Source organism: Alligator mississippiensis, chromosome 4 (genome assembly GCF_030867095.1).
Source record: "Alligator mississippiensis isolate rAllMis1 chromosome 4, rAllMis1, whole genome shotgun sequence".
Lineage (NCBI taxonomy): Eukaryota > Metazoa > Chordata > Crocodylia > Alligatoridae > Alligator > Alligator mississippiensis.
This window is the reverse complement of record NC_081827.1, coordinates 3,966,898-4,102,270: the sequence shown is the minus strand read 5'-3', so window position 1 is coordinate 4,102,270 and position 135,373 is coordinate 3,966,898. Positions and strand designations below refer to the sequence as shown.

The window sequence follows — 135,373 nt, the reverse complement described above, 5'->3', positions numbered from 1 at the left end:
GAAACTGGTTTCATCCTTTGCCCAAATACCAGTATTTCAGACACACTGAAAAAGTTTGGTACTTCGGGCAGTGACACGGCAGCACTCCTGGCTCTGACTGAAGACAAAGAAAAATCAGTATGGCTGGAAGAGATAATCTCTCAAGTAGAAGACCAGTGGATTTCTTTAGCAAAACTTGCCAAAATCATGGAAAACATCGGTACGTCACTGGATGGTATCACTTGCAGAATGAAAAACCAAATAAAAATAAAAATAGAAAAACAAATTCTAGTAAAAATTAGAGGGGAAAAGAGTGAAACGAGGGAATTAGAGGGGAAAACTGAAAACAGAAAACCACTGGGGGCAAACTTAGAGGTCCTTCCCAACCCTCCTTGCCTATGATCCTATGGGAAAAGTGTTCAAAACCACAATTGCAAAGATTTCATGTGCGTATTTGCTCTAAACAATCTCAAACTAAGTGATCTGTGTTTTGTAAACGGTTTTCCCAACCTCAGGAAGAAACATTTCTATTTAGAAGGAAAAAACACCAAACAATCAACTTTTCTGTACAGAATGTCCTCCTCACTGTACTAATTACTAGGGCTGTGTGAAATTTCCCCGGCTGTTTCGATTCAACACTGTTTCAATTCATTTCGAGCTTTTAACAGCAAAATCGAATCGAAACAAATGGCTTTGAAACAGCCTTGAAACAAAATGAGGCAGCGAGGTGTTGGGAGACAAGGGACAACCAGGGCTGCGCTCCCAGCAACAGCCAGAAGCACAGCCCTGGCTCTCCCCATCTCCCACCGCTGGGCTGCAGGAGGCCAATCACAGAGCAGGGGAAGGGAACTGAGCCCTGACTCAGTTTCTGTGATGCCCCAAGTATCGCAGTTGGGCTGGGGAAAGGTACTGAGCTTGATCACTCAATTCCCTTCCCCAGTCCTACGATCGGGCTGGGGATGGGAAGTCAGCCCAGCTGGGCTGAGTTCCCTTCCCCAGCGGGACGGTCAGGTGAAACATCGAAATGGCGTCGAAACAGCTTGGCTGGAAAATGGAACAGCTGTTTCAACTCAAAATAAAATTTGAAACAAAACCCTGCTCCGTTCAAACCTCGAAGCTGAAGTCGAAACGGAAGAGTGCCGTTTCGCACAGCCCTGCTAATTCCCGAGGCTGAGCTACCTGTGCTCTGCTCGGCTCACAGGAGGGGCCCTGCATTCAGGGGCGCTGTTTACATGAAGACAGATCAATGCACGTGGCCGTGTCTGCAGGACTGCTGCTGTTGAGACAGGGCTGAGCCCAGGCTGCAGGAGCAAAATGCAAGTCTCTGCTTCTGCAGCTTGCTCAAACTGAGCTGCTTCCCCTCTGAGCCTCAGTTTTTGTGTCTGTGAAATGGGCATGGTAACATGCACAGTCCAAGGGGGCTAGTCTGAGAACGTCAAATAGGTTGAAAGCAGCACGTGAACGTATTTACATGCATCCCTGCTTTTACTATTGTAGGTAATAGAAATTGGGCTGGGACTCCCTTCCCCCTCCTGCTGTCCCACCCCTGTTTGCATCGGGAGGAAGGTCTGGTTAAGGGCTCCTGTTCTCTATTGAAACCAAGGCAGGTTGACACAGGGAAGGAGGGAGACTGTCCCGTTGCTCCTTTATTATCCCTGGCCACTTCCTCAGCCAGCTTCTCCTCTGATGCCCCATCTCTGCAGTCTCTCTCACCTGGTTTGATTGGTTCCTTCTTCTACTTTTGCACCGCTCCTTCCAGCCCCTCGGGCACAGCCCCGACACTGTCTTTCTTGCACACCTCGCCGTACTGCTCCCACTGCCTCCCGCTCTGTTCCCAATTACCATGAAACCTTCCACCCCTCAGCCCATCCCCTCCGCTGTGAACGGGGCAATGGTACCAAAGCCGTTCTGCTGCTGTTCGAATACCAAGAGAGAGAGACCATGCTCTCGCATCCCCTCGTATAAACCTCTCAGTCCATTTTCAGTGTTTTAAGTAACTGTCTTGCCAGGAAAGCAAGCTGCACATCAGAGGAGACAGCGTAAGGGCTCTTCTGTTCACTGTGCAGCTGCAATCATACAAGCAAACAAGACATGAGGATGCTGGAGACTGGGATGGAGGATAAGCCTTAGGATTTTGGCTAATAAAAGTTAATGAGGGGGGCCTAGTCCAATGCCTGGATAATGCTAGATGTGACTCCATGTTCATCACTCAGAGCCTGTCTACAATGGAGGCTGCAGCGCACTGTACGTATCTGTGCCAACAGCATCATTTTGGCACGGACAGCCTCTCCAAGCTCAGATGCTAGAATAAAGAAGCCTAGTGTTGGTAATATGAGGTATTCAGCTTGGAATAGATGCAACATTACTGACTTTCAACATGAGTGGGAGGGCGTGCTGTGAATGCATGTGCTGATTTTTAACTTGAATATGGGGGAGGGTGCACACACCTGTGTGCACGCGCGGCAAGTTATATTCTAGCATAATTTACTAATATGCGAGTGGAAAGGTTTACCACTAAAGCTCCCCAAGAGAAATATAAAACTGCAAGCACAGCTGCAGACAGACAAGGACAGAGGAAGGGAGAAAACCGCCTCACTCCCTTCGCTGACTCCACTGTCCCACCAGCTCCCCAGGCCCAGCAGGGAAAGCCTTGCATAACCACACAGGGAGCTGGAAGAGAATTGCAATATATGGCATTGTGCACCCAAAATCCTCCCTGTAAGAGAGGAGACTGCTGGAAACCCCAGCTCTGCCAAGTCCCCCGCTGCAGACTGAACCTCAGTCCAATCCTCCATCTCTCTCTGGTTTGGGGCCTTTTTCAGTCCTGCACTCTCAGCCCTGCTCTGAGTTCCTGGGTCTTCATATCCTCCTCCCAGCCCCTACCTGGGGCCTGGGCTCACAGATCTTCTCATCCCCCCAGACCCTGGGCTCCTGCACTCACTGTTAGGCCCCACTCTTAGCCTCCCTTGGACTACTACACCTCAAAGTAGGCTTTGAGCCGGTCCTCGACAAGGCTAAACTACCCATACCATTTAATAACAGACACCTAAACCCGTTGGGAGGCACTCAAGCCTTCTCTAAGCTTAACCCAAACCAGGGCCACATGCCCATATGAGCAAGCCCCTCTCTGCCCCAGGTACCTGCCCTTGCTCCCCATGGTGCAGCATTGCTTTCTTTCACTATTCAAGAGCTCTGCTACTACAAGCATCTCACTTCACAACACTCAGGACTAGACTACCCAACTAGCTCGGTCCCCAGGCTTATATAGCTCCAGCCCACCTGCTGCTGGTCAGGTGAGTCCCTAATGAACCCCCTTTGCCACTTGCAAGCTGCCTTTAAAGAAGCAGGCATGTCCCAGTGCCGTGCTATGGGGGCTAAGCCCTGTCATTAAGAGCAGGGCTAGGTGGCAGAGTCAAAAAGTTGGAGAGCTCCAGATAATGAACAGCTGTGAGATAATTAGGTAATGAGCTGTTGAGGTAGGAAGAGGTAGGATATAAGGCCTGGACCTGAGGCAAGGAGCTATACTCCTGGGCAGAGCTGGAAGAAGGACTTTTCTGGGCTGAGTGGAGAAACAATGTGGGAGACTGGGAGCTGTGAGTAGCTTTAGGAAGGCACAAGCTGGGAGTCCTAGGACATGTCTACACATGCAATGAATGCACATGAATAAGCTCTGGAATGTGTTGCTCCCAGGTGTGCTGTTTGAAGCAAAAAAACCTCTGGATGATATTGCTCTGGACCTTATTCGAGCACAGCACATGGAGCCTGATAAGAGCAGCCCCAGCTGGCAGTGGACCTGGGGGTCAGTCTGCCAGCCCAGCATTGCTTTGATGGGGCTCCACGTGCTGCAGAAGGGCTGGCTGGGGCACAAGTGTGCTTCAGCATGGGGGTAGCTGGCAGGCAGCCCTTACAACGAAGCATTCCCATGCCCCAGCCAGCTGAGCAACATCTACCTGTGTGTTGCTGCACATGAAAAAACCTGACTCTGTTCAGCTTCTTGTCCACCGTCACCCCCAGGTCCTCTTCTGCAGAGCTGCTGCCCAGCCCGTCACCCCCAGCCTGCACTGGTGCATGGGATTGCTCGGTCCTAAGTGCAGGACTTTGTATTTGTCCTTGCTGAACCTTGTGACACTTCTTTTGGTCCAATCCTCCAATGTGTCTAGGTCGCTGAATCCTAGCCTGACACTGCAGTGTATCTACTGCTCCCCCTGCCCCCGGCTTTTTATTATCTCCTCCCCAGTGCAGTATGGGGAAGAGGATTGTCTGCAGTTCTGTGAGGGGGGATGGACAGAGAAAATTGGGTTTCTTTTTTCTGTGAAACACCAGGATTTCTTAGGGTGATTTCTTTTTATTGGACCAACTAGGTAGATGGGATAAACCTAGACAGGCTTTCAAATGCAAAACCTTCTTCATCTGGTCTCTGGAAAAGAATAGTTTGCCTTCAAAAGTTTACCTAAGTTTATCTCGCTGGTGGACAAATAAGAGATCACCATAAGAAATCTTTGCGTTTCTCGAACATCCTCCTTACACTACTGTTTCTTGTCTGTAAAATTCATCTTCTGCCAGCAGAGGGCACCAATTGGTCCCTTTTCCATCATATTGAGAGAGAAAAGTGGCTTTAAGATCTAACGCAAATCCCATGTAAAGCCTCAGGTTGACTTCAGTGAGCTTTGGATCCAATCAGGCCCTATACAAACAGTTCCTAGAGCTCTGGGACAGCTTCAGGTCCTTACCACTCATGGTGCTCTGGTCAGGTGCCGGGCGACTGGAAAAGGGCCAATGTGGTCCCCATTTTTAAAAAAAGGAGGACCCGGGCAACTATAGGCCCATTAGTCTCACCTTGGTCCTGGGGAAGCTCTTAGAGAAGATTATCCAGGAGCGCATTTGTGATGGACCAGCAGGGGAGGTTATGCTTAGGGGCAACCAACGTGGGTTCATTAAGGGCAGGTCCTGTCAGACCAACCTGGTGGCCTTCTACGACCAGCTCACAAAATCATTGGATGCAGGTGTCGCAGTGGATGTCGTCTTTCTGAACTTCAGGAAGGCCTTTGACACAGCCAAATGGGTTGCTAACTGGCTGGAGGGCCGCACTCAGAGAGCGGTGGTGGACGGGTCTTATTCGATCTGGAGGGATGTGGGCAGTAGGTCCCCCAGGGCTCAGTCCTTGGGCCCACACTGTTCAACATCTTCATCAGTGACTTGGACAAGCAGGTGAAAAGCACCTTGTTCAAATTCACTGACAACAGCAAGATTTCATAGATATTTGGGCTGGAGGGGACCTCCGAAGTCCATCGAGTCCAGCCCCCTGCCTGAGGGGCAGGAAGTCAGCTGGGGTCATAGGATCCCAGGAAGATAAGCATCCGATTCACTCTTGAAGGTGTTCAGTGTAGGCACTTGAACCACCTCCGGCGGCAGGCTGTTCCAGACCTTGGGGGCTCGGACAGGAAAGAAATTCTTCCTTATGTCCAGCCTGAAACGGTCTTGTAGCAGTTTGTGACCATTCGACCTCGTCATCCCTTGGGGCGCTCTGGTGAACAAACGTTCCCCCAGATCCTGGTGATCACCCCTGATAAACTTGTAGGTGGCCACCAGATCACCCCTGAGCCTGCGCTTCTCCAGGCTAAAGAGCCCCAGGGCTCTCAGCCTGTCGTCGTAGGGTTTGCTTCCCTGACCTCTGATCATGCGCATGGCTCTTCTCTGCACTCTCTCAAGCATCTCCACAACCTTTGTGGAGCCCAAAACTGGACGCAGTACTCTAGCTGCGGCCTCACTAAGGCCGAGTACAGGGGGAGAATGACGTCCTGGGATTTGCTTGAGAAGCATCTATGGATGCAAGCCGGCGTTTTGCTCGCTTTACTAGCTGCAGCATCACACTGAAGGCTCATGTTCATTTTCCGGTCAATCATGACCCCCAAGTCCCTTTCATCTGTAGCGCTAGCCAGTATAGCACTGCCGAGCCTATAAGGATGCTGCAGGTTTTTCTTCCCAAGGTGGAGAACCTTGCATTTATCGGTGTTAAACACCATCAGGTTCTCGTCCGCCCATTTGCTGAGCCTGTCCAGGTCAGCCTGGATCGCCCTCCTGCCCTCAGGTTTGGATGCTTTACCCCAGAGTTTGGTATTGTCGGTGAACTTGGCCAGTTCGCTTCTGACACCAATGTCCACATCATTAATGAAGATGTTGAACAGTATGGGTCCAAGGACAGAGTCCTGGGGGACCCCACTGGTCACAAGGCACCATGACGATTGACTTCCATCAACCACCACCCTCTGGGTCCGACCATGGTGCCGATTCCCCAGCCAGTGGACCGTGGTGGACCCGAGGCCATGCTTGGCCAGTTTTGCCATCTGGGGCGAGATGGGCACACAAGAAGGGAGGGACAGGATACAAGTGGACCTGGACAGGTTACAGGGGTGGGCATATAAGAATAAGATGGGATTCAATACTGATAAGTGCAAGGTGCTGCACCTGAGGAGGAAGTGCCAGCAGCAGCACACCTACAGGCTGGGGAACTCCCTTCTCGTCAGTGCAGAGGCAGAAAAGGATCTTGGAGTCATTATTGATGCCAAAATGGACATAGGCCGGCAGTGTGGGGACGCAGTCAGGAAGGCCAACCACACCTTGTTGTGCATCCACAGATGCATCTCGAGCAGGTCCCAGGAGGTGATCCTCCCCCTCTACGCGGCACTGGTCAGGCCGCAGCTGGAGTACTGTGTCCAGCTCTGGGCGCCGCACGTCAGGAGGGATGTGGCCAGCGTGGAGAGGGGCCATAGATTCATAGATTCATAGATGTTAGGGTCGGAAGGGACCTCAATAGATCATCAAGTCCGACCCCCTGCATAAGCAGGAAAGAGTGCTGGGTCTAAATGACCCCAGCTAGATACTCGTCTAACCTCCTCTTGAAGACCCCCAGGGTAGGGGAGAGCACCACCTCCCTTGGGAGCCCGTTCCAGACCTTGGCCACTCGAACTGTGAAGAAGTTCTTCCTAATGTCCAGTCTAAATCTGCTCTCTGCTAGCTTGTGGCCATTGTTTCTTGTAACCCCCGGGGGCGCCTTGGTGAATAAATCCTCACCAATTCCCTTCTGTGCCCCCATGATGAACTTATAGGCAGCCACAAGGTCGCCTCTCAACCTTCTCTTGCGGAGGCTGAAAAGGTCCAGTTTCTCCAGTAGAGGCCACTCACATGGTCAAGTGGGACAGCGGGGCAGGCCCTACGAGGAGAGGCGACGGGACCTGAACCTGTTCAGCCTCCACAAGAGGAGGCTGAGGGGGAATCTAGTAGCCATCTATAAACTTACCAGGGGGGGCCAGCAGGGAATGAGAGGGACCTTGTTCCCCCGAGCACTACCAGGAGTAACTAGGAATAACGGCCATAAGTTGACGGAGAGCAGGTTCAGACTAGACATCAGGAGGCGCTACTGCACAGTCAGGGCGGCTAGGACCTGGAACCAGCTTCCAAGGGAAGTGGTCCTCGCTCCTACCCTGGGGGTCTTTAAGAGGAGGCTTGATGTTTACCTGGCTGGGATCATATGAGCCGTTTTCTTCCCTGCCCAAGGCAGGGGGTTGGACTTGGTGATCTACTTAGGTCCCTTCCGACCTGACTTCTATGAATCTACCTGCAGGGTTGTCTATGTAGTTTTAGTAATGGGTTAGGCAAGGATTTGTCTGGGATGGTTTGGAGAGGGATGATCCTGCCTCAGGTAGCAGGGTGGATTAAGTGGCCTATGTAGGTCCCTTTTAGCCCAACTTTTCCATGATTCTGTGATTTGAAACTATCTGGGGTTGGCCTTTCCAGTTGTGAGAGCCTGCTGAATGTAATGGGTGAAAGAATGGAGTTGGGAACGATACACTGTCTGGGCAGTGAGGTCGATCTAAACACATACAAGAAGCTTTAACAGAAGGAAAATGATAAGTAATCAGTATAATAATACACAGAATTATAACTAATGCTGGTCAGAATTATAATTAATGCCGCATCCAACAAATCTACAACAGGGTTTGTTTGTTTTTTACTTGATCAAAAGTCTAGTTGACAAAGGCAAGTGTGTTGCTCCCATAGCTACTTTTCTCTGAGGCATTTGGGTTATTCCTGAAAGCAAAATCTGCACAATGTGGAACTGGCAAAACATAAATTAGATTGGGGGGGTCAGACTCCTCTGGTCTGCAGGCTGGGTCCGGAGCAGAGAGGCAACCGCAGCCTGGATCTGGTGTGCAGAGCCTTGTCATCTGTACCATGAGGCTAGAAACTTGATGGTGACAGCATTGATTGCAATGGCTTGTCCCACTGCCAGATTTCCAGTCCTGCAGGCCTGATGATATGGCTCCACAGACCAGATCTTTGACACCCCTGCATTAGATGGATTGAAAACTGGCTCCTTGATCTCAGTGCACTTGGTACTGGGGAGACATCGGTGCATGGTCTAACCAAGTCCCCTGGGGCTGCCTTCTTGGTCTGATCCTATTGGATAGTTTCAGTAGCGATCTAGATAATATAAAATCTTTCCTGTAAAGTCTACAGATTGTGAAAAATCTGGCAGGATAAGGAGGCCGGGTGATTTATAGCATAATTCACCACTTGATTAAAGAGTGCCAATCCGTCACAAGAGGGTACAGACGAACACAAGGGAACCCAGCTGGGAAGTAGGCATGCCGACAGTCCCCACAGGCTGGTAGCTCTGTCTGTCTTGGAAAGCAGGGGCTGGGGAAGAAAGGTCAGGAAGACACTTTTTTCAATGACACGTACATCTTGCTTTCTCAGAAGGTGAAGAAAGGGATTGGTCAAAGCTGAAGAGAGGCACTGGACAGAGTGGCCAAGTCCAGAGTGATCCTCTTTCCTAGAAGTTTGTCTCGTGAGCATGACTTACAGGATCAGGGCCAAATTGATCCCAGATTTGGGGGCAGGAAGGCATGTTCCCCTGGGGCCAGGGGACCTCTGGAGGTTTTGCTTTCCTTTGCAAGAGACTACAGTGCCACGGCTATGGACATATTACTTGGGCATCTGAAGGAAAACAGGATTTGGGCCTGAGTCTTCATGTGTCTCCTTTTTCCCCCTGTCAGTTGTGTCCTGATGAATCTGCCTAGCAATTTGACTCTTGCCATCTCTGCCCTTTAGGAGGGCTGGAGGAAATTGCCTAGGCCCCAGATTTAGGCTTTGTTCCTGTAAAGTGAGGATAGGGTTGGGAATGTGTTTAATGATGAGTTTTGGATTCCCAAACCCAGCAACGCTCAGCCGGGACCAGAAGGTGACACTGAGCACATGAGCAGACTTTTTCCCTCTCGTGGATAAGGGTGAGACGTGAGCAATGGGCAGAGACCGATTCTGTGACCACAGCCTGTTGTTCCCCTTAGTTATGCTACTGATCCACAAGGCAAGAGTTGGCCTGTGTAGACCCCACTGAACCATCCTGGCCATAAATCTTTATTCATATTTTAAATGAATAACATGAGCCTGAAATTGTTTGATTCAGAGTAAATGTTCTTCCTTTGCATTCCCTGGGTGCATCTGCATGTGTATTTTAACATGCAGCAATCGACTCGGATGCATATCGCATCAGAGTTTATTGCTCCTGGGCACTGCGAGTACACGGGCACCCAGGACTGCAGCACGTTGAGCTGGGTTGGAGCACGTTGCAGTACGTTGAGCCTGGGACTGCTTTGACCCAGCTCAACGTGCTGCGGAGAGGCTGGCTGGGGCATGAGGGTGCTTCAGTGGGGGGCTAGCCAGCAGACCGCCCTCGCACTAAAGCACTATTGTGCCACAGTCAGCTCCAGCAGCGCCTACATGTGCACTGCTGCACAAAGAAGTTCAGCAGCAGGATAGTACTTGTGTTTACTAGTGCTAACCTGCCGCAGAGTTTATTAAATGGTTTCTGCGGCCTAAAATGGTCACATGTGTAGATGCTGAGATGTTTGCTGCGGAGCTAATTGGGCAGCTCCGCAGTAAACTTCTCATGTAAATGCACCCATGGTAATCAAAATTAGACTATGCCAAATGCAGCAACTAAAAGTAAAATACTGTATCATGTGACTTATTGCTTCTCTCCTCTAGACGCATCTCTCCCATCACATACTTGTAGCCCACGGAAATGCTGGGCCCACTAGCGGGCAGTCCAGAGGGAAGAGAGTTTTTTCCGAGTGCAAAAGTTGTATCCAAGTCAGTGATTCTCAGTCACGGTGCTGCAGCACCTAGGGGTGCCATGGGACACTTTTAAGGGTGCAATGGGGTGCTGCGCAACTGGTACATGTGCAAGCACCAAGAAATTAAAATAGGAAGGCAGAGTGTCACAAACATCCTGCTGTGGTCTTGTGGAGCTCTTTGCATTAGGAGAATTCCTCTGTGATTTCTCCGTAGCCAAGAAACAAGTGACAGCTCAGAGCTGACATTTTCTTAGAGACAGTAAGATGCCCATGATCCTACTGCTGTTGCTTCTTAGCACAATTATGCCTTGCTGAGTTGCACGCATCTTGCAGCACATCCAATTGCAAATCCTGCCCCTAAAACCCAAGGGCAATTAATTCAAGTCCTCCCCACAGGTGACTTGCCTACTAAACTCTCTGCAAGTACATGGTATACGTATGTGCTGCTGAAGCCAGCACAAGGAGCTGGAAATGGGTATGCTGTGTATTGGGGATTTCCTATGCTTGGTCTTGCCCCTTTCCTTAGTGTCAGACAGATCCCTATGTTTGGGGTCAGGAAGGAATTGGTTGCCTTCCTCTGTAGCGTGGGGCACGGCCTCTTCCTGGGATCTCTTGAGCATACATTAACCTTTTTGCAGAAGCAGGACGTTGGCTGCCGTGGCCCCCCTGCATTGCTTGGGGCAGGTTTGGGTGTGATGTCTCATGCTGTGTCAAGGCTGACAGTAATTTTACCAAGAGGCTTGATTATGGATTTGTATCAAATGGTTTGGACGGTGATGATTCTGCCTCCGGCAGGGGTTGGACTAGCTGATCTCTGCAGGTCCCTTCCAGCCCGACTTCTCTCTCATTGCTATGACATGAGCCCCGGCGGGAAGCTTAGCTGACACAGCTGGGGGCTGAGAGCCGGCAGGTTGATGCATGAGGCTGGGCTGAGCGGCTGAGGAGCAGCATGGCTGGTGCACAGCACAAGCCCACGAGCGCTGAGCCCTGGGTGCAGGGATGAGGAGCCCTGCTGAGGTGGATGGAGCAGCTCACACACCCCAGGCTCGTGTCTCCACAAAGTCTTTGCAGCCAGCTGAGGACATCTCAGAGAGGAACGGGCCCTTTGTACCTCTCTGAGCCACCTGGCCTGGACTCCTGCCCCACAGAGCAGTCCTTTTTTTCAGGACGGGTACTTTGCACCTATGTCCAGCTGGTCCATGCATTGCTCATAGCTCCTGCACCATAGCAATGCCAGCTAGGCAGGACTGGAAAGGACAAGAGTGCCGGCATGTGGGGTGCCATGGGCCAGGCACTAGCGGGGCTGAGGGGACCCATGAGGGACTGGAGCAGTGTCAGAGGAGGCTGAGTCGCGTGGGGGGCACAGACTCATGCAGGGAGGGATGGAAAGAGGGGGGTGAGGTTTGTGCTATGGGGGCCTTCCTCTTCCCCCTCTGCAAAGCATCCCCACTCCCTAAGCAGGAGCTGCCACCTGTCTCTCTGTGCCTGGGAGGGACCCGGGCTGTGCCGGTCAGGATGGTGCAGGGGCACTGCTGCACTGGAGCTGGAACAGTGTTAGGTGAGGGGGGTTATTGCCAGAAGTGGGGAAGGGGAGTCCTGGGCTGCTGGGAAACAATTTCCTTCTGAAAAGCAAGGCCCCCAAACATTGTTAACGCAGAAGGAAGGTTGCTCTGTGCCACTCGGCAGCCTTCCCCAGGCAGGATGTGGTTCACACAAAACCACCAGCCCTCAGGAAGTACAAAGTGCTGCCTGAATTACAGCAGGATGTGAGCCTGGAGGCAGCACAAGCTGCTTTGTGAGGCGCATGGTACTCCCAGCGCAGTCCGCAGACAGACAGACAGACGCAGTCTGGGCTGGCCGGAGGGGGCTGAAGGAGGAAGGCAGCGAGTTCCTGAGGGTGCGTGAAGCCTGGCAATTGCAAACCCCCTTCTGCAGGAAAGGTTGGAGGCACGGGGCAGAGCCTGCGGGGAACCTGATGGTCTCGTTCCTCCACCTGAGCCTGCTCACGGGCATCCAGCGGAGAGAGTCACTCTGCAAAGAGACCTCTCCCTTGCACACGCACATGCACACGCACCCCTGGTCTGCTGGCAGACAAACACTCTAGGCAACCCCTCTATGTTCAGCTCTGCAAAAGGATATGCAAGCATAACCCACCTGTGAGGCTGTACCGTGGAAGTGTCTGTGCTGATCTGTGCCAGTTGCAGCCACCAACACGGGCCCAGGTCACACTTCTTGGGCTGCAGGTCCTAGGCTCAGTCTGTGGCACATTGGGCAGGAGAGCAGCTTTTACACCAACGGTGTGCATAATGGGAGACAGAATCATAGACAAGTCAGGCTGGCAGGGCCCTCGGGAGGTCACATCTGGCCCAACTTCCTGCTCAAGGCAGGATCATCCCTACCTAAAGCAGTGATTCTCAGCCAGGGTGTTGCAGCACCCTGGGGTGCCACCTACTCTGAATACTTTTAAGAAATGCTTGGATGCTTTTCTTGCTGGGTCGATCCGACCCCTGCTGACTTGCTGCCCCTTGGGCAGGGGGGCTAGACCCGACGATCTTGCAAGGTCCCTCCCAGCCCTAATGTCTATGAGATCCTTTCAAGACAATGAGACCTTGTCTCAATGCCTATGAGACCTTTTCATGCTACATCTTTCAAGGGTGCCACTGTTAGGTGGGCAAACATGATTTGTAAGATAAACCCAGAGGTTTCAAACAGAGCGCTAAAAACTCTCTGGCCTGTTGTGGCTTTCGGAGTGCTTTGCACCAGAGGAAACGGTCTAGGTTTTTTTCTGCAGTCAAAAAGGGAGTGAAAACAAAGAGCTGGGATTTTCCAAGGTGGGGGGTCTCGAGTCTAACAAGGGGTGCCTTGAGTCTGAAAAGGCTGAAAACCCCAGCCCTAAACCATCCGAGGCAAGCATTTGTTTAACCTGCTCCAGAGCACTTCCCCAGATGGAGATTCACAGCTTCTCTAGAAATCTCCCAGCCTGGAAAACCACTCTCCCAACCTCAGTTTCCCTTTCTGCAATGTAAGGTCGCTGCTCCTTGTCCTGTCCCCTATATGCATCGGACTACAGTCTAGCTGCATCCTCCACGTTATTTCCCTTCAGGTATCTTCTGCGTGTGATCAAATCCCCCCTCAGCCTTCTCTTCTCCAGACTAAGTAATCCCAGTTCTTTCAGCCTTGCCCCGTAAATCCCGTTTCTCAGATTTCTAACCATTTTTGTCTTCTCTTTGCGGCTCTTTCCAGCCCGCGTTACTACAGCACAGTGTGCACGGGCTTTTTATATAACAAAAGCATGCTGCTGGCTCATATCCAGTCTATGGTCCAGTATTGCCCTCAGCTCCTTCTGCTGCCTAGCCCATCATCCCCCCACAGCTGTCCAGGCCAGCGCGGAGCAGACTGAACCCACAATCTTCAGCCTGCTGCAGCTGGAACAAAAGAGCCAGGTAGCTGCAATGATCCGTTCTCCCCTGCAGATCAGCACGGACGTGCCCCTGATACAGTCTCCCGGGTGGGTTACGCTGACATATTATTTTGCATGAGGGTGGAGGGGAAATCAAGAAACAAAACAACCTTACCAAGCCCAGGAGAGAGACCTGCGTGAATCCACAGCCACACGCAGACACACTAATGCACAGCAGACACGCACGCACGTCTGGAGATGGGGAGACACGTTCTCGGTGTCATATGCACGGGACAGGCTGGGACTCTCCTCCACGCCTGGCACCTTGCGTCACGCTGCGCTGAACCCGCAGCCCTTCGGCGGCACGGCTGTAATGGCAGAAGAGCCCGGAGAAGCCAGGACAATCCTCGATTACATCGTTGCGCAGGGGACAGATGGCTGAATGAGGTGTCCCTTTGCTCCCAAGAGGCAGATTAAGTCTCCTCCCAGCTGCCTCTCCAAATCCCAGCACCAGGACCCCTGGGGACGGGGAGCTCCGAGTGACGAACCCAGCCGCACGCCTGGCTGATCAGCTCCGGGATCTGACTGTACTGAGCTAACCCCTCGTGGCAGCTGCAGTGACGATAGCCCCGGCAATTGGCTGGGCTCGCTGCCAGCTCCAGCTAATGGTCGGCTGTGTCAACAGGCCCGTGGGAAGCAGGGGGAATTGGGCAGAGCCCCCAGGAGCAGCTGGCAGGCGCTCTGGCATCAGTCAATACAGGGAGCTGCAATTATTTTTCCTGGGAAAGCTGAAGGCTCTGGCCCCTGGTGCATGATGTGAATCGCCTACCGTCCTCAGCCCAGACAGAGCGATGCACCTCAGGGGTATCCTCAGGCCTGCAGCCTCAGCAGCTGGGTGCATCTCCTCCTCCTCACCGGATGCACCCGAAACCCTAGGAAATGCAGTTGGATGTCACTTGATGGCTAGTAGCTCCCTGGGGGATGCAGCACCAGGCAGAAGGAAAGTCTTATGTGCTGGGAGGCAGCTCTCCGTCAGGAGCTAGCGCTTGCCCAGCAGAAAATAAACCCCTCTTGCAAACGCATTCCTGCTCAGCTCCCTGTCCCAGCTTGGGAGAAGAAGCAAAGAGAGGCAGGCAGAGAGTGCCTGAGGGTGGGGAGAAGCTGTTTAGCCATGCTCCACATTTCACTGCCACCTCTGGGCTGATGACTCAGATCTGCCTCTCCACTCCACCCCTGCCAGCTTTGGTTCATGCTGAAGTTTTGGCCTGTCCCTCTGACCTGTCCTGGCTGGTGTCTAGCCATCAGCTCCAGTGCAACGTGGCCTCCCCGTACCCCCACCCTGCTACCTCTTCTCTCCATCACTGTGGACAGCATTGCTATCCTGTGTGTCACTCGTGCCCCTCCCTGCTGACTCGGACCTCCTTTTCCGGTCCTCCCCTCCAGGCATCATCTAAGCCCTGCAGATTCTTCCTGCATCCCATCGCTAAGGCATGGCCTTTCATCACTGTCAGCACAGCTACAGCTTCCTTGCAGGCCATGCTACATCTTGATTACATCCGTGGCCCTAAACACCTGCGAGCTGGGCCCATTCCTAGCCACCCGGACCTCTGCTGCAAGGACCAGTTCCCCTGCCCATCGCTTGGACCTTGTCATCCAGCTCTTTGCAGCACTCCACTGGCACTGCTTTCTCTATCGCAGCAAATGGAGGCAGCTTGGCTTGCCTTTTCCAGCCCCTTATAGCCTCAATCCACCTAACCCATCCTCTCCCTTTCACTATCAACATGACAACTCCCATCTCCAATCAGCCCATTCACTTGCCATTTAGTTGCATCTTAATCTTCATGCTGAGAAGGAGCATGGGTACCTCATTTAAAGGTTCTCCTTTAAATCCTGCTTTTGAACTTTCTTCTGCCATGATGCCTGCAAAAAACTCAGCAAAATCTTGGCCCCTGGTGCTCTGAGACCCCCACCTCCCATGCTGAGCACCACTGTCGCCTTGTGTTCTTCTCTCTGCCTCTCCCCAGCTGTTGTCTCTAGCCTCACGGTTAGGTCACAGCTGGGACCACCCTGGCTCCGTGAGCTCGTGGTCCAGGACTGGCGCTCCGAGCTGCTGCAGTGATACAAATGAAAAGAAGCATTGTTATAACTATAATGAACTATAAAAATAAACATGATTATATAATAGATTCTTGTCATTATAAGTTATAAATTATGTGCATAAATAGAATCCTAATAAATACATTTGAAAGCTTATCTACATTTTTTTTCCCTATATTTATTCTTGCTTTGAGGCAGAAAAAGGACAAATGGATGGAAAAGAAACAAGACCAAGATTTCTGTGGTTCGACCCTCCTTTAAACCATCAGCTGTGGTATCTGCCAGAGAGTCTGTGGCTCTAGAATCGGCCTTCTTAGCCATCGACAGACTCCTCCACGACCCTTTACTTGACCCGTGTGAGGGATCGCCAGCAGTATATTTATTCCAGCCGTGCAGTTAGTCCAATAAAAGATATCCCTCCCCAACAGATCCTTGCTTCTCACATACTTTCTGGACCATCATGGCTACGACTTCACTGTAACACTACTATAATTAGTAGTTTCATATACAATAATATATGATATAACATACAACATAATGACATGATATGATTTGCAACATTATTCATGGATTCATGAATCTATCATGATTTTATGAATCTATGATATGACACGATATGACATGCGACTTTACTGTATTGTTTTGTATTGTACTGTATATCAGTAACAGCAGTGGTAGCAGTAGTACTATTAGTAGTTATATTTTGAAAGGTTTGCCCCTCACTGTGTTTAATGGGTACTTTTTGCCATAGCCATCTCAGTACACCTCCTATTTTTGGTGCATTTATTACCATACCGAAAGTAAAACGGTGTCAACACACCGCCCCATGCGGTCCTTGGGGAGATGTTTCGAGGTGTCTGCGCTGCAAGGTGTCGGCTCACATCTGAAAGCCCGTGAGGGTGAGGAAGCCCAGTTTCCTCCTCTGTAATGAAAGCCGAGATCTGCACGAGCCGCCACCGCCCAGTGCACTACAAGAGCACATCAAGGGGCCAGGGCCGGGTTTTGACACTCCTGGTTTATACAGCGCCGTCTGCTCCTGTGTTGTAAATGGCTCAAGGGAGATTCACAGTGGGCCAAGTTCTTCCCCGAGGCAGGGCAATTCGGAAGGGGAACAGCCACTATTTTCTTCCAATAGGTGGGCCCCACTGCATCTGCCTCTGCTCTAAGACCCGGAGCAGCTCCTCTCATTTATCAAAAGCTCAGCCTTTCAGCTGGAAGGGGAGTGAGGGGGGCAGCCGGCCGCAAAAGAAAGACCTGCTTGTTACAGAGAAGGGGCCGTGCCAGGCAGACAAAGGGGGCTTTGCTTTCATGAAAGCCATTCAAAGTTGGCCTGCCGCTAACTCAGGGAAGAAACCACAGAGGAATTCGGGTTTGGGATAGACCCTAGTGTCCAAGGGAACTCCAGCCCGTGCAAATGGGATTCTGGTCAGAGCGGTCGCTCTCGAAACAGCCCCGCTTACTTCACCTCTCCGCTCGCAGGTGCTGGGTAAGGCTCCCAGCTGCTCCCCTCCCCGCTGAGAGCACCTGCAAGGTTCTGCAAAGCCCGCGCAGCAACGCGAGCAAGACCGACAATCCAGCCTGCTCGTACACGATCGGTCCAAGCGCCAGAGAAGCCCCAGCTGTCATGCGTGTGTTAAGCATGAGCAGAAGCTCACTGCCATTTGGGATCTCCCAGAGTTTGTTCTGCCAGAAATGAAGCAACTGAGATTTGGACTCGGGGGAAGAGAATAAATGCGCGCTTTAGGTTTATCGACTTTTGGCTTAGATCGAGCATGACTGGAGGCATCTGAACTCCCAGACCTCCAGGCCTGGGACTTGCACGTAGGATGCCTGCCTGGATATGGGGAGTGTCTGAACTCCCAGGTCTACAGGTCTGGGAGACTGGACACTGGCCCAGTTTGAGTTATATGGCCCTTGGATATTTATAGACAAGGCTATTGATTTGGATGTTGGAAATACCTCTGTGTGTGTGTGTGTGTGTATAGTGTGTGTATATAATGTGTATGTATGTGCGTGTATATATTTGTGTGTGTGAATAATGTATTTGCAGAACCTTGTATGTGTATTTTCTTGTCACAAGATTTTTACCATTATTACAAGGCAAGAAAGGCTCTGGCTCTGTCTTCTGTGTGTGTGCTTATGTATACACACACGTGTGTGTGTGTGTGTGTGTGAGAGACATTATACGCACACACACGCACTCTATTCTCCGTGTGTGTGTGTGTGTGTGTGTGTGTGTGTGTGTCAGAGCCTTCCTTGCCTCACAATAAAGATAAAAATCTTGTGACACAAAATAAACCTACAGCACATTTATATGTATAAATTAGGGTTGGTGAGCCAGTCAAATTGGCTGATCAAATATTGTCAATTGACCGCATATTTTTTGACATATCAAAAATGGGTCAAATATTATAGGACGGTTTCTGTGATTATAGCAACTAAGGATGTAAATATCTTTACAACAAAATAGCTGTTTAAACTCCTCTAATTATACTAGCAAATTGCTCATCAAGAATTGCCCCTTGTTCTCCCTATTTGCTCAAATCCCCTCACAGTCCCTAGCAGATAGACACACACTCAGAGTGCAGGGTTAAATTTTACGTGGATTGGGTCAAGGATCCAGTAGGAAAAAATTCACCATTTGCACCTCTCTTTGATCAGATAAAGGGAAATTTCAGCCAGAGGGAGGAGGCTTGACCTGCTCCATGCCACCCGGTTTTGCCAGCAGGACAGATGTGCGTCCAGGCATGCTGCTCCCCCACGGCCACAGAGCCCCTTGCACCCACGGACAGAGCAGCACCAGCCCTCTGAAGGGCAGAAGGCATCTGGTCCCATCCAGCTGCCACTTTACATGCCAGAGTCTTGTCTCACACACAACCCCACAGCATCGCTCAAATTGCCCCAAGCCCGTCGCCCCCCCAAAATACCCCTAGCAGAGCTTCAGGAAGGAGACGCAATGCTGTTCACTAGAGACTAAGCCCATCTATAAACCTGGAGGATGCTCACAGACTGCAGGACTGGGCACAAGGACAAACCCTCAAGATAGGCTGCAGTGCAGGAAAGGTGGTAAACGCAGGAACGTGTAGCGCAGAGGCTTATTTTCTGCACGCAGAGCCGCAGATATAACGGGCAGCAGAAGAACAGACACACGCACAAACACAGGCCCTTTCCACTTGAACAACAGAGGAGTGCTTTATCCTCACTCATAACATCCCATGCAATAATGCCAGTGCCTGACTCATGCAGACCCATAAATATAATAGGGCAACCGGCCTCCTTCGTCACCCTGCCTCTCCCTGCTCTTTTTCTTTCATATCTGCCATTAAGATTCCAAGCCCTTGCAGGAAGGTTGTGAGCCTAGCACAGTTGTGAGCCATACCCAGTAACAGCGCTTTACCCAAATACCAGGCTTATGACATCAAGCCACAAAAGCAAAAGGTATTGTTCATCCTGAGATGTCTACATAGTGCACAGGGTGCTGTGCATTAGATGAGTCAAAGAGCACACAGTTTTGCCCTCCTAGATTAATATTGCAGCTAACGCCAGCTCCTTTGCATTCGACTGCTTAAGGAATCAGCGTGGAAATAGGGTTTGGTTTTCTTCTCCATAAGGGAAATGATCAGCAACAAGCAAAGCTGCTCTACGGGGCAAGTGGTGTTATATAATCCACCTGGGGGTTCCTCTAGTAATCCATCTGGAGAGGGATTAGGTGCTTGAGATCAAAGATCAGCCAGCTGGAGGGCGGGGGGTGCTTGTACTCCTAATTCCAGCAGACCCCAGGGGAAACAGGCATGGCTGGCTTGTGTAGGCAGCAACTATGACCCACTTAAAGTGTGTGCTTGGGTTTCAATGACTCCACACACCTCTGATCAGTGCCCAGAAGGAAGCAAATCTCACCCGGCGATCAAAGTTTCTCTTTATGACTTATGTCAGCTAACGCTGTCGCAGACAGCAGCGTGACCACTTCTCTACTGCTGCTTGCGCACCCTCTGGGTCTGGACCCAGCCTCCTGCTCCACCTTCGTTTCCTTGCCAAAGTTAAATGCATTTGTGTTGTTTTGGTTTCTAGACTTGAATTGTATTAATGTACTGCCAGGGAGAGTCCACCTGGGACTTTTATGACTTGCTCTAACAGCTTGTTTACAAATTCACCAGTTAAATCTCCCAGAGCATTCACACTTGTAGGGCCAGGCGAGGCGAGATGATCACAGAAATCACGTTGGCCTAGGGCCAGGCTTTTTCTAGACAAGCAGGTGGCTTCTATCCCAGGCTCTTGGTATACACACTATAGCTATAAATAGTTTGTATTTTGGAAAGCATTGAGGACATCAGAGGAGATTTCCGTTTGCACCCTGAAAATCCAGCTCTAATGACCAGGTCTGACTAGCGTTTAATAAGAGAAGGTCCATGGAAGGACCTCTGGATTTGGGCTTGTATGATTAACATGCACCATCTCCTGCTAGAACCACAATGCATAGCACAGCAAAAGATTAGTTTGAGGATTATTGCAAGAGGCAAGGATTTCTTAGGGTGATATCTTTTGTTGGACTGTGTAGTTGGGGTAGAGTTTCAAATGCAAGACACTCTTCATCAGGTCTGACCAGTACATCTTTATCATCACAGGGCCGGCCCAGTGAAGTTGATGTTGGATGATCATCGCCTCAATGCTCATGATGTTTGCTTGTGAGAGGATGCTAATGTTGGTGTGGCTGTCTTCCTGCTGGATTTGAAGGGTCTTCTGCAGGCAGCATTGATAGTACTTCTCCAGCGACTTGAGGTGCCTCCTGTACACTGTCCATGTCTCAGCTCCATGCAGTAAGGTGGGGAGCACAACTGCTTCATAAACAACAAGCTCGGTTTTGGATCTGATGTCACGACCTGATGTTCAAGTTGCAGCAAGGGAAGTTTAGGTTAGCTATTTAGGAAGAACTTTCTCACTAGGAGGATAGTAAAGCCCTGGGACAGGCTACCCAGAGCGGTGGTGGAGTCTCCATCCTTGGAGGTTTTGAAGACCTGGCTAGACAAAGCCTTGGCTGGGATGATGTAGTTGGGGCTGGGCCTGCTTGGAGCAGGGGGCTGGACTAGATGTGACCTCCCGAGGTCCCTTCCAACCCTCATTTTTTTTTTAATTCTATGATCTTCAAACCCGTTTTCTCAGGTGTCCAAAGGCTACGCTGGCGGTAGAGCTGTACGGCTACCCAGCATGTCTACAGGTGGTGGATAGTGGAACAACCTTCAGGAAAGGTTTGCTATGGAATAAGTACATACCAAACACAGCATAGTCAAAAACAGTTGTAGGAGGGAAGAGAGGAAAGTTGCCAGGCGTAGCAGACAAACAATTAGCAGAAGAAAAGAGGCTAATGACTGGAGAATCAAGGCCTATCGAAAGGGAGGAGGTCATTCTCACCTTTCAGGTGTGGAAAGAATACAAGAGTCAGGTAGATGACAATGTGCTATAAAACCAATATTAGTGTTAAGTCCTTGGTTCTTACGGTCCACCCAGTTTATAAATTTGAGGATTAAGTAATATGTACGCACAGGTGATCAAGTACCTCATCATCAGATGCTGGATGTTAGGGACCAGGAAAGTGATGGCTCAACAGGTATCGTCACCTGACGCTTTCTGGCCCTTCCACATGTTTCTAGTCAAAACCTGAGTCGCTACTGATTCAGTCTCACTGTCAACGGAGGGCACAGCATTTTATCAACTTATACAGATGTAAAAGCTTCTTCTCCTAGGCAGCCTCTGGGTCACACTCTGATCTCATTTACATCTGGAAAAATCCACAGTAGATTAGTATTAACTGCAGCAGAGACCCTCAGGCTTTTCATCTCCATCGCAGAGGGTAGAATATGGTCCAAAACAAGGATCAGCCAAACAACATAATGAAGTGCAGAGCACAGCCAGCGAGGCAGGTAATAGAGCCTGTGCCTAAGTCAAACAAGAGCCAAATTCATTGCTCTTTCCTGGCTTATATAGTTATTGAACCAGAGCAAAGTTTGTCGCTCGTAGTCTGTAAAGGTGCCATGCAGTAAAATGGCATATACTATTGAATGCAATATTCGGTATGACCAAATCTAACTCTCAGTATTTCTACAATACCCGCCGTTCCAGTTAGGCACCGCAATCCTTATCTAAACTAACTAAATCACCTGCTTATTACAGATCAAGATCACCTTCAGCTCAGCCCCCTGGAAATCAGGGGAGTTGGAGAAACACCGTGATCTGGAAGGAACTGGCTAACTGCAAAGGCCTCCAAGCTTGACAAGGTTTGGCCACAGTCTGAAATGGAGTCAAGCTGGGGTTTTGCAATGCTTCCTTGTAAGCTCGTGTCCCTTTAAACCGTTTGCGAGCCCTCTAGTGGTGCCGGGCATGTTCGAAACCAGCCCGAGGAATGCACTCGATGGGAGCCAAAACGCCGAGATCAGCATGCACGGGCATCCGGACCGTCTGTGCTTGTGTATGTTTCCTAAACAAGGTGATTTGGAACCGCACTGTGTTCCTGTGGTGTCTGCAGTGCATGTTATCTTATTGTGCAAAAAGCAAAAGGCACAACCGTGACCGAGTCATTGTGCTGTGCGGTCGTCTCTGAGGCCAAGTAAGTGCTGCTTCTGAGTCAGGTACGAAGCCTTTGAGATCCTTGTTAGCTTAAGAGAAGCAGCAGCCGGAAGTCGTGATAATGGAAGTTTCTTGCATCGAGTCAAACTAGGCTATAGTTTTTTTTGCCACCTCTTCTCTGCTCCCGGTTCCACGGATAACACAGCTGCGCCGCGCAGGGAGCCTACAGACGTCCCGTACCCGGAGCCAGCCTCGTTTTGAGGACCATTCAAAGTGCTTTTATGCTCTCGACGGTGATGAAAAAGCTTATATGGTTTGACTGATCCTTGATAGACACTTACAGATAATGCACATGCCTATCACCCGCCTATAGGTCTGTTTTGGTGGTGCTCAACCTTTTGGCCCCACAGGTGCGGGGCCAATCTATGGGTCAAATAGGATCAGGCCCCCACGCCACCTCTGCCGAGGATGCTGGGACCAGGCTCGGGGCCCTGCACTGCCTCCATCTGGTCCCACGTGCAGGGATCGGGCTTCAGGGTCCTGCCCTGCCCCCCAGCCCTAGCACTGGGATCGGGCCCTATGCTGCCCCACGTGCCCAATTTAGTGTGCAGGGCCACTCCCCACAGGGCTCCCCGCAGACCATGGGGGGACCCCATGGGGAGGATGAAGCAGGACCAGGGGCTCAATCTTATCTGTGGGATCCTCTGAAATGTATGTCTGCCACTTCGTGCCACTGCCAACATTTCCAATGCAAGTGTAAGGCATGTGTTACAACCCTGGGAGAAGATGAGAAATGACAGAGACAACCACGCTGAGGACAATAGTCATCCAACATGCCCTATTCCCAGCCCACATCTATTCCATAAAGCCATTTCTTTATGGGGTGGGCTATTTACTGACACACTCCGTTCTCTTTAGAGAGGTGGGCCTGCCTGAGAGACTTCATCCAACAGCGAGCGGGGATTTGTGACTTCCATGGCATGAAACCTGCCTAGTATTCATGTCCAGTCAGCACAGCCATGGTGTAGAGCCTAGGTTTTAATAGAAGAAAGTGTATCCCAGCTGCAGGATTGATAGGCTGATCTACTGACGGGGCCTTTACAACAGCTGGCTGGCTGCGATCAGACTCTCTCAGGTGTGGTCAGCGGTGGAGCAGTACTGGTCACATCAGGCTCCCCTGGTTTGGATGCTGCCAGTATATCACTGGTGATATTATACTGCTCCTCCTAATGACCTCATTAGTTGCAATAAAGAGACCACAGGCTCCGCTTCTTAATAACACGGACGCTTCAGGGTTTATTATTCACAACACTCGACACTAAGGTCATACTCCATTGACGCATGGTGCTAGCCAGGTTTATCTGTTGAATATGGCTCCGGTATAAAATATAGCCCTTAGCTCAGTGCAAAGTATTCCAGGTTCCCAGGTCCCTTTTTGACGTGGATCAAAACAATTTCTAGTTCTCACCAGTCACTAGGTTGCTGGCTACAGCCCAGGCCGGAGATTTTGACTGGGCTGTGCCAAAGCTCCTGCTGGGACTTAAAGCCAGATGTTCCTGGCTAGAGGGTCTTGCCCCTCTACTCAGGTTCTGACCATCGTATTTGAGGTCAGGAAGGTATTTATCCCATGGGCAGATTGGTATGGACTGGAGGGTGACTTTCTCTGTAGCAGGGGGAGGAGAGGAGGAGGTATGGCCCTCTGCCTGCTATCTCTTGAGCATATGTTAACACACTTTTATAGCTACAGGATGTTGGCTGCTGTGGTTTCTCTGCTTTACCCATGGCAGGTCCATGTGCGAAGTCTTGTACTGTGTCAGTATGGATGGTAGTTTTATCATGAGTTAGATATGGATTTGCAGAGGATGGCTTGGATAGGGCTGACCCTTCTCAGCTGCCCTATGGAGGTCCCTTCCAGCCCTATTTCTTTGACTGGGGTCAGGAAGGTGACATCATTCACATCCAGTTTGCATCAGACATTGCAACCTTCCCATCAGATGGGGGAAGTTCTTTGCAGGTCACTCTGATCTTTGTTTTGGGGGCTTGTACCCATCCTATCCATTTTTTCCCATCCATTGGCCTTCTGAGGTGTCGAGAAGCTAATACTTCTAACTTCCCCAGCACTTCCACTTAAGACCTATGCGACCTGCTTTCCATCACCTAGGTCTGTGGCTCAAACTGTTACTGAGGCCTACTTTGGTTTATGCTACTATGTATGATTTCTTTATGCATGATTTCTTTATGCACTGATTAATGGTTGTATTAATCCATGCTCCAGCAAGGCCTACAGCTGCGTTGCTGACAGGCTGCGATTGGACTCCATCAGGTGTGGTGAGCAGTGAAGTACTATCAGTCACATCAGGCTCCTTCAATTTGGATGGTCTGTGCACGTGCTGTGAGGATACCGTCAGTAATACTGTACTGCTTCTAATGACCTCATTAGTTGTAATAAAGAGAACATAGGCTTCTTTTATTTCATGCATCACCCACAGTGAACACATTGGTTTACTGATGACTTCTAAGATGAAGGAAAGCTGGAGGGCATGGGATTAGAAAAAGAGTGGTGTCAAATTAAATTGATGATGGATTATGACATCAGGTGTTTAAGCAAATCCATGGCATAGCTGTCAAGGAGACCAAGAGAGTCTTTTCCTCCTCAGCCCTAGCAGCTCCAAAAAGTCTAGCAATAGAAATGCTTGGGTTATTGGCCCAATGAATCAATCCCAATTGCTTTACTCAGTCTCCAATTCAAGGAGCCACGGGCTGTCAAATGGTGTTAGGCTGTTTTGGAGAAAATGTGATCTGTTCGGAGGTAGTGCTTTGAGGCCCAAGGAAATGACATCAGAACTGTGAGTAATGAACATGACGCCTACCTTGGCAGAGTTTCTGAGATGGAGCAGCAGGAGGCTTGGTGCTCCTGCTATTTTAAGAGCAGACAGGCTGCCGATGAAGCAGGTGGCAGGTGTGGCAGGAGACAGTCAGGAGTCACGTGCCCCCGAACAGGGCTGGGCTTGCAGTATATAAGCCTGGGGCCAGAGCCTTGGCAGGTAGTCAGGCCCTGGAGGCTGCTGAGAGAGCATCTCCTGGGCAGGATGGCTGCAAGTCCTGAATAATACCTAGGAGATTACAGCCCATGGTAACATCTGCAGGTTCGGGAGGGACTAAGGGGAGGAGAAGGTCCCAACAGGCCCATGCACCAGTCTACCATGTGCTCGAAAACATTCAGCAGTCTTCCACCACCACCACCACCAGTTGTCATTGCCTAATCTTCATTTTTAAGCAACACAGGAAAATAGCCACGAGCTGATTTCTTCTGCTTAACTGGACTGTATCTCATTCAAGGTTTTGCATCACGGAGAGGATGGACATGGGCTGTTCTCTTTGGCTGTGGGGGGCAGGACTAGAAGCAATGGCCTCAAGCTTCAGCAGGGGAAATTTAGGTTGGAGATGAGGAGGAAACTTCTGACTATAAAAATGGTCAAGCATTGGAACAGGCTGCCTGGAGAAATTGTGAAATCTCCTTCCCTGGCAGTTTTCAAGAGCAAGTTGGACAGACACTTGGCTGGGATGGTTTAGTTAAGGCTGATTCTGCTTTAAGCAGGGGGCTGGACTAGATACTTCTTCATCGTGTCTCCAGTCCAACCTTTCTATGTGGTCGGTTCCTAATATTCTGCACAGGCCACTGCTTCTGGCATTGGTGTTGCCAGATCTTGTGGGGTGCATCGTGGTGCTACAGGAGATGATCCATGGTTTGCTTCTGCTGACAAACACGTTGGTCGGTTGTATAGATGCCCCATGATTTCGTGAGAAAGTTGCATCTTCTGAAACCCACTCTTAATCTGTTCAGGCTCCGCCATGTATGCCGTTTGTAGTTGGAGCCAGATGCTAGCTCCTTACTGGGGGTAATTCCTCGCCAGCTCCATTCAACAGCTTTATCGCCTAGTTTCTCCCATTCTTTTTGCCAGAGGGTAGTTCTGGCTGATTCTGGTGATGTTAATGGTGTGGTAGAGGACAAAAACTATTTCTTGATGAGAGACAACGGTGCACTGGTTGATGTCCATGTAGTGCAGTGGTCCCCAACCAGTTGATCACGATTGACTGGCCAACTGGGGAGCCTCTTTTGGACAATCCTGGGCTGGGGGTGCTGGGCACCCCCCCCCCCACAGTGCAGCAGGTCAATCTGTGGGGGAGGGAAGGGGCAGGGGCAAGGTCGAGGCACCCACGATGAAAGACAGACCAAGTGCGGCACACAAGAACAGGGGAAAATGAGTGGGGCCCCAGGCTGGCCAGGTGTTTGGAGGATTGGAGCCAGGGGGCTCATCCAGGAGCACGGGGGTGGGGGTAACCATCACTGGGCACACTGCGATGGAGGCTCTGGGGGCACATGCCCCCCCCCCCCCATCTCTGCACTGGGCGAGGCAGCAGAGGTGCCTGCTGCTGCCCACTGCACCTCGAGTCCTGCTGCAGCTGGCCATGTACGAGTGCGGCTCAGCCCAGCGGCAGGACGCACATGGTGCTCCTGGACCAGCTGCAGCAGGGCTCACAGCACAAAGCCCAACCCACAATGGCAGCCGCCTCCGCCGCACACAGATGGGGGGGCACATGCCCCCTACCCCCCAAATGCAGGGCAGCACAGACAGCTGCAGCAGCGGCAAGGGAGCAAGTGGGGCTGGAGCAGGGGCGGGCCCTGCACAGCTGGGGTGGGGCACAGGACAGAGCTGCAAGTGGCTCATCTGGGGGGGCACGGGGAGGGGGGGGGCCGCACACCCTGGGAGGGCATGGGAGGCACGTGCCCCTGGATCTGCACGTGGGGCTGGGTGGGCTGCAGGCCGGGGCTGGGGAGGCACCAGGCTCTTCTTGGCGGCGGTGTTGGGCTGCAGTGGTGGTGCTGGGAGTGGGGCTACAGCCTCCCAAAAATTTGCTGTAATCCCCCCAACCCCACTCCCAGCGCCACTGCCACCCACCCTGAGCACAGCATGGCCCAATCCCCACCCCCAGGCAGAGCACTCCCTTTGTGCCCCCAGACGAGCCGCTCACGGCTCCTTCCCGCGCCCCGTCCCAGCTGTGCAGGGCCCCTGCCCCAGCCCCACTCCCTCCCTCACCACCATTGGGGGGGGGGGGTGCACAGATTAAGGCCCCAGAGGGGAGGCAGGGAGTAGGGCTAGGGCTCGGGTCTCAATCTGCCCCCTTCCCCCACAGACGTACGTGCTGGGGGAAATAAATTTTTTCTCCGTCCGCCTCAATCTGCTCCCCACCTTCCCTCCCCATAGACTTACCTGCTGGCGTGGGGCGGCACGCGGTAGATCTTGGGTTGCTTTTAAATTCCAGAAGTGATCTCCTACTTAAAAAGGTTGGAGACCACTGATTTAGCTGGTGGCAGTCATCTGACTCGTGTATCTGCCAGCCAATGTCGTCTGCTACTTTCCTCCTAATGTAAGCGGGCGCTATGCCGGATAGTACATATAGGCAAGGAACAGGGATGGGTTTTAGGCAGCCGGTTATAATTCTACATGTATCATTTAGGTTGGTATCAATATGTTTACTGTGACTTGAGCGTCCCTACATGGTGGAGGCATACTCAGCCACGGAGAAGCAAAGTGCTAAGGCAGTGTAGGGTGGATGGATGTGCTCCCCACCTGGAATTTGTGAGCTTGCGCAGTATGTTGTTGCTGGAGTAGATGACCTTGAGAGATCCCTCCCAGCTCTTCTTTTCCTATGGCTCCTATCGCAGAAAGCTCTCTGCTGCTTCATGACTCCAACAACTTTCTTCTTTGCAAGCCTGGCACATCCCCTAGTTAGCCCCAGTATGAGTTTTTCTCCTTTCTTCACATGCCTTTGTCACTAGAAACATGTCTTGGACCCCACATCTCACCCACCCTATGTGTTCTTCACAGACTCCCAAAGTGCTACCTGATTTTAAAGCTTTTAATTTTAATTAACTCTCACCATCTTTCCTCTCATCCAGGGATGGATGTGGAGGCAGAGTAAAGTGGTGCACCCCCCCTTTGATTCCTGCTCCACCCAAATTTTACAACCAACTGCCTGAGAGGGGCAGCAGCATTTCTGTTCAGGCAGCACAGAGGGAGTCAGTTTAATTCATGGCTCATTATAATCCACCTGATCCCTTGGCATCTCTCTTTACTCCACAGGTGTTAATGACCTTCTCTCCTTTTGAATGGTCTTGATGTTCCACTATTCAAACTATCCTTTCCTTTGCAATGATGCTGTCTCTTAGCCGTTCCTGCTAATATCTCTTTTCTATTTCATGCCCCTGCCGGTCGGTTCCAGCGCTAGATAAAAACCTTAACTCGTTTGTGGTAATAGTAATTCAGGTGTAGAAACGACTGACAGTGAAGTATTGGATGCACTGTCAGGATGCTCAAGGAGGCTAGATTTTGTTTTATGAGTCTGAATAAGATGTGCATTTAACTATAGTGACTACAGGACCAATGAAACAACATATTTTGACTATTTTTTTAAACTCTATTGTTTAGCACACCTGTGGCACAGGTGACAGAAGTGGCACGGGCAGCCTCTCTGTGTGGGAGAGCAGAAAGCAAGGCATCAGATCAGACATGGAGCATAGGGAGGGAAACAGAAAGCAGAGCAGCAGCAAAAAGCAGAACAGGCACAGGGAACAAAAAGCTGAGCAGCAGGTCAGATAAGGGAAGGGGATCGAACGGGCACTTGCAGGGAGTGCAGGGCTAAACGTGGCATGCCTGCCAAAAAACTGGGCACACCTGACCTGGCAAATGAGTGCACATTCCAATAAAGTTATATTTGTTTGTGCTTTGATCTTAAGCTTAATAATATAGTGCTAGGCTCCTACTATATTAGTAAAGCTTCTAGTCTCTCTTTCACTTGAGAAAAATCTGTGATAATGTGTGACACCATCTGAACCCCTGTTTCTGAATCCTAGATCCACCCATGCTCTGCTCTCTAGGTTACTAGTTAAATCCAGTGCCAGGACTTTAGTGGATGAAAAGTTATCACCATTTGGTCAGCTGGTAAACCTCAGACCGTTTCCTAGCAGCTCGTTTCTGTGACATGGACCCTTTTAAATGCAGTCTCACAACGGAGAGAGCAACACTGAATGGGTGAGAGAGACTGACCCGGTATCTCAGCTCAGTAGGGCTTCCAGGTCAGGTGTGAGATACACGGGTGGTGGACTAAAGGAAGCAACTGGATTTAAACCTTCTGTGCTATCAGCTCAGCATCTTTCCTGCTTCAGCAGAAGGGCCAATACTTCTCCAGCACTAAGTTCACCCAAGAAGTTTCAAAAGTAATTTCTTAAGAAAGGAAACGGGTTTAAGGTATGACCTCTGACTCTGCCCAGAGTTCTGTACAGCATGAGGCATTTGGTGGACACACAACAACATATTAACTTATGGAAATATGTCCTGCAGAAGCTCTGATTCTTCCCCTCTGTGTCTCTACAGGGGAAATTGTAGGGTTTTACCCGTCTGTGGCTGACTGCTTTGTTTCGTTTCTCTGGAGCTCTGCTCTTTTGTCACGTGCCCTTCACTGAACATGCCCTTGTGATGCACTGCCTCAAGGTTGCAAAACTACCAGGCAAGCAGGAACTAGCACACAATTATGTAGGAAAAGCAGTGTCATGCAGGGAGGCGCCCCACCCACCGTAGTCTCAGAAAACCAAAGAACCAAAGAATGAGCGATGCTTACTGACCCACTATGACCACAGTCTTTCTGAGCTGAGTTGGGGTCATTTGCTTATTTGTACATAATAGGGGTGCTTGACCCCCTGGTCCATGGGGCTGCGTCATCCAGCCCACCTGGACCCGAAAATTTGGCAGTGGGGGAGTGGTGGCAATGTTAAGTGCTGCTCCTACTGCTGCTGAATTTCTGGACCCATGAAGAGCCCCGTGGGCAGGTAGCGTGGCTCTGTGCCCTAGATCAGGCACTCAAAGCTAGGTCAGTGTGAGGCTGGATCCGGATGGTACAAAGCTGGATCTGAGTGCGTGGGGCCGGATCCAGGCATTGAGAGACCAGGTCCAGGTGTGCGGGGCCCAATCTGCATGGCATAAGAGGGGATCCAGGTGGATGGGGACTGATAGGGGTGACACAGGGGGTGCAAGGCTGGAGCTGGCGTTGTCAAGCAGGACCCGGGTGAATGAGAACTGATCTGAGCAGCATGAGACAGGATCAGGGCAATGTGAGACTGGATTCAGGTGCATGGGGCCCTGGGGTCCGGCTTGCAGACTGGGTCTGCACCACTCATCCAGCCTGCAGGACTAAATGGTTGAGCACCAGTGGTATATAAGAATAAAACTCAGCTTTCCTGATGTGGATGCTGCTCAGAAGTCATCTTCTCGTTCCCTTCCCACTCATATTTAATACGTGTTTGCAGTCACCTCCTTGTGAAAACAAGGGGTGCTACAATTATGCTTATTATCAGGCAAAATGACTGACAACAATGAAAGAGGAGCAAACCAAAGTGTCACCAGTGCAGATCACAGAAGCCAGCTGGTACGGGACTAAAGTAGGCGAAAGGAAAGTGGGTCTCTGAAAACCAGCCCCTGAAGAATGCAAAGAAAAGATTTCCTTCAGCTCTACATTACTTCTGTGTAAGGCCCAAGATTTGGTCAGCAGTCACACCACCTCACTCTCTAATTGCCTCTCACAAATAAAGTGAGAATAAATCTCGTCAGAAGTTGAACACTTGCCATCTAAAAATACTCCTACAAGAAGCAGTCGTTAAGAGTACCGAAGTAAACAGGAGCTTGGCATAAGGGGGACGGATAAATAGGGGTGGCGATGGTCCACCCAAAGTTTAAAACCAAGTGCCTACCAGTGGCAGCAGCATTTCTAATGGAATAACTCATTATAATCTACTTGATTCCTTCTAAACTCTTCATTCCAGGGATGTTAATGACCCTCTCCTCTTTTTAATGGTCTTGATGTTGTACCGATCCAGCTAGCCAAGGCTTTCTTCTGAAATCCCGCTGCCCGTTCGCTGCTCGTGGTAGCAAAGCTCCTATTTCACAGATCATTTTTAACTCATTCCAATGAGGTTATATTTGGTTTTGTTTAAACCAAATAATCCAGGCCTAGGTCCCTAGCATATAACAAAGCTTCTAGTTTCTTTTTAACCAGAGAAAAATATGTGTTGTTTTTATATGTGATTATGCGATCATCTGCACCCTGCTTTTCAAAATTGTAGATCCACCCATGGAAGGGGGTGCGGTGCTGATGAAGGCGCTGCCTTTCAGAGATATGAAATCCAGCCCCTGAACACTTATGTTGGAGATCTGACTGAACTTTCTCATCATAACAGAGTGGTTGGCTTCTTGCAAAATACCAGCCTGCATAATTGTTTTACTTCTCTCAGCTTCCAGTGCAATTTCAGTTGGACCTGGAATTCTTTTGTTGTGCAGTATCAACACGCATTGTTAAATCAACCCCATTTTTGGTATCAGGGGGTTCCTTCATAGCAATAGGTGAGGTGATTTTGCTGTGTATATATCACTTTCATACTTAATACTCTTTTGAGATGAAAGGTGCTTTACAGAGAGAGGGAAAAATTGATTATAATTCTATTTCTCTCTTAATAGAGGATCACTTATCTGAATTTCAATTTTTAGTCATATACAGTAGCAGGAAAATTATGCAAGTGATGGCCTTTTTGGTGGGGAAGTTGTAAACCACACACAAAAAAATCACTTCTGCGCTCGTTCATGGCATAGGAAATGGATGAGCCACTTTTGCCCAGCTGTTAGCATAATCCAGCACCCTGCCCCCACAAAGTTTCAACAGCATTTCATCCCATCAAGTTTATACTTTGGTCAGCACTTGGAGAACAAGGTAGACAAAAATGAAGTAGTAGGGCTGGAGTGTTGCACCCATGATGGTCCAGGAAATAGTTGAAAGGCAAGCTTTTTGTGATATCTTTTTTGGTGTGTGTATATATACAAAGAGAGAGGGTGGGAGAGAGAGTGTGTACACACACACACAAGCAAGAGCCCTATCATCTATTACATTTTTTTTTGCCTTTCCACCTGAGGAAGGTCACCTGATGCCCTGAAGCTTGTACAACATCTCTCCTGAATGATACAGTTGGTCCAAAAAAGATATTGGAAGGCAAGATAGATTTGCACATTATATAAATACACAGACATACACACATAGGTATATATGGTTAGTGTTTAGACACGCCTCCCAACAGCCATTGGGAGACAAAATAGATTTGCACCTTATAGACTAATCAAAATGTGTGAACATGTAGACAGAGCGATAGATTGATCAATATTTATGGTTAGTGTTTATACCCCTCAAGGTGCGTGTGTGTGTAAAGAAATGCAAAACTAGTTCTTGGTTTAGATATACCTTTCATTAGACCAACTAAGAAATCGCAAAAAAAATAAATAAATCTTTTTCTGCACACTTTCGGGTGCACATGCCCTTCTTCAGGCTCAGGGCAAATTAAAGAAGGTAAAAAATCCCTATAGGTAGAAAATAAACTTAATTTTGCACAGAGGAAGCTGAAGGTGGACATCTGTTCCTGTAGGTCAGGGGAGGGCAAAATGCAGCCCACGGGCCGCATGTGACCCACCAGGCCATTCTGTCTTGCCCACGGGGCCCCTAAAAAGTGTAGAAAATGAATATTTATCTGCTCCTGGCTGCCTGTTGTGCGGCCCTTGGTGGCTTCCCGAAACTCAGTAAGCGGCCCGCCGCCCAAAATAATTGCCCGCCCCTGCTCTAGGTCCATGACAGTGTCTTTGCGAGTTGCTCTTTGATGTGCAGATAATATATGTGTGTGTGTATATGTGTGTAATATATACGTTTGTGTGTACACACACACACATATACATACACACCCACACTGTATACACACCCACACACTATACACACACACATTGTATACACACATACTTTGGTGGGTGGCATTTGTCTTTGGTGCATGTAGGGACCCCCCCAAAAGGCCAATCTATATACACACACACTTTGGGGAGTGGCGTTTGTCTGGTGCGTGTAGACACCTCCCCCCCCCGCCATGAAGGTGCCAATCTATATAGTATAAACACACACAAATTACACACACACACACTGTGGGGGGAGGGTTGGTGTATGTAGACACCCCCCCATGAAGGTGCCAATCTATATACTATACACACACAATTATATATGCACATACACACACACATTATACACACAACTTACATACAAACACACTTGGGGGGGGGGTCTTTGATGCATGTACACACATATTATACCCACCCACACAAATGTGCCAGTCTACTATATACACACACAATTATGTATGCACGTCACACACACACACACACACACAGGGGGCGGGGGTGTTTGGTGCGTGTAGACACCCCCCCCCATGAAAGTGGCAGTCTATATACTACACACACAAGTATATATGCACACACACACATTATACACACACACACGGGGGGGGTCTTTGGTGCTTGTAGACACCCCCCCCATGAAGGTGGCAGCCTATATACTATACACACACACAATTATATATGCAGACACACAATTACACACACACACACACAGGGGGCGGGGGTGTTTGGTGCGTGTAGACACCCCCCCATGAAGATGGCAGCCTATATACAACACACACAAGTATATATGCACACACACATTATCCACACACACACGGGGGGGGGGGGTCTTTGATGCGTGTAGACACCCTCCCCCATGAAGGTGACAGCCTATATACTATACACACACACACACACTTGGGGGGTGGTTTTTGGTGCATGTACACACATTTTATACATCCCCCCATGAAGGTGCCGGTCTACTTACTATACACACACACACACACACACACACACACACACAATTATGTATGCACACACACACACACACACACACACACACACACACGGGGGGGTGGGTCATTTGGTGCGTGTAGACACCCCCCCCCCATGAAGGTGGTAGTCCATATACTACACACACACACACAATTATATATGCTGTCACACAATTATACACACATACGGGGGGGGGGTGTCTTTGGTGCGTGTAGACACCCCCCCCCATGAAGGTGGCAGCCTATATACTATACACACACACACACAATTATATATGCAGACACACAATTACACACACACACACACAGGGGGAGGGGGTGTTTGGTGCGTGTAGACACCCCCCCCATGAAGGTGACAGCCTATATACTATACACACACAATTATACACACACACACACACACACTTGGGGGGTGGTTTTTGGTGCATGTACACACATTTTATACATCCCCCCCATGAAGGTGTCGGTCTACTTACTACACACACACACACACACACACACGGGGGGGGGGTGGGTCATTTGGTGCGTGTAGACACCCCCCCCCATGAAGGTGGTAATCCATATACTACACACACACACACACACACAATTATAGATGCTGTCACACAATTATACACACATACGGGGGGGGTGTCTTTGGTGCGTGTAGACCCCCCCCCCCGGGAAGGTGGGAGCGCGCGGCGCCCCCCGCGGCGCCCCGGGACCACGTGCGCGGCTCCGCTCGCGCTTCCGGGCACCAGGTCCCGTCCTCACGCGGAAGAGCCGAAGCGCGGACTAACCCCGGCCCCCCCCGACAGCCCCAGGGCGGGGCTGGGGAGGCCCTGCTGCCCCCGGACAAAGACCCCGCGCCCGGGGCAGGGCCGAGGCCCGGCGGAGGGGACAGGACGGGAGGGGACGGGGGACATTTTATTGGAGACCCGGGAGGGGGGGGAGGACGCGGCCCGACTCGTGGCCGGGGGGGGGGGTGGGGGGAGCCGCGCACACACATCATGGCGACGGGGCGGGAGGGGCTTGCTGCCACTTCCGGGTGGACGCGGGGGCCCGCTTTCCCCGTGGCACCGCCGGAAGTGCGTCGCGGCCCCTTCCGGCTGGCGTGGCCCCCGGGCTGGCGCGGCTGGGGACCGTTGCGCGGCCGGAACGCGGCGAGGGGCTCGCGTGTTTCCCGGCGGGCCGCGCTGACGGGGACACCGCCCTTTCCCCCCTCCCCTCCCCCACCCGCCACCCCCTCCCGGTAACGGCCGCGGCGGCGCGCGGACATGGCGGCGGTGGCGGCGGCGGCCCGCGCCGGTGGCGGCTGCTGAGGGGGCCGGAGCCGAAGCTGGAGCCGGGGGCGGGAGCCGGAGCCGGCGCCATGGAGGGCGGCGGGGGGAAGCCGAGCCTGCAGGTCGTGTACCAGGCCGTGCAGGCGCTCTACCACGACCCGGACCCCAGCGGCAAGGAGCGGGCCAGCTGCTGGCTGGGCGAGCTGCAGCGATCGGTGAGGGCCGCGCCGGGCCGCGGGGGGGGGGCCGGGCACGTGACTGGGGGGGCACCCCCATAAATAGCTGGGGGGGAAGCTTCCCTGGGGGGGGGGGAGGGGAGGGGAGGGGAGGTTAGCCCCCCCCCCCCCAGTTGGGATTATTTGCATCTTTCCTTCCTCATACACAGGAGGCAGCGAAGGAAAGTATCCGGGTTGGGGGGGGCTTGGAGTTTTAGGGGCTTCTCCTCCCCCCCGCCCCCCCATTGAGGGTATATGCCTCCATGGATAAGGGGGGGTTTAGGGCGATTCCCTCTCCCCCCCCCCCTCCACAGGCAGCAGGGAAGGAAAGTATCCCTGGGGGGAGGGGGTGTTTTAGGGGCTTCTCCCATCCCCCCACAATTGGGGGGATTTGCCTTGTGGGGGGGGGTTGTTTTAGGGGCTCCCCCCCCAGTTGGGGTGTTTTTCCTCTTCCCCTTTCCTTAGGAGGTAGGGAACAAAAGTATTGCTGGGGGGAGGGGCGTTTTAGGGGCTCCCCCCCAAGTTGGGGTGATTTGCCCCTTCCCCCCCATTACACAGGAGGCAGGGAAGGAAAGTACAGGGGGGTTGGGGTTTTAGGGGCTTCTCCTGTTCCCCCCCCCCCCTCAGTTGGGGGTATTTGCCTCCCTGGGGGGGAGGGGGTGGGGTGATTTCCCTCTTCCCCTTCCCTGACATGGGAAGCAGGGAAGGAAAGTATCCCTGGGGGAAGGGGTGTTTTAGGGGCTCCCCCCTCCCCAGTTGGGGTTATTTGCCTCTCTTTTTCCCCTCCTTACACATGAGGGGTGGGGGGGCAGAGGGGATACAAGAAACTCCTGAAACTCCAACTGGGGTATTTGCCTCCTTGGGTGGGGAGGTGGTGTTTAGGGGACCCCCCATTTGGCATTCCCCCCCTTTTCTCTCTCCACAGGTGGCAGGGAAGGAAAGTATCCCTAGGGGGGAGGGGGTGTCTTGGGGGCTTCTCCCATCCCCCTCAATTGGGGTCATTTGCCTCCCTGGGTGGGAGGGGGGGTGTTTATGGGGCCCCCTCTCAGTTGGGGTTAATTCCCCTTTTTTCCCTTTCTACAAAAGGCAGGGAAGGAAAGTATCGGGGGGGGGTTGGAGTTTTAAGTGTTCCCCCCAGTTGAGGTTATTTACTTCTCCCCTCCCCCCCACAGGAGACAGTGAAGGAAAATATCGAGGGGGGTGTTTTAGAGGCTTCCCCCCCCAGTTGGGGTTATTTGCCTCTCCCCCCCCAGGAAGTATAGAGGGCTGGAGTTTTAGGGGCTTCTCCCATCCTCCAACTGGAGTTATTTGCCTCCCTGGATGGGAGGGGGGTGTTTTAAGGGCTTCCCTTAAACTGGGGTTAATTCCCCCTTGTTTTCCCTCTCTGCAAAAGGCAGGGAAGGAAAGTATCCTTGGGGGGGTTAGAGTTTTAGGGGCTTCCCCCATTCCTCCCAGTTGGGGTTTTTTTTTGCCTCCCTGGGTGGGAGAGGTGGTGTTTTGGGGGTCCTCCCCAGTTTGCCCCCCTTTTTGGCCCTCCACAGAAGGCGGGGAAGGAAAGTATCACCGGGGGGGGGGGGGGGGAGGGGGCGGTTGGAGTTGGAGTTTTAAGAGCTTCTCACATCTCCTCAGTTGGGGTTAATTGCCTTCCTGGGTGGGAGGGGGGGGCGGTGTTTTAGGCTTCCCCCAAGTTGTGATGATTTGCCTCTTCTCCCCCCCCCCCCCCAGAAGGAAGGGAAGGAAAGTGTCTCTAGGGGGGAGGGGATGATTTAGTGGCTTTCCCCCATCCACCCAGTTGTGGATATTTGCCTCCTGGGTGGGGGGGTGGCATTTTAGGGGTTCCTCCCTACTTAGGGTTAATTCCCCCTTTTTCTTCCTTTGCAAAGGGCAGGGAAGGAAAGTATCTGTAGGGGGGGAGGGGTGGTGTTTTAGGGACTCCTCCAGTTGGGGTTAATTGCCAGTCTGGGCAGGAGGGGTGATGTGTTAGGGGCTCTCCCCACCCTAGTGTGAGTTAATTCCCCCTTTTCCACCCTCTACAAAAGGTAGGGAAGAAAAGTGGGGTTGGGGGGGGAGGGGGTGGAATTTTAGGGGCTTTTCCTTAGTTGGGGATAATTTCCTCTTTTTTTTTCTCTTCCATAGAAAGCGTGAAAGGAAGTATTCCTGAGTGGGAGGGTTGGCATTTTACGGGTTCCCCCAAGTTGGGGATATTTGTGTCTCTTCCCCCCAGCCCCCCTCCACAGAGGGCAGGGACAGGAAGTATCCCTAGGGAGGAGAGTCAGAGTTTTAGGGGCTCCCCCCCTCCCCCCTGCCACACCCAGTTGGGGTCAATGGCTTCTTCCCCCCCCTATTCCACAAAAGGTGGCGAAGGAAAGTATTCCTGGGTGGGAGGGTTCGTGCTTATGGGGCATCTTTCTTGTTTGGGATCAGTTGTCTCTTTCCCCTACCCTCCTTCCCTTCCGAAAAGGTGTGGAAGGAAAGTATCCCCGGTGGGAGGGGGTTTCCAGTCTCATCGCCTGAAGGGAGTGGCACAATGTAAAGAGAGCGGGCGGCATGCGGTAGTTTTACCCGTCTCTCCCTGCTCCTGGAGAGGGCAGGGCTTTGGCGCACCACGTTGTGTACTCGATAGTTGTGCACTCGACAGCAAAGACCTGAGGAAGGGCACTGTGGTATCCAAATGCTTGTCTGAGTCTATCCCAACCAGGCCATTGGGCCAATTGAACGTTCTCACCTTGCCCCACACTTAATTATGGAAGTTTAGAAATCCAGTAATCATTTTGCACAGGTACCGACAGCGGGCAAGCTGGTGTTACAGAATGTTCCAGCTGGTTAGGATCTGGACTTCAAAACAGAAACAAAAATAAAGTTTGCTAATAGACAGGCTGTGCACCGAAAGTAATAAAATAGGCAGTTGAAGAAATGGAGCAAAGCAAGTTAATTTTTTGCCTGTATTGTAGCCAGCTGCGTTCCCCTAAAATAGTAAGAAAGTTCCATTTCCCGTCTGTTATTATGGGTAACTTTCTTTATCCTGATAGCCAGATAAACAGATCAGGTGTCACAACATATCACTTCTGGACTCCACCCCAGTACTTTTCCGACTAGGAACTTTACTCTCCTACATTTGGTTCTGTGGAACTGCTGTGAATTGTGACAGCAGGGGGAGACTTCATTTCCTCTACTGTTTGCAGTCAAGAGCTTTTCTTTAATGGTTTATCCCACAGCCGGGATCTTTTGTTTTTGCCAAAGAAATTCCTGTTTCTGGTAGGCAGAGTTCTACTTCTTGATAGCAGCGGTTCCTAGCAAAGCAGACTTTCTGAACTGAAGACGGGAAAGGGAAGATTCCTTTTATTTGGGGCAGTTTTTATGGTGGTCAAAAGAGAGGAAATATAACCAGGAACCTGAGTCTGCATTTCTGTTGGGCTAGATTTTCTTCCTCTGTACTTTTTGATAAGACAAATCATTTTTCCCTGATTAGCTGCCCCCCCCCCCCCCCCCTGCCTTTCACTGGAGAAGTAGAAGGCCAGGTTTTAATTATTTATTTTTGTTGCCTGCTTCCTGAAACATCTCTCTGAATCTAACATTCATCTCGCATGGTAGAGCAGTGGCAGTTTTTGGCTACTTTTACAAAACTTACAAGTTGCACGTTGGGCTCTTCTAAACTGATCGGTGAGGTTGAGTCACTCTTCCTGGTTTCTGAATCTTCAGGCTGACTAGTGCTTGAGAGGGAGTGACAGTCTTGCTAGACTAGACATGAGCCAGCAGGCTAATCTGCAAGCTGGGAGCCAGTACAAATTGTCATTGGTCCCTTGGTGGGTCGTGGATGTTGCCTTTGAGTGTCCGTTTGCTCCCTCTGTGTGCAGTGTGTTCTGTCTTCTCTTTTGATCCCTTGTTGTGGAGCCTGTTGAATTAAGAATAATGTCATTACTAGTGCTCTAACATCATCTGCATTGACTCCGGTCTGTAATTGGCTCCTCTTCTCTGTGCTGTCTTTTGTTTCCAAAAACTCTTTGGCTGCTGCTTCCATTTTCCAGGGGGGAAAAGGAGTGAAACTTGAGTCCCTTATTGTTTTGTTCACTTCTGTGGCTTTCCGAGGAGTAAGTGTTGTACGGTATTCCCTGATCTGTTCAGCTGCAAAGCCTCAATTCCTTGTCTGGGGAGGTGGAAAGCAAGTGGGGCGTCTCTGTCAGACTGTCCCCAAATAGGTAAGTTTGTTTTTGGAGTTCTGGTCAGTTTTGGGAACACTGGGCAGGTTCAGAACTGACCTGTCTGATATAATCCTGCTGCTCCAGGTTTGTTCCCTAGCTAGCTCAGGTTTTAAACTTTTGTGAAAGAGAAGAAATGCTTGGGAATTTATTGGAAAATAGTAGGGGAAGGCTGAAATGCCAAGGAGGCATACCTGAGTGTGACTGTTTCCCTGGGTTCTGGTAAGTGTGTCTGTCTCTGTGGACAGGAACTCAAGGAAAAAGTTTCACAGAAGTTTAGGGCTTGAAGGGACATTGAGATCATCGGGTCCAGCCTGCCTACTCTGGACAGGAAAGACTGCTGGGGTCAAATAACCCCGATTTAGACTTGCTAAATGCCAAACTTTTTCTTCCTTTAGATGGCTCAAAATGGGGACTCCTAGCTGCGTCGGCAGCCTTCAAGCGTCTGAGAGCTGCACTTAATTTGCATAGCTAAGTACAGCATCTCTTCTGTGTGAATGGAGCCTGTGGAGACTCTGGGTTCCAGCGTGCACTTTCCACATCTGCTTGGATTGAAATGGAGTGATGCAAAAAGGGACTTGTTGCTTCTCCAAGCTGCATCTCACTACTAACAGCGAGGGCAGCCTTTGCCCAGAGTAGCAGCACTTGGGATGGTGCACTTTGCCTTTGTTTGAAGCTTCTAGTTCTGAACTGACTTTAGGGTGTCTAAAGACCTGGGTATCTAGGACGTCTAGTGGTTTTGTTTTGAGGTGGCTGCTGTTTCAGACAGCCCTAAATTCATCAGTCCAATTGTGGATGCTTTTTTTTTTCCTATGTTGAGCTGTCTCAAGCACTCGGGTTTTCTCCACAAGGGCTAGGGCTGGTAACAATTCAGAAGTCCACGCTGGTGTGTTATGGTGGCGTATAAGCAGGACAGCTGCTGTGTGCAGTGGGGTCATCAGACATGCATCTTAAAATGTTTAAAGTATGTAGATGCATGGGACGAAAAGGGGAAGTACAGATCCAGTGGGGCGGTCGAGAATTACCTTCTGTGAAGATAATTCATTGAATATTGGACCCTGAAGTCTGGCTGTACCCCTGCATTAAAGAGAAGGCCATCCATTTCCTGTCTGCTGCATGTAACCCTTTTGGTCCCACTTCAGTTCCCTGGTCCAATCTCTCATAAAGAAGTACAGGCAAAGTTACCAGATCTCTTGGGTTCTTTCTAGCCCGACTGCATGTCTGGGTGGGATTTGTCATTTGGTCCCATTCTCTTGTAAATTGGTGACCTGGGCTTCTGCCTGTTTTTTGTGCCAGGTTGCGCTTATCTGTGGTTTGCCAGGTTGCTTTATGAAATAAAGCAGTGGAGTACGCAGTTCATTTTTAGTTTTTGTCATCTTGAGTTCCTTGTCCAGCTTAACTTATCATTCCTTAAACATTCGTTCTATGCTAACCTCTCCCTTACGTTACTGTAATAAAATAACCCATAGTGGCCACACAAGGTACTTGCCTACAACACCGCTGGTTGCTCACCGTTACAATTGTAGTAAGCGTGTTGACCTAACTCTTATGCCAAAGGAAATCCTTTTTTTCCATTTATAAAGAACTAAAGCACTTTCTCATGTCACCTCATGAGAACTGTTTTCAGAAATCCTTTCCGGGTTTTAGATTGTCCAAAGTTGTAGATAGTCTGTCTGCTGGTTTACTGCACAAGTTCTAGTGCCAGGGTTTTAAAGAGCCCACGCTAACACATCTCCCAGTTAACATTTCTAGCTTTCATTCTTTTGTATTGATGCTCGCATCAGGTCTGGTGTTTGATTTTAGGGGCATCTTGTATGCGGAGTTCTGAGAATTGCTCCCCAGGAGGCCCCCGAGCCCTTCCATGGAACAACAACGTTCTTGGTTCAGGGAATGAAGGAAACGAGTTTAGGCAGAAATTGGGTGCACTTGGAACAGAAAATAGTGCTAGTTCAAACCCTTCAAACTCTCAGTGCTAATTAAAGAAAGATGCCGGTCGTTAGGCACATCTTATCTCTGTTCTGACGTACGATTTGACCAAGGATGCAGAGAGAATCTGACTCTTTTGTTCATTTTCCTTTGAAATAGGAAGGAGTGTCAACAGTGAGGCCCATGGGCCAGATCTGCCTGCAGAGGCCCATCGTCTTGGGCCCTGGTGCTGTTCCTGGGTCTTAGAGTTGACCTGTATGTGAGGCCTGCCCTGGCTGCTCTGAGATCTGCGTTGCACCCACCCCACATGCAGTGCAGCCCCAGACCAGCTGGGCCAGGTGCTGGATCTGGCATGCAGAGGTGAGGGCAGGGGGCTTTGTAGGCCCAGTCTGGCTTATGGACCTGGCCTCATGCCACTCATCTGGCCTACAGGAGATTGACACCCCTGTAATAGGGGAAACAGTAGTTCCTACTTGGTAGAGAGGTTTGGTTGAAGGCTAGTTAATCCTCAGTTAATAGAAATACAGCTTTCTTCAGCTATCAGCTTGATTTTTTTTGTTTTTTGTTTTAGAAGGTGCCCTGGACATTATATTAGCTTTACAGTGTTCTTAGACTTGAAAATGGACTAAACCTCATAGTATTGCTTGAGATAATACGCGTCATTGCCGTGTAACAAAAATGACTGAATGAGGCATGTGCCTCGCCTCACAGGAAGTTGGTGACTGATCAAGAGCTACTGGCCAGATTTTATAACATTCTTCCTTCTTAAAGAGAGAATGCATGGAAGCTTCAGCACGTTTTGTCTATTCGGGGTGCGGGATTTATTTGTGCTTAATAAACCACGGTAATCCTTTACACAGTTATTGGCAGTGAACACACGCTCAGCTCTTACGGGGATGTTGTATAAAGGAGGGGGGTTAGTCAATTTTGGTGGTGTTGGCAGTTTGCAAACTATGTGCAGCAGTGAGTCATACAGTGCCGAAGCGCTGTTTGAAAATGGCCAGTTCTCATATGTGTATAATAGGAGGATTTAGGGCACTCCAGTGAAATGCTTGCTAAGCCCCGGCCAGAGAGCAGGCATTGAAGCAAGTATCTGTTTGAAAATTCCAGCATAAAGGTCTCTCCTCTCTCTTTGTTAAATGGCAGCATTCCTCTGCGCCCCCCAGACGCTAACATGAGCTGCAGCTTTTCTGCTTCACCTGGCTTCTGCCAGGCTGGAACGGTCTTTCTGAAACTAGGGCCTTTCCCATGGTGCACATGACTCTGTACCCTGCTAGCAACCCCAGCACACACCCCTGACAGACAGCCACTTCCCTTGGAGCAAGGAGCAGTAGCTTTTCACTCACCCTCTTTATTACTAATGCTTAGTTACATGGCGCATCTCATCCATAAATCTCCAGATACCCAATATTAGCCTGTATCCTGGAGGTGATGAGACTGCAGCACTGAGGTGGTCAGTCATTTGCTCAAGGTGGCTCAAAGGCTGGCCTTGAATCCTGACCCTCAGTGTGTGCTTTGTCCATTGGATGCTGATGCTTTTGTAAGACGGGTTTGTTCCAGAGGGGGATAAAACTGTCTCCTGGACCCCTCGCCCTCTATTCCTTTGACCATCTGGCAACGTTACCTGTTGGACATATGCTTAATGCATCAACCTCTGTTGAAGATAGAAGCAACATAGATTGTAAACCTGAAATAAGAGGATTTAGTGTCCAGTGGGTTGTGTAAAACAGGGAATCCAAAAGCAATGAGTGTAATCTGTCTCAATGCTTGACTTTTTACCTACTGAACCAGCAAGAAATGGCCAGCTGTTAGCCACAGCCTACTTCAACTTGTTTTTGACCATTGACCTAACATTTAAAGAGCTCTGGCAACATATACTATATGCCCAAAGTGGCACAAAGCCTGCTTGCAACTGGAACAGGGCAATTCATTTGCAGTTAACAACCTCAGGTTTGGGGTTTTAATTTTGTCTGGCTATCAACTCTTTGTACAAATTGAGGTTTCCTTGGCATTCATCATTCAGAATTGCCAGTTGAATATCTTGTAGAGTTTTGGTTACGTTATGCACACGCAGTCTGAGAGTACTGAGATATTTGAGCTGTTTGCTTTTGATTAAGCACATCTGCCAAATGATGTTTATATTCAGTACAGCCTGAACATAACTCTGCGAATCAAGTTTCTGGTGCGAGCGCTTGTATTTGTGTATCCATGATTACTGGCTGGAGATCAGCTGTTTGCTTAGAGATGAGAGCAAACTTCTCCAAGATGAATCCAGTAGATAGCAAAATCTCTGTAACTATTACAGCATCTAGGCTTCCCTGAGTGTTGCCTGGTTGCTTTCTCAGCTTCCATCTACAGAAACTAGTATATCCTGTGAACAAAGGGGCAGGTCTTCAGTGCTGTACTTTAGGGATTTAGCTGAGTTGTCATATTCATCTGTCTGTTACTGTCTTCATGAATCACCATATTTTACTTTTGACCACTTATTTGGGAAGATTAATGCATATCTTAGATTATTGAAGTGAGTTTTAAAAGCCTTTTAGGTTTTACCCACTATTTTAACCTACTCCTTGTGCTGTTCTGATCAGCCCACCTGTGAGTACTAGTTTATCTAAACCACAGAAGCCAAAATCACTAGGCCAGTAAGTCTGTGTTCTGTGATTTGAGCTGCGTAAACTGTGACTCCTTTATCTATATAACACAAATACAAAGGGAATGTAGCCCTTTATATAGAACGAAAGTTAAGTGCTCTCTGTCACCCAAGTGCATATTGATTTATTAGTTTTTCACTGCTCTTTGACTAGCTTCCACCCTATAATGGACCACACCATAAACATAATGCATTTGACAACTGGTTTGAGGTATGACTTGGTATTTGCTCAGTATAAGTGTGGGTTTGGTTCTTATACGTTTTAAAGTGGTCGAATTAAATGTAGTTTGTAGCAGCATAGTCTGATTTACTTTGAGTCTAGTGTTGACCCCCTCCTCCCCTCATTCACTCTGAAATTCAGTTAAAGAGATTAGGTTGAAATTTAACCCCAAATATAGGGGGTGTTGAAACAGGCTTATATAGATTGGAAATGCACAAACATTTTCATAGGGATTTTTCAAAATCAGCATTGCAAACTTTTTACAACAAAACAACAGGTCCTTCTAGTCCTTGCAACTTAATTGAGAGAGTGTCCTACATTCCCTAGAGCAGTAGTTCTCAACTTTTTTTGTATCGGGACCCATTTGTAAACATTGGCCAGTCCCAACCCAGTGTGCCCCTCACTCCTGACCCATTGCCCCTAGGCCCCAGCCCCCCAGTGTGTGGGGTAAGGGGGGAGAGGGTGTGGGGCATGGGGCCCCAAGTAGCCCCTTGCAGGCTGGAACTCTGCCAGCCTGCAAAGGAAAGACTGCAGTTTCCCATGATTTTTCTCTTTTAAAGGATCACTTTTGTTGATCCATTTTTAAAGTTTGTTTGCAGCCCTTTCATATATTATTGCAATGCACTTTTGGGTTGTGACCCACAGGTTGAGAAATGCTGCCTTAGAGCAGTGGTTTTCAGCCTGGGATCTGTGGACCCCTGGGAGTTCACAGATTATGTCTAAGGGGTCTACAAAAGATGGCTATGATCAATCACAAGTATATGAATACCCACACTTACTATTTAAAGGGGTTTGCACCTCCATTTGAAATTTCCAAAGGGGTCCACAAATGAAAATGGTTGAAAATGAGGAGTGCACAGATAAAGATTTTTTTAGGCCAATACCGATGGCCATATATTAATGAGCAATATTGGCCAATACCAATCTGATTGCCAGTATGCAACCTGGCAGCTTGGAGAGCAGCTGGTAAGTCTGTTGGGAGGGGAAGGGGGGGGAGGTGAGGCCCCCCACTTTAAGGGTGGGGGTGGGGCTGGGCCAGGCGCTGCCCAAGTGGGGCTGGGTGCAGGATGGAGCTGTGAGTGGCTTGTCCAGGGGGGCAGCTCCCTCCGCTGCTTGCACCCCAAGGGGAGGCATGGGGGGGCACGTGCCCCTCAGATCTGCATGCAGGGTGAGGGCGGGCTCCCACTGCAGGTTGGGGGCAGTGCTGGGCTCTTCCGGGGGGGGGTGTTAGTCTAGGGCTGCACTTGGGGCAGGCTGCAGCGGTACTGGGAGGGGGTTACAGGGGGGCTACAGCAAATTTTGGGGTGACTAGCCCACCCTATAACCCCACTTCCCAGCACTGCTGCTGCCTGCCCTGAGTGCAGCTCCAGCCCAAGCCCCCTCCCCCCGCTGGGAAGAGCCTGGTGCCAAACCCAGCCTACAGTAGGCAGCCCAACCTTGCCCCACATGCAGATCTGGTGGGACATATGCCCCCTGTGTGCACAGCAGCGGGAGCTACCCACCCCATCCCTGCCCCCTGGGCAAGCTGCTTGCGGCTCCGTCTTGCGCTCTGTCCCAGCTGGGCACTGCCTGTCCCTGCCTCAGCCTCCCTCCCTCATTGTGGGGGTCTCTATCTGCCCCACTTTCCCTCCCTTCCCTCCCCAACAGATTTACCGGCTGGATGCTGCTTTCCAAGCTGCTGGGCTGCACTCCTGGCCGTGCACATGCTGCAGCTGTGTTTATGCACACAGCATCTATCAGTGACGTTATCAGCTGCATCAGTCAAAACAAAGCCAATTGCCGATAATGTCAATTTTCCTTTTATCAATGCCAATACAATATGGACCGATGTACCATTGCACCTCTATTGAAAACCACTGCCTTAAACCTCTTACAGTGGTCTCCTGGGCTATGTTAGGAGTCACTGGATTTGTCTATATCCATTATCTTAACAGTACACAGTGTACAAGTCCGGAAAGCAACATTTTAATACTCTTTCCTCCCCTTTTTAGTAGTAATGGAAGCAAATGCGACACTTACAGATTGTTCATAACTCGGTTGGTACCCTAACGGCCTCTTCTTGCAGTCGTCACCAGCTTGCCGGCCTGTCTGCCGTTTCTAAATAGGAGGCTTTTTCTAACCAAAAATAAGGCTAGGTTTCTGTTCCTCACTTGCCCTATATCAGCGTGTTCCTGAGGAGGTGAACGTGAAGATAGATGTTCAGGATTTATTTGGGGTGTTTTACGCAACGCACGGAGTCTTGGGGTACTGCTGATGTCTGGTTTTGATGTGTAAAAGTTTGTTGGGTCTCTGAAGTTTTGGGTGTTTTGCAAGCAAACAGGAAATACAATTATCTGCTGCCTTATTGACAGTGCTTTTTTTTTCCATGTGTGCAGATAAGGCAAAGGTTTCCCAGCATCTGGGTTGTAGAGCCGTGAGAATTGTTACTTTCAACATTGTTTTCAGCCTCCTGGCTCAAGAGCTTTTTTTAGCTCCGACTCCCCTCGCAGTTACTTCCAAGTTGGACAGCCCTTTGCACAGATGCCCAGGAAGTCTAATTTTACCATTTCCCTCTTCTGCCAGTGAGGCTGTCTTTGACGATTGAACCCGTTTAGGTTTTTATATGATATGAGGGCTTTTCAGGTACTTAAAATAGATGCACACTGCTACCCTCTTCCTTCCTGACCTATAAGAGAGAGAGCCTGATCACTGCAGTTTAAAGAGCTTTTGTGAGGGTGCAGGATGGGGCATTTTGGGTTCTTGAAACTTGAGAGAAAGCTAGGGTGAAGAGTTGGGCTCGACTTCTATAGGTATGCCTGTTCCAGTTTTCTTTTTGTGGGTGTGAGGTCCATAGGCAGGGCCTGTTGTCATTGTCGTGCTTCCTTTAGCATGTTCATAATACCGTTTGCTGGTGAATGAACCTCTTGTGATAGGCGAATTTGTAGGCAGCCAGGATCTTTCTCATGGAGGATAATATTGGGCCTTGAACTAGATTCTTCCTTCAGTGACTGGAGATCCAAGGAGGAGTTTTTGTGGCAGCTGGTGTTGTGAAACAGATATGCTTTTGACCAAGCACTCGGAGCTTTTGCTGGTGCAGGGGGCTTCATTTCTAGAGGCAAGTTGTGTAGTTGTGCCTGGAGCCTGGAAACGCGCACGTGTGTGTGTTTGCTTTCAATCGCACATGAAAGAGCGCTGTTTTGGTCACTGCTACATTTAGGTGTTGCTCTTAGTCACCTCCTGCCAGGCTTTAGCAATGTATAGCAGTCCCTTGGAGTGTTTGCAGTCTGCATCAGAGTGGGCAAAATACAGCTCGTGGGCCAGATCCAGCCTGCAAAGGGACTTTATCTGGCCCTCTGGTCCCCACATTGTGGCTCTGCCGTAGGCCCATGCTGTCATTGCCTTGCAATCCCAGCCTCACCTGCCCGTCCCACACCCAGATGCTGCTTCCCACTGGCCTGCAGCCCCATCCCATCCCATCCCATCCATCTGGCCGAGTGTGCCCTGGCCATGGGGGTCCTGGGCTGGTCTCCATGAAGACCTGGGCTGCCCACTCTGCCCACTGCCCCCAGTGGTGGGTGCAGGGTGGACAGGTCCAGCCAAACAGGATCAATTGCCTTGCCCACACCTGCTCACCAGACCTCCTTAAGTAACCCTCCAGCCCAAATAATTGCCTACCCTGGTGTACACAGTGCAGGGTCTTGCTAATATGTAAAAACTTGACAAGTAAACGAAATGTTGCAGTGGGTCTGTTTTCATTCTCCGTCCAAATGAACAGATGAGGAAGAAATTTATAACAATCCCTGGAGTGCTTGCAGCCTGCATCTCAGTGGGCAGAATACAGCTCAGGGGCCGGATCTGGCCTGCAAATGAACTTTATCTCACCCTCCACTCCCCACGTCACAGCTCTGCCCCCCCCATTCCCAGCCTCTGGGCACAACTACACAACTCGTGCCCTGCCTGTGGGGGTCCCAGGCCAGCCTCCATGAGTAAACGAGGAATGTAAAGTCCATGACCGTTTCATAGATGTTTTTGTCCCAGTATTGACATTTAAAGCGTTAGCATTTCTGATGCCCTCTCGATTTGTCTCTTTGGACAATTCATTAAAAATGAAAATGGGCGTTTCCTTTTAGGCACAGAACTGCACCTTTGTGTGAATGGTCTCTAGGGTATCTTATTTATACCTTTCACCTTTAGTTACGGCCGTGTAAATACACAACTCGTGGTCCTTGTCATTGTTAAACGGTAGGCGTCAAGCAGCCTGTTTCTGAGCACTTGGGTTTTTGTACTGCGGAAGCTGTTTTGAGACAGTCCTTTGGGGGTTAACAGCATGAGCTTTCAGGCTTCTCTTCTGTTCTGCTGTCATTCCTTTATGGCTCACCTCTTACTGAGTCGAATTTAAAATACTGCCACTAATCTGCGGCTAGACAGAAGCGTCCCACAGGTAGCAAACAAACACTTGGATGCATCATCTTGTTTGTGTGTAGGCCCCTGGGGATTTACTGAAGAAACCAGGTCTGTAGCCTCATCGCTCTACACTGGTAAATACAAGCTGAGAAATTGCCTTGAGATTTGCTTGTAAAACAGTAAAGACACTTCCCCAACTTTTTCCGAAATATGTTTTTGGTTATATTCACAAGTGTCTCTGTTGGGAAAGGAATAAGAACTTATGGTAGAGGTGATATCTTTATTAGACCAACTAGATTTTTGCCAAAAAAGGCTTTGTTGTGAAGTTGCCTTTGGTTTTTTATTATATATAGTTGGGTTCATGAAGTGATTGATCACAAAGTGATAAAAGCTGTGCAGATATTGTGATGAGGGACAGTATTGGACTCTGAATGCAGTAGAAACTGCACACAGATGTTGTCCTCTGTACACCACGCTCTGTGAATGAAGTGATGCTCTTGCAGGGAGATGCAGGGGAAGCTGAACAGCAACACCTAGTTTCTTTGAAAAAGTAGAGTGTTGTTTTAGTAATCGTGTGGGTCTGGCATCCACATGTAACAGCAGCATGTATAGAGAGAGGTTTGGAGCATCTTAAATTTGGTCTTTCCCATTAGCCATCTGGAACGCGGTCAATTCAAACTTTTGCTGATGGAGTTCTAGAAATTCCCATTTCTGATTCAGCAGTCTTGAGACACTATCCCCAAGGGTTTGGGGGTTTTTTTAAGCTCTATATTTTTATAGAAGATTTTCTTTCTTTGTTCATCTAGGTTTCTTAATTCACTAGGAAGAAACAGATTTATCTGTGTGTTCAGGGAATCAGTGAGGTAAATTATAGCAGTAAGGTGCCGTGCGTGCAAGTAAAATCCAAACAGGTATTCTCCCTGACTTTTCTTGCAGCCAACATTGATTTTTAATTTGTATTCCTTTAAGGCCTTCCTCCACCTCTTCTGCTCCTACTACTTGTATCCTGCTGCAGAAGTCTTTAAGCGTTTCTTCTCATAGTAGTTCTCCTTCGCGTTAGAAAAAATAGAAACTGTTTTTACTTGTAGGAACTTGGGAGCCCAAGTTAAATGTGCTTGGATTAGTTTTCCTGATTGAAAATCAATAGGGACCTACTGAAATCATGGTGAGAGGAAGTGTTTTTCATGGCCCACTAGCGGTTCCCAGATCTGATTTTGTGGTGGCTCCGCCCTCAGTGCTGATTGGTGGAGAGGCCTCGATGGTGGGGGGAGGGACAAGAGGTAGCCACCCCACCAGTCAGCACCTTCCCCTCCCAGCTGCGAGGACTGCTGGCTCCCACTGGGGAGCCAGAATTTTATTTTTATTGGGGGTTTTGTAGTTGATTTTGCAGATAATCCCAAACATCAATATATACACTTTTCTGGGGCTTATATGACTTGCAGAAACACCAAAGTCAATTTAGGGCATAGGAATCCCTCATTTTAGCCTTGTGTCAGACTTGTGCCCGTACTTTAAAACCTTCCCAGGCACTGCACCTGTTGCACTCTTGTTTGACTGGGACTTCACTTACACACTTGCCATCCGTGATGCTGTAGGTCAGGAATTCTCCAGGTCACCTGGTAAGTTCTTCTCATGGGCCTGCTCCCAGCATCCCAGTGCCTATCACTGCACTGTTTCCAGTACACCGTATTTTCTCATGTACAACATGCCTCTCTTCCCCCCCAGAATTGGGGTGTGTGTTTTAAGTGGGGAAGCTATTTTCTTTGCTGGATAAGAAGCAAGTCTGGATAACCTGCGCATGCCGTGCAGCTGTCAAGATGGGTGCCATGTGTGCCTGCTTAGCAAACTGAAGGGGAGGAGTTCTGTGTTAAGACTCTCGCAGCCGTAGCTATTGGCTGAGCACCATAGATTGTGCCTGAAGCAGTGAGTGAGCTGCTAGTAGTATCTTGATGAGGCTTGTGATGTGGAAACATTTTATTTACAGGACCTTTTATATAAAGAACTGTTTACAGAGAAGCAAGAGTCTTGCTGGTGCCCTCTGCAAGGGTGTAGGGGCCCAGCGCGGGCAGCTCCAGAACTTTGAAAAGGGAGATGCAGGTGGTGCAGTGCATCATCACATATCACAACACACTTTTCTCCAGTTAAAAATAAAAACGAAGCTTTACTAACATGTTAGGGGCTCAGCGCCGTATTGTTCTGCTTAAGATTGAAGCAAAAACGTCAGCAGGTTCAAAACCAAGCTCATGGTTTATCAAGCAGTCGTGATCCCCAACTTACTCTAAGGAGCGGAGATGTGGACAACATACAGGAGACACCTCAAGTTGCTGGAGAAGTACCATCACCTCTGCCTCCAGAAGATCTTTCAAATCCAGTGGAAAGAGAGGGGTGCATCAAAATTAGCATCCTCTCAGAAGCAAGCACCATGAGCATTGAGGGGATGATCGTCTGATATCACCTTCGCTGGGCCGACCACATCATCTGGATGTCTGACTCCAGACTCCTGAAGCATATTGTATTCTCCCAGCTCAGTTGACACACACATTCAAGAGGAGGGCAGAGAAAGCACTTCAAGGATGTCCTCAAAGCCAACTTGAAAAAATGCAACATCTACATCAACTCATGGGAGGCTATCACCCAGGACTGCCTCAAATGAAAGAAGATTCTCCTGCAAGGATCTGAGTATTTTGAAACTTTATGGTAACAGGAGATGGAAAAGCGTGAGCAAGCAGAAATAGTGTGTCGCGGACTGAGTCGAGAATCCAGAGGCATCCACTCCACGTGGAAAAATGTGTCTCAGCTCAGCGGTGTCTGTCAATCCCGGTTCAGCCTAGTTAGCCAGCTTCAGACCCACAGGCAAAACATTCATGGAAGACAAGCAACCTCAGCTGCAAGGGGTTGCCGATGAAGAAGTGAAAACAAATATGACTTCATTGGAATGAGTTCAAAGCAGTCTGCAGGGCTGTGAGATAGGAGCTTCATTACCAGGAGCAGCTCACAGCAAAATTGCAGAGCAAATGATAGCTTGATGGGTGGAACATCAAGACTATTAAAAAGAAGAGAGGGTTGCTAACACTTGTGGAAAGTGTCTAGAAGGGATCACGTACATTATACTTAGGGTTGACAGATTCGATTTTTATTCTTGTTATCATTTTGATGTTTATTTTTAAGCATTTATTTAAATTTTTATCAAAATTTTCAGGATTGCGTGAAATTACAGGTGTGTGGGGCAGATAATTTGTTAATGACAAATGTAGGTCTTCTGCCAGCTGAGCGGCAGAGCTGCTGTCTGTCCTGGCTCCACTCCCTGGTGGTTCCTTGTCCGCTTTGTCACTTCCTCTTCCTTTGTTCCCAGTCCCCTGGGATTTCTGGGCGTTGCAGTCCAAGTACAGTCAGCACAGTTCTGGAGGGCTGCTCCCTCTGTCATCACACACTCCATCAGCCATCATTTTTCTTATGTCCCCTTTCCATATATATTTGATTATTAATGATGTAGATATTTCTTCCTCAGTCTGTGAATGTGCAGTGAAATTGACATTTATCAGCATTTACCGATTAAAAAATCAAATCCTGCCAAGCCTGATTATAATGAACCATGAAGTCAAGTGACTCCCTCAGGACAGCCTACTAGAAGAACTGCTGCCACTGCCAGGCAATTTGTTTTAAACTTTGGGTGGAGCAGGAATCAAAGGAGCGTGCAAGTACATCAGTGTGATACAGAGTAAGTCTTCTTGGGAACGGTGTGTGTGCAGGAAGTGTGGCATCCCAAGAGACATTGTGCCACACTAGGTAGTTCCTGAAGTCACCCTTCCTGGATACTCTTTTTTCTAGGAGGACCCTTCTTGGTGTCACCTGTGCCTCTAGAAAAATCTATTTTTTTTTCTGCATTCTTCCTTCCAACAACAAGGTGTGTATTTTATTTGAGGGCATGTTGTATGCAAGAAATTACAGGGTATTTAATTTTGCAGAATATCACAGACATTGGAGCCCAGTGGTAGTCAGTGGGCTGTAGCTGGCCTGCTGACCTTGCTGTCTAGCTGTGGTTCCCAAACTCTTGACAGATTGCACACCACCAATTTAAAGCAGTACAACCTTAAGAATCACCAGCAAATTTTTCAGTTCAGTTTTAAGTACCACCTGCAAATATTTGTCATATAAAGTAATTATAATAAACCTGTTAACACATACCACTAACAGGTTGTCTGTGTACCACTGGTGATATAAGTACCACAAATTGAGATCTGCTGGATGATTTGTTCAATAAAAAAATAGCTCTTCATCCACATTGGCCTTGAAACTAGCTGACGTTTCATCTTTACACACTTTTCAAGTGTGATTCTATTAGAACCAGCTTGGAACATATTTTGTACCTATCTAGTTTCACACAGAAGTGAACATCTTTGGTATAACAAAGCTTTGGTAGCTGAATTTACTAGATGGATGCACCTGGACTTTTGTCGCATGCATCTGGCAGACCAAAAGATCGGGAGCCTTAGAACAAAGATATCTGCTTTAAGGGAAGTAGCCCCTGAGAGACTTGAATCTCCTTGAGAATCACTAGTAATCAATTCAGGCCTGGTGAGTTTGAAAATGAGCTTCTCTGGGAGGCATATTCAGCTGTTTGCTTGCCCACTTTCAGCCACATACCCTCCTAAAGGGGCGATGGCCTTTGGTCTTGAGCAGTCCTCTAGTGAAGCTGTTGAACTGCAGTGGAACTGAGAAGTGCATTCAGTTCATACAGCAAGCGCCACTTCGGGTGTTGAGAGAGAGATTTTCTGGACGCGTGAAAAAGGATGGGAGACTTGCATTTAACATTAAATGAAGGATCTTTGGGAGTAGCTGTGCAACAAGGAGCTTTGCTTAAAGCCACAGATTCCAGGGAATTCAGAACAAATGGTGAAGATATCCTTATGTTGTGTCTAGCTAGTGTGGCTAATCATGGCTCATGATTCCACCCACTGTCCCCATCGAAAGCTAGGCACAAATCATTTCAGCGTTAATTCCTGATATCCTGGTACTTCTGGGTTTCTGTCTTTATCTAGGTGTGAATTTCTTTCCTTCTGGTATTTAAAGAAAAGGGGAAGAGAGGCTGAATAAAATCCAGTGCCTTCTGAACAACTTGGCAAAAGGTTTTTCAGGGTGCTTTTAACAAGCTGATGTTTCTAAAATCCCCCATTAGCTTCTTGTGGGTCTTGAGCCCCCAAAGATTCTTCACTTGCTGCACGTTTGCTGCCTCGTGGACTTAAAATGCCTCATGAAAACTTTGCTGAAAATATCAACGCAATTAATATTTAGGTTTACAGATTCTGGAGCTGTGCCATGTCTTCATCCTTGTAGATGTAAGGCAATTAGAAGAGTACTTGCAGTATCCAGTGTAGACCATGCTAACAATACAAAAAAATCTTCCTTTTTCAAACCTATAGAGAACTGTTTTCTAACCCAGCCTGGCATATAGCCTAGAAACTTCTCTGCTATGCTTTCACTCTGGTGTTAAAGGGGGATCAGTCCCATAACTAAACAGAAATAGCAGCCCAAGTACTAGTGATCATGACTTGGATTATCTTTGTCATTGTGCAAACAATAGTGTGTCCAAGCCAAAATTATAATTTCTTATAATTAAAAATAATGTAATATAAAATTATGCATGCACACTTGCTGCTTTAGGAGGACCAGTTTCATAAACCTGGAACAATTATGAGCTAAAGGAGTTGGGAGAGAATGAAAGAGAAAATGTGGACGCTTGGGAATTATTGAAAAACACTTGGCTGGATTCCTAATAAGCTATATCAGGAGAAAAGACTACTTGTTTGGGTTTTTTTTAAGCACATGCACAGAGCCTTGCTTTGATAGGACATTGAAAGCAGTTCTAAAGATGCAATAAATGGAAGGAAGGAGATGATGGCTATAAAACACTACCTAGGAGTTACAGAAAATCGTTAAGATGAAATCTGCAGCTTGTAGAGTTATGGGCAACAAGGAGCTGTTGCAAGTGTATTTAGGAATAAAAGGCATCCTAATTACTAAATGGATGTGGTAGGGCTGAGACTAAAAATGTAGAAAAGGTGTAAGTACCAACTATTTGTTTCATAGTTGGAAAAATGAGGTGATATGTTAATATCATGATGCACTTTCCACCCCAGCAGTCATTTAGGAGTAAACGGCAGCTACTGAAGTTAAGCATCCAGAAAACTTGCACCCAAGAGTTTTAAAAAAGCTGGCTGAGAAACTCTTTTGACCATGATGTGGATTTCCAAGGTCTTGGATCACTAGAGAAGTTCCAAAAGACTGATATTTATTAAGGGAAATTGAGAAGATCTGGGTAAAAGACATGGGTCCTGAGCGGCATGGTACAGCTGATGATGGTGGGACTCTGATAGTGAATGACAGGATGCTAATTCATGCTAGCCCCCAAGGGTTTTTTAAGGAAACAGGTTTTTGTTCAAATCAACTTGGTATATTTCTTGATGAGATTACAAGTATGACTGGCAAAGACGATAGTATTCTTGTAAAGTAAACTTTCATAAGACATTTAACGGGCTACTTTGGTCTTTTTTTAAGGAACAGGAATCATACATAATCTGTGCTATGTTGACTCGGGTTAAAAACTGGGTAACTGATGTGTCTCAAAATATAAAGTCATGCCTCTGAGAACGAAGAACCTAGACTGTGATTCCAGAGCGGTGTTTATTAATTGGAGAGGGTTTAGGGAAGAGCCACAAGAAACGAGGTATGTTTCCTGTCCTTTCAGAGAGAGAATCAAGGAGCGTGGTCTGTGTAGTTTAACAGAGCAGGTCAAGGAGCGACTTGATCAGTCTGTGCGCACCTATAAGGCTCTTTGTTCTGTTTTACAAAGGTATAACCAGATCCAGTTCCTGGCAGTTGAAGCTGGATTAGAAGTAGGGCGCACAGAAAGGTAATTAACCACTGGAACAGATCACCAAGGGCTCTGGTGGATATCCCTGGCCAGTCTTTAAATCAAAATTGGGCATGTCTTTCTGAAAAATCCTTTCTAGTTCAAATGGGAACTTAATAGGTGAAGTCCTGTGACCTCTGGTAGAGGGTGTCAGACGAAATGATCACAATGATCTCTTCAGATATGCTCACCACAGAGATGCAGGCAGAAGTGCCACTGGTTCAAGCATCTTTTTTCCAAACCAGCATGTAGTTTGATTCAATATGGTTTAATCGTCCCAAAGAGCAGCAGTCAGGCAACATTGCAACAGCCTGAATTTTATTTTTATAATGTACTCCTAGTATGTCTGCAATGCTAAAAGCTACCAGGAGAGTAGGATTTAAAAAATTATTTTAAGTGCTTCTGGCCTGAGATCTAATATTAAGACTTTCTGTGGAGGGAGTGCTTGTAACTGAAAAGATGAATCTAATGGGCCCTGCCAGATACCCACATGTGTGTGTCGGTCAGGAAGGCCAAGTTCTTTCAGGCACCTGCAGCACATGGAGATCTTGTGTAACTGCAAAGCTGAAATACATTGTTACAAAAGAGCACTAATTGCATAATAGTGTGTCACATGCTGTTCCATAGGATAGTCGCACAGATGTCTGCCTAACACAGATGTGATGCTAACTTTTTTGTTACTACCATATTGTCTTGTGAACTCTTCCTCTAAAAAATCACCTGCCGGAAATTGTAGTGCACGTTATATGTGATAATTATGGTAAGGGCAGTTAAATCAGCATGTGACTTGCAGGGAGCAGACAAACCAGCAGGCTCCCTAGCTGCTACTTAGTTACTTTCTACAAGGAAAGATCTTTTTGCAATTCCTTCTGCTTTACAAAAAGCAAACTGCATAAGTTATTTTAGGATGCATTATGCAAGAAAGTATGGTAATATAATGGCAAATGCCTCTGCTTTTTTGAAGCTCATGGGAGCGTAGGCATTCAGCTTACAGATCTTTTATTTAGCTGCTTTAATATGGGTTTAGAAACCTAGGTTGAGGCAACCAGGTTTGGAAACTTGGGGCTTATGGCGCAAAATAGACCATTCTAACACCCAATGCAGTATGTGTATGAAAAGGAAAGAGGCTGAGGCTAGGGCAAGGGAGAGTTATCAGACAAGTTTTTGGGCATCAGGTGTTTCCAAACAGGGAAGGCCTCGAGCCTTGGGCAGACTTAAAACCTGGCCTGCCTGCACCATCCGTGTAATCTGCAATAGCTGGCATTAATTATATTCTGGTTCTTGCCATCTTTAGCAATCAAATTGGCTTTTATTTTGCCCAGGTTTGCTACTGTCATCTGAGCTTGGACCCCCTAATTGTCCTTTTGCTAATTTTGTGCCTGTGTTTACTGTTCCGGTCTCCTGGAAATTCTCTGTAATTCCAAGATTTATTAAACATGAGCGGGCCAGACATCTCGAGCCAGCCCTTGAATTCTTGAGTTCAGGTTATCCCGGCCTGCTACTTTCAAAAAGTTTGTCTTTAGAGGAGGCTGGTTAACATCCTCTTCAGATGCAAATGGTCTGGAAAGTACTTGCTGCATTCTCATGTCATTTGAGTTAATCCTTCCTGCTTCACTCAATAAATAGTTCTCTTAGATATTTGGAAAAATTCTGCCCCTTCATTATTAATGGTTTTACCATCTCCATCTAATAATGGATCTCTACCAATGCTTGGGATGCCTTTGACCCCTGATAAGCTTACAAACTTGCTTGCTGTTAGTCCTGCCAGCCGCAATTTTACTTTTTCTGTAGTGTTCCCTATCAATAGTCTGCACTTTATCACTTGTGATTTGCACTGGCGCTATGCAGTGCTCCTCTTTTCTCTTTGTTGTAAATTTATAACTGGCCCTTTAACTCTGTGGTTAAAACTTTGTGTGCGTTTGCTCGGTGTTCCCTGTGGATGAAGGAAACCTCACCCTTGGGCCCTCTAATAAGCTTCTGTTTTAAAACACCCACTTTTTGTCCTCTTAATTGTTCCTTCCAGTTGATTGTACTCGGAATTTTCCTCTGCTTTGGGAAATGAGCCCTCTCAAAACCCCAAGCGTATGTCTGTTGTTGGTTTGCACTGTGGTCTGTTTGACTGTAAAGAGGAGAATTAAGTTGTGGTCACTGCTCCCTAGGCAGGGAACTGCCATCTTCACATCCAGTGCTTTGAATGGTCTTTATGCCATAACGAGGTCCTAAAGAGCATTAGCTTTTGAGTGCAACATTGATGATCTCCTGTACATTTGTAGAAAATCTAATCTCGTCTTTGCTGCGTAAAACTCCCAGCTTAGGTTTTTCCAAAGTAAAGTCCCCAAAAGAGCGCAGTTCTCCTTCCCAAACTTCAGTGAAGTGTCTTAGCTGTTATCTCATCCTGTGTTCTGGATTGACTTGATGGTCTGCAGACGACCCCAGCAGCAACTCCAGGGTTAGTTAGTTTAGCACACTGAGCCACGTATGTGGCAGGTTCTGCCTTTTAGCTGTCAGGCCCCCTCATGCAGAGAAAGGTGCCTTTAGTGCCATGTCTCTCCAACTCTCCTCTTTGTCTCCTTCTTTGGCATACTATCCCCAGTGACTTCAACATTTCAGCCATGTGAATCATCCTGCCAGGTTTCAGCATTGCCAGTTTTGTCATTATTTTTCTCATCAGTGAGAACATCCAATTGGTTTTTTTTTGCTCGTTACCCAGACTCCTCAAATCGGGCGATAAGTAATTGGAAAAATCTTGTTCTGTGTCATGTCGGCTCAGTTTGCTTGGGACGCTTGAGTTTAAGTTGGGGCTGCATTTAGTGTCTTAGCAGTGCTGGGGGGCGGGTGCTAGTTGGCTGCCTCCTGGCTGCTCCAGTTGAGAAGATCAGCTCCTCCTCGCCCATGAGATGCAGACCAGGCTGTTCCTTTTGCATAGCCCTCTTCTCCCTGTAATGTGGTTCGGTGCAATTTTTTGTGATTTCTTAGTTTAATAAAAGGTCTCATCCCTGAACCAAGAGTTCTAGAGTTTTGCATTTCTTTTGGCTCGGACGAGCACGGCTACCAAACACATCCCTGAAGCATAAAACTAGAGACTTCATCTCTGTCCTGGTTGTACAGCTCTTTACTTCTGGGATTATTCTCCCTTCTTTGTGGGGCCAGAAAAAGCTTCAAGAACACAGGACTTTTCTTCAGCTCCGTCTCAAGATCCCTAAAAATTGCTGTCATCTGATGCCAAATGACTGGCTCCAGTGTGGTGTTGGGAGATTTGCCGGGTGACTTTAACTGCCCAGACTTGCTGTTACATGCTGTTTTTCATCTGGTGACACTGTGCCCTGTCCTGTTGTCTCTTTGTTCCTTGGTGAATGATCTGTCTAGTCCCCTTAATGTGGAGTCACCCATGACAAATATCTGCCATAAAACGAAGGGTCTTCCTTGGTATCTTCTTACCCCACCGTGAGGATGCGCGTCGGGTATGTCCCCCATTCTGCTAGACAGATACCTGTATTGACATGCTAAGCATCTCTGCTAAGCACCAATTCTGTATTCCAGCAGAGCTGCAGGGCTCCTTCCCTTCTTTCCCCATCTCTGTCTTCTGATTTCCCATCTCACTGCTAAGGCTTTTCTTCTGGGGAAGCGGTGGTGGCAGGGGGTGTGCTGGTGTTTTCCTGAGCTGGATTTCCCAGGAAGCTACCTTTGTTGCCTGGGGTTAAAACTTGCACTTTGTGGAACAAAAATCTCCCTGTTTCAGTGGAAAGGAAAACAAGGTCATCATGGCCTGGTCCCAGCAGTCGGCACCCATGGGTAATGAGAAATCTCTGGTGTGCAATCACACCTAAACAGAAGGAACCAGCCTCCCTATGCTCCTTGGGATAAGAAACGGGGATAACATAGGAGAAGCTATGGTTTAATAAAGTACAGGAACTGGTTCAGTTGTTAATTTGTTTTCCTTTGTCCTTCTTCCCCTCCTTGTTTGTTGCTCTCATGTGAATCTTGCCTTAAATGAAACTTTAGATAAGTGGTTCTCAACCTTTTTGGACTCGAGGCACCCTTCCAAAACTGCTGTGAATTGAGTGGCATCCCGTTGCAAAAACAAATTTATGCATGACAGTGTCTGCTTCTGTGTGTAGGGACCAGGCAGTGGGAATGGGGGTCCATCCAGGCAGCGGCAAACCTGAGCTCGAGCTTATCTGCTTATTTCCTCACACCTCGCGGCACCCTTCAGAGATCCAGGGGCCCCGACATCCTGGTTGACAATAACTGGTTAAGAGCCTTCTCCTCTTCTGTATTTGTATTTGGGGCCAGCAGAGCGCGGCCTAGATTGCGATTGGAGTCTGAATCGTGTTGCCGCAGCACAAGCCAAAGTAACTTTTATTCTCTCGCTTTAATGTGTCTCATACGTGTGGTTTGGTGAGATGATGCTCAGGGTGGTATAAATGACAGTTCCTCGACGGGTCTGCATCTTCTGCATGTCCCATCTGTAGGCTGTACTGCCTTTTACTCTTGGTTAGTCTGAAACAGTCTGGCTTGCGAGTCTGAGCTTGAAACAAGATGTTCATGATGGACGGGAATTCAGACCCTGCTTTTGTCACCGTGGCCCTCAGTTCCAAGAATCTGTTATTCTCAAAAAGCACCCACTCATTTGCAGCAGGCTATGAGGCTTCTGGGAGATGTAGCCTGTCTGAAAATGTTGGCTGGAAAGAAATAAGATAAATAACCCTTCCCATTCCAGCTCCTGTATAGCAGTGCATCATAGATGGGAACTTTGTGCAGCAGGCAGTTATTAAACTTTTTTTAAATATTGCTTTTTCTCAACATTCCCCCACATTCCCCCACCGTGTAATTTATTAAAATTAGACTGATAGTATTGTAGACCTAAGGGTAATGCATGAGAAGGAAACGTTTCCATAGCTAATCTATTCTCTTTTCTCTCTACCATAAAATGACTTAACGTACCTGGCAACTATTTGGGTACATTTGGTAATTAGCTGCATGTAAAAATTGAGGAAATGTGTTGTAGGGGCTGACTGTTTTTTTGAAGTGGTGGACTGGCTAGTCCTAGCATTGTTTCTGGAAAGTGAAATTCTGGATTCTTGGACAAACTGGGAGCTTCATGTTGGGAAAAGCCCACTTTGTTTAACTCATTTCAGTTCTACTCCTAGTGCTCTTCTCCCAGTTGACCTTGTGCTGACTTGCCTTTTTTAGGTTCACGCATGGGAGATCTCAGACCAGTTGCTACAGATCCGTCAGGATGTGGAATCGTGCTACTTTGCAGCACAGACCATGAAGATGAAGATCCAAACTTCATTTTACGAACTCCCCACAGACTCGCACGTTTCATTACGGGACTCTTTGCTGTCCCACATACAGAACTTGAAAGACCTCTCACCCGTCATTGTAACTCAGGTAAGCCCTTCATTGCTTATCCTGATAGGGAGGGAAAGGAGAACCTTGCACAACAGCTGTAAGTAGAGGGAATGCATGCCAGCTTTTAGTAATGCAGCTAAATAATTCAGCCTGCACTAGGCATTCATTGTAAATGTGTTGTAAAGTTTCCTCACTGCCCTTCTAAAACTATTCCTGCTAATTAAGGTTTGTCTTTCATAGGGGAAGCCTATGCATCATATTTACATAGCCAGGGAAAGCCTTTTTGCTCTTGGTTTGAGAATGGGAGCATTCTTACTTCCTTTACTGTTGAATGAGAGCAATTTAAAAAAGGAAATCCGTGCCTGGTAGTCCCTGTCACAGCAGTCTATAAACACGAGCTCATTCGTTCTTGTCTGTAGGTCAGCATGTCAGTAAGTTAATAAATTGACTCTCTTTACCCCTGTCTGTGCTGCTTTGAGAGGGTGGGAAGAGGAGCAGCGAGCCACAGATTTGTGTTTTTTCTCTGTGCAGCTATGAAAACAAAATGCTAACTTGCCCTTCAGTGTTCCCCAGCTGACTGGGAGGACCTCTTCAGGGAGGTGCTACTGCATCTGCAGGGATGTGTCCATCTCTGGCTGTTCCTACATGTCTTGAACTTCTGTCTTCTGCATGACATCTGCAGAGGGCTTGCCACTGCAACACTGGGTAGCCCAAATCAGCCTCTGTTCTGGTCATAACTCAGTCTGAAGCAGTTTCTAGCATAGAAGTTGATGGGCATTCTGCAGCTGACTTCTGTAGTAGCAAGGTTGTGCCTAAAGTTGTTCATAGCTGAGGAACCGTGGGCCACATCCCTACTAAACTAAACATAACCTGGCAGCATTGAAAGAGAAGGTGCCTTACCTTTCTAGGGCAGGGTGCGTCTCTAGGCTGGCCAACTTGAGAGGGCTTGCTGTTGTAGAGGAGATGCAAGCTTGTCAGTGAGTGAGAGGGCTGGAAAGGTAAGATGGGTGTTGGTTCAGCTCTGACTCCTTAGCCTGGTAGAGGTGAGTCACTTTGCCTGGGGATAAATGATCTGCCTAGCACTTGGATTACAGGTGATAGTTGTGCCACAGGAGTTTCTGCCAGGCAAATGCTCTAGTTGAATGTAGGAGAGAGAGGTTTCCATGCTGTTGTCACAGTAGATTTCTTAGCCAGGGATGAGAAGCTGTGTTTAGCAGCACAGCTCCCTCATCCTTCCAAAGGGGCTGCTCATATAGCCGGTAAATAGCATATTGCAAACAGGACCTGAGTGGTCTGGATGTACTTCACTGAAGGCTCAGGGCTTTTTACCATTTTCTTCCAGTGTTCTTGAGTAGAAGCTGAAAGTCTCCCTTCCACCCCCCAGCCCCTGCTGCCTCCCACCTGCTTTTCAGCATGAACATTTGACCTCTTGTTTCAAACAGTAATCTTTAGTTGTGTTTTCTCTCTCTCTCTCTCTCTCTCTCATTTTCAGCTTGCTTTAGCAATAGCAGACCTTGCCTTGCAGATGGCATCTTGGAAAGGCTGCGTACAGACACTGGTTGAAAAGTAAGTAACTATATCTGTGGCTGAAAAAATCATGTGAACCTACAAACGGATCCAGGCATGGCGCAAAGAATATAAGCTTCACCTAAAAATAATGCAAAAAGAAGGGGAATTGTATTGGCATGTACAACTACAGTAAACAGCAAAGGTTCAAGAAGGTCACAAAATTGGAAACTTGTTTTTGTGACAGATCAGTGATTTTAAAGTGGCTTTTGGATTATAATGAAAGAAGCAGGCAAGTCAGTTTTAGAAATATCTGAAAGAGTCACGGCACACTTTGGGGGTGGGTGGGGGTCTTTCCTGTCTTTAAGCCTTGATAACTTCTTCACCTGTTTTTGTTGTTTTCATTCCCTTTCTTTTTCTTGTACCTACCTTTATCTTTCTGATGCAGGACTGAATAGGATGCTTGGGTCTTTTAACACTTTTTTTTTTACAGGCTTCACTGTTCGAGCATGAGGCATTCATTTCACTTCCTACTAGGGCTGAGTACTGCCACTGCGCAACTTGGCACCCTACACAGGATTACCCTGTAGTCTAGCATGAGGCCAGTGCAAGCACATCACGCTAATACAGATTGCTGTAGCTGTCCTGCTAAGATTGCTCTGTTCTGGACAAAGCCAGCATATTGTGGGTGAACAGTATGTTGTCAGTTTTGGGAAAAGAGTGCGTGTTTGTGATTCAGCCTGTCTGCATAATGTGGTTAGATTTTTTTGCATTTGTAGAACAAGGGGATTTTTGCCACCTTCCTTGATAGGCAGCTCTTACTGTCTTATGAGGGCTGTAACATGCACTTTTTTAAATAGCCTGTCACTCATTTGTGAGACGCATCCAGATAAAATGCTTTGGGACATCTCTGCCCTGAGTCTCCTTGGATTTCAGATGCCATCATCTTTCCTTCTGGTGCTAAAGTAGCATGGCAGCAGCAATAACAGATGTTTTGTGTATGTTTTGAGAGCCCCTTTATTTTCCCTACCTTATCACATTCTCTCTCTGTCTGTGCTTCAGGTATAGCAATGATGTGACATCACTGCCTTTTCTGCTGGAGATCCTCACGGTGCTGCCCGAGGAGGTTCACAGCCGATCGTTACGCATTGGAGCCAACCGCCGTACTGAAATCATCGAAGACCTGGCTTACTACTCTAGCACTGTGGTCTCTCTGTTGGTAAGTTGACCACGTGGAATGGAGGCATGGGGCAAGCACAACAACTGTTAAATACCCCACACCTGTTCTGGTAGCCTCATCCAATGGCTTTTTCCCCTTAGAGAGCTAGCCCAGCTTGGGAACAATCAAAATGTATCTAGCAGCTACTAGGAGCCAGGAGTCTTGCAAACCAACCCTTAATAGATGGAAGTCTCTAGCTGGTGCCCTACTGTAAGCAGTAATCCAAGATCTGGTACCGGAGCCTTTCCTTTACCTACCTTATCCTTAAGGGCAGCTGGTCTCTCCAGGTTGAGATCCATTGAAGTCACTGTTGGGAAGGAAGCTTGCTGTCTCACTTTCCTGCTCTGTTCTTAAATAGGGGCCTACAACCTCCTGGGCCGTCTCTCCAGCGTATCTCGGAAACATTAAATTCAGAAAAAATGGCAGAGAACTCAGACTGCTGGATGATGACTGGGCAAGCGTGAACCTTTAGCATCGTTCTAGGATAAGATGCACCAGTTCACTGGGGGAAAAGCACTTGGGGGTTTGTGTATGCAAGGGGCTGTCTTTTATTTTTGCCACAGAGTCTTGCTGAAATTATCCAAGCCCCCTTCTGCATTGAGCTAGAGCTATTGGTTCTCAACGCTGTCTTTTTGTGTTCAGCTGAATGGTGATAGGGTGGCAACAGCAAAGAAAAAGATAGCAGGAGGAAGTGACTTTTTTTTGGTACTTTCTCCCTGGATATTCTCTGAGAATCCAGGCTGCTCATGGACCTAACTGCTTGTGGGCACCAAAACCAGGAGGCATTTGTATTAAATAAGACATGGGTTTTTAAGGTTGATTCTCAACACCCAGGGTCTGTGCCAGGAGAAAAGTGATCTATCTTTTCTCCTTCTGTCTAGCGCTGGGCACCCACAGCTGCTCTCTGCCTCCCCGTAGCCCCTGCCCCAGCTACCACTATGCAGAGTGTTCTGCTGTGCATGCACACAGATGGATATAGCAACTCATCCGTCCAACAATGCTTCCATGCAGCTGGGGCCAGAGAGACAGGTTGCGGGTGCACATGGTACCAGTCACCAGCACACGAGTTACCAGAGAGGCAGTCACAGCAGTGGGGACTGCACTTGCCCTTTCAGGGACAGACCAGGGACAGGAGGGAGTATACGGTGGAAGAAGTAGCCCATGGTAGAGATGTCCTACCACCGGCTAGATTCCAGCTTCTCCAGGGTGCTGCAGAATTTCAAAAACTTATGAAGGAGGGTGCTGTGATGCCAGAAAGATTTAGAACTATGGGTGTAAGGATTGAGATGGAGCGACGCTGCTCAAAGATTAAAAGAAAATGGCCAAAATCTACCCAACCCCACTCTGTGTCCTCGATTACCTCTGCTAGATGGCTTCCCCGTTTCCTGCGTGGTTGCTTGAAATAAATAGGCAGGAGTGACCAACTCAGTCCCTCACTCAGCTGTATTGAAATACCACCCAATGTGCCTTAACACACAGAGCTCCTCATTAATTTTTACCATTTCACGTTGCCTATTTAAATGAGAAACTTAATGTGCCCCCAGCTGTGCATAATAGGACTGTAATTCCACCAAGCATTTGGCTAATGTCACAGAACTCCAGATGGAATCCAACTTTGGTGTACTTAATTATAATATCCAGTCACAGAAATTATCTCTGTGCTTTGCCCCTCCATCCTTTCTCTGCCTTGGTGCCCTTCACCTCTGTATCTGTTTGCTCTCTCGGCACTCCTGTCTTCCAGCTGCTTTCCTTTTTGCTTCAGTTCCTTAGTTAATTGAATCATAGCTCTTTTGAAGAGGGAGCGGATCTTAGTTCTTTCTCCCTTAAATCCATCTCTGCCTTAATGCAGGATTGTTCCCCTGTTGTGTCATTAGTCCTGTTTTAATTGACTCCAGTGACTGGCCTTCCACTGCTTCCCTTGGAAATAACTCTGTCACCTTGACCTCACCATTAAAACGTAAATTCCCCTCTGGCCTTGGTGTTTTACTCCATATACTTAGTCATTCTGTAGTCAGGCCTAACCAGGTTTTTGAACTTTTCCTTGTGAATCAACTCCCCTGACCTTTATTGCCTCTCTTTTGTGGTAGCTCTTTCCTGCATCCCCTCCCTGGCTTGTTTGCATCTTTCTGGTGCTGAATCGCTCAGAATTGGGGCATAATGTTCTGTATGTGAAGGGGTTATCATATCTCTGCTGTGTGATAGTCTATCTCTGTCCAAAGATAGCCCCAGCTCGCATAGTATTTTTCCTTGTTCTCTGCAGTCTTTTTTCACAAGCTCATCTGCTCTGGGGTCTTGTATCAGCTCATGATGGTCTCTAATTGGCTTTTTGTATCCCATTCCAGTGAATAGCTGTATTGGGGGTTATTTTCCCTGTGTGTAGACTAACCCACTTTAAATCTTATTTTATTTTCTATTCATGTTTTTTTTTCAGACTAAGTACTTTTGTATTTCTCATCACTGCTTCTTGTAAATTCAGTCTCTATCCTTTCATGCACACACTCTTCATTCTCAAGCACTTAGATCCATCAGTTAGTTGAACATACAAGTTTAGTTATCTCTTCTAGATCATCAGGGAAGATGTCAGATAAAATTAGGTCTGCACCCTTTCTGTGGCGTGACATAACACTGCACTCAGCCTTAATTAGATGGCTTGCCCATAATTTCTCACTTTTGATTTTCCACTAGCTGCTTTTGAAGTTGTCTCCTTTTTCAGGGGAGGAGGATGAAGGGAAGTAAAGCTCCTTGACAATTTATGCTCAGTTCAGAGTTCAAAGCTGGCGTTGACTAGAAATCTTAGCAAAGAACGTCACTGGTTTCTATCTTGCTTTTTATGCATGATGACTCTGGGAAGCTGGAACTGTAGTATCAGCATTGCAAGTACTTACAGGTGGTTTAATTTCCTTGACGTGTTGTTTGTCCAGGGTCAAGCATTGACATGACTTTTGGTCATTATTCAGATAGTGCCAAGATAAGGAAGTCTGGGGGTGCTAGGGATTATAATTTGACTGCTCATCTGTCAAGTTTGGTATCCTACATCTAAGCTTGACTAATGTCTCATGCCTCAGAGTAAGGGGGACTTTCTTCCTTCTCTTCCAAAAGTATAGTATACCTGCATGTGCATGATTGATCATGGAGACCCCGTTCCTAATTTTACTAGTTACTTTAGTCCCGATGCAGAAAGTTGGACAGCCTCTTCTAAAATGGACTTGTTTTAAATTCCGGTCTGGTTTAAAACTGTTTCCATTTCCCTTTCTCAGGCCTGTAGAGATGTTGCCTTAAATACATCTGCTTCATTTCTTCCCCTTCACCCCCCAGAACGCTTTCTCAGTGAAGCGATGGAGAGAGGAGAGTTGTTACATTGGTTAGACATGCAAGCTCGCTTTGTACTGACTGCTGATGCTTTGTTGGAGGTGGCAGAGGGAGCTTGGTTTTGAATGTCTGAAGCTGATGCTTCAACATACAGGGTCATAGCCAGGCCTGTTGAAATAAATTACGCCGTTGAACACGTTCCTTTGCAATGGTCCCGCTGAGCTTCATGACCTCAGCACAGACGCCGTTCTCTGGCAGTTCGGTTGACGGTCCATCTGCAGTTAAGTCTGCTGAGAGGTGGTGGTTTCTTGGGTCAGGCTGTCATTTGCTTGCTTTGCTAGACAGATTGTACCTATGTGTTTTCTCTACACCAGCGCACACAGCATATATTAAAGACTTGTGCTGTGCAGGATCTCAGTGCATCCCTTTCAGGTTTCCTTTTTGAATTCCACAGTGGGCATTTTAATTGACAACCTAAGGAGTCCAAAAAAAGGGAGCAGGGGATTGATTAAATGGTAAATTCATTATATGTAACTTAAGCAAAAAATGTTTTGCAGTACAGCGTGGATTAGACCCTGCTGGAGCACTTGGGCTTTTAAGGGGTGCAGTGAAACCATAGAGGTGCCATTCTCCCTGCAGTCGGGGGGTAGACCAAGGGGTTCTCTCAGGCTCTGACTGCCCTCACGTTCTCTCCGTTCCTCTTAGTGCAGTAAGGGCTTCTTTGGATCAAGGTACTGGCAAATCTTGCCAAGCAATTGCTGAAGATCATAAGAAGAACCCACCTCTCCTCCTATCTTCCCCTGGGGCTGTAGGCTCCCAGCCACTGCCACAACTGAAATTCTTGTGTCTTATAGAATGAGTTAAGTGTACTGACTGCTGTCAGCTTGGCCTGCAAGATGGGTATTTTACCTTCCAGCACGTTCACAGAGACCATAGTAACAGGGCTATTTTTTTAATGCAGAATATCGGAAAATCTCCTCTTGAAATTAGGCTCAGTTGAGGCTTTTCTATGTATGAAGCTCATTAGGGTCTGGGCTTCATCAGTCTTTGAGACAGGCCCCTGCAGGAAACTGATGTGTGGCAAATGGCAGCAATCCTTCCAGGCTGCATTTCTCACCATGGGCTGTCATAACCGCTGAAGTCAATAAATGTGCTTTGGATCACGTGGAGTACCGCCTGGCCTATTTAGGCAGGGCTGGGGGTTTGCTGTAAGCTGTGTACTTTCCTGGGCATGTTTCAGTCCCAGAGTGACCTTCAGGGCATGGTAGGCTGTTTGTATTTCTGTGCGTTTTCGCCTCTTGAGGGGATGGTTTGAGGGGGAAGGGCAGGGGGTCAGGAAGTACTATGGAACAGTATGTCAACTCTGGGGAAAATTTGTTTCGAGACCCTGCAAAGAAAGCTTGAAGCAGCATAGCACAAACGCTCATAGCTTGTGGTCTCCAGAACTACGTTATAGCTGTGAAGTTAAGTGGTAATCTTTGGTCACCAAACCGTTCCTTCTCCCTGCTCCTCGTCCCCTAGATGACCTGTGTGGAGAAGACGGGCAATGATGAGAAGATGCTCATCAAGACCTTTCGCTGCCTTGGGAGTTGGTTTAACCTGGGAGTTCTGGACAGCAACTTCATGGCCAACAGCAAGCTGTTATCGCTCCTCTTCGAAGTGCTGGTGAGTGTTTGCTCTTTTTGTTGAAAGGCTCTGCGTTGGTTCCCTGTGGGAATGACAGTAGGAATGTGGCAACCCTCGAACCCAACACTCCTGTTGGAATCCCACGAGGCCTTTTGTTACAGACCTATCCTAACTGTTGCGTCTCATCGTTCTCGGAAGACTAGTTTGTTCCTCTTCCCCCTGTCTCAAGTACTTGGCCTAGCCTGTCCCTCCCTCCAGTGCAGAGAATCTCACACCCTGTCCCTTTGCCCTAAAGCAGGCCCATGATAAGACTCTCTGCTTACCTTATCAGTGCTAGGTGTAATCAAGTCCAGGCCTGTTCTTCCCCAGAATTTAGTTTCTCAATCCCCTCCTGGCTTTCGGCTTGCTGGGGCAGCTAAGGACTGGCAGCATAGGGCAGGGATCTTTCATACCTAGAATCTAGTTCTGGTTGGGCCTCCCAGAGGTCAGACACACTCACCTTCCCTTACACACTGCTCCATAGTGGCACTTGAAAAGTCAAGTAGTTCCCTCCTGACTAATACCCAGTAATTGGAGCTACTAAAGCATGAAAGAAAAGTATTTTATTTTTAAGAAGGTGCTTTATCTGCCCACTGGCTGTGTCCTGAGGTCACAGTCCAACTTCTTTGGGACAAACTGGTGCTGTCACTAATCTGACATGACACCCAGAGTTCAGGAGAACATTTTGTGCGCACAAGTTCTAGGTGACTTTTCAGCTTGACTCTGTTCAGGTCTGGATCAGAGAACTTGCAGGCAAATGTAAAAAGCCATGTTTAAATGGACTCTGTAGGGTGGAGTTTGTCCCCAATGCGGTGGCAGAAGATGTTGGTTTTAGTCTTGCAGTCCTTCATCCTTTGAGAGAGAAGTGGCCAGCAAAAGTATTTTAGTTCACAACACTGAGAAGGAAACTTCTCTCCTGAAGTGTGAAGTTGACTTGGAGGGGAGCCACACAAACAGAACTCTTGTCATCTGAGCCAGAGAGATTACCAGGCTCTAGATGAAGTGCTAGATGAAGACCACAGGTCAGAGGTCCTGGCAGACCTTCAGAAAGCAAATTCATGACCTTCTCCAGTGTGACTGCTTCCTCGGGAAGAGGGGAGTCACTTTTCTACTTCAGGGTCCCCATCCTATCATCTCCCCCAACCACTGACTGTTCAGATAGGAAAAGAGGTGCTCAGTGATGAAAACCACTAACTGGTCCTCAAGTGGCATTTGAAATACCTGAGCCTTGGCTATGTGAATACTTTAATTAAGACTAGAAAAGAAGCTTCTGGCCCACTGGCTTTACTTAGTTTTGACTGCACTATTCTCAACTGTCCGACTGCAGGAAATCCCTTATTCATCATCGCTTGGGTCCCAGTAGTTCTGGCATCAGGCAGGGATGAGCAGGTATCTGGGGGAAGTACAGGTGGACACAATTTCCATGTACAGCAGGTTGGTTCAAGACTGGACTGAAGTGAGCATAGAGAGGCTCTGTCTTGCAGAAAGCTTTTCAGTCATGTCGCCACAGATCTCTTAATCTTTGCAGAGCCTATTATACTCTTCTGGCAGACCGTGCTTCTGAAAAGAAGTTTTAAAAATAATTTAATCCTCTATTTATACCCTTTCTCCTGTCCTGGCTGTCTTCACTATTCATCATTTTCCTCAACCTGTCTTACAAGCGTGCTTTGTCTGCTGGGAGCTAGGTACTAGCATTCTGTGCCGGTTTCTGCCACTGATGTTTTGTGATCTTGAGTACCTTTGACCTCAGTGTTACCCATCTATAAAATGTCTGTTCTAGGAGTTCTGGTCAGCGATTACAGTAGTTCAGGTTTAAAATCTGGTTTTATTCCAGTTTATTTTCTTCGGTTGCTCAAAACTTATTCATGCAAAATAGTTTTTCATCCAAAATCTGTGGTGTGTGATCTCTGCTCAGAGTTGAGCTCTTGTACAGAGCTTTGAGCTGACCCTCCTCTGCGTTTCATTACATTATGGAAATATCTGGAATAAGTTTCCTGCTACCCCTGGGATTTAAAGTATTTGCACTTTAACTTTCAAAGCTCAGAAAGTTCAAACTTAGCCCATTTTGTAACCCGCAACGAAGAAGCAAATTGGTTTCATGCTCTTAAGTTATGAACATTAGGTCAATATTTTATTCCTGATGATCATGGGCTTAGCTGTCCTTTTTTTGACAGCGTAGGATAGTTGTTTCAGGGATGTATGGTCTTTATAAGTATAGGAGCTCTAAAGGGACTAGTAAAACAGAAAGAATAAATAACACCCTTCTAGAATGAATCTAACAGTGAGAATAAAGAACAGAGTGCATGGAAGGAAGAAATTCCCAAAGCGTAATGGGTTCTACTGCAGTGTTGATACTGGATCTGTGCAAGAGGTCCAAAATGCTCGTCCTTTTTTCCACTGTCAGATGGGAACCTTTATTTGCACTTGTGGTGCGATATAGAGGAGGCAAATAACAGTTCCCATTTCACACTGGAGAAAAGAAGAGACAATATTCGATCCGTGCAACAAGTCCAAGTTAACACTATAGGAGAAACCTTTCCACTTTGATCATTTTTGAATGCTTGGCTCTTCAGCCTTTAATTGCATTAACACAAGTTTTTCATCCTTCCCTACCTTCATCACATGGGATCATAAGGCTTAATTTACACTTGACAAGTGGTTTGAGATCCTTTTATGAAGCAGCATCCCTAGGCATACATGGTGGTGATGTTCTTTCATCTCTCTCCTGTCTATTCTCGTCTTAGTACGCCAGCCCCGTCCCCTTTCTGAATTGCTCTTGGCTCTGTGGGAGCCATTAATGCTCTGTCAAATTAGACTTGTACAGTTAACATGTATGTTTATCAGCCAGGACCCCAAAATCTGCTCGTCTGCCCTAAACCACCACCATGAAAAATATGACATGCACGTTAGAAATCTCTCCTCCTTCCCACCCAAGAGAACAGACCAGCAAAATGTTTCCAAGCTGCTGAAGTACTGCAGGCTGGAGATTCCCATTATACTGTTTCTCCTTTGCTTGTGCGCCCCATAGAGAAGTTTTAAAAGGACATTGGTGAGATCTCAAGACCCGAAGGAGGTGCAGCAGCAGACAGTGAAGAGACAGCAGAGGAGGTGGTGCAGGGGTGGGGCTTTCATGCATTGAAACATGGTGAAGGATTTTGGGACAGAAGTGTCTTAGTGTCTTTAGGTGCCATCTCACTTACTGTATAATCGCCAGGCTCACTTCCTCCTCTTGTGTCTTACAGCAACAGGACAAGACCTCGTCCAACCTGCACGAGGCAGCCTCTGACTGCGTGTGCTCGGCGCTCTACGCCATCGAGAACGTGGAGACAAATCTGCCCCTTGCATTGCAGCTCTTCCAGGGGGTCCTGACACTCGAGACTGCCTATCACATGGCTGTAGCACGAGAGGATTTAGACAAGTGAGTGAGCAAGCCTGGTGGGCCCCTATAGAGCAGGGAGAGCTGCAGTAATGAACTGCCATTGTCTCTCCAGAGTTATTTTGGGAATCTGTTGTGTTTGTGCAGCCCTCCGAAGTCTCTCTTATGCAAATGATTATTCATTGAACAGAAACAAGTGAGCTAATGATTCCTTTATGCCCTCAATACACCAACCAGAGCCAGTGGGGAGCGATCAGCCCAAGCTTTCACAGGTGGAGTTTAACACTACGAGCTCAGACTTGTCATGCCTGTCTTAGCACAGGACAGCAGAAACTCTGCCAGTGTGTGGCTGTCTGTGATGAATGAAGATGGAAGAAATGGGGAGCTTCCTTGATGTGTCCCCAGCCTCTCTTAGGGCAGAGCTGCACATTTCCCTCTAAGTGGGTAGTAGTTTAGCACTTTTCATGTCAGTGTATGAAGTTGTGGACAGAAATTAAGTACTCTTTTTTTTTAGGAACATGGACCTGGATGCAACTCCTATGTCACCCAAACCCATCCTCTGCTGTTGCAGGCAACCATGTTGTAAGCTGATCACTCTCCATCTTCAAGCTCCTCTTAGGTTTTTTTCCCAGAGACGCTCAGAGCTGTTCCAGAGTCCCACTCTGATGAGAAATCTTCATCTAAATTCCAATCTGCATCTGTTCCTGACCAGTTTACGCTCGTGTGCTCTTGTGCCAAAGTTGCCTCCTAACTCTCTCCCCCTGGTTTTTATCTGCAGAGTTTATGCAGTGCTATAGCATCCCCTCTCAGCCTTCATTATGCCAGACTAAAGCCAAATCTGTTTCAGCCTCCACTCGTATGATAAGCTGTTCTCTGCCCCTGTTCCCTTTGAATTCTTGTTACTCGAATGTGGATGGTCAGAATTACCTAGAGTGCTCAGATTAAGTCTTCTCAAGTTCTTCCCTGCCTCTGCTTGGAGGTGCCTCCCCTGACCATACTAGAATCATGTTTGCCTTTTCATTGCTACATGATGTTTCTCAGTAAGGTTGGACTGGTGTAGCCATGATGGACCGGGAAACATATGAGAAGAGGGGGTTTTGGGTGTTATCTTTTAATGGACTGACTGTACAGTTGGGAGAGATGTTTGAAAAGTTTTTGGACCTGAAGAACACTTGGTAACTCAGTCATTCTGTGACTGATAACCAGTGCACCCAGAGTTTTGTCCTTGATACTTTCCAACAGAGGAGCTTCCAGTTCATGGCAAAAAAAATTTTGATACGTAACTCTGCAACCAGGCACTTAATACCATTACATTTCCCCATTTCTATTATTCCAATTTTAAAGTTCGTCTTATTCTTCCTGTGTGATTTTTCTGGTTCTCCCCTGCATTGACAATACCTTCCAACTTTAGGTCATCTCCAGATGTTGTTAGCAGACTCCCCTTTTCTATGCTGAGGTTACTAATGAAAATACTTTTTATATAAGATCAGTCCCAAAACTTACTAGTAACTTCCCTCCATCCTTTCAGTACAATACTGTCATTTCCATTCAGCTAGTTCCTTACCAGTCTTCGCAGTCTTGAGCTCCTCTCCATCTTCTAATAAATTTCTCATGTGACACCGTGTCAAATGCTACAGCCTTTCTGTTATTTAGGAAATCACTTGTACTGACAAAACATTAGGTTAGTTTGGCACAATCTGCCTTTGACCACTTGTATTTTATTCTGTTTCCATTTACCTGCCTGTCTTTGGATAGAAATAATTAAAGCTTTGCACATTATCGAGGTCACACCAGCAGGCAGTGGTTGCCAGAATAACATTATGCACTGGCTTAAATATAGGTGATAGGTTTGTTCTTCTCCAGCCAACATGGTGCCACCTGCAGTGTCAGACTTGTTTAAAACTGCTTGCTAGAGGAGTTGCAAAACTCTAAAACTCTTGGTTCAGAGATGATACCTTTTATTAGACCAACTAAGAAATCTCAAAAATATTATCTTTCTCTGCAAGTTTTCGAGCTCATGTGCTCTTCCTCAGGCTTAGGGAAAATTAAAGATGGTACAAGTCTCCATAGGTAGAAAAATACACTTCATTTTGTGCAGAGGAATTTGTGATTTGTGCCAACTTTGGCAGTATTCTCAGCTGTAGATTGTATGTTTCTCTTGACCTGAGCTCCTCAAGCACCTTGAGTCCTGCTTCTCTCGCACAAAACTCGTTCAACCCATGCTCTCTTTCCTGTTGGCTATCCTACTCTTGCCCCACATTTAATCATCATATTAAGTAGAAGCAAAATAGCGATTTAATTGATAGGCCATGCATAGATTCTTTAATCTTGAACTTTTACTCCCTGAAGAGCAACCTTAATTCCTTCCTTGCCTCCTCCTCATTTATGTGGCTAAAGAATCTTTTACTGTTTGTTTCTTCTTTAATTTTCTTTTGCAAGGGCTAACTTTGCTTGGCTTTTTGGCTGTTCTCATTTTATCCTTATACCTCCTGTTCTTTACTGATCTGTTGTGGGTTCCTTGTAGTGCTCTGTTTATTCCTAATTTCCTTTTTGGGTGATTTGTTCAGCCAGTTAAGTCTGGAGTTCTGCCCTATAGGATGTTTTTCTTGTTCCTTGAGATACAAATTCCACCTTACTTGTACATGTTTGATTTGAAGAAATTTCAGGCCTCTTCCGTATTCATGTGCTCAAGTTCATCCATCCAGGTAACTTCTCTTATTAATTCCCTTTGTCTTAGCAACTCTTTTCTAAGTGAAAGCCTTAGTCACAGATGTGTGGTTCCTTTTTATCCTCTCATTTAAACTAAATGAAATCAACTCACTGTTACCTGATTCAGGTTTACTTTTTATAATAAATTCTTCTGTGATGTCCCCAGACTTGCATGGACTGAGATAGCAGCATCACCACCTAAGCACTTCTGTGGATATCTGAAGAAATCGGTCTGCTCTCCCATACTTTGGCCCCTACTGCTCTTAGTAGCATTTGTTCTCTAGTCTGTATCTGCAAAGCTGGTACTGTATAATGACACAGTTCTTAGCAGCGGTTATCTTGCTAACAATATGGATAGAGATCTCTCAAAATCAGATCCAACCCTAGATCCATAGAAATCTCCTTTACCATTGCAACCACCATGATTTTGTTTTATCCTGCCTGTCCCTTGTTTCTTTAAAGCTGTGATCAGGGTGCTATGGTGGTAGGCTCTGTACAGAGTAAGGAAGAGCCCTTGTCCCAGAGTTCCCTTTTATCTGTTCTTTCAACTTACAGGGTACGGAAATGGGCAGAAAATCTGGGGGGAGGGAAAATAAGCTGGCCACAGTCGCACAGTGTCAATCCCAGCAATAGAACCTGCACCTTCTACCTCCTTCACTGAACTCTGTTCATTGGCGTAACTCCTTTCCACCCATCTAGGGGAATGCCCACTTCAAAGGGGAAAGTAGAGGTACTGCAGTAGTGACTCTTCCTGACCCAGAATTAGAAAGCAGGAGTTAATATCTCAGTCCTGTGCTTGGCCCTCTAAACCCTGCAATCTTACACTGACCTGTACTCCAAATCCTCTGGTACCAAGGAGTGTACATTCTTCAGCCAGTCTTCAGTGTCTCAGGTCTTGGGTAGGAAGTGGAAAGAAAAGATCAGAACCAAGGCAGTCATGCTGGTTACACTGAGGAGAAGCTTTGTAGTTGAGTTCAGCTGCTTAGAATTAACTTCTAAAGGCACGGCAGGGATGGTAGCTGTTTCACTGCATAAGCTCAGCTAGACAAGGTGCTGTGAAAATCAAGGTTAATATAGCCTGTGTCCTACAAGTTTTTGGTTCACGTACTTGCTCACTCTGAGACTTCATGCGTTCCCTTCCTTCTGGTACTGATACATGCCGTTCTTGTGCTGAAAGCAGTTGACATCAGTTTTTGGCAGACTCCTCAGTGTCTGTTTGCTGTTGTGGAGATGGATGACGGAAACTGTCGTCTGAGCCACAGTCTTCGGAGATGCCATGGCTACTTACCTTGTCAAGTTTCACTTGGTGGAACCCAGATTCGGCCATGCCGTGGTCTGTGCCTAAATCCGAGTAACAGCTGGTATCTCTGACACAGTATACTGTAGCCCACTTCTCTATGTACTTAAAACTTAGAGGTGAGTTTAGAAACCCCTTATGATAAAAAAGCCGAAGTGCAAGAATTTAGTATACCTATGCCTCTACAGCAGATTTTCTCAACCTTTTTACGCTCGGGGCACCCCTTGGAAAGTGTCAGCTCTTAATTTTTACTTGCCTTTTGGCTACAGAAAAATACCAGAGCAATTTTACTGTTGCAAAGAACTCGGGAAAACCAGAATAGGTCAGAATGTTTTTAACACTAAGGACTCCTATTTGAAATCTCTGCATTTATCTTTTGAATCATGTTTGTACACTTAACAGTGCTAAAGCTGCATTGCACCCTAGGAGGGATTTCGAGGTACTCCAAGGTGCTGACTGAGAATAACAGATCTAGATCAAAGTCCAAATGCAAGAAACTTTGTCCCTGTATTTCAATATCTGGGATTCGATACTTGCCTGGGAAATTACTTGTTTTTGACCTGTTTCCTCCTTTCACCAGGGTGCTTAATTACTGCCGTGTCTTCACTGAACTCTGTGAGACGTTTCTAGATAAAATTGTGTGCACCCCAGGCCAGGGGCTGGGTGACCTGCGGACCCTGGAGTTGTTGCTGATCTGTGCGGGCCATCCGCAGTATGAGGTAGGCCTCCTAGCTCATGCCTTGTATTTTCACATTTCCCAAATCATTTCAGTGGCAAAAGCTGTTCTTACTGTATCATATGTGGGTGCATTTTAGTTGTCCGAAGACGAGAGCCTTGAAACCTTTGCTGTGTGTTTGTGGTGGGGAAAGAATATAGTTTAGCTCCCTTTAGTGCCTGAGGCAGAAGGCCTGGGTACAACCTCATGGTGATGGAAGAGGTACTGAAAACCTATGAAACCTCTTGCTATTAAAAGGCTAAATTTTCACCCCAGTTTATTTTGCAGTAACTTTCCCTGAGCAGACTAGCCCTTTATAGTGGAGGCCCCGGTGGGGACAACACTGAATAGCTCTTGTTTTGTCTCCCAACAGGTGGTAGAAATTTCCTTTAACTTCTGGTACAGACTGGGGGAGCATCTGTATAAAACGGAGGACGTAGTCATACACAGCATCTTCAAAGCCTACATACAGAGGCTTCTCCACGCTCTGGCCAGACACTGTCAGCTTGACCCAGACCACGTAAGACTGCGTTCAGTTTCCTTTTCTCTCTTCCTCCAGTCTTTCTGAAGGCCATAGCAGGCAGCAGGGGAGGGGGCATGGTGGCGAGTGAAATGCATTATGTGCCAGTTGTCATTACTAGGCAGGAGGCCATGCATGTAACTGAGGGTCCCGGCAGATGTTAATTTAATCACACAAGGAGTCTAAGGAATTTTATCCTAACAATTGTGCATCGTGCTATACCAGACATTCAAGGGCTGGCACAGCAAGATGCATGACTGCTGATCTGGGATAACATTTCTCAGATCCCATCACATGGCTGCTGGGGTGTACAGCTGGCTGTGCTCACCGTGGACCTGTCAACCTGGCATTGGACTATGTGGCATGGCTTTGAATGTCCCTATGTGGAGGTAGCCCATCAGTTCCCCACAATGGGACACTTAGTCGCATCGTGCAGCCTGATGCTAGGCTGTATTGCCGCATTCAAATTAAAGCGTGATACAAACCAGCCACAAAGATGCCACACATTAATTGTGTGATAAATGTAACGTCTGCCAGGGTCTGCAGCTAGGCTGTTTTGTGGAGGTGAGAGGGTTGGACAGTGAGGAAAGTAGTCACATGTTTAGAGGATGCATGATATGACATCCCCCTCCCTTCAGGAAGCCAGCATGTGTGCCAAGAGGCTGCTATGCTACCTGTGATGCCCTGAATGACAACTCGGGTGGGAGAGGGAGGATGAGTGTGTGTGCATGTGTTGAGGGGAGGGTGTTAGACTCATTCTGGGAGGTCTGACTTTGAGGCTCTCCATCCTTGTGCTTCCTTCACCCCCGCTGACATGCTGGTGTTTTGAAATTGCAGGCTAAACACCAAATCCTGATCCACCTGCTGGGCATCTAGATGGCATGTATATGTCTAAGTGTAAGCCTGAAGCCACTGAAGCCAGGTGCCTGAAAGCCCCTAGTGCATCTAGTTTTGTAGCACGTTTTTATCTTGGTTTTAGATTAAGCCAATAAAAACAACCATTTGCATTTGTGGCATTTCAGGGACCTCAAGCAGGGTGGAATTAGGGTTACACTTAGTCTAAGTACTGCTTAGACATCTAACAGGTGAATAGGACCTGGCCATAAGTATTCCTGCAGCTTGTTAAACCCGCATGTCTCCTCTCCCTTATTGATTGGGTCTGGGTAGGTTTTAAGATCTTGTGCCACCCCTGGCTGTATTCATCCATTCCCTCACTTCCCTGGCTCTGAAACGGTTGGGATCTTGCATTTATTTGGGGAGTTTGCTACAGGAAGGGCGCATGGCCTTTTAATACAGGAGCAAGAAGGTAGGAAGTATCGTTGTCCTGCATCTTGGTGTCCACTCTTCTGCCTTCCAGTTCCCACAATTCCCTTCACCTCTAGCTGGGTGCAGAGGAGAAGACTGCAGGGTTCTGAGTTGGTACAGAGCACAGGACTGCAGGGTTCCAAGGTTATTTGACTATAAACAGCTTGTCTTGCCCTCGATGTGGGTAAACCAAGACCAAGATTTCCCTTTCCTGCCGTAACCCCACTCCTCCCAACCTTCCGTGTCTGCCAGGAGGGTGTCCCGGAGGAGACGGATGACTTCGGGGAGTTCCGCATGAGGGTGTCAGACCTGGTGAAGGACTTGATTTTCCTCGTGGGATCCGTGGAGTGCTTTGCCCAGGTGAACCCGGGGGGGCTAGAGGTTCTCCTGCCGTGCCCAGGAGGGGAATCTGTTCCTGCATGTGTGTGGCGTGCCATTGCTAAGGAACAGGTTTGACTGACCATTCAGTGTCACGTGGATGAGCTTGCAGGTTATCTCTGTTGCTGTATTCACTGCTTGGCCTCCACCCTCATGGCCTACAATGGTCAGGCTTCATGCTGGGAGCTCACTGCTGCATACTGCCCTTGTTCCCTGCCTCCCTCCTTTGCCTCAGATGTGTTGAAAGCCCATTTCAGCTCCCAGTGGGTTGTGTGTGCCTGAGCTGGCCGAGCCCTGCTGGCTTCCTCCTTCCCATCCTGCCAGCTGTATGTATACTGTGCAGTCACTGCAGACAGTGGGAGGAAAACTGGGGGCTTTACCTGAAGTCACCGATGAGATCACTTCAGGAGCAGCAGCCTGACAAACATTGCCAGCACTGACACAGCATGTCAGATAGCAGCTGCAGTCACAGAAAAATGGGTGCTAGCGTGGAACCAGGACCAGGTGTCTGCTGCACTCGGGGCTTCACAGAGGAGCAAACTGGCCATTGCATGCCAGCGAGACGACCAGTGGCTGCTGGGTTGGGCTCGTGCTCTGTGTGACAGAGTCCTTCTTCCCCACAGCTGTATGCTACCTTGAAGGATGGGAACCCTCCCTGGGAGGTGACGGAAGCTGTTCTCTTCATCATGGCCTCAATAGCCAAGAGCGTTGACCAGTGAGTACCACAGGCCCTGGTTGTATCTGCAAGTGAGGGGGTGGTCACCTTGTAGCCCTGTCGTATCACCCGCAGTTCTGATTGCTGCAGGGTCATGAGCTTCCTGTGGCATGAAGCACACTGTAAATAGGCAGCTCTTAATGGCAATGTGGGGCTGTTCTGCAGCTGCACATTGTGTATCGCAGGCTCTCCAGGAGGCTGAAGGGGAGATGGTGCCTTCCACGCCCTGTTCCCCTTTCATGCTGGTTCAGGTTACGGTGCATCCAGGCTGCCCCTACAGGGCTGTTTCACACTCCAGGTTTCGTTCCTGTTCAGCAGGGATGGCAGCATCTGAGGGCTCGAGTATCTTGAGTTCCACGCTTCCGCTCAGCAGTGTTTCAGGGTCGCTTGTCCTCATGTTCTTGTTTGACTCCCTTTTTTGCTGATCCCTGCTCTTTGTGGTGGACCCATCAAAACGCAGCTGGACTGATTCAGTAAGGGTGAACTCCCACGTGGTGCCACAAGAGGGCACGTTTCCCCTAATTCTGGGAGCCCTGAAGGACCGTGCCAGCCTGAAACACCAACTACTTGTGTGCCTTTTGTGCCCTTAAATCATAGGTGGATTAATGCATGGGCCAACTGGGCACGAGCCTGCCCATTCAGGGCCCAGGCCATGGGATCCTGATCAGCAGGGAACTGAAAGCCCTGCTTTTAAACTTGGCATGTTTCTGTCTCCCAGCGGAGAGACAAAAATGGCACCAAGTTTAAAACCCCGGCTTTTGTATTTGCTTCCCTGCAGCTGGGAGGGGAACCCCTCTCTCAGTGGGTGTGGGGGTCAGGCTGGGGATGGCTGGTCGGGAGTGCCGTGCAGCACCGTGCTACAGGGGGTGGGAGAGTGCTGCTCTGTGCTGCACCTCTGCAGACTGGCAGCGGTACTGGTGACAGCATAGCCCCCCACAATTAGCTTCCTGGAGCCTCCCCTCCCAGTGCTAACACCCTCGTGTAGAGGCGCGGTGCGGGGCTTCTGGCCTGAGCTGATCCGGCCTGTGCACGTGTGCAGCTACAGGGACACAGCCCAGCAGCAGCTCCCTGCTGGTCAGTGCAACAAGGGCACGGGCGGGAACAAGACGGAGCTGCGGGTAGTTGGGGAGGAGGGCTGCCTCAGAGCGATGGGGAGTGGGGGAAGGGGGAGGTCCTGTGAGGGGAAGGTATGTGTCTGGGTGTGTGTGTCTGTCACTGTGCACACATCTGTGTCTGCCTGTGTGCATGCATGTCTGTGTGTGCACATGAGTACGTGTCTGTGTGGGCACGAGTGCGTGTATGCATCTCTGCGTGTGTCTGTGTGCATCTGCGTGCATGTGCATCTAGGTGTGCGTGCATCTGTGTGCACATCTGTGCATTTGTATGCATCTGTTTCTGTGTGAGCGTCTGTGTGTACACTTCTGTATGTGTGCGTGCGTGTGTGTTCATTTCAGGGAGAGTGTTTGTGTCTGTGTCCATGTGCAGAGAGTGAGTGAGAGTAGAGTGTGCATTTATCTGTGTGCATGCCTGTGTGTGTGTATATTTGGCCAACGGGGGGGGGGGGGGCAAGTAGCGGGGAGAAGAGTGGAGCATGTGCCCCTCCCCCCCCCCCCCCCCCCCAAGTTCGGCAGGGTCCTCCCAGCCTCCCCTGCCAGCACCAGGGGGGGAAGGGGTCTTCCCCTCCACCCCCCCCCACAGCCCACTTTCAGTGGGGGCAGGGGGCTTCCAATTTTGTGTTTGCCCGGGGCCTCAGTACTCATTAATCTGCGTCTGCCTTAGATCAGTGGTTCTCAACCTTTTTTGGACCCTCCATAACTCTTGTGAATTAAGGGGCACCCATTTCCCAAAACATTTATAGATTACAGTGCTTAAAGAAGGGGCCTGGCAGTGGGGATGGGGATCGGAGGGGATCCATTGAGGCAGGGACGGCCTGACCCTGCACTTCTCTGCTTAAGTTTACCTGCTTGTCTCCATACACCACCCTTCAAAAGACCTGGTAGTATCCTTGTTGACAATCACCGTCTTGGATGCTCTATGGCTTCAAGTCCCTTCCAGCCTTATGAGAGGTCAAACTAAGAGGGAGAGCCTGTGGGTATGTGGCAGTGGAGGGGTCCTTTGTACATGCCTTGTAATAAAGGTTATGTGGGAATGCCTGGGATCTCGCTGGACAGCATTCATCTTGGTTTCACCCCATAATTCTCACCCCGATGCGATGCCTTTTCCTTCATTCTGCTGCTGTTTATCACCAGTGGTCTTCCAGATCATGGTGGTCCTGTCTCTGCCCCTGTGTTTCGAATGAAAGCATTTGATGCACCAAATTTTGGAACTGCCGAAGCTGTTAAAACCACCACCAGGGTCTCATCCAGCCGGTGCCTCCATCTTAAATAGGCTGGGTGACTCCATGGTGGTCTGGGTTCCTTCAGAGTGGCTGAAGTGTAAGGCACTGTGGGGAAACCATGTTGGTTCATGGCTCAGGAACAAGGCTAACAGCCCTGGTACTAACTGCTTGCCTCTGTCCCCAGGGAGAATAACCCGACGTTAGTGGAGGTGCTGGAAGGGGTGGTGCGCCTGCCAGAAACAGTGCACACTGCTGTGCGCTACACCAGCATTGAGCTGGTGGGGGAGATGAGCGAAGTCGTGGACAGAAACCCTCATTTCCTGGGTGAGTCTCACTATCAGTGCAGACCTGCCTCTGCACTTGGCCTGCCTCCCTGGGGTGGGATGCTGCTCTCTGCAGGACTCCGAGCAGGAGAAATAAATCACATTTCCCAGAAGTGTGCGTGTGTTTAATGGGATGTTTCCCTGTGGGTTTTTCTCCCCCCCTCGCTCTCAGATCCTGTGCTCGGGTACTTGATGAAAGGTCTGTGCAACAGGCCGCTGGCCTCTGCCGCCGCCAAAGCCATTCATAATATCTGCTCAGTCTGCCGGGACCACATGGCTCAGCACTTTAACGGACTGCTGGAGATCGCCCGCTCCCTGGATTCCTTCATGCTGTCTCCAGAGGCTGCTGTAGGACTCCTCAAAGGTATTGACTTGCTTGGTCAGATGTGGTTGGGACTAAACGCTTGTCTGCTGAAAAGCAGCCTCCCTGTTTGTGCGAGAGTTTAAAATGTCTGTTATAGCCCCCTGCTTTCACAGTTCACTCTCAGGTACCAGCAAGATCATTTTTGGCTGAATGTTTTCCATACATGTTTTTTGCCTAGCAATTTTTTGCTGTTTAAAAATTTGGTCAGAGTCTGATAGGGAAGAAAAATAGATATATCCTGTCTTATAAGCTATCCTGGGTATAACATCATCGTACTTTATTCAAAGACTTGCAGCTGGTAGCACTTTGAAATGTGACAAGTAAATATCATAGAAATTGAGGGCTGGAAGGGACCTCGAAAGATCGTAGAGTCCAACCCCCCTGCTCTGGGCAGGAACACTGCTGAGATCAAATGATCCCAGCAAGGTGTCTGTGCAGTCTCTTCTTAAAGACTTCCAAGGTTGGGGACTGCACCACCTCCTTGGGAAGTCTGTTCCAGATTCTGGTCACCCTTACCGTAAAGAAATTCTTCCTTGCATCCAACCTGAAACCATCCGCTGACAGTTTATGGCTGTTGCTCCTTGTCCTCCCCTGGGGGAGGACACAAGTGTTGTTATTGGATCCTTAGTGAATATTAGAGAAATGCGTGCCCCTTCCTTGCGCAGTGTCTGGGTAGACATGAGTAGCTGGATCATTCATTCAGTGGGGCTTTTACTCCAAGACACCAGCATCCTTTTTATCTCCCATCATAAGCATTCATTTCCATGCCTGATCAAAATGAAAATTGGCCCTAGGCTCTGCTGCATTTAGAGTGATGTTTCAGCCTGGTGCTTTTCTGCTTGCTCTGGGTTTGCATGAGGGCAGGGGGTGGTTTTCCTATGTTCTGTAGGTAGTGTTAGGCAGTGTGTTGCAGTCAGATCCCTGCTGGCAGTAATGCCTGAAGTCGATTGATCTCCTACCTCTTCCTGAACTTGTTCCCTTCTGTTTTTCAGGGACAGCGTTGGTCCTGGCCAGGCTACCTTTGGAAAAGATCGCGGAATGCCTCAGCGAGCTGTGCGCCGTGCAGGTGATGGCGCTCAAAAAGGTCTGTCCCGGGTACTGGAGCCACGGAACTTCGCCCTGTCGTGTGGCTGGGTTTGTGCCCGGGGGTTTTCTCTGTGCAAGTTGCACAGCAGAAAACCTGCCCTTTCATGCGAGGTCTGTAGCATGGAGCAGTTTTATTCTTCCCTTTAGCTGACAGTATAGGAAGGGCAAGAGCGTGAAGGAAGTTCTTGAACATGTGAGGCCATGATTGCAGCTGGTTTAAATTACTTGGCCCACTTAAATTCAAAGTAGCTCCCCAGACTGACAGCAGCTGAGGAGTTGGCTCCAAGAGGAGTGGAACAGCTTCCTGGGTTTGGGAACCAAATATACAGAACACACAGAAATGCTGCAGAAACGTGAACTGATTTGCTAGTAGCCCTGGGGGCTATAGATAGCTTGTGTGAAACAGCAGATACAGCAGGTGGAGATTCCACCTTCCCAGTATGCAGTGCTTCATCTGGATTTAAGCTGCATCTGGTAGGGCTAAAATGAAGTGTTCTGGAATATGTAGTCTCCAGAGTCTGTACCTCTGAATCACAGGTGGTAGTGATGGTCCTAGGCCAGGTTCTGACCATCCCAGGAGTATGAGAGCCACGATGCCTTTGTTTGGCGCTTTGACTGACTTAGCAAGTTGGAAAAGGGCTCTAGCCAGGAAATGGAAAGGATCGAAGAGAGATGGGATTATCTGTGTCTCCTGAAATGACCGACAGCTTTAGAGCCACAAGGCCTGAATGGCTCACCGTGGAACCCAAGTTGAGTTAGGTGTTGCAGGTCGGAGTGCAGAGATCAGTTGTCTCTAGGGAGCTCTCAGCCACTAGTCAGCTTTTCCTCTTGGTAGGGCCCAGTGCTGCTGTTCTGTTTGTAATACTGGTTGCCAGGTGGACAGTTAGCCTTGTGTTTTGTGCAGCTGAGACTCGTGTCCGCTCAGGTTTCTAGTCAGCCCCACTTCCATCCCAGAGGCCACGACTCCATTCACACTCAACCTCATGCCCACTTCTGGCATGCTGCCTCCACATGGTAACCCAGAGGAGGTTTCTGTTCTGCTTGAGCTATAATGCAAGGAATGACGGTTTCTGGGAAGATCTAGAAGAGGCAGTGTGCATTTCATGATCTCTGGGCCCTCTCCACAGGGCAGTGGCATCCAGCAGGGGGATCTCTGTGCGTTGATGAAATCTCAAGTGTATGTTTGCTTCTTCTCCCCAGCTGCTTTCTCAGGAGCCGAGCAATGGCCTCTCATCAGACCCTACTGTGCCCCTTGATCGACTTGCTGTCATATTTAGGTAAGGAAGGGGGGGCAACTGCAGGTTGCTCCTGGCTCACAGTCAGACCACGTCCTGTTGATGGTTCTTGCTGGTCTCTTAACTCAGCTAAAAATCCATGAAACAACCAGAGCATCTTGTTCATAGCAGTTGAGAAGCCCTGCACAGGCAGAGGGGGTGACAAGAGGTTCCCTGTCACCATCCCAGACTGCAACAGTTGCTGCCCCTCCTGACACTAGAAAGCACTTCCTTTCTTTTTATTTCAAGGCATCTGGTTCTAGCTCAACTCAGTCATTTCCTTTTAGCCATTATCAGCCTATGTAAAATAATGTACTGGGACCCAGTATATAATGGGCAAGTATCCACAGCCCCAGTCTACCACTAGAGCAGATGCACAGCACTGTTGGGCTGTAGAGACAATTCCCTTGCCCCTATGGGTTGAGTCTTGGGATTTAAGTGTGGCTCAACTCATCCCGTTCCTATCCTCCTGAACAGCGTAAATCAGTGCTTCCCAAACTTTTCCTCCGTATGACCCCCATTTCCTTAGCATGGCCTCTCACTCCTAACCCACAGCTACAGTCTCCTGGGCCCTGCTCGTGCCCCTCACTCCCAGCCTGCATCTTCCCTCTTCCCCCTGGTGCCGCAGGGCCCACAGCCCCCTTCCCCACCAGCCCAGTAGCGCCTGAGCCCCAGCTGCTGCTGGAGTGGAGCACGAAGCCTGGCTTCCCCCTGCTCCCACAGGCAGCACGGCCAGAGCACAACCTATGTGGGGAGGGAGAAGGGAGGAAGTGGGCTTCCTGCTGTAGGCTCGGGGCTCCCCGCCCTACTGCCCTCTTCCCGTGGGCTCAGCGGCCCAGCAGGTAGGACCCACCGTGGGAAGGAATGCTGCGGCACCAGCAGCAGTGGGGGCACAACTCCACGCCACCACCGCTGCTGCACCTCACCTTTAACAGCTGTGGCAGTACAGTGCTCCCTTCCACATCGGGTCCGGCCTGCTGGGCCATGGAGGGGGCTCCTGCCCGGAGCTAGTCTGGCTTGGCTGCAGCCCCACATCCCACTGTGGGCACAGAAATCTTGGGGCGTGTCCTCCTGTCCCCCCGCTTCCAACATGTGTGGCCTGTTCCCCCTCCCCCCAACCCCCGTAGACTTACCTGGAAGTAGCTGTGGGAGCTGCTGTCCACACTGCTTGGCTGCCACATGCATGTATGGGCACGTGTGCCCCCTGCCCCCAATCACTCTTCCTGCTCCTCGCAGCCCCTTGCAGGATGGAACCCTGCCAGCCTGCAAGGGGAAACCCACATTTTTCTCCTTTAAAGGAGAAAATCCATGTTTTTCCACAGGGAACAGAAAACCCGGATCCCTGTTTATCGCAACCTTGTCTGCTGATGTTGCAACCCCATTTGGGGTTGTGACCCACAATTTGGGAACCACTGGCATAAACATTGATAAAAATTCTTACCCTTTTGTTGCTTTTGCAGGCATACCAACCCCATTGTAGAAAATGGACAGATCCATCCGTGCCAAAAAGTCATTCAGGAGGTAAGTGACCATCCATGTCAGCATGGGGGCCCTCGTCCTCCATCTGCTTGTTCTTAATATTAAGTCTAGGTGACACTGGCAGATCCAGTTCGTCACGATGGAGCTGTGGGTTTGGGCTGGTGAGTAGGAATAACCTTCTGGCAGAGCTAGTGCCATTCTTCCTCCTCTTTCTAGGAGGGATCTTGGGAGGGGTGTCTGGTCTAGAGCCATTGAAAAACCTGGTTGTGGAATTTGGTTTCTGGGTACGGCGTGTTGGGAAGATGCTGAGCAGTACAATTAACACTGTGCTGTGAGACCCCTGGGGCAATGGCTCTGGAAGGGGTCAGGATCCCTGTATATGAACATGTCTGTCCCTGAGAACTCGCCCCTCTGTCGCTTGGAGGTTGCGTGGCTTTCATAGGGGGGTGTTTGGTTGGTAGCCACAGTACTTGGGTAGTCTTTGGCTGCCCTTCCTGCCTGTCTGACGCTCCCTGTTTTCCTCACCTAGATCTGGCCCGTGCTGTCAGAGACCCTGAACAAACACAGTGCCGATAACCGCATCGTGGAACGCTGCTGCCGGTGCCTGCGCTTCGCTGTCCGCTGCGTGGGCAAAGGATCTGCAGCCTTGCTGCAGCCGCTGGTCACACAGGTAAGGAGGCCATGGGCTTTTCAAAGACGTGTGCAGACACTGACAACCTCACAACATGCACATGTGCACGCACATTAACTGGCAGCAGCAAATGAATGTGAGCCTTGGCATTTACAAGACTGAATCAGTTGTAGGAAGGGTTTCCAGTCTGAAAACTTGCTACAGAAACAGCTCCTGGTCCAGCTGTCCCCATATGAGCGCTCAAGGTTAAGGACAGAACAGACCCTTTTTTTGAACCCATTCCTCAATAAAATGGTCACAGCTCCGGGAGACTGGCACGGCTGGGAGCCTTAAACCCACACGCAAAGCTCAAAATACCTGGGAATTAGTGAGGCTGAACCGAGATCTCTCAGGTGAGATTTAAAACTCCTTGGTTCTCTGATTAATACCTTGATACCAGAGAGAGATGCAAGATAACAGGAAGCTGTGCTGGCTTTGGAAACGCAGGTTAGGCTGCCCCATAAAGTTAGGTTAAAAATCAAGTTGAACAAACAACCCTTGTATCCCACAGCCCCAGGCATTAGCACTCAGAAGCAGGGCAGTAAGGAGTCCCTCATTCCTCCAAAAGCAGTGGAGAGTACAAGAACAATCTGGGGAGTTTGCCATTGCCAAAGTACTGGGGTTAGGCCTCTGTTTGGGAGCAGACTGGCACGTTCTGGTTTCACCAATCCAGTGCGAGGAATTCCAGCTCGGGGTATAGGAGCTGGTAAGATTCAGCTTCGCTGGCCCCAAGGTAGGAAGCATCAGGGTACCTTGTAGATTTATGGTCCTCACCTGGAGAGTGGTGGGCCACAAGGGTGGAGTGCAGCTGTCTTTGCTCCCTTCCCAATGCTCCTGGCACCAGGCTGTCCCGTGTACTAGCTCCAGCAGGAGAGAAACATCCAGGCTGCCTTGGATACCCTGCTGCTTTCTGCTCAGAGGCAGAGCTAATTAGGGTAGATACAGACCTGTGTGCTCACAGATGTGCTGCTTTAGGTGCCTCCTAGTTCTTCATAGTCATAGCAGCCGCCTATAGAGAGAGTGCTTGGCTGCTCTACCCACACTTGTTTGGGAGGTATGAGGGAGGTAGTTGCAGGGCTGTGCCTGGGTTGGGGTGAGGGAGTTCAAGGTGAGCTATGGGGTGGGAGAGTTCAGGCCATGCTGGGATGTGGAGGTGGGCCATGGGTTTCAGAAGGTCACGGGGCACTGCCTTAGCAGGCACATGGCATGTGCCCTCTCCAGAGTGTAAGAGAGAGAGCAGAGGCCCACAGGGGGTGCCCAGGGTAGATGGGGAGGTGGAGGGCCTTTGGAGCTTATGATCAGGGAGCCTCTGGCTTCTCAGAAATGCCCTAATCCTAGCAGGTGAAAAACCTGGTTTCAGCTTGGTGGCCTTGCCAGGCTCCCCCATACCAGGAAAGGCCCCCACTGTGTCACTGTCCGCACTGAGGCTAGAGCATGTGGGTGCTCTTGGGGGAAGTACAGAGTGACTCTGACTCTCTAAGTATGCCATGTCCTTGGCAGATGGTGAGTGTGTACCAGGCGCACCAGCACTCCTGCTTCCTGTACCTCGGCAGCATCCTGGTAGATGAGTATGGAATGGAGGAAGGGTGCCGGCAAGGGCTGCTGGACATGCTGCAGGTAGGTACCCCCGGAGCTGTTCAGCCTCCTTCAACCTGCTGAGGCAGTGCACATACATACGTACACGTGTACATACATGTGTGCACGTATGGACATGCACGGGCCAGGTCTAGTTGTTAGCTACAAATGTCCAGCTCGGGATCCTTAAAATTCTGGTTTATTAGGCGGATTGAAACAGTGTAATGAAGTTAACTCATAAACCTTGGGGTTGGTCCCCACACACACACACACACATACAGTAGCAAGCTACAAGAGCTGGTATACCTATCCTACAAGCGCTGGAGTCTGCCGTCGATGGCCAGTCGAGGCTTCTTTCAGCGTGGTGTTATCTTCCAGAAGGGGGTCGCCGGCTGGTCCTTCTGGCTGGACAGGTCTGGTCGAGTTGGAGATCAAGAGGGCGCCCCTGAGGGTCGCTTTTCACTGCTTTTTATCTGTCCTTGGTAGACTTTGGTGACTCCCCAGTTTTCAGGTTTGCCCAATCCAGGGGTCATTGACCCTCGTGGGACTCTTTCCCCCCCCCCCCCCCGGTGGCTACTGGATGGCATCTGTCAGCCCCAGGGGTCATCCTCATGTATGTGCAGGTTTGGGAGTCCGTTGATGAATTTAGAATAGGGCTCTGGGAGCAGTCGATTTGGAGATATTCAGCCCAAAAGTTGGTCTCTGGCATTGATTAACTCAGGCCAGGGCTTCTAGCCCTTTATCAGTGGCGTTTAGAGATTTCCCGGTTGTTACATTGTCTTCTATTGAGTTCTTCTTTTGGTTGATCTGCAGTTTCCTTAGTGTTAATTGCTACCTGCTACCATGTTACACATTCAATCACTGATTCACTTGCTCTTTCAGGGGCCAGCCTGATACAGGGAAGGGCAGTTTGATTCCTGCTCTTGTGAACATTGTTACAATGTATAACTTACTTATGAAACTAAACACATTTAGTTGAAAGTTGAAAGGTGAAGAGTATAAAATATAAGCTACAAAAGTAATGCCATGGCACACAAATAGATAAAAATACCAAACTACAAGGGGAGATATAAAATGCACACGTACAAATTTCAAAACACAATTCCTTATCTTAAAGTGAAAGAAAGAGGAAGGAAGAAAAGGTAGAAGAGGAAAAACATATCCAAGGAGGGGAGAGCAACTGCAGGCAAGAGGAAAAGGGGCTTTCTGCTACGTAGTCATAAGCTGCACCTGCTCTTCAGCTACCTACTTAGCTGTATCTTCCAACTCCTTCCCCCCTCCCCTCCCTGGGCCTGTACCTCAATGAAAGATGACAGGATTTAGGTTCCCAGTGGCTCTTAAACTTCTTTGTTGCTCTGACAGTTTTCTCTGTCTACGTTTGGGAATGCCCCAGTCCACCATTTGGTGTGGCTGCACCCTTGGTTCGGACAAGGGCCTTGAGACTTGTTCTGATGGAGCTCGCCCTTGGTAATCCCATAGGTGCCGCTTTCTAACTGCAGCGGAAGGTACCAGTGCCCGATGCTCTGAGTTAGGAGCGGCCTAATTATAGCTGTGGCGAGAGCCATTTTGTTTTACACAGAGTGGTGTCGGGACTGTCCGTGGAAGCATAGAGGACAGGGCTTGCTGCGCTAGATAAAAATGCCCAGACATTGAGCAGTGAACCCAACCCTCTCCTACCTGAGACTCCTTTGTGATGTTGCAGTGGTGCTGGCTGTCATGGGGAAATCCAGGCCTCCTGTTCTGAGTCGCAGCCTGCTGGGAAGGGCTTTGTGTTCCTCAGCCAGCAAAACTGACAGGGAACCTCGTAAACTGGAGCAGCCAGTGCTAGGGAGGCAATGAGCCTGGGCTGTTCCTCCCTGCGTGTGAATGCCATGTGCTCCCTGATGGAGGCACCAATACCCGAGTTCTGGCCTGGCCTCTCTCTGCAAGCTGCCACAGGGCGTGTTAGATGGTCAGAGCACTGTGCAGGCATCAGGGCTGGGTGCCCTCATCGCTGTGCAGAGGGGTGAAGAGACTGGCCCCGACTCGCCCTATGGAGAGGTGTGGGGGTCCAGAACATGGCTCTGCTCCTGCTTGGGTGTTGGCTAAAGGTCTGTCTCCCCCTCTCTGGCTCCTACCTGGCAATGCCAAGAAGCATCATTGCAGCAAACACCGAATCACCAACAGGTGGTGCAACCAGCCACTTCCCCCGTCTGACTCCAGGTACCATGAGTCAGCTCTGCAAAGGAGAGGCTGACACGTGGTCTGTGCACTGCTCTTGGATGCTCTGTCTTTCTGAGTAAGAGATTACACAGGCACACTGATCTCCTGGGGTGACAGTGAGGCACAGAGCAGGAAATCAGTCAAGTCCTGCTTCTCATCCTCCAGGGCCTCGTACTGAGGACTGTTGAATGCTTGCTGCCTCAGGAGTTGGCTGAGGGCTGCTGGGGCTGGGGGTGGGCGGGCGACATTGGGCGCTGTTGTCAGCAGGGAAAGCAGTCACTGGTACTAGAGGCCACATTACTAGATTAATATTGCATTTCTTGGATCTTATGAGCTGCTGCCCTGAAGAAAGCATTTGTGCCAGAAATCCAGCCCTCTGGTGCTAGTCCAGGCTTCCTGTGCAATAGTTTGGCCTTGGACAGGTCTGTGGTGGCAGCTGTGTGGGGAACGGAGCCTGGGTAGCAAAGCAGGGAAGCAGCTGGGATACTAGGCCCTGTGGGAAGCCCTGACACATGGGTCTGCCTGTCTGAAATGGGGAGTTGGACCTGCAGACCGGGGCAGTCAGGCACACTGCTGTTTGTCACGTGGCTTGACCTTGATTAGCAAAGTCCAGAGCACGTGTGGCTGCAGAGAGGTCTGACTAGCGTGTGCCTTAAACTGCTGGGCTTCTGCATCCGCTGTGCAGCTTCCACTTGGAGAGGCAGGCTTGAGACTTGGGTGACCCCTTCCCTGGGCTCCCCTTAACAGCCTGTCACTGGGCTTGCTGTCAGCTGAAGCCCACGGCCAGCATAGTGAGTAAGCTCTGTCTTTCTCTCTTTCTCTCTACCTGTTCTCTCCCATCTTTCCTTCCCTGCAAACTGCCCCCACCACGACTAACATGGTGTCTTGTGTTGTGTCTGTAGACCACGGAGTGTTAATTAAATTGCAATTGTAGCTAACTGCTAACTGCTCCCCATAACCCTCTTCCTAGGCGCTATGTGTACCCACCTTCCAGCTCCTCGAGCATCCCAACGGCCTCCAGAACCATCCTGACACTGTGGACGACCTTTTCCGGCTAGCAACCAGGTAAGGGGGGTCCCTTCCATTGGCTTCCCACAGACCCATAGATTCATTGAACCATAGAAATTAAGAGCTGGAAGGGACCTCAAAAGATCGAGTCCAACCCCCCTGCCATGCGCAGGAATACTGCTGAGATTCCTTTGCTGTGGTTTCAACTTCCATACAACATGGGTGGTGGTGGTATCACTGTAGCACGGACCTGGTATTTTTTTGCTTTGGCACCAGGTCAACATCTGCAGATAAATATGGGGTGTGCCAGTGCTCCAGCTGGTCCCGAAGCTGGAGTTCCTGACCGGACGAGGGTCTTGCCCCTCTGCTGAGGGTCAGACCGTGGCCATATTAGGGGTCAGGAAGGGATTTTACCCCATTGTCAGATTGGTATGGACTGGGGGGGGTGTTGCCTTCCTCTGTAGCAGGGGGTATGGCTTCTACCTCGGATCTCTTGAGTGTATATTGACAGCCTTTTATAGAAGCAGGACGTTGGCCACTGTGGTCCCCCTGCTTTCCCTTAGGCAGGTTCAGGTGTTATGCCTTGTGTTGTGTTAGGCTTGACTCTTCTTATGAAGCGTTTAAATTATGGATGTGTATAGGATGGTTTGGATGTGGATAATCCTGCCTCAGGCAGGGGTTGAACTAGATATGACCTCTGGATGTCCCTTCTAGCCCTACTTTTCTATGACGACTCTGATGATGGGATTTGGATTGTGCACTGGCTCCATCAACTCTGGGTGCCCCCCAGTTCTTCAGAGTCATAGCAGCCGCCAAGGCTTTGCACCAGCAGAGCCAGTAACCAGCAAAAGAAAACCACCTTCATGGCCTGTGCTCATCGAGGGCTCACTCATGGGGGTGGAAGGGAGGCAGCTGCTGTAGATTGGGGATGTAATTTATCTGGCTCCACAGGCTGGACCTGACGCTGGCTGAGGGCTCGCCACCCCTGCTGTAGACATTTTTTCTGTGGCACAAGCTGGCTTGGGGTTTGGGAAGTGGTCTGGATTCTGCTTTCCTGGTGGCTGGAACTGAGGCAGTTTGCACAGAGGGTAACTTTATCTCCCTGAGAGAGCAAAGCAACTTGAGCTGTGGCAGGGCTGTGAGTCAGCAGGGCAGTGGGAAGGGGGCTTGCTGTTGCTGACTGTGATGGCAGCCCTGCAAGGAAGTGAGGGTTGAGTATTGGGGCAGGGAAATGGCAGCTGAGTGCAAGGAAGCAAGGCCCTGCAGGCCAGTCTGTCAAGAGGGGCTTCTCTAGGGAGGGTCTGGCAGTCAACCAGTCAGCCTGCTCCCTTTGCAACCCCCCATGCTTGCTGTGACTTCCATGGGCATCTGTCCTCTCCTCCCTCAGGTTCATCCAGCGCAGCCCAGTCACCCTGCTGCGCAGCCAGGTGATAATCCCCATCCTCCAGTGGGCCATCGCTGCCACCAGCCTTGACCACCGGGACGCCAACTGCAGCGTCATGAAGTTCCTGCGGGATCTGGTCCACACTGGTGTCGCCAATGACGTGAGTGACGTGGGGTGGAAGGGCCAGGGGCTTTTACACATGTTCACAAGGACTCGTTTCCCTCTCACGCATGTCTCCCTCCTCCATCGGGACAGGAATCTGCTTCCAGGCCTATAGGGTTGACTTGGGACTGCTGAGTTCTGGCTTGCTGCAGGGGAAGGGGAATAAGTGCATAAGAATTGCCATTTTATGGGATCAGAGCAGGTTCATCTAGGCCAGTGGGGCTCAACCTTTTAGACTCCCTGGGCCAGATAAGTGGAGTAGGGCCAGTCCACGGGTTAGATCCTGCCCCACATGGTACCGGCCCTCCCTGCATGAAGCACCAGGAGTGGGCCTTGGGGCTCATCCTCACCCCTTCCCATCCCTGTGTGCTGTCATTGGCCCCTGGGAGCTCAGCACTGCCCCCTCCTGCCCTCCCACATGCTGGGGTTGATCCCCAGGGGGCTTGGCATCACTTCCTTACAGTCCAAAATGCCAAGACTGTGAGGACACTTGGCACTGCTCCCTCCCAGGCCCTCATGTGCCAGGATTAGGCCTTGGGGCCTAGTGCCACCCCTGCCTGGCTCTGCGTGCTGGGATTGATTGGGCACTGATCCAGGGTGCAGAACCCAGGGCTCCCCATGGGTCCAGAAATTTAGTGGTGGGGGAGCAGTGCCACCAATATCCCACCGCCAAATTTCCAGACCTGAGGGAGCCCTGTGGGCCAGGTGACACGAGGTCATAGGCTGGATTTGGCTTGAAGGTCAGGGATTGAGCACCCTGGTGTACCCCATTCCCCTGTCTCACACAGTGGCAGAAAGTGGATATTGAAGGGGAGGATAAGCAGGACCTGGCCAGAATCTTCCACCCCCCCGGTTCTCTCCCACGGGAGCCTCCAGCATTGAGAGGTTCAGGAAGTTCTGAGTTAGACACTACTCCAGGACTGACTTCTGTTTGATCCCCCCTGAGGGGTGTTTTCTCCTGGAACTGATCTAATGCCCTTCTGAACTGGGTTAAACTCTCAGCCTCCACCCTACCGTGGATATTCTGGTCACAGGCAGAGCTAGGATTTTGAAAAGTGGGGTGCGGATGGCGCGGTGCATCATCACATAGAACACAACACCTATTTTTCTCCAGTTAAAAATAAACTAGAAGCTTTACTAACACACTAGGGGCCAGCGCTACATGAATCATCTTAAGATTGAAGCAAAAACAAATATAACTTCATTGGAGTGAGTTAAAAACAATTTGGAGGCCTGTGAAATAAGGGGTTTATTACCAGGAGCATCTCACAGACAGCAGAATTGCAGAATAAAGGGTGGCTTAATTGGTGGAATGTGAAGACTGTTAAAAAGGAGAGTTAACATCTGCAAAATGAAGTTTAATGTAAAAAGGATCTGGTAGATGATAATGAGCCATGAAGTCAGTTGACTCCCTCACTGCTACTGGACTAGAAATGCTGCTGCCACTGCCTGGCTGTTGGTGTTAAAGTTTGGGTGGAGGAGGAGTCAAAGGGTGGTGCAAGCGCACCCCTCTGGGTCCACCCCTGATTCTGGTATTGTGCATTCATTGCATTTCCTATATGGCTCTGGGAATTGCAGCTGTCTGACCAACCGTGCAAAGCCAGGTGGGACTCGGACGTCCATCGCCTGCAGGGCTGCTGTAGCCTGCCCTGCCATGTCGTCACTGTTAACTAGACCAAGAGTGTCAAATTGACCTGGCCCCGTGAGCTGGATGAGTGGGGCAGACCAGATGAAGGGCATGGGGCCAGCCCTGCTGGCTGTATCAGGCCCCTGCATGCTGGATCCGGCACATGTGGCAGCCAGTCCAGGATGCAAGCTGAATGCGGTGCCCACTCCAGCCAGCCTGGGGTTGGCGCTGGATCAGGCATGCATGGGACCTCCAATCCAGCCATCCTCTTCCTTTTCCCTGCCCCCCACATGCCAGATCCAGTGCCCACTCTGGCTGGTCTGAAACCTGTGCTGCTCACGACTTGCATCCCAGACTAGCTACAGCAGGCACCGCACACGACGAAGTCTCAGACCTGCTGGAATGGGCGCCATGTGCAGCCTGCATCCTGGGCCCTTCATGTGGGGTCTGTCCAGCACCTTGCATGGGGCAACTGTGAAACCCAGGAGCACCACCAGGGGCTGGATAAGGGGGCTCGGTGGACTGGGTCTGGCCCCTGGGCCATATCTTTGACACCCCTGAACTAGACCACCTTCTGCAGGTCCTTCCTTACCACTGCTGTTCACCCAACGGTGCTGCAGGGAGGGAAGGGGTGAGCAGCAGCTGCTGTGACCTGCCCTCCTGACCTTCAGGGCTGGATCCTGGCTCCCGCTAAAGTGACATACAGCGAAAAGCAATGGACATAGCTTGTATGTGAGGCTGTTTATCCATGGCTGAAGCATTTGGCATCTTGAACCCACAGCGCTGTCTTTCCACCTCCTGTCCTGTATGTGTGGCCATGAGCAGGTCGGATGGGATGGAGGAATCTGAGGCCCCTGGCACACACAACATATATTAACTAGTTAATCGCACAATAAATTTAGAGTAGCCACACATGCAAAGTAATTAGCAGACCATAAAAATGTCTGTCTTCCTATAAAAGGAGCCAACCAGCTATAAAGATAGAGCTTGAAAATGTGTGAAAGCTTTATAGCTGGTTTCTGTCCAGCTTTATTTTGAACACGTGGCAGGGTCCTGAGAGGGGAGCTCTCCCGGCTGCCGTACCCAGCATGGCTCACATGCTTCTCTCCCTTCCCCTGCAGCACGAGGAGGACTTTGAACTGCGGAAGGAGCTGATTGGGCAGGTGATGAACCAGCTCGGCCAGCAGCTCGTGAGCCAACTGCTGCACACGTGCTGCTTCTGCCTGCCACCCTACACCTTGCCGGACGTCGCCGAGGTGCTCTGGGAGATCATGCAGATCGACAGGCCGGTAAGGCTGGCCGAGTTTCCTCCCAAACGCGTAGAGCCTGGCTGCCATGGGAAGATGCTGGGCAGCCGGGTGGTGGCAGGGAGCTTTTCCAAGGGGTGTGATGAAACCCTCTCTGGGAGTTCGGATGTTTGGGCTGATAGGACTTCACTGCTGTCAGAACCCCAAGTGCCAACATGACCAGCCTAAATTTGAACGATTCCTCCCCACTTACAGCACATACAGCTAGTGCCCTACCCCAGGTGCTCAACCTTTTGATCCTGTAAGCCAGATGTGTGATGCGGGTCTGCAGGCCAGATTGGGGCTCAGCACCACCACCTCCCAGTCCTTCATGCTGAGATTGGGTCCCAGGAGGCTCTAACCACCCCCCACATGTCAGCATTGAGTCCTTGGGGGTTCAGCGTTGCCCTTTCCTGCCCTCGTGTGCCAGGATTGGGCCCTAGGGGCCTGACACAATCACCTCCTGCCCCCTGCATGCTGGCATTGGGCCTTGGGAGGCTAGCGCTGCCCCCTGCTTGCTGAGGTTGGGGGTGGGGCTGGGGTAAGGCACTGTCCTCTGTCACCTCTCCCGTGTGCTAGGATTGGGCCTTGGGTCCCAGTGCCACCTCCATCCAGCCATGCATGCTGCTGTGTCCAGTGTTCAGGACCCAGGGCTCCTGGATCAGGAGATCTGGAAGCAGAGAGCAGTGCCACCACTCCTCCAGCCGCAAATTTCCAGACCCATGGGGAGAGCGGTTGAGCACCCCTGCCCTACCCCATTCCTCCAGTTCCTCTGACACGATGCTCTGAGTTCCAGGATAGCTCGTGGTCAACCCTTCCATCTCCCTGTCTTCAGATTTGCTTCTCATTTTCTCAAGTCAGGGGAAAGCAGGAAGGGGCTGGTTATCAGCATGATGATGGCACCGCTGCCATGCTGCAGCTACTACAAGGAATGCGGTTCTGGCCCACCCTAAATGGGCTTTGTCCCTCCTGGGCTGAGAGAGGCCCCAGGCTCGGGCGGGCTCAGGAACTGCTAGGAATGAATCACTCTGGCTGTGCATAGTGCTTGCAGATAAAGGGGAGGCTTAAACAGAGGTGTCCCTCAGCAGACCAAGCTGGCCACCTTGAGTGGCAGGCCTCAGGGCTACAACCTGATCCGTGGTCCCTTGATGCAATGTTAACTCTTCCCTTGCTCCTCCCCTTCTCTCTGTTCAGACCTTTTGTCGCTGGCTAGAGAACTCACTGAAGGGTTTACCAAAGGAAACCTCGGGGGGAGCCCTCCAAGTGACACACAAACAACTCACAGACTTCCACAAGCAGGTCACAAGGTGAGCAGCGCTGGGCGGGTGTGACGCAGGCAGGGTGCGGAGGGGCTGCTCTCGGGGGTCATGGCCGTGCACACCCAGGGCCAGTAGCAGATGAATTATTCTAGGTGATTTGGTGTAGGTTGCCTGCACACTGTCTTTGGACACATCGCTCTCCTGAAATGGCAGTGGGGCATCCCTCGGAGCACTGATGTTCCTGCCCCTGCCAGCGCCCCAAGCAGTCCCAATTGTTCCCTTTGCACTGTGAGCATCAGGTGCCAATTCTTGATTGGTAAAACACAGCATGGCTCTATGTAAAATCAAGTCAGGAAGTGATGCATAATATAAGCCCCATCATCACTGAAACGCACATGCGCACGCGATCAGTTTTCAGGGTAGAAACCTGAGACTCGGAGCAAAACTGCAGTGACCTAGCGAGAGCCTTGTGAAATCTGTCAGCCAGGATAAGACCTCAGGGGTTCAGGTCTCTCGCTGCCAGTCTGTCATTCCCAGCTCAAACCAGGCCTTTACCTAGACAAATCAAAGGGCTGATGCTCTCATCTGGCTTCTCTTTGCCGGGGCTAGATTTGGTGTGTTGTCACGGTACTGGGGTTTGTGGCTACCACTAGATTCTCATGGGAAGCAGCACCTCAAAAATTAAGCTTTCTTGTGGCTTTTAGTGCTTCCAAGTTTTCAGTGTTGACCAAGAGCGGGTTGGTTGGGTGTCGGCAATGTCTAAAGGATAGAGAAATGGTATTGAATGAAAATGCTACTGTTCCTTGGGGTCGTTCAGACCTTATGCTTTAAGCTGAATAAAAGTTAATTGGCTTAGTGTTGATCAGCTTAGCGGAGCAGTCGCACATAAAGCTAAAAAACCTTCTCCGACTGTCCCTGACCTGCACAGCTGTGACTTGCCACGAGAGGCTTTGTGAGCAGGGCCCGGACTAGGAGCTTGGGATAGGACAGGTTCGCTGCTCCTGTGTGAAGCCAGGCTTACAAGATTTGGGGACTGGGGGCTCGTCTACATTAGAAGCACACTGCTGGAAGCAGTTCTGCCAGCAGAGACCCACAGAGCATGTCCCCAGCTGGGTGACTTCTGGCAACCCCGTTACAACATCTGTGCAGGCAGAGTGCCTGTGTACCCTGGCAGGGATCCATGAGAAGCCCTGGGTCCTGCTCTCGCCTGCCGTTGGCTGGGTGGCTTGGCTGCTGGGAGCAGAGCTGGTCCGAGCGCTGGCAGGGAAGCACCGCAGCCTCTTGGGATGCAGGAGGACTTCAGCTTGGGCAGAAAAGCTGCGGAGCATGACCACAAATTGATGAAACAGGAACAAAATTAGGTGGATTAGAGATAATCCTGCCCCGGAGTGGCATAACATTAAGCTACGTAACGAGTGCTTTGAACTACTTAAAAGGTGTTAATGTGCAGCTGGTCCAAGGCTTGAGAGCTCCAGAAGCCACCTAAAGTTACCGTGTAACAAGGCCCTTAGAATCGTAGTGCAGCCAGGCCAGCGGGGCTGACGGGGGGCGCGCCTAGTCTAACCCCTGCTCAAGGCAGCATCAGCCCCATCTCAACCATCCTAGGCAGGGGTCTGTGCAACGCCCAAGGATGGTGTTTCTGAAATCTGTAAGTATCCTGTTCCAATGGTTGACCACCCTCGTAGTGAGAGCGTTCTCCCCGATCTCCAACCTCAGTTTCCCCTGTGCAATTTCAGACCGTTACTCTAGTCCCGGCCCCCGCGGACACGGAACATAGTCTGTTGTCATCCTTTTGTTAGCAAATCCCTCCTCGGCCTTCTCCTTACACCAAATCCCAGTTCTTCCAGCCTGTGCTCGTCAAGCAGTCCTGACTCGATTGTCCTGTTCTGACAGTGCTCCCAGAGACGGGCCTCCCGACTCTCCCTGCTGTTTGAGTTCAGTGCGTCAGCTCTGGGGTTCTGCCCAGATACCGTTGCAGTCTGCTTGCTGGTGCTGCAGAGGAGATCTTAGTGCTCGCTGCTGCCTGCCTTAAACAGAGGGAGGTGGCTCATTCCCTCATGCCCTCCCCTGCAGTGACAGCTGTTCTGTGACTGCACGTTTGGCTTATGCGGTATAAAGCTTTCTGGCTCCTTGAGACTTGAAGACAAAGTGTTGCTAAACGGGTGCTGTCATGATTTGGAAACGCAGCCTCCGCACCCCAGTAACCTTTTGATTTCAAGTGTCTGAGATCCTGTCTTTTGGCGGAAAGGAGTTTTTGTGGTTCAGCCACTGGAGACCAGGATTGTAATGGTTAACCCCGACAAGGGTTTTTGGAGCGACCTTGACCTGTGTGCCTCAGTTTCCCCTTGGTTTTCCAAGGAGAAGAGTGCATTTCTGAGCTCAGTAAACCCTGGCTCAAGCCAAGGCTGCTCTCTGAGACCAGGATCACAGAAAGCTGGCACTCGGGTATGGGGGCTGGATTTCCCCTTCCTAAACCATCCCCGAACAACAGGTTTTTCTTCTCTCGCACGAGTCCCAGAGGCGCGGAGCCCCAGGGGTTCTGGTGACTGGCTGCCCCGATCCCAAGCAGGAAGCGTTTGGAGGCTCCTTCCCCTCCAGTTTAATCCGCCGTTGCATGTCAGCACATGGCTTTTCAACCCTCGCCCCGGTCTGCTGTGCCCCATGACTCAGCAGCCCCTGCTTGCACGGCCCCACCGCCGTGCCCAGACTTGCCGCGGAGAGTCCCGCCGCCCCGGGTGGCAGCGCTAGACCAGCTCGGCGAGTCCCGGCCTGCCCCTCGGGACTCAGCTGCAAAGCTCCCCAGCCTCTTCACGCCTCGGCATGCAGTTCTCACCTCGTGTGGCCTTAACCTGGAAACCCGGCTGAACTTCCTGCTTCCCGAACTCAGCGGCGTCCCCTCTGAGTCACCCCTTCGACTTCTGGCCCGGTCTGGGTCGGGACTAGCCAAAGCCTCCCCTGCCAGGCAGTTGTGAGCAGGCCCAGTGGCGACTGAGATTGAGGTTGGGCAGCCACAGGTCGAGGATGATCTGGGTGTAGTGATGCCTGTGTTCTGCTACGGGGATTTCCCAGGCATGGCTTTGCTGGTTGCCTCCCACCCCCCATTTCTGTTCCACATGACATGGTGTTTTTAAGCTTCCCATAAGCATTGGGTGTTGGCTGCAGCCGAGGCTGGGGATTTTCACTGGTGTGCCAGTGCTCCTGCTGGGGATTGAAGCCGGAGGTTCCTGGCTAGAGAGCCTTGCCCCTCTGCTCAGGGTTACACTCATCACCATGTTAGGGTCAGGAAGGAATCGTACCCCATGGTCAGATTGATACGGACTGGTAGGGTTTTGCCTTCCTCTCAAGGGGGGGCACGACCTCTGCTTGGGATCTTTTGAGCTTATACAAGTTGTAATAGAAGCAGTATGTCAGCTGCTGTGGTCCCCCTGCTCTGCTGTGGCTGGGTCAGGTTGATGTCTGTTGTGTCAGGGTTGGTGGTAGTTTTACAAAGAGTTTAGATTATGGATTTGCCTGGGATGGTTTGGACAGAGCTGATCCTGCCTCGGACAAGGGTTTGCACTAGGTGTGACCCCTGGATGTCTCTTCCAGCCCCACTGCTCTACGATTTTTATGACTTCCGTGACGTGGGTGACTCAGGGTTGCATGGACATAGAAGATGTGGCTGTGCCCACGTCCTTGGCAGCCTCCGCGGGGATGCCAGGATTCAAGTGGGCCGTGACGACTGAACCTGCCCTGAAGGGTGGTCCCCCAGCTCCAGGTTGAGGCATGTTAGCAAGGCGGTGGTGGCATCTTAGCCGCATAAGCCACTGAGAAAACATTCACAGTTCCCTTTGCTCAGTGCCTGTCTTGGCAAGGCACAGGTTAGTCAAGAGAGGCCGAGTCTTGCGCAGAACCAGAGCCCACGACACCGAGCGGTGACACCCCCTCGGCAGTGCCCTGGGACGTCGGAGCTCCTGGCTCGCACCCCAGAGCTCACGCTGCCCACTCGGGGCTGTTGCAGGTTCACCAGTGCCCTGCCCCGCTGAAACGGGTGTGGAACGCTCTCCGCCCCAGCCCTAGCACCTGCGGCAGCTTGCCGGACTGGAAAATCAGCAGCTCGCGCATGGGCTTCCCCTCTGGGAGGGTGGGTGTGGTGAGGCGGCACCGTCTCTAGGAAGGAGTCAGTGGGATCAGCGTCCCGTAATGTTTCCGCCCCCCTTAGCTGCCAGGCTTCCCTTTAATGCCTCCCCTTGTCTTTCAGCGCGGAGGAATGTAAACAGGTCTGCTGGGCTCTGAGGGACTTCACCCGGTTGTTCCGATAGCTTGCGCTCCTGCACTGAGCCTGTCTCCCAGGTGAGTGAGATGCCTTTCGTGCCCCAGCCCCAGGAAGGCCGGGGCACTGTACCATTAGCACTGCTCTGGCTTGAGCCTGTCCCCATCACAGTGATTCCTGAGAAGGTGGGTTTGAGCCTGGTGCTGCCGTAACCCCCTCGTCACTGGAGATGGGTGGGAGCCTGTCAACAATTGCATGAGGTTGCTAACCCTTGAATGCCCACTGTGGAGCCCTGCAGCAGACCCAGGCATGGCTGGTGGACATTAGTCTCCTCCCTGCAGTGGGTGCATGTCCTGGATACGTTTGCGCTCTGCCGTCTCGGAGCAAAGGGAGCAATCCCAGCCCACTGAAAGGCAGGCTTCTGGAGGCCACCTGAGAGCAAGCCCTGACTGTGGGCGTTTGCTTGGCCTGGTGCTGATAGAGAAGCCAACAGGCCTCGCCTGGTAGCTGTTCATAGTATCATAGCGCTTAGGGTCGCAAGGGAACAGATCATCAGGTTCGTCCCCCTGCCTCAGGCAGGAACGGGTGCCGGGATCATATCACCCCAGCCAAATACCTGTCCAGCCTTCTCTTGAAGGTCCCCACGGTAGGAGAGAGCACCACCTCCCTTGGGAGCCCAGGCCAGAGCCTGGCAACCCTACCTGTAAAGTAAATATCAGCAGATGCTGCGTGTGCTCTGGCTTGCACTGGGGGGGGCCCGGATTGAAAGGATCTGGCCATGGGTTGATATCCTGACCCCCTCTCCTGCACAGTGACAAGCCAGTTATGGGTGTGACACTAATGGGAACGGAGTAGGATGCGTCCAGTTCAGCTCCTCGTGGATGGTGTGCACGAGATCCGTGTCAGTCTGAGCAGTAGGCCGGGGTCTAAAATCTCTTGTCCCTTGAAGCGGCTTCGCTGGGCCAAGAGAAGATTGCATGGGCACAGCTAGCATCCAGGCAGCCGGAGGTTTCACTTGGAGACCTTCGCCTGCACTTAAAGGTGTTGGGTGAAGAGCAAGGAAGGCTTGTGTCACCTCTTGGTTATGGGGCAGCTCCCAGTCTCAGCCACAGCCTCGCTGCCTCCGGCTCCTTCACCACTACCGTTTCTTAGCAGTCACTGGGTAGACTGGGGCCTCACGACACCGGCAGTACGTCACTGCCAAGGCAATAAGATTCCCATGTTCTGTGTATCCATACTGGGAACGAGGGCACCTTATGAGACAGGGGCAGCTGTCGTTCTTGGACACAGCAGAAGCCCAGGTTGTGTGTGAAAGGCACCCCGGGACAATGTCACCGCCACATTGCCGGGCCGAACGTGCACGAAACAGGGCATGTCGTCTCGGCCATGTCCTGCCGTGGTGCTAGGAGCCGGGGGCACTGAGCTTTCGGCCTGGCCTGGGTCGCTCCATGCGCCGTAGAAACACTGACAGCACTTTTTGTGTCCCCTCCCTCCCCACCTCCAGGAATGTCTTTTGATTAGAAGACAGGAAATAACGCAAACAAGAACGTGTCCCACAATCAGCAAACTTCATTGTGGCCGAGGGCTTTCACTCGCTCTAGCGCGTCCCGCCAAACCCGGGGAGCCGCTTCGCCGCCAGAGCAAGCCAAGTGAAGTTCCTGCTTGTGAGCGAGAGGGCAACTCAGACGCGACTAAAGATGGCTGCAGCCCCACCTCCGGCGCTGCGGGGGGGCGCTTCTTCCCCGAGGGGACTGGCTAAAACAACAAAAAGCAAAGAGAATAAAAACAAAAAAAAAACACAAAACAAAAAAAAACACAAAAATTTTAGAAAATTAAAAAAAAAAAAAGAAACAGGAAGAAAAAACCCAATTTGCCTGACAGCAAAAGGAAAAAAAAAAAAACAAAAACCACAAAACAAAGTAGAAAACTTTCTGTGAAATGAAAAAAAAAATTACGCGAGGGAACGTGGGGATTCCAGATCTCGGGCAAAACCAACTGTCTGCCGCGGGAGGGGGGCATGCCCTGGGCGGCTTCCCTGGCACGCCCCCCCCCCACCCTACCCCCCGCCCTGCCAGCTCCCTCCACCCAAACAGCAAGGAGCTGAATTGGCCAGGAGTTGGTTTTGCTGTGTGGCATGAGACCGCCATGGGGATCCTGTGATTCGCCCCTGTGGAGCGCACGTCTGGACCTGTGGAAGTTTCTACCCCACCCCATCCTCGAACAACAAGCCCCTGGCTAAACCCGAGAGCCATCACTCTGCCGGAGGAGACTCGGCCTGGAAGAGACTGCTATATATATTCTATTTTTTTTCCCTTTTTTTTAGTTTTTTGTTTGTTTGGGTTTTTTTGTTTTGCTTTTTAAAAAATTTTAAATGGCTTTATTTAGGGCTTTTTTTTTTGTTTTGTTTTATTCTTTTTTGTTTTGTTTTGTTTTTTTTTACCACGAGGCGGGGAAGAGGAGAGTGCCGTGATGGGGCTGACGATTTTATGGACACACGCTTGGAGACGACTGGCTGGGGGGATCTCCCATGGGCAAGATCTGAGACTGTGCAGGCGTTAAGACTCGAGCGCATGCTGTTCCGTCTGGTGTTGTAGCCATCTCGAGAACAATACAAATAAAAACAAAACTAAGTTTAAAAAAACCGAATCAAAGCCCGGGTTTGCGGTTTGTCTCTGCCTGCCGCCCCCCACGATCCTTCGTGCTTTCAAGGCTCTTCTGAGTTAGACCGAGGTTCTCTTAACAAAAAGGTCCCCCTAAGGCTGCGATCCTCCACCTGGTGCCGCAGCACGCTAGATGACCAACGTGGGCAAGCTGATCCTGACTGCCTGACGCACCCGCCACAGCTCCCTTCATCCTCCCTGCGTTTGAGGCTCTCCTATGTTAAGGACAAGGGGCGCTTGTACACGTGCCAAAAATGTCACTTTGTGTGTGGCTTAATGGTGCCGCACGTTACACATGCATCACGTTTGGGGGGGTTTAGATGAGCTTGCATTGTTGCAGCTATTAGTCAACTCGGCCCCAGGCCGTGGGAGAGCTGGGCAGGCTCTGCAGAAAAAAGGGGGATCAGGCCTCTTGCCGCTTCTGCCTTCAGCAGGCGCCTGCCCATAGCCAGAGGGCAAGCTGCCGGCCGGCGAGCTGAGTGGCCCCTGAGCTGCGGGGGCCGTGGTCCATCCCTCTGCAGCGGGAGTGTCCGCCGGGCTGCCCCAGCTCAGAGGCAACACCCAGATCAGATCCAAGTCTTCCCCGGGGCGGGCACCGCCGTGGAGGGAAGGACTGGGGGGCTCCCTGCAGCTCAGGGGCGCTCAGCTCTCTGGCAGCTTGCCCCATGGCTGCAAGCAGGCTCGCCTCCCCCCACCCCCCCCCCAAAAAAAAAAAAGGATCGGGCCCCTTGCCGTAACGTAACAGGAAAATAAAACCCCTAAATTGAAATGGTGGGTTTCAATTAAAAACCCACCGTTTCAATTTAGGGGGCACAGAACAGGGGTTTTCAACCTTTTTTGGTCGGGGTACCCCTGGCGGCCGGTTGAGAAGCAGGGAGTCCCCCGGTAGCCAGTCGGCCAGCGGGGGGGATCCTGCTCGCGGCAGCAAAACCAGAAATGCCAGCGGCAAAACCGTTAGTGCTGACGGCTGCTTCACGCTGCTGCCACGTATCCCGAGCCCTTTCAAAGCACCCCCAGGGGTACGCATACCCCTGGTTGAAAACCCCTGGCATAGAAGACTAAACCCCGTCACGTGTACAAGCGCCCAAGATTTTCTTAAATGCAAAGTCCCATCGAGGCAGTGGTTCTCAACTGGGTTGCCTCGGCACCCGTGAGATATTGGGGTGCCTAGATCTGTCCAAGGGTGCTATGAAGTGCCACACGATACCAGCCTTGTAATGTGTGCCAGCGTGATCCACAAGGTTAAACCCAGAGCTTTCCAACAGGACTTCGCAGGGCGTTAACCATACTCTGACCTGCTGAGGTCTTTCAGAATTGGCCACATAAAATTGGCTGTGTTTTTATTTTTTTCTGCAGTCCAAAAAAGTGAGTGAAAACTAAGCTGGCGTTTTCCAGGGGGAGGCCTTGAGCCTAGAAAGGCTGAGAATGGCTGCAGTAAGGTGTTGGGATCATCATTTCGCATTGCAATGATAAAAACCCTGGCTGTCAGCAAGGAAAGCATCACTTTCTTGCTGCAGATGGCTGTAAGGGGGATGGCCCTGCCTCCCTCATCCCGACGGGCTCCGTCTGCCCTGAAACGTAGACCCCTTGTCTCTGAACGTCTGGCTGCCAGCAGAAAGGAAAGGAGCATTAGCTGGGGCGGTCTCTGGCTTCCACCTGCCCGCATGGCTCGGGGCAAGCCTGCGTGACCCTAGTCAGCGGTTCCTTCATTGGATGGCAAGCGCTTCCCACTTCATGCTTGCGGAGGTCGGCGTGAACGGCTGAGCTCTGTAATGGCTTCATAAATAAGCACGCACAAAGGATCAAAGTCAAGGTGCTGCTGAACTGCCCTGCCAGGTGCCTTTGGGCATGGATGACAGGTCAGTGCTTTCCAGCCCATTGCGTGCGGGCAGCGTGGCCCTGGCCAAGATCTCCCTGCGGTGCCCGGCCCCGGCTCCGTCCAGCCGAGGCGGCGTGAGCAGTAGTGAGTAGTAGACCCCGCAGGGATCTCAAGATCTCCGCGCTGCTGACGGAGCCGCCTGCCGCTGCGGCTGAGGTCTTGATCCCTGGTGACCGTGGGTCATCCCTGGTGACCGGGCCACAGCTGAATACTATCCAAATAGCAGACTCTGCTTGGCAGCCCTTGGACCTCCCACCTCCCCGACCGGTTTGCAGAGGGTATTTCCCAGGCTTCTGGGCTGTGCCAATGCTCCTGCTTGAACTCAACCCAGAGTCCTGGCTAGAGGGTCTTGCCCCTCTGTTTGGGGTCAGACTGATGCTGCATTTGGGGACGAGGAGGGATTTTACCCCATGGTCATAGGGATTTGAAGCGGGGTTTACCTTCCCCTTGCAGAGCATGGCCTCTACTTGGGATCTCTGGAGCAAGTGGAGGCTGTGCACCTTTGCAGCAGGAGGATGCTGGCTGCCGTGGCTCTCCTGCTTTACCTGTGGCAGATTTGGGTGTGAGCTCTTGTGCTGTGTCAGGGGTGACTGTCGTGTTGCTCAGAGGGGCACTGGGTTTGTCTGGGATGATTTGGACAGGGCTGATCCTGCCTTGGACTGGATGTGACCTCCCTTCCAGCCCCATGTCTCTAGAAGGGTATTGCCTTGGGGGCTGAAAGCTGGAGGCTGCTGGCAATTTGAGCGCTTTCCCCTTCCCCCAGTAACAGCCCTGAGGCTTCCTGCGTGGGAAGTGATTTCAACACTTGGGGCGGGTTTGCTGTGGATTTGGGCCTTCCCTGCTAGCCGAAGAAACTCGAACCGTTCCCCGCTGCATGGGCAACGGCCTGGGTGGGAGGTGAACGCCACGCCTGGGCCAGCCCGAGCCCAGGGATGATGCATCCGGTGTGTAAAACAGAGGCAGGACGAAGGTGGGGGCGACGGGAAAGGGAATTCGGGACTCAGTTGAAGAGCGAGGTTTCGAGCTGCTGAAATGGGATTGCCGCTGGGCTCGGCCACGTGGCAGTTGTTTCACTACCAAATACCAGCTCTGTCCGAACCCTGCTTTGTTCCCAAGCGGAGCTGAAGTCCCATCCTTTTTAGTGAAGTCCCCCTGGATTGGTACGCAAGTGCCAGCTCTCAGTGTTACTCATGCTCGCCCCACCCTCCAAGGACCTGCCTCATGCGGGCATCAAGCCTGTGGTTAGTCATAGAAAATGAGGGTGGAAGGGACCTCAGGAGGTCACATCTCGTGCAACCTGCTGCTTCAAGCAGGACCAGCCCCAGCTACATCATCCCGGCCAAGGCTTTGTCTAGTGGGGTCTCTAACACCTCCAAGGACAGAGACTCCTCCCTCTCTGGGGGGCCTGTCCCGGTGCTTTACTACCCTCCTTATGAGAGAGATTTCCTCATATCCAGCCTAAACTTCCCTTGCTGCAACGTGAGCCCATTGCTCCTTGTCCTGCCACCTGCCCCACTGAGACCAGCCCAGCTCCATCCTCTTCGGACCCCCCCACAGGGAGCTGAAAACTGCTATTAAATTCCCTCTCTTTGCTTCTCCAGCCTAAATAAACCCAGTTCCCTCAGCCTCTCCTCATAAATCACGTGCCCCAGCCCCTGAACCATTTTTGTTGCCCTCCACTGGACTCTCCAATGTGTCTACATCCTTTCTGTAGTGGGGGCCCACAGCTGGACACCGGACTCCAGATGTGGCCTCCCCAGTGCTGAATAGAGGGGGAGAATCAGTGCCCTCGATCTGCTGGCACCGCTCCTACCAATGCAGCCCAGGATGCCGTTTGCCACCTTGGCAACAAGGGCACACTGGTTCTGCCTGAATGAGGACTTTTGCAAGCCCAGAGAAGGCAACTTGCATGGGTGAGAGGCAACGTGGAAGCTGCTAAAGCCCTTTAAATTGTGCAAGAACCGTCCTGTTGCCCTTCCAGTCTTCCCAGGCTGCAGCCAGCACGGCAGCCCTTGGAGGCGGTTGTAGTGGGAGTTCCCATAGCTGAGCCCCCAACAGCACAGGTGCTCGGATGGGGCAGGGTTGCTACAGCTTGGGCACGAGTTGCAACTTCTACATGAGCTCGCAGTCGCTCTGGTCTCTTGGTGCAGAAGGGGAAGATCCAAGCTCTGATGACTGCTCTGAGTCAGCACCTCTGCTTCTGGCTCCCGAGGGCCCTCAGATGGCTACGCCGACATGGGCCGATGCATGGCTGCTTCCGGTGACCCTTTCTCGGAAAGCGTCTTCTGAACTCCTCTGTTCTCGCACAAAGGCGGTGGGGCAGGGTATGGGTGTTCCCTGCCAGGAGGCCCAGGCTGCAGGAGAAACTCGACCCGCTGTCAGAAAGGCCAGGCTGCGGGGAGTGGGGCAGCAGGAGCGCAAGGGGACGAGGCTCCCGGAGCTGCATAGGCTCAGTGCCAGGGCCTGGCCTGTCGTGCAAGTCGTATATTGGTGCAGGAAGAAGCTGGCAGTTGGACACGCACTGCCCATTCTGCTCTCACCTGGGCCCAGCCGTAGTGACAGCCGCACACGCTCATCCACGTACACAAGGGGTTGCTTTATTATCACCGCCCCTGGAGATGGCATCGGCAACTCCTGTGCCCAACACAGCACCCAGCCCAGCAGGGCTAGTCTGCCAGGAAGCCACTGGAGAGCCCCACACATCCCCGAAGTCTGTCCCCCACCCCCCTGCCAGCAGGAGCCTGGCCCGGTGCCGCAGGTGCATCCGCCTATCCGGCCAGCCGAGAACCTGGGCTGGGCTGCAGCCGGGTGCAGTGCTTTCGAGGTAAACTGCGCCCATCTCTCCTGCTCCGCGCTGCACGTGGCAGGAACCTTGGATTGAGGACGGGCTGTGGCTCCCCTGGGCTCTGGCCCAGGCCCTACCTTGGAAATCGCCACGGCAAAGCTCGGCACGGAGATACTTCCGGGGCCATGCAACCTCTGACTGCTCCCCAGGGGTTGGAGATGGGGCAGGACCCAGTCCCGGGGCCCCCAGCCACTGCCCCCTTCGCAGTCCGGAGCTGGCCAGCCCCATGGCCAGCAAAGCAGCATCTCGTGCTGTCTGGCTCGCCCAGCAGGACACTCCTGGGCTGTGCCCGCTCAATCACTACTGCATGGGCCACACGCCCGCGCCCGGCTCCAGGCTGGGCCCGGCGTGGGCTGCCGGGGGCCCCTGCAGGCCCTGCTGATTCTGCCAGATCTGGTGCAGCTCCTTGAACTGCTCCACCATCTTGTCCTTGAGGTCCGGGTGCGAGATCTGCAGGCGGATGCTGTCTGCCGACCAAGACAGCTCCCCGGAAAACATCTCCAGCAGGAGCCGCGCGGCCACTGGCACCACCTGGGCGGGGAGGACAGAGAGGAGGCGTGAGCTGCTCTGCTGGTCTCAGCATTGGGGGATACTCCCCAGAGCCTAGACTGCCCCAGCCAGTCCTCTGCTCCTGGCGGGAGGCTGCCGGGCTGAGGCAGCAGGTCGGAGCTGCCCTCCGTAGCCTGACGCTGTGGCCTCATGGCTGGAGAGCCCTGGATGTGACCCCAGCTCTCACAACACCCCCGTTCCCAGGCCCGGGGCTATTGCTAGTACCCCGCGGGCCTAGGCTAGGGCAGGCAGATGCAGCCCCCCAGGGAGGATGGGGGCACTGGGCCCTCTCCATGTGCGGCTTCGAACTACAGTATAAAGCCGGCCGGGGAGGTGATGGTGTGGCCAGCGGGAGCTCGATGGGGAAGGGGAATGGAGGTCTGGGGGTATGGCAGGGCTAGGATCATTCGGCCCAGCCTCAGCACTGGGGTGGGAGCCCGCCTGCACCCCCCACCCCTCACCTGGACAGTGATGAGCTTCTTCTCCTTGGGCTTCTGGTCGGGCCACTCCTCGCCGAAGCAGAAGAAGATTTCGAAGGGGGGCGGCGTGGGCGTCTGCCCCTTCTGGAACAGGATGAGGCCTGGGGGGGCCCAGAGACATGGATGTGAGGGGCAGGGACCAATGCCAGCGGGGTGAGCCCACCCCCCTGGACCGAGAGCAGCCAGGTGCCACGGGGAGACGGGTGGGAGCGGACGGCAGGTCCCACTCACCGTTGAGGAAGTTCTCCAGGCTGAAGAGCTTGATCTTCTTCTCACGCTCGATGGGGTTGGGGCCGGTGCCCTCGGCGGCGCAGGGCCCCGTCCAGAACACCTTGCACTGGCAGAGCCGGATGGCGTAGATGTCCTGGCCCTGCAGCTCCAGGATGAGGCCCCGGTCCAGGACATCCAGCAGCTGGTGGGTGTAGAAGCGCTGCTTCTCGTTGGGGATGTGGTCGGTGTTGGGGAAACGCACCTGCTCCAGCGTCACCGGCCCGAACAGCTCCACCTGCTCCTGCGTGGGCTCCAGGTTGCTGTAGAAGAGGCGGCAGCCGTGCGGGTTGCTGATGGTCAGGGACCACACCGGCCGGCCCCGGTACTGGAACTTGATCTCCAGGTCTGTCACTGCGAGGACGGGGGGTAAGAGGAGCCCGTCAGACAAGGGAACCAAGACCCCCGCTTAGACCAGTGCTCTCCCCACCCACCCGCTGCACACAAGGATCTGGGCCTCCAGTGCTAGGCGCTGTACAGGGGCAGCCGGGGACTCGGCGAACTTGTGGGCTGAGCCCGGCGGCAGGCAAGGAGACCCCCGCCGGGCAGTAGCACAGTGCAAAAGCGGGGCGGGGGGTCCTTACATGGCAGCATGTGCGGGCTGATGAGCAGGTCGGGGATGAACTGTTCCATGGGCTGCAGCGGCTCGTTCCCGGGGGGCAAGTTCTCCAGGCTCCCTGGGCACACGATGGCGCCGGCGGACTCGGGCGGGGGCAGCTCCGGGACGAAGGGGCCGGCGGGGTCCGAGACCTCCGGGGCCCTCAGCGGGGGGAAGACGCAGGTGCTGTGGGCGTCGGGGAACTGGACTTCCTGCTTTGGCCACGAGTACGGGGCCAGCGGCTCCAGGGCCTGGCTGGAGTCTGCGCAGCCAAGGACACGGCAGGTCACAACCACCCCCCGGCGCTGCCAGCTGTGCCCCTCCAGCCCCAGCTCCTACCCCAACCCCTGCCCGGGGGAGAGGGCTGCCCGCACAGCCAGGGGTCGTGGCTGCCAAGGCCCTTTCCCTATGGGAATAGCTGCTCTTGCCCCCTAGCTCAGCGGGGCAGGGGGCAGCTCTCAAGCCCAGCTCTCCCCCAGCCTGCCCCTCCACCAGCTCCTGGCAGAGCCTGAGGGGCTGGGCTGAAGTGGTGGTCGCTGGACAGCCGTGTCCAAGAGTCCCCGTCCCAGCCGTGCCCGGGCTCCCTGCGGCTCCACCCGTCCTGGGACTCACCCGCTATCGTCAGCGCTGTCATCTTCTGCAGCTGCAAGGGAAATCAATAGAGCTGAGACCACGACTGAGGGGCATGGGGGGGACGGTCTCCCAAATCGCAGCCATGGAGACCCACCCCTGCCTGAAGGGCCAGCGGCCAGGCTGATGGGTGCCCGTCTGAAGTGGGGAGCAGCCCCCGCAGACCGCTCCAGGACATGCCCGCACCTGAGGATGGGGGCCTGTGCCCGAGCTGGGAGGCCTGGGATCCACTGGCTGCTCCCTTAGGGCATCGCCCCGTGGGCAGGGGCCTGTCTGCTCCGTGCACGTGCTGGCCCAACGAACCCGAACGTGGCACCTGCCCCAGCGCTGCTCGGTCCCCACACCGGTGCCCCCCTGCTGTGATGGCTTGTGCCCTGGTGCCCCTCCAGCCACTGAGGATCCCCGTGGTCACTCAGGTCCGGTCCTGTGCCATGGAGGACAGGTGTCCGTCCCCCCCCACACGCACACACACACATACAGAGGCCTGGGGCCCAGCAGGGCACGTGCCCTCCTCACCTCCTCGTCCTCGTCCTCATCTCTCGCTAAGGAGTCTGCAAAGGAGAAACGCCATCAGCCAGTCACCAGGGATGGGGGACAGGCCTCCACGGGGCTCTGAGCCAGCTGCAGCCCCAAGCTCAGAGACCCCGATGGCCCCGTGCCACCCCTGCCCCACAGCCCACCCCCATGCACTGCCCCCAGCCCCCTCCTGCCCTCAGCCGCTATATGGTGGGGATCTCTGAGGACAGGGTCAGGTCTCTGGATCTCCCCTCTCTCCACGGAGAGGACAGGCAGTGCAGCCATTTTTGTAGGACCTCTGCAAACCCGTGCCCTGCCCAGCCACCTCTTCCCCCACACGCCCCCTCCTCTTCCCAGTGCCCCCGGGAGCCCCAAGGAGAGGTCTCTCCGCCACCCCCCCGTCGCGGTACCTCCGTTGGGCTGCTGCAGCTCGCACACCTCGTAGATCTTGTAGGGCTGCATGGGGGTGTCCTTGGTGCCATCGTAGATCAGGTTGAACTCCCGGCTCTTGTTGAGGGCGCAGCGCAGGTTGGCCTTCCACTTGGCCGGGTCCGGCTCGTCCACCCCTTCGGTGTACTTGCCCGTCTCCTTGGCCCAAGCCTGGGGGGGATGCGCTGGGCTGTCACATGCGTGGGATCATGCCATGCCATGCTAGCCCAGCCCAGCCCCTGGGCTAGGAGACCCCTGGAAACCCACCCTCCAGAGCGTGCCCCCCAATTCTGGCCTGTGGGGACACCCCGGAGGAAGGGGGCTCTGCATAAGAGAACTCTTCCCTGGCCAGCAGATACCAGCCCCTGCTCCCAGCACCCGAGGAGCCAGGTCGGAAGGGCTGGGACGTGCTCTCTGCAGTGACATCAATGTGCCAAGCACCATCGCCAAAAATACCCACACCTGCTGCAGGCCTGGCCTGGCTGTGCCCAGGGATGGGGGAGGAAACTGAGGCACAACCCATGGGCATCCAAGCGAGCGGCCTGTAGGGCCCCTGCAATGCCAGTCGACTCCAGTGAAAGTTGTGGGGGATCAACACTTGCCAGAATCAGGCCCTACAGCACGGATCTGTCCAGACCCAGGTAGGATCAGAGACGAAGCAACCCCGAATGCAAGCGGGGAGCACCACGGGGACCCACGAGTCCAGGTTGCCCGTGAGTCGTCTAGCACAGAGTGCTGCCAAGGCCTCTTTGAATGGCACACCCTCAGCTCCAGGGTGCAACCTGCTGGCAAAGGACCCTGCTCCGACCCCGCCGCCTTGCCCCCCGCGTCACCTTGAAGATGGTGTTCTCGTCCTCCTGTGTGGGGATGTGCCGCGTGGCGTGGCGCCAGGGGATGCAGAACAGCTTGCGCTCGGCGTTCACCCACTGCAGCCCCGGGTACTGGTTGCTGTTCACTTGGGCGACCAGCCAGGGCTTCAGGCGGACGCGGCGAGGGTGCGGGTTCATGGCGACTCACGGCCTCCAGCCTGCACAGGGAGAGAGGGGAGAGGGTGAAAGGTGGGAGCGAGCTCCCCGCGCCGGCAGGGCACGGGGGAGTCGGGGCACAAAGCCCTTTTCCTTTGCACACACGCTAGAGAGGCAGGTCTTGGCCAGTGCCCCTGCTACAGAGTCCCAGGACGGCAGGAGACGGCCGCCCTAGGAAGCAGCCAGGTGTCCAGCCAGCCCAGGGGGTGGGAGCACGGAGAAGCGCCTGAACCCCGGCAGGAACAGCCCTCAGGGATCGGGGCACCCAGCGTGTCTTTCCATATCCCCCGAGGACCAGTCCAGCCCCCTGCCTCGCTGCAGGCCCAGCTGCTGCCTGAGACAGCAGAGGGAGTAGTGACAGCAGTTGTCATTTGGAGATGCTCCCTAACAGGAGACGGCGGGGACTGGGAGGTGGTCCCTCAGTTAGAGAGCAGCTGGTGAGGAGTGGGTTCGGGGAGACAAAGGGCCTGCCGAGGTGGCCCACTGCTCCACAACTGAAGTTCACTGTTTTGTCCTTCTCGTTCGCATGTGCTTGTGTTTATTGAACCACAAGATCACTACACCCAGAGCAGCTTTCCCTGCCCTACTGCTCTTCCCGGCAGGAAGTTTCCATCCCCGGACACCTGGAATTCCCTCAGGTGACGTCCCAGGCACAACCCTTCCCCTCCTCGCTCTCCCCCGCAGCTCCTCCCTTTGCCCTCTGAACTCCTCTGACTCCACGTTTCCCTTCCCTCTATCCACAAGCATGGCTCATCCAGCTTATCCTGCCCTGCCTTGGTCACTAGTGCTGAAACAGCTGCTACGGTCCACCCCAGAAGGAGCCGCATTTCAACAGGTGCCAGGCCATTCACCCTCTCACAGAGTACATCCGACTCTGCCACTCGCCCTCACGTTGCAGCCACCGCTGGGGAGAGCGACGGGGTTTGCTGTGTGGGGACCCGGGCGGAGTTGTCCAAGGGAACAAAGCCCAACCGAGCAAGCCTGGCTTTTAACAGCAACTCCCAACTCGCTCCTGCTCTCTTTCCTCCAAAAGGGCAGCAGGAGCCGGCCACGAGGCACACGAGGCTTTCCTCATAAACAGCCTCCGAAGCTACAGGGAAAGCTCGCGGGAAACCGCAATTAAAGGAAAGACAAACTTCCTTTGACTCTGTGACCTCTTCTAGCGCTGGGTAATGACCAGGCCTCGTTAACAGCCTCGGTGGGTGTTTACTCCCTGGGGACAGGCAGCTGGTTGAGTAAAACACCCAGGAGCGGGCCTCCGGGGGCATCTCCCCCGCTATGTATGCTCAGGAGGAGCACGTTCCCTTCCGCTGCAAACGCAAGGAAGGAGGCATTCGCAGCCCCCAGCCCACGGGTCTGACTGAATGCCGTCAAGGTCCCCCTCCCACCACGGGCTCTTTCAAGCCAAACAGCAAAGCCCTGGCCTAGCACGCACCGCCGGCTTTATACCAGCACCACGACCTGAAGCCTGGCCCGGGTGGTCGAGGCCCACGCTCCCAAGCGCGTTGGTGATGCATGACTTGCTGTGAAAGAGCAGGCAGCTGCTTTCATTGCGTCTGCCGGGGGGCCTCCCTGGTGATGCTGTCCCATGCGCGGCTGGCTGGGACGAGGGTTTCTGCGTTGTAGACACCGTGCACTCTGGGAGCATGGGTTTCTCCCTGAAACCCAGTGTGTTTCGTAGCATCAGAGACAACGAAGGTGGGAAGAGAGCTCAGGAGGTCACATCTAGTCCAACCCCTGCTCCAAGCAGGACCAGCCCCAGCTACATCATCTCAGCCAAGGCTTTGTCTACTCGGGTCTTCAAAACCGTCAAGGACGGAGACTGCACCACCTCTCTGGATAGACAACCTGTTCTAGCGTTTTATTATCCTCCTCATGAGAATTTTTTTCCTAATATCGAACTTCACCTTCCCTTGCTGCAGCGTGAGCCCATTGCTCCTTGTCCTGTCATCTGCCCCCGCTGAGAACAGTCCAGCTCCATCCTCTTTGCAGCCCCCCGGCAGGGAGGTGAAGGCTGCTGTTCAATCCCCCTCGGTCTTCTCTTCTGCAGACTCAATCAGCCCATTTCCCTCAGCCTCTCCTCACCAGTCCTGTCCCCCAGCCTCCCAAATCATTTTGTCACCCTCCGCTGAACTCTCTCCAACGTGTCCCCATCCTATCTGCAGTGGGGGCCCACAGCTGGACACAGGACTCCAGATGTGCCCTCCCCAGTGCTGAACAGAAGGGAAGAATCACATTCCTCCATCTGCTGCAATGCTCCTACCAACGCAGCCCAGGACACCATTAGCCTCTGGGCACCACGGCACACTGCTGGCTCCTGTTCAGCTTCTTGTCCCCTGTCCCCCCAGGTCCTTTTCTGCAGAGCTGCTGGCCAGCCCCCCGGTCCCAGCCTGCACCGGTGCATGGGACTGCTCCGTCCTAAGCGCAGGACTTTGCACTTCTCCTTATTAAAGCACTTGTTTATGTGCCGCTTGCTTCCAGCAAGGCACGAGCAGTTCCACTCCACGATGCTGCCCGCCCCCCTGCTTTGCTCTGAAAAGCAGCCTGAACTCAACCAGCAAATCACAGTCCTGAACCCACCACGGGGATTTCCTCTCCAAGAGCAGAGCCGGGGGCCTCGGCAGGCCTCCCCTGGGGGGTGAAATGTCCCAGGCTCAGCACAACCGGGACCTTCAAGACCTTTTGCATCGGAGCAGCCCCAGCGACGGGCCGGCGCTTGATCCAGGCAGCGAGGTGGTGAGGCCGCCAGCAGCTGTTACAGAGCCCAGCTTTCTAGGGCAGGCTCTAATTGCTCATGCCTTATGCTCTGGAGACTCGTTTCCCGTGTGATCACCGAGACAGTAATGCTTAAAGGCGCCCGGTCGATAGGCAGCTGCATCGTGGCTTGATCATTACAGAACCAGTTTACTTCTGGTTCGAGCCCCAAAGGCCCTGTCCTTCTCGTACCGTTTCTTTTACTAGGCACTGGCCCCAGTGCTGTTCTATGGAAAGCCCCAGGTCCTGGAGTCCCGTGAATAGGGGAGCATCGGCCTGAAACCGGGACTCAGGCAGGATCCCAGCAGCTCTGAGCCCGGAGGTCAATGCCAAAAGCTCAGCATTGATCCATTCATCCAGCCCGGCCCAGGGGGTTTGGAGCTCATTGAGGATTCAGAGGGAGGCACTGACCCCTACGCATCTCGCCCCATTGCCCACTTCCCCTCCTCACGGAAACAATCCCTGAGCCCGAACGCAGGTCAACAGAAAGGGGGAGGCACTCATCCAGTGGCCGCAAGAATTACAGCTGTTGCAGCCTGGAAGAGAAGTGACCCCCTTAAACTCCCCGATGCGTTCAAAAAGTTTGGGAAGTTTAAACCAAAACAGAGTTGTCCTATCAAGTCCATGTTCGACAGGGGAGAGAAGACAAAAGGATGCTCATTGGGAAATTTGGTGGAAAATCCTGGAATCTGCGGAAAAAGAATGGTCTCCTATCTCCAAACCAGAAAGTTTGAGAAACTTTTTTATTTATTTTTTTTTAATATTGAAGAAAAGTGCAAGTTCTAACCGGTAAGGACCAATCTGGAATACATTTGAAATCTAAAAGCAGAGGTGAGTAGGCGATACCGAGCTTTGTATCATTCAGCGTTGAGGGGAGAAAGAGAGGGGGCAACTTGTTCAGCCGGGTGCATCTCGAGACGAAGCACCACCAGCTTGATCTCGACCGAAACAGAAAGGAAGGGTCAGGACTGAAAGGAGGAGGAGAAAAGAAGACAAGACTCCCATGGACATTGGCTTGGATTAGGGGAGCACTGTGGATGGAAGAACAATATCTGGCTTTATGCATATTTTGGAGAACAGGATGTGCCTTTAAATATTACTTTTTTTCTTTGATACGTTTGATGGGTTAATGAATAAAGCTAATAAAAAGAAAGAAAGGGGGCAGCAGATGTGCTGGGAGCAGGATCTGGTTTCCCCGGAGAGAAACCAAGAAGGAAGACACGGCAGTGGCCCCTGCAGACCTCCAAAGCGTTTCAAACCCGAAGGGTTTCCAGGGAGGCCTGAGAGGAGGCTGGCAGGCAGGGCAGCACGGGGCTGGGGCAGCTTGCAGGAGGGGTCCAAGCAGGCTGGGAAGCCCGTCAGTCACGCTCCCAGGCTGGAGGTGACTTGGGGCAGGGGACAGGGTCCTGGAGCAACCAGTGACCTGCCTGCCAGCCCCTGGCAGCTCTGGAAGGCCAGCAACGTGCAGGGGAAGGTGCTCAGACCACAGTGGGTGAGCTGCGGGGCTGGGGATATTTCCACTCTACTTGTAATGCATGGAGGCCCAGAAGGGAGAGGCTCAAATGGTGCAAAAATCAATTCAGCCCACCAGACCGAGCAGCCAGCAGGGGTAATGGACACAAATGGGGTTGCAACCCCCAACTCAAGGTTCCCCAATCTGTTAGCACCCCCAGAGAAGCAACCAGGTCCAACCATGCCCCCCCCCCCCCCCGCCATGCCAGGAGCAGGGGTCGAGGCTGTACCAGCTGCTGCCACCCTCAGATCTTTCTCTGTCTAGAGCACGCGATGGACAGCGGGTTTCACTTCACAGTCCGAGGGATTGCAACAGGCTGGTGTGCGAAGCGCGGGGAAGGGCAGCGGTGCAGAGGCTAAAGGAAGTTGCTCAGTTACATGGAAAAACCAGCGGTTAAAAGAAGCACAGTTCTAGGGATCAAAGGCAGCCAGGACCCGGCCCCAGGGGCAGGCAATGAAAACGCCTCTCCCAGCTCAGGGAAGAGGGGCACAGAGTGGGTGCGAAAGGGAGAGGATTTCTGCGGGGCCTGTCCAGACACATCTTCCTGCAGCTCTCAGGGTGCATCTACTGCGCAGTAACCAAAACTGCTGAGCAGTATGGGCACACGTCTACACATGCACACCTGCACTGTGCAGTAAATGTGGCAACTTGTACTCACTTGAACGTAAATTTGATACCACATCATGCAGGTATCAAATTTATGCCTGATTAGTTACTGTGCAGTAGTGCACATGTCGATGCCTTACTGCGCAGTAACACTGTGTGCGCAGACTGACTTGGGATCAACGTTATTTAGTTCCAAGTCAGTCCACACACAGCATTAAAGCGCATGTGTAGATGCTAACCTATTCCCACTTACTGTGCAGTAAATTTAAATCGGCATAAATGCATGTGTAGACATGCCCCAGAGTCCTGGGAAGGACTAATTTTGAAGCACAATCCAAGGGGGTTTTGGATACTGGGTCTGCAGTAGGATTTGGCAGCTGCACAGAGGCGACAGACACCGGCTCAAATGTAGCGGGTCTCAGGGCCGACATCCCAGTGAAGTGAAGGAGCAGGGGAACTTGAACGGAGCCATGGGATATGGATGAGGGTGGTGGCCGGAGCAGATGGGGATAGGGACAGATGGGGACAGATGGGTTTGCTGTGCCAGCAAGTGCATTTGGTGATGGCCAGTGACTGCACTGCTGATGCCCAAAGGCACCGTGCACGGTCAGCCTGGGGATGCTCTCTGACAAGCAGGCGTCGGGGAAACCAGCCAGGGCTGGCAGTGAGCAAGTGGTGGGGTTTGAGGGGACAGACACCACAGCAGCAGCTTCATGCCGGAGCGGCTTACAGCAACAAATGGGCGAGAGACGCTGGTCCGAGCCCCAGGATCTCTGGCAAATCTTGGCTCTTATGCAGCTGAAACAGGAACCCATCCCTGCCCGTTGGCTGAGAGCTCCTGACGGTCAGCAGCAAGCGAAAAGGGGAACGCAGGGGAGAGGCAAAAGGCAGGGGATGGGTGGGGCCAGGCAATGCAGTGCCAGGTGGTGAATGAGGAACAGGACAGCGGCCCACGGGGCTTTGTGGGTAGGATCATGGGTTGCCCTGACGATCCCACAGATATTGAGGCTGTATGGGTCCACGCAAGGTTAATACTAGGAGATCCTGCCCTATTTAACAGTGGTCCAACCCCCCCAGACAAAAGCACACTGCACAGGGGCACGTGGCTGGCAGGGGCTCCGCACACAGCGAGTCCAGCCCGTCCAGCCCCGTGACAGAACAGGCATTAGCTGGATCTGAAAGGATTTGGGGGGGGACGGTGCCCCTCTCCTGGGAGGCTTGAATGGGTTTGCCAGCATCACAGCCCCTGCTGCATGCACTGGGGAAGGGAAAACCTGTCTGCAAGGCGAGACCAAAAATCGGCTCCCACAACAGCCTCCCCCCTGCTCCTGATCCCCTTTACTGCTCCTGACCTGACAGCGTGGGGGTGCTGATGCCAGGGACCTTCCAGACACTGTCCACAGCAAGGCTAACTGCAGCCAGTGCTGGATATCACTGGAAACCCATGCCCCTCCAATCCCCCCCCACCAAGAGGTGCCCATGGGAAACCAGTTTGCCCCAAGATATACGAGGAGCAGGGCCTGGGGCTGAAACGTGGAAGCCAAGACCTCAGGGCTGCTGGGGAGGAAATATTCTGATGGCCTCAGCCAGGGCTGGCCGGTCCCTTTGCTCCAAAAGGAGGTCTCGGGGCTCCGTGCCAGGCAGGCGAAGGAGCCTTCCTGCAGGGGCCATGTTGAAAGCAGAAGTTTGCCATGTGCTTTCCCCACATTTGGCAGCACTTGACCCCTCCCGGCAAGAGGGGTTTTTTCACAGGTTTGCAAATACACACTTTGATTGCACAGTTCGGGGAGGGGATTTTTGGAAAGCCCGAGCTCTGACAGCCCCAAACCTCTGCCCTGACCAGCACCGCTCCCCCATCACAGCCGGCCAAACCCAGGCACTAGAAAGAGAGGCCGCCCAGGCCCAGCCTACGCCTCCTGGGAAAACAGACCTGCTTTTTGTCCCCGCTGCTTAAAAAGTTACGGCTCTTTCGGCCCCACCACACGCTCAAAGTAAAGCTGGATAGAAACCAGCTATGAAGTTATCATACGGTTTCAAGCACTGACTTTGTAGCTGGTCAGCTGTTTGGACAGGGCTGATCCTGCCTCAAGCCGGACTAGATGCAACCTCTGAAGCTCTCTTGCAGGCCTGCTTCTCTAGGATTGCTTTTTAATTTTTTTTTACAGCTGGACCGACATTTGTACAGCATGATAATGATTCTGCACACACGACTCCCCAGTTAACCGTGTAATGCATGAAACGTGTGACAGGGCCTTTATGTCAGGACGACAGCACATGTTTGCTGTTCCTACCTATGGGAAGTAGGAGTTTGCGCACCAGTCCCGTACCAGAGAGGGGCTGGTGCTGGCAGGGGAACACAAGCAGAATCAGGAGCGCTGTGTGCACAGGTGATGCCTCCAGAGAGCCACTAGATAAAGGGGACAGGTGTGCAACAGGCTGCTTCTCGCTGCCGGCGTACCTTCGAAACAGATAGCAGGGGCAGGTGCAGCATGGCAAGGCTGGCTCTGACGTTACCATTGGGCCTCTGCCCTGCGGGCGCTGATAAGGGCTGTGACGTGCCTGCTCCTGGGGTCATGAAGGGACCCCGTGCCAAGGGCAGCCAGTGCTGCCTCTGGAGGCAAAGGGGCTGGAGCAGGGTGTGGAGCCCGGGCTGCGCTCTGCTGGGGAGCAAGCCAGATGGACGTCCAAGAGGAAGGAGGGTCCAGTGGTTAGAGCACTGGTGGGCTCCACTCCTTCCCCCTGATTCAGCTTCCTCCCTGACCGTGGCCTAAACACTGCGCTGGCGCATCTCTACCTGGGGCAGGGGCCTGGGCAGCCCCTCGATGGGGCCAGGTGGGGGCTGCAGAGAGGGTCCAGAGGAGCCCGGGTGTCTGCAGAGGATGGTGCCATCGACTAGACTGGGCCCCTCTAAAATCAAACCAGCTTCGGGCCCCCCGGGTGCGGAGGGGACACACTGCAGAATGCAAGAGGATGGGGTTGTGTGGGGCACAGCTAGGGCTCCCCCGGGGCAGAGGGAAGGTCCCATGAAATGCCATAGCGAGAGCGGGGGCAGAGCAACTGTCTCTGCCCCAAATGACAGGGGTCAATCCCCTCCCCTGTCTCTTTGAACCCGGAGCCTGCCACAGCCTGCAGCCCCTCTGCCAACCAAGGTGGCACCAGCGTCCCCCTCTACACCAGGGGGACCTAACACGGGTCTCACTTCTGCTGGGGCCCCCAGAGGTGCTAAGAACAGCTGGAGCAGGAGAGTGCAGCCCGCTCCCCGCATCCTGGAGGGTGGCCAAACCCTGCCCCAGACACACAGAGGACAGAGAGAGCCGTACGAGCCTGAAGGTGCCTTTGCAGATGTGTGCACGTGTTCACTGAAACCTGCGGATGTTGGTACAGCCGACGGCATCAGCACTACGTCCATCTACCACCTCGCTCGGACACGGTTCTCAAGCTTTTTAACCTCAAACCCCTGTTGGGAAGTGCCAGCTCTGAGCTGTCATTCATTATTTTGGACTGCAGGTCAAGACCAGAGCAGTTCTTCTGCAGCAAAGAACTGAGACAGGCCACAGCAGGGCAGGACGCCTGGATCCCGGGTGGAAACCTCTGGGCGTATCTTGTGAATCACGTGTAGGTGTTTGCACACCTACTGGCGCTCGTGTTGAGCCTTTTAAAGGATCAGTACTGCTAATTAGCCCAGCCAGGCTGCTCCCCTAATGAACCTGCCTTTTCTGCTGACAGAGATGCCTCCAGGGGGACAGCGTCCCCCACGTCACCTAGCGAGATCCCGTGCTAGCTGTTACCGGCTGGTTAACTGCTGTGTGTGAAGAATAACAGTGGATCAGCCCACGTGAATCAACCATTTCATGCCCTTTTTGGGATGGACAAAGGGGGACAAGTATGTGGGATTTTGGGGTGCCCTCACTGAGCCTGCTGAGCAGTTCACCCTGGAAGCCTTATGCTAGCCGGGGGAGGTTTCAAGCCAGCAGCCGGCCACAGGAAGGGAAATGACACATTGCACAAAAAGGAAACGTCTCCCTGCTGAGGCCCAGAGCAGGCTGGGGGCGTCTCAGTACATGCTGTCCCCGGCTCTGTGATGGGGAACATGCAGCAAGCCGTGGCAGGCGCAGGGCACGTGTTGTGAGGGATGCTGCGCTTGCAGGTCCCCGTCCACCCCATGCTGGAGCTCTCGGGGGGGGGCTGGGGCTGTTCAGCAGCACAGCCCCTTCAGCAGTGCAGGGCCAAGCCTACACCGAGGTCACTGGCCCAGTGACTCCGACCATGCTCCGAACCTCATCTTTGGGCTGGGGAACATGCGGGTTGCTTTTGGGCTTCTCTGCCTTGCCACCATCCTAGGCCCAGCTCGTGCTGCCTGCCCCAAAGCCTGGGATCTCCCTTCCCCAGGTCCAGAGCTGGGCTCTGCATCGGTGCCTGCCCCCACACTCTTGGCCAGATCTTCCTAGGCCAGGAGCTGGAAGCAGGCGGGCTCTGCGATCATCACCTCCTTGGAGCAGCCTCATGGGGTTGAGGAAGGAGTGCTCTCTTCCTCCTAGGACCTATGTGCTCCAACAGGCACTTGCACCCCAGCCCCAGTCCAGAAACAGCCCCTGCATCTCCTCTCCCCAGGTTGTGTCCCTCTCCCCTTCTTCTCTCTTTCCCCTTTTCCTGCTCCTTTCTCTCCTCCCTGGGCTAGTCCCGGGCCACCTGGCCATTGCCCAGTGACCTAGCAAACTGCATGGGAGTCAGCAGCGTGGGGCATGCTGGCTTCGCTGGTGGGGTCATCCTGTGACATCCTGCACCCCCAGGAAGGGCAGCGCTGGCCCTGGCACGCGGGGCAGGCACAGTGGCTGCCCTGTTCATTTGCAGTGTTTGAAGTAGGCCGGCTGCTTCTTGGACGTCAGTCGGGGCCACGTATCACATTCAGCTGACCTCACTGGAAGGGATGCAAGCATGCAGGCCCTCTCTGCAGCCCGCTCTGAGACCCCCCCACACCCATCCTGACATGCAGCTTCCTTGCTATTCCAGCCCTGAGCACCACCACAGACCCCCCAGCCCCAACCTGTAACATCAGCTCCAGCCCTGAGCTCCCACCAGAGCCCACCAAGAGCACAAGACCTCGGTTTGGCCCAGGGAAGTGGTGGGGTCTCCATCACTGGAGGTGTTCAAGGAGAGCTGGATGGGAATTGGGCAGGGATGAGGTGTAGCGATGCCCATGTTCTGCTACGGGGATTTCCCAGGCTTCCGGGCTTTGCTGGTTGCCACATGGGGCTGGGAAATAATTTTTTCCCTTCCTGTTGTTATACATGTCAGGGTTTTTCTTTTAACCTCCTTCAGAGGCACTGGGTGTTGGCTGCAACCCGGGGTGGGGATGGCGACTGGCCAATGCCCCTGTTGGGACTCAACCCAGGAAGGTCCTGGCCAGATGGTCTTGCCCCTGCACTCAGACCGGCACCATAGTTGGGGTCAGGAAGGAATTTTACCCCCTGGTCAGACTGGTAGGATTGGGGGTTTTATCTCCCCCTGTGCCTGGGATCTCTCCAGGGTACACTAACACCCCTGGCAGCAGCAGGACACTACCGTGGTGCCCCTGCTTTCCTTGTGGGAGGGTTGAGTGCGATGTCTAGTGCTGTGTTAAGATTGACTATGTAATTTTAGTAATATGTTAGACAAAGGGTGCTCAACCTCCGGGCCATGGGCCAAATGCAGCCTGTGGAGCCATCATATCTGGCCTGCAGCCCCCTCCCCTCCTCCCCACATATCCCGATTGGGACTCTGGCTGGATCCGGCCCCTGGACCTACCAGGCACTGCCCATCCAGCTCACAAGGCAAAAAACTTGAGCACCGATGTGTAGACAATAGATTTGCCTTGGCTGGTGTGGACAGGGCTGATCCTGCCTCAGGCCAGGGTTGGACTAGATGTGATCTCTGGAGCTCCCTGCCAGCCCCACAGCTCTAGGGTGCAACGAGATGGGGACTTCAGATGGTCTCCTAGGTCCCCTTCAGAGCTGCTCTTCCCGATCAGCGCTGCAAACCCTCTCCCCCATGGCGACAGCACCGGGGATGTCCTCCAGCCCCGCACAGGTGAGAGCAGAGGAGACGAGGGCAGTGCCAGTGCCCCGTCACTGCACCCACAGGGAAGGAGCCAGTTCACAAAAGCTCTGAAACGGAGGAAAAAGGACCTGCTCCGTGCTCCAAATAGGACTAGTGGTTTCCCCATGCAGACCCACGCCCTGTCCTCGGCCCCCTCCGCTCTGTTTGGGACGTGGGGAAACTGCCTGGAATAGCTGGTCTGGGAAAGCTGGGCTGCCCCCTCCTCCCCCCACACCCATGGGAGCCATTCACAAGTTAGCTTACCCCACATGCAGATGAAGAGTGACACAAGGGGCAGCTCCTCTGGCTTACCCCCCCCCCCCCAATCACTTCACTGCATGGATGAGCCTCACATGCTACGACCCGGTCCGCACACTTCTGCTGGCAGCAGCCACCACTGCCCACCCACCATAGCAAGGCACCCCGACCCTCCTCCACAACTCCCCTGCAGCAGCTGTGCCCCCATTGCAAAGGGCATTGGGTGCTGAAGACAGAAGTAGCCAGGACAAGGCACAAAGACCATCCGCATGCACCTTCTGCTGGCTTCGAGGAGGGCGCAGATGCCTGACACTGCTCAGCCAGCAGGAGAGAGGATCCAGCTACCCCTGAGCCAACTACCCCCTGGACGTGCTCACAGCCTGGCTTCCTATTTCAACAGCTAGAAAACCCCAAGCTGGGGCAAACAGCAAACCCTGAGGGCAGCTTTTGGCTCTGGCTGCGAGCCAGGGACTGTTTGCATAGAGTTGCGGAAATGCAAAGAGGTGGAGAAGAGCCTTGCTGGGACGAGCAAGACTTGACCTGGAAGGTAAATATTGACTGAGGCGAAGCCAGACAAGGGCACCTGCAGGAAGTGCCTGGAGTTAAGAAGGCTGTGCACGGATGGCCCACGACACATCCAGTAACAGGTGGGACTTACTCCATCCCTAGCAGGAGGCTCCCAGTCGTGCACTTTGGTGGGCTCCATGTCAGCCATGCTCAATAAAGCAGCTTGGGATGCTGCCGGGTGAGAGGTAGGAGCACGGGGACCTTTTGGCTTGTGGCGTCTGGTCCCCTGCTATCGCTGGCACCAGGTCAGATCCTCCTTCTGGAAACCCACCCAGCTCCATCTTTAACCAGCTCAGTCTCCCACCTGCACTGCTCGGGCCACTGCCTGACCCAAGGGCAACCTCCTCCTTCCAGTTCCCCACCAGACAAAGCTGTTCTCTCCCTGCCCATACCAGCAGCGGGGAAGTCATCCCTCTGAGCACAGGTGCCCATCGTTGCATGCACTGACTCACCGGTGAGCAGGGCACGCTCTGCTCACCGACTCCACCCTGTTTATGTGGGGTGAGGTGTGGCTTCCCAGAAAGAAAGACCTGGTATATGGGAGATCCCAGCTAGAAGCCAAGGATGGACATAGCCAAGCTCAGGGTGAAGATTTTTTGGCTCACATCAAGGGAGGGGACTCATTTGGATGCTAACAGGGGGCCCTGCATGCCCTGCTGGGCACAGCATGGGGGGCACAGTCTGCACAAACACACAGCCATCCAACCTGGAAGCACACTTGCACTCAAGCGGTGGCACAAACCCAAAGGGAGGGAGACTGCTATCAAAGTCAGCGAGTAGATCGCATCTTGCTGCCAAGCCTAGGACTCCTCGAGCTTTGCAGAGAGTGGAGAGACCAGCTCAGGAGGGAGGAAAACACCCTTCTTCAAGCCAAGCGATGAGCTGAGATTCCTGCTCCAAAAGCTGCCTTAAAGGAGAGCAGTTGTTCTCCCCTGCCAGGGCACGCTGCAGTGGCGACTGGCAGCAAAGCAGATGGAGATTAGACCTCAGAGAAGAAGTCTCCTCACTGCCAGCGCTGCAGGGCAGGGAACCAGCTGCCCAGGGGAGCGGTGGAGCCTCTCGTTAGAGGCGTTCAAGCCGAGGGCAGAACAGCAACTGTCTGGGATGGGTCAGAACCAGCTCGTCCTGTTTTTATGCAGGGGCTCGGACTAGATGGTGCTTGCAGTCTCTGCCTGGCCTGGGATTCTGCATGTACCTAATTCTTGGCCAAGAGGTCGCCGTCTAGAAGGGCCAGGGGCTGGTAGCTGCAAGCCAAGCCCTGGGGTTCCTCAAATTGGAGAGAGTCCAGTGGAGGGCAATGAAAATGGTTCAGGAGCTGGGGCACAGGACTGGTGAGGAGAGGCTGAGGGAACTGGGCTGAGTGAGTCTGCAGAAGAGAAGACTGAGGAAGATTGAATAGCAGCCTTCACCTCCCTGCAGGGTGGGCCCAAAGAGGATGGAGCTGGGCTGTTCTCAGTGGGGGCAGATGGCAGAATAAGAAGAATGGGCTCAAGTTACAGCAAGGGAAGTTGAGGTAAGATATAATGGAAAACTGTCTCACTAGGAGGGTATAAAGCACTGGAACAGATTACCCAGAGGGGTGGTGAGGTCTCCATCCTTGGAGGTTTTGAAGACCTGACTATACAAAACTTTGGCTGGGATGATGTAGTTGGGGCTGGTCCTGCTTGGAGCAGGGGGTTGGACTAGACATGATCTCCTGAAGTCCCTTCCAACCCTCATTGTCCATGACTGTATGAAATCACCCCCACCTAAAGAAAAACACCTGGACCAATATCTCCGTGGCGTGCTCCCCCAGGGCTCTCTTCTCCAACCCTTGAGCCCTGCTCCCTCCCCGATGTTTCCAGCCTTCCCAGGCAGCTTCCGTCTCTGCTGGTCTCATCATCTCCAGATCTCGTAACCCTGAGGATGACGCCACAGGGATTGGGACAGGCAGGGGATGAAGCAATGAGGATGCTGACAAGGAGCACTTAGCCCTGGGTTTGTGGGCTGGCTGTTCCTCTGGTGGGTCAAACCCCAGAGGAAATGAAAGTGCAGCACAGGCCGGCAGCTCTCCCTGGAAACCTGACTCATTGCAGAACCCGGGAAACGAGAAAAGGGGTAAGAAAACACAACTGCGGTGGCAGAAGTGAGCTGGGCCATCTGCAATGTGCCCTGTGCAAGAAACATCCCTCAGAGCAACTGCATGGGAACCCCCGGGCTCTGCGTCTGGTCTTGGCACAGGCACGTAACACCTGCGGCAGCCTGGGGGCTCCCCCCACATGCAGATTTGCTGTCACATTGCAGTCCTGATTTGCACCCAGCCAACCTGGGCCCCACAGACCTGCCAATGCCCCTCTGCCTCGGCTTGCAGGACCCCCACTGCCTCAGGTCGGAGCTGTCCTACCTAGTACACCCGAATTGCTGGGGTTCAAACCCCTTTGGCTAGGGCACCTCTGCCTGCCCAGTCCCTCCTTGCAGGCAGCATGCTTCCTGCCCTGGAGAAGCCTTGTCAGGTCCTGCTTTTCTCCATCTCTGAGGGCTTGAGAGGTCTTTGCAGACCCAAAGCCAGCTCCTCCCATGTCTAATGACAGGCAGATTCTGCATAGAAGAAGCAAGAGCCTGAGAAGAGTCAGGAGAAGGACTTGGTTTTACAGATCCTTGCCACACACAGAGGCTTGGGGTGGGGAGGGGGCACTATGGACTTAGGTCTGCTAACGGACCGAAGAATACACCCCAAATCCCTGCCAGCCACATCCTCTGAGTGAGATTTGACCTTTGATCTTTGGAGAAGACTCAAAAGAGCAAGACTTGGTCCCTGCTGCCTGGATCCACAGGAACGATGGATAGAGGCAGCAGGTTGCAGGGAGGGGACGCGGCTGGAGGAGGCAGTGAGGGGAGATGAGGCCAGGTAGGGCCTTGAAGGAGCCCAAGATGAATGACGAAGACACGCTACGTTACCAGGGCTCTGCCACCTGTCTGCAAGACCGGAGCTGCTGGAACAGCCCAGTGAGGCATCTCATGGGACTTCTGTTCCCTCCTGTGGCCTTGCAGGCCCAGACCACAACTAAAGCCACGACACTGAGTGCATGGACTGAGTGCTAGAGCCTCCAGGCAAACCATGAGCACCTGGGACAGGATTTGCCATACACTTTGGAGCAAGCCCCTCGAGGTCCTGAGCTGCAGCTTCTTTGCCCATTAGACCCAAGGCGATACCTCGTGCCCCCCCCCCCCCGAGTCCCTCTAGGCAGGCCGGGGTAAAAAGCATTTGCAAACCAGCCCAGGAGGCTGCAGAGCTTCTGTCACGTGGGAACAAAGCCATTGGGAAGGGACAGGGGATGCTGCTACCTCTGGGAGTTGCCAGCGGATAAGCAGAACAACCCTGGCCCCGCCACCCTCAGAAGCAACAGATGCTGGGCAAAGCCTCCCTCTGGACCCTCCTGGGGAAAGCAGGAGCTGATTCCCATGCTGTCACCCTGACCCTGCAACACGCCTGCCGTCACCCTGTTTCTGCTCACCATATATCAATGCCATGGATGGGATTAGGAGCCCAACCAGGCCACCCTGGAGGAGACCCACTTGGACCTGTTTCCACCCTATCCTACACATAACCCTTCGATGTAACCCAGCCAATATGTTCACTCTGACCCTTGGGTTCAGCTGATCTGTGTCTTTCCAGTTCCCCCCCCACCTTTCACCCATCACTTCGACAACAGAGTCCAGAGGCAGCTGCACAGGGAGCATCACAGGTCCTCACCCACGTGCCTCTAACCAAAGCAGCAGCCCGCAAGGAAGAGCAGACAGACTAGCGGAAACCACAGGAATGGGAAACAGGCTGAGAAAATCCTCCAGAGCCCCATCCATTTTGCACAGCAGCCTCCAGGCATGCCTGTGGTGCCCTTGGGTGGGATGCACTACCGCCACATCAACAGCAGCAGCACACCCAGAAGCCCCTTGTAGGTGACTCATTTCCTGGCTCCCTTTGCAGCTGTGCAACCTAAAGTTTTTCTAAGTTCCCTTCTTTAAGCAAGTTCCCCTTTTTTCCCTCCTTCCCTTTGGATCTTTACTCTCATCTTTCCAGCAAGGAAAACATGAAGACAAGCAACCAACTGCCCCGGCAGAGGAATAATGGCCCCAAATCTGCCCGGTGCCAGAAAACACACAGAGCAAACAAAGAGAAAAGCGGGTGCTTGCTGCAACCTCTCCTCAGGTTGAATGAACCTCACGTGCTAAGAGACAGGACCGGTCACACACAATTTTCAGGTTCCCAGACAAAGCTCCCAAACAGCTTTTCCAGGTAACTCTGTCCTGCTACATTCCCTCGCAAAGGAGATGGAAGGGAAGGAAGCAGCAAGCACTAAGTCTAGACTCTGGAGTTTTATTACTCCCTAAATCTTGATATGAAGCCGACCGCAGCTGGCACCTGCGTGGAGCGATAACATGTTGTTATTGCAACCCCTCCCCCACCGTTAATTAAACATGAAAAATGATCTTGCAAGGAGAGACAGACTCTGCTCCCACAGTTTATCGCTCCTAGACCTGAATAGCATTAAGCGTTCATCATCCTGTCATTTTAGTCCCTCGCCCAGCACACAGCACGGGACTAAGATCAAAACCCTGAGACGCAGGACGATAGATTCCAGCCTGGGTGTTTCCCACGGGCAGACGCCTCGGGTACAACAGCCAAATAGGCTCTTACCAGATGGGAGCTCGCCGATCTCTGAATGATGAGAGGAAGGAGGGCAGCCGCGGTGCATCGGGAGCCCGGACGGGTCCGACTGACGGCTCAGCGTGACACAGATGAAATTGAAACTTGGTTCTGCAAAACACAAAGAAGAGACAGATACTTCCTCAAACCATCAGAAATAGAAACGAACTTCCGGCCAGGGCTCCACAATTTTGGGAAAAGGCAGCCGAACAGAGCCACCAACAGTGCACTTTGCTCCCATCATTCGTTTCCATCATGACGGTAACCGCCAGAGACCCCGAGCAGATCCCCGCCGTGTCGGGTATGCAGGGCAAGGGCCAGCCTTGGAAAACATGCACTACCGGAAACTACATGGGAAGAGGGGAACCCGCGTCCAGGCACCCAGCCCCTGGGAAGACACAAGCTGGCCCGAAGGACTGTGCAGCACAAAGCCTCTTGGTTTACCATGTGTCAGTGCCTAGATACAGCGGTGACTCACTGCCTATACAGAGAGAAAAGACTGATTTGCTCTGATTGCAGCTGACTTCAGACCTTGAGAATGAAAGCACTAGAGAAAACAACCCCTGTGCAGTCCCTGAAAGCACAGACATCTCAACACGGAGGGAAGTGAATGCCCGCTGCCCTGAGTAATGGAGACCCAGCTGCAGCAGGTTTGCTGGATTGGTCCCTAAAAGTTGGCAGTTCTCTGTATATTGCCCTGCGAGATCACACAAATGCCCGTAAACCCTGAGCTGGGCTCTCATTAAGCTGTTCCTATGGAGCTGCTCACACGAGCTGAACCCCTGAATTACAGTTTGCAGCATCAGAGCCGTGCGAGGGTCAAGTCAGAACATTTGCACCCACCCCGGGTCAGATTTGAGACGGGGCCTGGGTGCAGGGCTCTGGCTCCCCCCTGTCACCAGCGTCTTTTCTGGTTCTGATTGCTTAAAGGAACTGAAAGGCACACTTTCGAGATGATGAGGCACGTGCACTGTGGGGGCCTGTCCTCCTGCCAGCCTCTGGTCAGGGATGTTGACTGCTTCCAGAGAGGAAGCCCCCTTCCTTCTCCTCCCCAGGCCACCACCTCTCTGAAACGTGGGATTCCAGGAGCAGTGCCACGGAGGGAGCCCTGCGTGGGTGGGGGCAGTGGTGACACTGCCGCCGCCTCCACGGGTCACCCCTGGGCTTTGTGATGTGGCCTCAATCCACGCAACCCTGCACTGCTCCAGGGCGCTGAGATTCCTCCAAGCTGGAAGTTCGCCGTCGCCTGTAATCAAGGCTGGCAGCAGAACCAGCCACCGTCACGTCTGCGCGCCAATCAGCCTCTGCAATAAACCTACCCCGTGTCGGTATTGCAGACACTGCCAACGGGTAGACCTGCTAGGGCTGGTCTGCTCCTCCCAGGCAGTGCAGGATGGCTCCCTACCACCCACCGCTGCTTTACCGCGAGGCGACCATCATTTCCTCCTGACAGTCCAGGGCCGAGCTGCCCTCGCTGCCGTGCTCCTGGAAAGGGATGCACCAGAAGCCCCTTCCCTTCGGTGCCCAGCACAGCCCACGGTTTCCAGAAAGGAAAGCGCCTTGTGACTTATTTCCAGCCCATTCCCGGGGGGAATACCCTGACCACCGAGGTGGTTTTCCTACTGGCAGTGGAAAACCACGAGTGTGGCAGGCGGTAGTACCCTGACCAAGGTAAGGCTCAGTCAGCCTCCCACTTTCACTTCCAGTGGGAAGATTTCAGCTATATGCCAACTGCATGGAAATGGGGAACTCCTCCCTAGCTTGCTCCTGCGGCCATATAGCCCAGGGCAAGTGAGACTTGGGGCATCTGAACCCCAAGTCTCCGGGCTTGGGCCTGCACGTAGGATGCCCGCCACAGGACCTGGGAGCTTGTGACGCCCCAGGTGGGGGTGGAGGATGCTTGCCGGTAGCAGGACCACGTACGGCTCTTGACTCACTGGATTCAGCTGATTTGACTTGGAACACGAAAAATGTTCCTTAAAAAAAAAAAGCACAACAAAAACAACCAAATCCAGCCCGTTGCCTTTGGGCAAACAAATCCAGCCGGGCTCCTTCTCGCTCCCGGGAGGTGGCTTTCTCAGGGCGACCTCCTCCAGCATGCTGGGGGGTGAAACACGGGACGCGGCGGTGGGGGACGCCTTTCCCACGTCGCCGTCCCGACTGAAGCGCGACCGACACTTCTTCAGAGAGGTTTTCCATTGAAACAGTTACGGGTCCCACCCCCGCTGCTGCTCCCCGCGCCCCGCGCCCCGCCACCAGGGCTCAACACGCAGCGTGTCGCTCCACCGCACGGGCTGGGCAGCGGGGCAGCAAACAGGGGGCTGGGAGCAGAAAGCAGAGCAGCAGCCCAGGCAGGGAGCGGACAGCAGAGCGGCACTCACCTGCCCAAAGGCCGCTTCCCCCGCGCTGCTCCGGGCCGGCTCCGGCTCCTGCCCCTGCCCCTGCCCCTGCCCCGCACCGCCGCCCGGCACTTCCGCGTGGCCCGGGCCGCCCCCGCTCCGCCTCCGCCCGGCCCGGCCCGGCCCGGCCCCAGCCGCGCCTCCGCCCGCTTCTGCGGAGCGACGTCTCACCTGCGCCGGCCCTCACCTGCCCGCACACCCCTCGCCACTGCCAGCCCCTGTCCTGTACGGAGGTCCGCCCTCCACCTGCATGGGACCCGCGACAGCCCCTCACCTGTACGGAGGTCCCCCCTCCATACCAGTCCTTCACCTGTATGAGACCCGTGACAGCCCCTCCCTCACCTGCTCACTTGCCTGGAGACGCCCCGCCTGTTGCAGCCCCTCACCTACCCCAAAAGCTTCACTAGCCCACCCTGTGCCCGCCTTGCTTCCCCGGGGGTCCGTCCCTTACCTGCTGCCAGCCCTCACCTGTCTAGACAGCCCCTATGCCAGTCCCTGACCCCTACCAATCCTTCACCTGGCCGGGACGTCCTTCACCTGTGCCCGACAGACCACCCCCAAGCCTGACCCCTGTCCCTCCTTCCTCACGGCTGGTGCAGAGCCTGGACAAGTGTTTGCGTGTCCGGGGACGGGGGTCTGTGCCAGCCCCTCTCCTGCTTGCCAGGGCTGGATCGGATTACTGGGGAGTCTTGTCCGCGTCCTCCAGGGTCTGTGATTTCATGTGGGGGCCCCCAGGCTACGAGGGACGCAAAGGGAAGCTCCCCTGAGTCTGCAGCCAGCCAGAAACAACGGGTCTCTGTGGGACACTGGCCTTGAAGCCTCCTGGCGAGGGTTTAGATCCCGACTGGAAGAATGCAAGACAGGAAAGGGGGGGAAGGGTCAGACCCCTCTGCTCCCTGTTCTGTCTGCTTTCTGCTCCCTGCTCCATCTGCTCCTCTGCTTTCTGCTCCCTGTCTGCAGCGTACTGAGGGAGAAGGACCTTGTGTAGGCACCGTGGGGGGGAGGCGCTAGGGGTACAAGCAGAGTTTGTGAGAAGCCTTTGATTTCTTAACCTGCCAGCCCCAGGAGACAACTGGCTGTACCAGCATCTCACCTACTGACTGGGAGGGCAAGACGTACCTGCGCTAGCCCTTCGTGCAGCTGGGATGCACAAGGCATGTCCTGAAAGAGCTTTGCCCCGTCTATCTGCAAGCGCTTGGGATGAAGCCTCATCTGGTCCAGCTCTTCTCCTGCCTGAAGAAAGACGCTTCTCATGGCTGCTCTTCACTCGTGCCATCTATTTCTGACACTAGCTCCCTCCGAAAAGGACATCCCTAGAGCTGCTCATTGGTGCCTCGGACTTATTCATCAACCAGCAAGCCAAGGTAGGATTGGAGGTGATTCCCGCAATTAGTACCCCTCATTAGGAGTTCCTAATTCCTCAAGGGGGATTTTTAAAAAAAAATTTCAGCTATTTTTCCATGGTGCGCAGAAGCTGTGAGCAAAGGACTGGGCGCCATGAGATCAGCCCCTGATCAAGTGCCCTGAAAATGCCAGGAAGATTCACAGGGCGTGATTTCAGAGCAGCTGTGCAGCAGAAAGGTGCCGTTGTCTCGGAGAAGTTAAGCGGAGGTCCTTTCACTCAGGGGATGCCCACAATTTTGTGGTGATTTTGGAAAGAGCAGTGGAAATGCCGTGACCACCAAGGTGGTTTTCCTACTGGCAGGGAAAAACCACGAGCGTGGCAGGGGGTAGTACCCTGACCGAGGGAATGCATAGATAGCCTCCCACTTTCACTTCCAGTGGGAAGACCTCAGCTATACACCGATCTTGTGGAAATGGGACACTCCTCCCTAGCTTGCTCCTGCAGCCATCTGGCTGAGGACAAGCAAAACTCAGGGGGCATCAGAACCCCTAGCCTCCAGGCTTGGGCCTGCACATAGGATGCCCATTAAAGGATTTGGAAGTATCTGAAGCCCCAGGTGGGGGTGGTGGATGCTTGCCAGTAGCAAGGCCACATATGGTTCTTGAATGATTCAAATGGATTTGGCTGATTTGACTTGGGACACGAAAAGAAATTTCTTAAAAAAATAAAAAGAAGTTGTGGCTCTGTTATATACGGGCTAGCTACTAGCATCCGTGCTGGGTGCAAGCCATTGAGCGTGCGAGAATCACTGCAGGTGCCTTTACCAATCGGCCCTACCATGAGCGTGACATGCTAGGGAAGCTCCGGCTCTGCCATGCTCTCTCGCCCACAGGGCAGTCACCCGGTGCAGTGAAACGAATGCCATCAATCCCTTGTGTCAAAGCGTAACCACAAATATGAGATTTCCCGTCTATCAGTGCACGCCAAGAGGAACGGAATGAGAGCCCTCTGCCAGCCATTTGGTACGTGTCAGTGATCTGAGGTGCAGCGTGGGGCTGCACTCAATTGATTTTTTTTTTCATTCCTCTACTGCTTTGCAAATCTGTCATCCGAAGGCAGAGATGAGACTTCCCTTGGAACGCATTCCTTTCGAAGCAGCGCCCCGGAGCTTAACTCCATTCACCGAGGAGAATCCTGCACGGTTTAAAATGTCACAT

At 51.6% G+C, this 135,373-nt stretch overlaps 2 protein-coding genes across 3 annotated transcripts; one reads left to right on the top strand and one right to left on the bottom strand.

Moving 5' to 3' along the window:
- Window positions 1-35,051: 35,051 nt before the first annotated feature.
- Window positions 35,052-104,729, top strand: TNPO3 (transportin 3). Of its 2 annotated transcripts, none has more exons than XM_014601243.3 (23): window positions 35,052-35,435; window positions 60,914-61,114; window positions 62,568-62,641; window positions 63,644-63,800; window positions 68,631-68,774; window positions 72,017-72,192; window positions 76,737-76,875; window positions 77,245-77,391; window positions 78,949-79,056; window positions 79,698-79,789; window positions 82,312-82,451; window positions 82,623-82,814; window positions 83,807-83,880; window positions 85,101-85,177; window positions 86,635-86,695; window positions 87,183-87,323; window positions 88,824-88,940; window positions 92,071-92,165; window positions 93,496-93,652; window positions 96,403-96,570; window positions 97,762-97,874; window positions 102,067-102,158; window positions 103,583-104,729. In XM_014601243.3, exons 1-22 carry the CDS (start codon window positions 35,310-35,312, stop codon window positions 102,125-102,127), a joined length of 2,760 nt encoding a protein of 919 aa, XP_014456729.1. In that variant the 5' UTR covers window positions 35,052-35,309; the 3' UTR covers window positions 102,128-102,158; window positions 103,583-104,729. The 2 variants fall into 2 exon arrangements, with proteins under 2 accessions (XP_014456729.1, XP_014456728.1); XM_014601242.3 differs by having other exon boundaries at window positions 83,807-83,898.
- Window positions 104,730-109,192: 4,463 nt separating this feature from the next.
- IRF5 (interferon regulatory factor 5) lies at window positions 109,193-130,493 on the bottom strand. The gene is made up of 9 exons (XM_006261131.4): window positions 130,404-130,493; window positions 113,764-113,957; window positions 112,912-113,101; window positions 112,502-112,536; window positions 111,968-111,998; window positions 111,342-111,617; window positions 110,722-111,111; window positions 110,473-110,591; window positions 109,193-109,993 (listed from the first exon to the last, which is right to left on the bottom strand). Exons 2-9 carry the CDS (start codon window positions 113,935-113,937, stop codon window positions 109,763-109,765), a joined length of 1,446 nt encoding a protein of 481 aa, XP_006261193.2. The 5' UTR covers window positions 113,938-113,957; window positions 130,404-130,493; the 3' UTR covers window positions 109,193-109,762.
- Between the last annotated feature and the right edge of the window lie 4,880 nt (window positions 130,494-135,373).

What these genes read in the sequence shown, in the direction of transcription:
- IRF5 (XM_006261131.4), bottom strand. Translation starts at nt 113,937, where the DNA reads ATGAACCCGCACCCTCGCCGCGTCCGCCTGAAGCCCTGGCTGGTCGCC. An exon ending in ATGAGGACGAGGACGAGGAG is followed by an intron (nt 111,999 to 112,501) that starts GTGAGGAGGGCA and finishes TTTCCCTTGCAG; the next exon opens with CTGCAGAAGATGACAGCGCT. An exon ending in GACAGCGCTGACGATAGCGG is followed by an intron (nt 111,618 to 111,967) that starts GTGAGTCCCAGG and finishes TTGGCTGCGCAG; the next exon opens with ACTCCAGCCAGGCCCTGGAG.
- TNPO3 (XM_014601242.3), top strand. Translation starts at nt 35,310, where the DNA reads ATGGAGGGCGGCGGGGGGAAGCCGAGCCTGCAGGTCGTGTACCAGGCC. An exon ending in TGCTGTAGGACTCCTCAAAG is followed by an intron (nt 82,815 to 83,806) that starts GTATTGACTTGC and finishes TCTGTTTTTCAG; the next exon opens with GGACAGCGTTGGTCCTGGCC. An exon ending in CTTTTCCGGCTAGCAACCAG is followed by an intron (nt 92,166 to 93,495) that starts GTAAGGGGGGTC and finishes CTCCTCCCTCAG; the next exon opens with GTTCATCCAGCGCAGCCCAG.